This window comes from Cupressus sempervirens, chromosome 6 (genome assembly GCF_028749045.1).
Source record: "Cupressus sempervirens isolate cs-2001-9-10 chromosome 6, ASM2874904v1, whole genome shotgun sequence".
Lineage (NCBI taxonomy): Eukaryota > Viridiplantae > Streptophyta > Pinopsida > Cupressales > Cupressaceae > Cupressus > Cupressus sempervirens.
In genome coordinates, this window is record NC_143123.1 from 600,634,771 (window position 1) to 600,778,949 (window position 144,179).

General features: G+C 36.2%; 4 protein-coding genes across 4 annotated transcripts; 2 read left to right on the forward strand and 2 right to left on the reverse strand.

The window, feature by feature from the left end:
• Positions 1-55,610: 55,610 nt before the first annotated feature.
• On the forward strand, positions 55,611-91,004 carry LOC149553674 (uncharacterized). The gene is made up of 7 exons (XM_089789062.1): positions 55,611-56,102; positions 65,028-66,817; positions 66,986-67,182; positions 86,671-86,906; positions 87,049-87,963; positions 88,145-88,318; positions 90,066-91,004. Exons 1-5 carry the CDS (start codon positions 55,884-55,886, stop codon positions 87,919-87,921), a joined length of 3,315 nt encoding a protein of 1,104 aa, XP_089645188.1. The 5' UTR covers positions 55,611-55,883; the 3' UTR covers positions 87,922-87,963; positions 88,145-88,318; positions 90,066-91,004.
• Positions 91,005-132,676: 41,672 nt separating this feature from the next.
• On the reverse strand, positions 132,677-136,018 carry LOC149553675 (uncharacterized). Its single transcript, XM_089790362.1, has 6 exons — positions 135,952-136,018; positions 135,708-135,775; positions 135,507-135,560; positions 135,342-135,412; positions 135,203-135,233; positions 132,677-132,868 (listed from the first exon to the last, which is right to left on the reverse strand). Exons 1-6 carry the CDS (start codon positions 136,016-136,018, stop codon positions 132,677-132,679), a joined length of 483 nt encoding a protein of 160 aa, XP_089646488.1.
• Positions 136,019-136,611: 593 nt separating this feature from the next.
• Positions 136,612-137,606, forward strand: LOC149553676 (two-component response regulator ORR3-like). Its single transcript, XM_089790363.1, has 6 exons — positions 136,612-136,789; positions 136,930-137,006; positions 137,058-137,072; positions 137,165-137,242; positions 137,341-137,411; positions 137,513-137,606. The coding sequence occupies exons 1-6, from the start codon at positions 136,612-136,614 to the stop codon at positions 137,604-137,606; spliced, it is 513 nt and encodes a 170-aa protein (XP_089646489.1).
• Positions 137,607-140,969: 3,363 nt separating this feature from the next.
• On the reverse strand, positions 140,970-142,408 carry LOC149553677 (two-component response regulator ORR9-like). The gene is made up of 5 exons (XM_089790364.1): positions 142,327-142,408; positions 142,070-142,129; positions 141,355-141,428; positions 141,189-141,259; positions 140,970-141,087 (listed from the first exon to the last, which is right to left on the reverse strand). Exons 1-5 carry the CDS (start codon positions 142,406-142,408, stop codon positions 140,970-140,972), a joined length of 405 nt encoding a protein of 134 aa, XP_089646490.1.
• Positions 142,409-144,179: the final 1,771 nt, after the last annotated feature.

Consider the following 144,179-nt stretch of genomic DNA (forward strand, 5'->3'; position numbering starts at 1 on the left):
TTGTATGAACCAAGTGTTCAGGGGGCAATTGAGGAGATTCATCTTGATCTTCTTTGATGACATCTTGGTCAATAGTAAGAACTAGGAGGAGCACTCATAGCATCTGGAGGAGGTGTTATCTATTCTAGATAAAGAGACGTTGTATGCCAAGGAATCAAAATGTGAGTTTGGCATGACCGAGCTCCTTTACCTTGGGTATATCATTAGTGCCAATGGTATTCAGGTTGATCCTAAAAATATTAGAGCTATTGTGGATTAGCCTACTCCCACAACCCTCACACAGCTTAAGGGGTTCTTTGGTTTATGTGGTTTTTAAAGGAGGTTCGTTAGGGGATTCTCACATATTGTTGTAGGTTTGACAAATCTCACCAAGAAAGGAGCCTTCACATGGATAGAGGCAACACAAAGATGTTTTGACCACTTCAAATAAGTGATGTCATCTTGTCTAGTTCTAGATCTACCTGATTTCATGAAGTCATTTGAGCTTCAATGTGATGCTTTAGGAGATAGGATAGGAGCAATATTGATACAAAAGAGACTCCCCATTGCATTCAAGAGTAGGAAACTCCAAGGAGTTGAGAGGAGTTATTTTGTCTACAATAGGGAAATGTTGGCTATAATACATGCATTGGCCAAATTCTGATCATATTTGGTAGCTAGGTGTTTTGTGATTTAAAAAAATGATCATAATAGTATTAAATACTTCATGATCCAGCGTGATCTTAATGACCAACAACAAAAATAGGTTACTAAATTGCAAGCTTATGACTTTAATATAGAGTTTGTCAAAGGTAAGACAAATGTGGTAGTTGATGCTTTATCTCAGAGACCTCACTTATGTGCTCTAGCAAAGGTTTCAGGAGATTGGAGAGATCGAATTGTAGTGGAGTATGTAAGAGATGATTGGGCTTCTAGGATAGTTGCTAGCACCATTCAGGATGATAGGTATGCAATGTTGGATGGGTTGATAAGATTTCAGGATAGGGTTTATTTGATCCCTACATCATAGTTTAGAGAAGAGATTCTGAGGGCATTTCATGGTGCAAAAACAACTGGGCATCCAAGGGTCTTCAAGACCTCTAGGAAGATCCAAGAGAGATTTTCATGGAGAGGGCTCAAGCATGATGTTTAGAGGTATGTCAAAGAGTGTGTAGTTTGTTAGTAGAATAAGGGAGAACACACATTTTTTGTAGGTTTACTATAGCCCTTGCCCATTCAGATAGGAAATGGGAAAGTATTTCTATGGACTTCATCACTAGTTTACCATGAGTGCAGGGAAGAGATTGTATCTATGTGGTGGTAGACAGATTGACAAAGTTTGTTCACTTCTTTCTATTCCTTCTACGTATACAACAACTCAGGGGGTAGATTTATTCTTTAGGGTATGTGCAGGATCATGGTGTGCCAAAAAGTGGCGATGTGAAAAAAATAGAGTTTGAACACGTCTAAAAGCACTTCAAAATCCGCTCTAACTTCTTTCCACCTATCTAGGTACCAAGCCTGGAAGGAAAGGCCGAGCCTTATCGGATATCCGATCTAATATCGAATATCTGATTTAACATCGGATATCCGATATTCATGGCATTATTATAATAATATTATACTAATATAAAAACATTATATTATAACAGTATAATACATTATAATATAATATTATTAAAATATAATATTATTAAATATAATATTATTATAATATTATAATATAATATTGTTAATAAATATATAATATAATATTATTATTATTATTATTATTATACTATAATATAATATTATTATTATTATATTATAATTTATAATATAATATTGTTATTAAATATATAATATAATATTATTATCATTATTATTATTATACTATAATATAATATTATTATTATTATTATATTATAACCGTATAATATTATACTATAATAATTATATTATATTATAATGTATTATATTATAATAATATAATATTTAATATTATAATATATTGTAATGTAATATAATATATATAATATAATATAATACATTATAATAATATTATATAATAATAATATTATATTATAATAATATTATATAATAATAATATTATATTATAATAATATTATATAATAATAATATTATATTATAATAATATAATATAATATTTTATATTATAATATATATTAATGTAATATAATATATATAATATAATATAAAAATATATAAAATATAATATAATATAATATTTCAAAGCTATATGTTATATATCTTATATATAAAATATAACAGGCGATCAGATATCCGATAGTTGTGGCATTCCATTTTAAAAAAAGAACAAACCCGTGGGCCCTTATTTCTCACATTTTGGGGGCCAATATTGACACACGACCGAATATCAGTTATAAAATTGGATATCGGATATTGAGGTATGGTTTTTTTTTTAAAACTAATTTTTAATCTAAATTCGAAAGATTTTAGCATGATTTTTTTTGTTTTAGTTGAATCTAGGGTTTTTTTGAAAAAATTTGTTACAATTAAGGTTTTTTTTAATATATATTATGTTTTGCAATTCAATAGGAATGGCTGATCAGAATGATGACACTGAGGCAGGGAATAATATTCCTCGTGACCCCCCACCAAATGATCTAGTACCCCCACAAAACCATCCACCAAATGATCCTCTACCCCCTCAAAACCCTCCTCGAATCGAGGATTTGATAAATGAAAATCTCACCGAGTTGAGAGGTTTGCATAGAATATCTAATAATGTACCCGCATTGGCTCCTATGTTATCCACATTAAACACCATAGTGGATAACATTGAAACCCTTACAAACCAAAAAAATGTCACTCTTCATTGGCGTGATCAAATGCATGAGATGTTTGATGATGGTTTGGATTATGATGAGGTTGCAGCCCTCAACATAAGCAAAGACAATTTGGCCAGCCTTTTTGCGAACCCGAAAATGAGTTTACCAGTTGACCCAAAAAAATCTAAACTATCGATTAAATGGTGCACAAATGATGCCATATGTGCAAACTTTTGGGATCATTGGTGGATGGTCTTTGATATCCCTCCACATGGAAATTTATACATACAATTTTATTTCCTTAGAAAATTATATGCTAAATTTGTGTTGAAACTTAAAGTAAACTATTGGAGCATGAAGCCCAGCATGGGCTTAGGACTAGGAGCTCCTTAGGATAGACCCTCTTCCAAGCGAAGAAAGTTGGCACTTTTGTCCCCCCCACTGATATCTCCCCTCCTCCTCGAGTGCAACATCTAGATATTATGATAGAGGCTAGCTCTCAGACTATCAAAGCTATTCATAGGCTGAGTAGCCTAATGATATCTCAGGCTAGGTCAATCCTGCCTCCTCATGTTGATGATGTTGATGCCAATTCATCATCGGTTAGCTCATCACATGTTTGTGTGCCTTACACTTTCATTACGTGCAAGAATATTTGCCTCGGTACCATAGGTGATCTTCCTGAGTATCATTTTGTATTAGACGAGGATACACCAGACACACATGCAGAGGCTACAAACCCTAATGCGAGAGAGGAGGGGAATGTAGAGGCATGGACTCCTTCAGTGTCGGTACGTGTATATATTTTTTTGTTATGACATGTGTGATTTAAAGTTAATTTTTATAATAGAGTAATTTTAATTTTCAAGCCATATTGACTTTTATATGTATGTGATCTTCATTCACGTTTAGTTGATATTGTAGCATATATGTTTGCTAATCTTTCTTTTATCTTGTAGGTAGCACCTGTCCCGGAGGGGCAAAGTGCGGAGGGTGAGCCAGCACGCACTGACAAAGGAAAGGTAATTAGGTGCTTTCTATTTGATTAAATATCGATGCATTCTTGTAAAATGTTTATGTTAATCCCATTTAATTACATTCTTTATTGTATATAGGGTGTCATTATTGGTGATGAGCCTGTACAGATTCTGCATCATAGACCATCAGGGATTTCCATTCGCACTGAGAGCCACATTGTATGTATAAGTATCATTTATTTTTTATTATCCTTATCTTCATAAATAAATTCAAAACTAATTTTCGTGATATTAACAACTACTATTTTGTATCTCATAGGAGACTCCTAGTGCACAGGAGGTCCGACAGGAGAGTTATGTAGATTTGATGACACAGCCACTCACTCCTGAGGAGGAGCCTACAATAGTAAGTTGTAGTTTGAATTCATGATTAAATATGTTATAAAATTAGCATGCTATGAATTATAATGTTAAAGTTTAAATTTTAGATTCATCTGACAAAGGTATTTGAACATATACAACCCACAATCAGAGGGGTACCAACATTGTTGAGGGCATACAAGAGGACTCCTGACCGGCGCAGGAGGTCGACAAGAGAGGTATTTATTATGAAATTTTGATAGTATTAATCTCCATTACAAAAAATATCATTATGCATTTGAGTAATTTCAATGTTAGATACGTAGAATCATATAAATTTAGTAGTCTAACTTTGGGTTTTCCTTTTTTGTTTATGTAGGAGGCATCCGATCCACCTAGTGCAGCGAAGAGGCTACATTTGATCATCCACTAGCACCCTAGGATAGTATAGTTGTCGTAGGATGCATCATGAGACATTTTGAGATGGCATATGCCACATTGTATATAGAAACATTGATATTATACACATTCTGATGGCATGATCAGCCACATTTTTTATATGGATTATGTATTTTGATATATATTTGAGTACTTTGTCTATGGATACATGATCTTTGATATATATTTGTGTAAAATTTTGTCTATGGATACATGTATTTTGATATATATTTTTGTCATTTATGTGCACAATGATTTACATATTAATTTAGTGTCTAGCATTATTCAATTTATCATGGATCATGTGTCATGCCCTAAATTTTACTAGTAAAAACACAACAATTTTTTTTTTGTAGCTAATGAAGTCGCATAAGAAATTACATATTGTAAAACAAGGTTATCATTGAATAGGAGTTCAAGACTCATGTGGATAATGTCATCCGGTTGTAACATTTTAATCACGGGTGGTTTTCAAATAGATTGGATGATAGTCTAGTTCAAGTTAGCATCATGAGTCAAAAGAGCAAGTTCAAGATACAACACTCATAAATTAGTGAGGTAATTCATATCCTAACAAGCCTCTGATACTAATATTCTATTAAGGTCTGTCGATTGTATCATATGGACTAGGTCGTGATTCTAGCATGTAAGGGAAGGGGATCAGAATTACTTATTATCCTTATTACCAATGTACACACATTCATTAATCATTACAATATATATTAATGTAACAATTACTATATGGTGTGGAAGTGTAGTATATCTTAATCGATTAAACACACGTATCTACAGAATTTAGATTTAGTACTCATCACATGAGCACCCTTAGTCAAATAAGAAAATGTACACTTATCTACCACACTATATCAGATCTAACCATTGGAAATTAGAAAAGATATGCCCCAAAGGTAGCTTCGAAGCCTACATGATGGAGAAGGGGCCACTCGTATTGATAGTATCCATCATTCAACACATACTATACACAACTTATGGAATAAACAATTTGTTTTATGTGCCAAACGTGTATCATGTGCTTGCATCCATATCTTATTGGTTACAGGTCCTCTCGAAGATTGGACCAATACTAAGTCATTTTCTCCCTCTTTACTCTATTTGGTCATCCTTATGCATTCTATCAACATTGCTTCCTCACCAAACTAGCACTCACTACAGTTTCCTAAACACAAAAATTACTATTTCAATACATAAATTAAACTCACTCTAACAAAAGACAATTACTAACTATCTAGCTCATCAACTACTAACTAATCTAGCTACATTGCCATGCTTTCACATTTACTATTTTAATTATTATAATTACCATACTATTACATATACTTTTTACATTATTACATCTAATTATTCACCATAAGCTTACTTTCTCACTATCAATATTATTATTATCAAAGCATGTTAAGATTCAAAGTAGTTTCATAGTATGAATTAGTAAGCACATAAAATGAGAAACTCTTAGTAAGTCTAAGGGCCAATTCAAAGTACTTTACTCAATAATAATTCACGATCAATATTTAAACACATCCTACTACATCATCATATTGAGTGTGTCAATTTAAATTTGTTAGATGAATTGTTTATGCAAGGATTAGGTGCAAGCGTATAAATAACATTTGTATATAACTTACCTTGTCGCTCTGACATATATGTATTCATCATTTCATGCAACTAACATAGTAAAATGTGGTGTACATGAATCATATTATCATTAATTATACATAGGGTACATGAGCTGACGAGCTACCTCTAATGACATGCCTATTGACCCTTATTACATACTAGCTAACTAATGCTTTATTCCTACACTACATTTTCAAATTGGTATATATATTCTATCGACTTTGATATTCTACTAATATCTTCAATTGAATCCACAACATTCATTATCTAACTAACATTCCCTCAAGCCAAATATAAAATTCACTTGACATTAAATCCAACATCTACACAGGTTTGTCATGCATTCAATTCTATCTAGTAACTCTTATCTATTAATGTGCTTTATTGACTAGATAAAACTAGATTTGAGTTATTATTTTAATCCACCATTCGTCCTTATCCTTGATTCTCCAATCCCATCATCCTGACATCTTACTTCATATTAACCCTATTATATCTACATCCAACTATCCTAATTTACAGTCTTAACACTAATTTAATGAAACCCTCTGTACTTAACATCATGTTCAATTATATATGCATTCTCGTAAACTTATTTATTTCATTTAATTTATTTTCCTATATTGAGCTTTTCCATTACCATATGGTTTAATTGTTACATGTTTCTAAATGAGCCCCTTGATATAAACATTACCCTTAAACTAAGCTCAAATACACTAAGTGTCATTATCCTCTACTCAAGACTTGAAATGATTAAATAATTATCTGATAAAAATAAAAACAAATCTAAAGGGTTAATCTCCTATCTATCTTAAATCCTCATCATTCCCTAACTCTTACCAAGGCCACATTTCTTCCTACACGTGGTCCCACAAGGTCCCACGTGGGTCATGTGTAGAATTTTGACTAATCCAAGCCTTAGGACATCTTTTTCCCATCCCTCCAATCAGCAATCCTAATGTGAACAAGTCATATTAAATGTCAACTTGACATTCTCCTAAGTACAAATCCCTTGGGATTGCTATCCCACTCCCCCTTAATTTCAAGTCGACTACCTATGCTTGGGAACACGTGACCACTGCTGCAAGAAATTTCAAGTCGACTACCTATGCTTGGGAACACGTGACCACTGCTGCAAGGAGGGGACGACTAGTGCATAAGACAAGGATGTGACATAAACCCTTTCTCCTATGCACCCACCCACCCGGAGCTAATGGCACTGATGATTCAAACAGTTCTAGCCGTTAGGAGTTAGATTTTGAAAAGTTGTCAAGAAAATTGCAAAAGTTGCTAAGCAACTTTTTGCATTTTTTGTGCTAAGACAAGTTTTATTGCAAATTTGATTTCAAATAGACCCTACAAACTCCTAGGGACCCTAATAATGTTCTAAACATCTAGACTTACCTAAAAAATATGGAATTCACCAAAAATCCACTTTATTGGACCAATTGATGGCCAAGGCTTATAGTTGCACCATGGGTCTTGTGTCCATTACAAATGTGGATAGTCACAGGGAGATCATTAGATCTATCCCTAGACTGTATTACATCAAGAAAAGAAAAATGATTAGGTGCTTTGCACTAGTGTTCCCTGTATTTCATAAAATTTAAACTATAGAGTTTCCTTCCAAAATGCTCATGTAGTTGTTACATTCAAGATTTGAATTTTCTAAAGCAATAAGCTAAATTTTAAGTGACTTATTGAATGTTTCAACTTATGAAATGACTTGAGATTATTATGAGACCTTATTAGGACCTATGTAATGACTCACTTACCCTATGCAAACTTAGACATTACTAAAGTTCAAATCTCATGGTCCTTTACAACTTTTCAATATGAAAGTCTTTCAAAACATTATACAATAGTATGACTCTTTATGCTTTCAAATGCCATCATTGGTTGCAAAATGGAAGAAATCAAGTATTCTAATTGTTCATCCATACTTTATAGATTTTTCTTATTTGATTAGTTTGATAAAAATAGTTTTAATAATCATAATGTCAGCTTTATGTCAAATAAAGGAAAAAACCAAATTTGTAATAAGATATCCACAAGCATCTTTCATTAGTTATAAATGCTCTTAAAATTGTCCTTATAGCCTTGTATCACATGCAAATATGATTTGCAAGAACTTGTTCAATATCTTCCTCTTATAATTCCTTACAAAGAACCTACCAAAATACAAATTAGAATGTGCTACTAATTTAACCTATCTTTTTCATTATTACAAAAACCATATACAAAAAAAGTTCACATTTTACGTCATAATACATCATAAATCTTAGGAATTCTCCCCAATACCACCCCCCCCCCCCCCCCCCCCCAACTCTTCATGATGTACCTACATTCCAATATCATAAAAAAATTAGTAACTTATTGTATTAAACAAGATAATCATCAATTCATTCAATCATTATGAAAAAAATAACATAAGAAGTAAATATACCTAGTCGAGTGTTCCAAAGGGTCCTTTCTCTATTTTAGGGTCTTCAACAGGGCTTCATGATCAACATTAGCAATAGTAAAAAGTTCTTTTACTTTTGGTCTTCCTTGATGCTTCAACAACTTTACATTTGTTGCTATAATAAGATGCGAATATATGAGAATTATTTTGTGCTTCTGATAGTCTTCGAATACAGGAATTATGTTCCTTCTAAGCATGTATGTTCACAGCCATGTTCCAGCGACAACCACTAAACCAGTAGGATATGTGAATCCATCATCATATGTGATTGGTTGTGCAAAAAAATTTTTACCTCTTACACAACATGCTAACCAATAATCAGATTTCTCATCATTCCTTTATGGTGCAACCAATGCAAAGACATGTCCTGGCTGAAGTAGATCTGATAGATGGTTATGCTCAAGTGAACTTTCCATGTCATCATTTCTGATAGAGGATATGATAGACAATGGAGTAAGATAATGTGGAGCCCATGTGTCCACCCACTCACTTGACTCACAATGATCCCAATCACACTGAAAATAACTAAGACAAAAGCAAGCTAGTTGTCGTGTCCAAATGGTCCATGTACTAGAATCAAAGCTTCGGAATGAATGCATTTTTTATGAGTCTCTCATTGTAGCACAATCTAATCTATCAGCTACAGACCCTTCCTCAACCAACCAAAAGAACCTGCGTACCACTGAATCAAGAGTCCCCCCTTGTGATAATGTTAAACTACACCAATCAACAATGCTACGAGCATCAAGAAGCTCTGCTGCTGAAATTTTCAATTTCTCTTTGACTAGAGCTCTCTTCACACATGCCCCCACTCCATCATGTTCCCCTTTTCCATGGCCGGACTCAAAAAAAATCCAAATATGAGGCACCCCTCTCTCTACGTGCATCCTACACAACCAATAAAACATGCAAGCATTCTTGAATTGACCTGTATAGTTATTTGACCAAATGATATGTCTATCCATAGCAATTGCATGCTCATTTAAGAAATCAAAATAATTCTCGAAACAATGTTGCACAAAATCATGAGAGTGAGATCTATCATCACTCATAAAAATGATACTCTCTAATAATCTTTCGATTATCTTCTGCACTATCAGCGGCATGTTTATATGCTATGTGAACAAAAATAGCAATCTGAATAGAGTTGTAATACTGAGATTGTGTCTCATTTTGAGGTTGCAATGTGTAGTTCTCAGCAAAACCAACAACTGATATTATAGTGCCAATGGGAAAAGTCTCCTTGCACATTCTAAATTGTTCATCCAACCACTTAGACCTGTGACTATGTCTTGCATACTTGCAAAAAAGATTTGCCTTGAAATCTGAAATAAAACTAGCTACACTGATATCTTTTCCAACCAATTCACATCTAGAGCTCTCACCTCCACTCTTCAATGTGTATTTCACCGTTTCATATACCTTTTTTTTCACTATTGTCTTTCCAAGATCATGTTCACCCCCCTCATGGAAACATGTGTCAAACTTGGATAAGCCACCACATTCTAAACACTTCTCATTTAAGCAAGCATTTCCATAAAAGAAACAACCATCAACTCTGCGACATAAAAGTTGATCTAGCAAGTCTCTTGATGATTTTGGAAGCTCACTAGCACCACAATCCTCAAAAAAAAATTTACTATGCAAAGTAGAACGGATGGAGTGTAATAGTTCATAGTGCATAGAAAACTCAACATGATATTTGCAACATGTATTTCAAATTTTGAGTGGCACACAATAAAATGGCTTCAAAGATTCAAAAGCCCTTTGTGATATATGAAGATTTGGATGACTCTCTCTAAATTTTTTGAACAACATAGTTTGACTTACCTCCAAATAGTGTTTAAGATGTGGCATGCGGTCTCTGATGCCAATTCTTAACTTTAACACGTCTTTAGCATTGGGTGATACTCGTGAGTTAGAGTGCCAAAATTGTGTAATTTCTTCCTTCACATCATCAGATAGCTTCTTATCAAAACGTGGAAGTCTTCCACCAAATGCCCATGTTTCATTTTGAAGAGGATCATCAATTTTCTCTCGTCGACTAAGTGCTCTTCTCAAAGTAGTACAATTTAGATTCAAATCAATACAAGTTTTTCTCATATATCTATCCTTTCTCAAATGATGACTTACCAAAGAGGTTGTAATAACCCTTCAAGTAGCTCTGTTATCCCTCTCCCTATTATTTTTTCCAATGCTATTGAGAGCACTGAAAAGATTTTTCACAATAATGGCATTTCTTTCCAACTTTTTATTGACATGAATCTTCAATTTGGAAAGCATAGGTCTCATCTTTTGCATCTTTAATAAGTGCATGAAAAGCTGACATTGCTCTACCACTATCTTGTTGCCGAAAAAAATCTGATATAGTCTTGAAGCCCATAACCAAATGGTTCTTTCTAATTTTTCCCTTCCAAACTAGTAATAATCATTTCATCAATTTCAATTATCCATTTTGGTGTTTTAGAACCTTCATGTTGATTATAATTAGGAGATATGTAACGTTCTTGTGCATTAGGTTTCTGTGCATTGTCATGTTCGACATCATCAATTATGCAATCTGGATTATGACTTGATAGCATTTCATCTTCAAAATTTTCATTTTCTAAATTTTCAATTTCGGCATTATCATTTTCAATAGGTACATTTTCATTCCCCAATTGTACATACTCATTATCTGACTCTATGATTTCACCTTCGACTAATTCATCGTCAACTTGACTGATGTTTAGCATACCTTATCTTTTTCTTTGGTTTTCCATTTTGTCTCTTTCCCTATATGCCGCAATGTCTTCATTGGATATCTTCCTTTTGCGTTTATCCTTTCGACGACTGCTGCTCCCCATTGAGATGAAAAATTCGAACACCTAAGGTTATATTTTAGAATTTTTTTCGATTGGTTGGACCCCAACATGCACTTTTTTGCAAAACCCGTGAAAAAAGAACAGAAAAAGCGATGTTGTCAGGTCTGTAGGGACAGGGATATGTTGGAAACTGGTGCCAAGGAAAATCGGATATCCAATTTTAGATCGGATATCCAATCTTATCTTGTGAGATTTGGAGGGAAAACAGCCTTTACTATATTAGTATTAATATTAGAATAATAATTGCAGGGAAACCGACTTTGGTTTATTAGTATTAATATATAGTATCAATATTATTATTATACCTATAATAGTATTCTTATTATTACTATAGATATAATAGTATCAATATTTAGTGTTTATTTATATTATTATTATTATGCTACAATACTATATATATATACTATGCCATAATAGTATTAATATATATATTATTATTATAGCTATAATAGTATTATTATTATTACTATAGATATAATAGTATTAATATTTAGTGTTTATTTATATTATTATTATTATGCTACAAAAGTATTAATAGTATATAAATATGTCATCATTTAATAGGTCAAAGGGGGTCATAATTCTAATATGTCCCTGGGGGTCCTAGGACCCCTAGGGACACATGTCATCATTTAATAGGTCAAAGGGGGTTATAAGTCACTCTATGACCCCCTTTGACCCATATTAATCATTCCAATATGTCCATGGGTCAAAGGGGGTCATAGGTCACCCTATAACCCCCATTGACCCATATTAATCATTCTAATATGTCCCTAGGGGTCCTAGGATCCCTAGGGACATATCTTGCTATTTAATGGGTCAAAGGGGGTCATAGGTCAACCTATGACCCCCTTTGACACATATTAATCATTCTAATATGTCCTTAGGGGTCCTAGGACCCCTAAGAACATATGTCATCATTTAATGGGTCAAAGGGGTTCATAGGTCACCCTATGACCCCCTTTGACCCATTAAATGATGACATATGTTCTTAGGGGTCCTAGGACCCCTAAGGACATATTAGAATGATTAATATGTGTCAAAGGGGGTCATAGGTCACCCTATGACCCCCTTTGACCCATATTAACAATTCTAATATGTCCCTAGGGGTCCTACGACCCCTAGGGATATATTTCATCATTTAATGGGTTGTGGGGGGTCATAGGTCAACCTATGACCCATTTTCACACATATTAACTTTTTTAATATGTACCTAGGGGTCCTAAGACCCCTAGGGACATATGTTGTCTTGACCCATATATATCATTCTAATATGTCCCTAGGACCCTTAGGTACATATCTCGTCATTTAATGAGTCGTGGGGGGTCATAGGTCAACCTATGACCCCCTTTCACACATATTAACCATTTGAATATGTCCCTAGGGGTCGTAGGACCCCTAGGGACATATGTCATCATTTAATGGGTCAAAAAGGGCCATAGGTCACCCTATGACCTCCTTTGACCCATGTGAATGATTCTAATATGTTCCTAGGGGTCCTAGGACCCCTAAGGACATATGTCGTCATTTAATGGCACAAAGGGGGTCAGAGGTCACCCTATGACCCCCTTTGACCCATATATACCATTCTAATATGTCACTAGGGGTCTTAGGACCCCTGGGGACATATCTCGTCATTTAATGGGTCTTGGGGGGTCATAGGTCAACCTATGACCCCCTTTGACATATATTAACCATTGTAATATGTCCCTAAGGGTCCTAAGACTCCTAGGGACATATGTCATCATTTAATTTGTCAAAGGAGGTCATAGGTCAACCTATGACCCCCTTTGATCCATATTAACCATTCTAATATGTCCCTAGGGGTCCTAGGACACCTAGGAACATATCTCATCATTTAATGGATCAAAGAGGGTCATAGGTCAACCTATGACCCCCTTTGACCCATACTAACCATTCTAATATGTCTCTAGGGGTTTTACGATCTTAAGGGATATATGTCGTCATTTCATAGGTCAAAAAAGGTCATAGGTCACCCTATGACCTCCTTTGAACCATATGAACGATTCTAATATGTCCCTAGGTGTCTTAGGACCCATAAGAACATATGTCATCATTTAATGGATCAAAGGGGCTCATAGGCCACCCTATGACCCCCTTTGACCCATATTAACCATTCCAATATGTCCATGGGGCAAAGGGGGTCATAGGTCACCCTATGACCCCCTTTGACCCATATTAACCATTCTAATATATCCCTAGGGGTCCTAGGATCCTTAGGGACATATCTCATTATTTAATGAGTCAGATCTATGACCCCTTTTGACACATATTAACCATTCTAATATGTCTCTAGGGGTCTTAAGACCCATACGGACATATGTCATCATTTAATGGGTCAAAGGGGTTCATAGGTCACCCTATGACCCCCTTTGACCTATATGAACAATTATAATATGTCCCTAGGGGTCCTAAGACCCCTAAGGACATATTTTGTTATTTAATTCGTCAAAAGACCTATGACCCCCTTTGACCCATATTAACTATTCTAAAGGACATATGTTGTCATTTCATGGGTCAAAAGGGGTCATAGGTCACCCTATGACCCCCTTTGACCCATATTAACCATTCTAATATGTCCCTAGGTGTCCCGGTACCCTTAGAGACATATCTCGTGATTTAATGGGTCAAAGGGGGTCATAGGTCATCCTATGACCTCTTTTGACCCATATTAACCATTCTAATATGTCCCTAGGGGTCCTACGACCCCTAGAGACATATTTCATCATTTAATGAGTCGTGGGGAGTCATAGGTCAACCAATGACTCCCTTTCACACATATTAACCATTCTAATCATAAAAGGGGTCATAGGTCACCCTATGACCCTCTTTGACCCATATATACCATTCTAATATGTCCCTAGGGGTCCTAGGACCCCTAAGGACATATGTCATCATTTAATGGGTCGTGGAGGGTTATAGGTCAACCTATGACCCCCTTTCACACATATTAACCATTTGAATAGGTCCCAAGGGGTCGTAGGACCCCTAAGGACATATGTCATCATTTAATGCATCAAAGGGGGTCATAGGTCACCCTATAACCCCCTTTTACCCATATGAATGATTCTAATATGTCCCTAGGGGTCTTAGGATCCTTAGGGACATATGTCATCATTTAATTCGTCAAATGAGGTCATAGTCAACCTACGACCCTTTTTTACTCATATTAACCATTCTAATATGTCCCAATGGGTTCTAGGACCACTAGGGACATATCTCGTCATTTAATAGATCAAAGGGAGTCATAGGTCAACCTATGACCCCCTTTGACTCATATTAACCATTCTAATATGTCCCTAGGGGTCCTACAACCCCAGGGACATATGTCGTCATTTCATTGGTCAAAAGGGGTTATAGGGTGACCTATGACCCCTTTTGACCCATATGAACGATTCTAATATGTCTCTAGGTGTCTTAGGATCCCTAAGGACATATGTCATCATTTAATGGGTCAAAGGAGCTTATAGGTCACCCTATGACCCCCTTTGACCCATATTAATTATTCTAATATGTCCATAGGTCAAAGGCGGTCAAAGGTCACCCTATGACCCTCTTTGACCCATATTAACCATTCTAATATGTCCCTAAGGGTCGTAGGATCCCTAAGGACATATCTCATTATTTAATGTGTCAAAAGGGGTCATAGGTCAACTTATGAGCCCCTTTAACACATATTAACCATTTTAATGTCCCTAGAGGTTCTAGGACCCCTAGGGACATATGTCGTCATTTAATGGATCAAAGGAGTTCATAGGTCATCCAATGACCCTCTTTGACCTATATGAACAATTCTGATGTTGTCATTTAATTCGTCAAAGGGGATCATAGGTCAACCGATAACCCCCTTTGACCCATATTAACAATTCTAATATGTCCCTAGGGGTCCTACAACCCCGAAGAACATATGTCATCATTTCATGGGTCAAAAGGGGTCATAGATCACCCTATGACCCCCTTTGACCCATATTAATCATTCTAATATGTCCTTAGGAGTCCTAGGACCCCTAAGGACATATCTCGTGATTTAATGGGTCAAAGGGGGTCATAGGTCACACTATGACCCCCTTTGACCCATATTAACCATTCTAATATGTCCCTAGGGGTCCTACGACCCCTAGGGACATATTTCGTCATTTAATGAGTCATGGGGGGCATTAGGTTTCACACATATTAACCATTCTAATATGTCCCTAGGGGTCCTAGGACCCCTAGGGACATGTCGTCATTTAATGGGTCAAAAGGGATCATAGGTCACCTTATGACCCCCTTTGACCCATATATACCATTCTAATATGTCACTAGGGGTCTTAGGACCCCTAGGGACATCTCATCATTTAATGGGTCGTGGGGAGTCATAGGTGAACCTATGACCCCCTTTCACACATATTAACCATTCTAATATGTCCCTAGGGGTCCTAAGACCCCTAGGGACATATGTCATCATTTAATTCGTCAAAGGAGATCATAGGTCAACCTATGACCCCCTTTGACCCATATTAACCATTATAATATGTTCTTAGGGGTCCTAGGACCCCTAGGGACATATCTCGTCATTTGATGAATCATTGACATATATTAACCATTCTAATATGTGTCTAGGGGTCTTCCTATGACCCCTAGGGATATATGTCGTCATTTAATTTGTCAAAGGTGGTCATAGGTCAACCTATGACCCCCTTTGACCCATATTAACCATTCTAATATGTCCCTAAAGGTCCTAGGACCCATAGGGACATATCTTGTCATTTAATAGATCAAAGGGGGTCATAGGTCAACTTATGACTCCCTTTGATCCATATTAACCATTCTAATATGTCCCTAGAGGTCCTACGACCCCTAAAGACATATGTCATCATTTCATGGGTCAAAAGGGGTCATAGGTCACCATATGACCCCCTTTAACTCATATGAACGATTCTAATATGTCCCTAGGTGTCTTAGGACCCATAGGGATATATGTCATCATTTAATGGGTCAAAAGGGGTCATAGGTCATCCTATCACCCCCTTTGACCCATATTAACTATTCTAATATGTCCATGGGTCAAAGGGGGTCATAGCTCATCGTATGACCCCCTTTGATTCATATTAACCATTCTAATATGTCCCTAAGGGTCCTAGGATCCCTAGGGACATATCTCTTTATTTAATGAGTCAAACCTATGACCCCATTTGACACATATTAACCATTCTAATATGTTCTTAGGGGTCTTAGGGCCCCTAGGAACATATGTCGTCATTTAATGGGTCAAAGGGGTTCATAGGTCACCTTATGACCTCCTTTAACCTATATGAACAATTCTAATATGTCCCTAGGGGCTCTAGGACCCATAGAGACATACGTCATCATTTAATTCATCAAAGGGGGTCATAGGTCAACTTATGACCCCCTTTGACTCATATTAACCATTCTAATATGTCTCTAGGGGTCTTACGACCCCTAGGGACATATGTCATCATTTCATGGGTCAAAAGGGATCATAGGTCACCTTACGACCCCATTTGACCCATATGAATGATTTTAATATGTCCCTAGGTGTCCTAGGACCCCTAGGGACATATGTCATTATTTCATGGATCAAAGAGGGTCATTGACCTATGACCCCCTTTCACACATATTAACCATTCTAATGTGTCCCTAGGGGTCCTAGGACTCCTAGGGACATATGTCATCATTTAATAGGTCAAAAAGGGTCATAGGTCAACCTATGGCCCCCTTTTACACATATTAACCATTCTAATATGCCCTTAGGTGTAGGACCCCTAGGGACATATGTCATCATTTAATGGCTCAAAGTGGGTCATAGGTCACCCTATGACCCCCTGTGACCCATATTAACCATTCTAATATGTCCCTAGGTGTCCTAGGACCCCTAGGGACATATCTCATCATTTAATGGGTCGTGGAGGGTCATAGGTCAACCTATGACCCCCTTTCACATATTAAATATGTCATCATTTAATAGGTCAAAGAGGGTCGTAAGTCACCTTATGACCCCGTTTGACCCATATGAATGATTCTAATATCTCCCTAGGGGTCCCAGGGCCCCTAGAGACATATGTCATCATTTAATGGCTCAAAGGGGGTCATAGGTCACCCTCTGACCCCCTTTGACTCATATATATACCATTCTAATATATCGCTAGGGGTCCTAAGACCCCTAGGGACATATCTCGTCATTTAATGGATTGTGGGTGGTCATAGTTCAACCTATGACCCCCTTTAACACAATTAACCATTCTAATATGTCTTTAGGACCCCTAGGGACATATGTCGTCATTTAATTCGTCCAAGGGGGTCATAGGTCAACTCATGACCCCCTTTGACCCATATTAACCATTCTAATATGTCCCTAGGGGTCCTAAGACCCATAGGGACATATCTCATCATTTAATGGATCAAACCTATGACCCCCTTTGACCCATATTAACCATTCTTATATGTTCGTAGGAGTCTTATGACCTTAGAGACATATGTCGTCATTTCATGGGTCAAAAGGGATCATAGGTCACCTTATGACCCCCTTTGACCCATATGAACAATTCTAATATGTCCCTAGGTGTCCTAGGACCCCTAGGGACATATGTCATCATTTCATGGATCAAAGGGGGTCATAGGTCACCCTATGACCCCCTTTGACCTATATGAACGATTTTAATATGTCCCTAGGGGTCATAGGACCCCTAGGGACATATCTTGTGATTTAATGGGTCAAAGGGGGTCATAGGTCACCCTATGACCCCCTTTGATCCATATTAACCATTCTAATATGTCCCTAAGACCCTTAGGAACATATTTCATCATTTAATGGGTCGTGGGGGGTCATAGGTCAACCTTCTACCTCCTTTCACACATATTAACCATTATAATATGTCCCTAGGGGTCCTACGACTCCTAGGGACATATGTCATCATTTAATGGGTTAAAAGGGGTCATAGGTCACCCTATGACCCCCTTTGATCCATATTAACCATTCCAATATGTCCATGGGTCAAAGGGGGTCATAGGTCACCCTATGACTCCCTTTGACCCATATTAACCATTCATATCTCGTTATTTATTGGGTCAAAGGGGGTTCTAGGTCAACCTATGACCCCTTTTGACACATATTAACCATTCTAATATGTCCCTAGCGGTCTTAGGACCCCTAGGGACATATGTCGTCATTTAATGGGTCAAAGGGTTTCATAGGTCACCCTATGACCCCCTTTGACCTATATGAACAATTCTAATATGTCCCTAGGGGTTTTAGGACCCCTAGGGACATATGTCATCATTTAATGAGTCAAATGACCTATGACCCCCTTTGACCCATTTGAATGATTCTAATATGTCCCTAGGGGGTCTTGGACATATGTCATCATTTAATGGGTCAAAGGGGGTTGTAAGTCACCCTATGACCCCCTTTGACCAATATGAACTATTTTAATGTCTCTAGGGGTCCTGAAACCCTTAGGAACATATGTCGTCATTTAATGGGTCAAAAGGGGTCATAGGTCACCCTATGACCCCCTTTGACCCATATTGACCATTGTAATATGTCGTTAGGGGTCCTAAGACCCCTAGGAACATATGTCGTCATTTAATGCATCAAAAGGGGTCAATGGTTGACCTATGACCCCTTTTGACTCATATATGTTAATAATATACATATATATTAATAACATATATATATATATATATATATATACACGTGTGTATATATATATGTATGTATGTATGTATTATGTTATTATATTTAATTAAAATATTACGTTATTATACATATATTATATTATTATACATATTAATATAATAATATATAATACATATTATATACATGTGTATATATATATATATATATAACGTTATTATATTTAGTAAAAATAATAATAATATAAATTATATTTATATATTGTAATAAGATTAACATAATATATTATTATATATTAATAGATTATATCTTATATCTTTACATTACGTTATTTTATATATATATATATATATATATATACGTCTTTACATAGTAATATAAGTAAAATAATTTATAAATCATAAGCTATAACTTTTAAACGCAATTTTTCCTCTAAAATGGGTTGGGATTTGAAATTTTTCACCCAAATTCTGTCGAAGCATATCGGATATCCGATTTAAAATCAGATATCTAATTAGGCTTGGTAATTACCAAGCCTATCCAGTCAACCCAAAAGACGTGTTTGAAAAGGATTTTAGTGATACTCAGACTTTGGGTAGCCTTCTGACAATGTTATTTTGATCGAAATTGAATGAAACGAAAAGAATTTTTTAATATCGCTCTCGAGATTCCATCAATATAATTTGTTTCAAATTCTAAGTTTGATAAGTATTTATTAGTTAATTATCAATGAAGATTATTGTAAAGTGTTGATTGACATACTGATTGAAAAATAGCTATAACTTTCAAATGATATAACATTTTTTAAATCTAAAAGTTGCGTCACATTCTATGCTTCACCTAGTATAAGAAAAAATAAATTTAAATTAAGTTTGGTAAAATTTTCTATTAGTTAAGGTGGTCAGACACAGGACTTTTTTTTATCAAAAATTTTTTGGTAGAAAATTCATATTTAATTATTTATTTGGAATAAAAATATTGAAAAATATGCGTCACATCCGGACATGAGTCTACTTTTCATATCTATAATTATATTAAAAAAATATTATCATTATATTTTGATTAAGGTGGTCAGACATACACCTACTTTTTATTTTTGCCCTGAAATTTTCGTAGTACTGCAATTAAATTAAAACTTTTGACCAATTAAATTAAAACTTTTGACCAATCAATTTTTTTTTTTTCCTAATAAGGCCTAGTAGTTTAGAAACTATATTCAATTTCCTACAGATTATTTTCTTACAACTTTAAGATATAAAGTCCATAACCACTTCAAAATTATGTGTCAAGTTGACATAACCTTGATTTATTGATTTTTCACTGCCACTTAAGGCTATAGTTTGGTACACCATGATCCTACACATGCCCTTTAGAGAGGTTTTTAGGTTGCATGGGATACTGAGATTTATTATTAGTGATAGGGATAGAAAGTTCAAGAGCATCTTTTGGCAAGAGTTATTCAAGTTGTGTGGTATAGATCATACACCTAGTACGAGTTGCCACCCTTAGACATGTGGGCAGATGAAGATAATAAATAAATGGGTGAAAAGCTAAACTATGTGACTATGTAGTACAAAGCGTCGGTCAATTGGTTATACACAGGGAGGTATTGTTACAATACCACATATCACATGACCATCAAGATGACTCCATTTATGGCATTGTATGGGTATGAAGCGCCCAACTTCATAGATTTAGTTTTGGAGAACAACCAAGTAACTAAAGCTAAAGACGTATTGTAGGATAGTTAAGATATCCTAAGAGCACTCAAGGAGAACATACAATAGGCTCAAAATTAGCAAAAGTTGTATGTTGATCAGAATAGGGTAGAGCATAGTTTTGAGGTAGGGGATATGGTGTATTTGAGGCTATAAACATATAGGCAGTTATCGCTCAAGAAGAGAAGAGTAAGAAGAGAGCAGAGTAGAAAAGCTAAAACCTAGATTTTATGTTCCCTATAGGGTGATTCATAGAGCGGGCAAAGTCACCTATGAGCTTGAGCTTCTAGAGGGTAGTTAGGCGGATAATGTATTTCATGTGTTGAGGCTTAAGAAAGCCATTGGTCAGAGTGTAGTTCCTTCTACAGATTTACCCCCTTTGAATGAGGAGGGGAAGTTCATGTTAGTACCTAAGGCCATTCTGGACACCGAAGAGAGGAAAATCAAGACTAGGATAGTGAAGGAGTATTTTCTCAGATGGAAAGGCCTACTAGAGGAGGATGCTACATGGGAGAGTGAGCAGGTTATTCAACAGGCTAGACTAAGATTGCTTGAGAACAAGCAATTTCAAGGGGGGCAGACTGTAATGTCCCCACTTTAGCAATCAACCAAGTGTGTGTGTGTGTGTGTGTGTGTTAGCCTAGTTCTACATGGTTCTAAGGGCTAATGAAGGGTTTAAAGGGATCTTAGAGTTTTTTGGCCTAGTCATCTCCAGTTTGGGCCAAAATAGAGTTGATTTACTCAGTCTCAAGCATACTTACTATTTTTAGTACGTCAACAAGACATGGAGGAGAGGCTAGTTTTGGTGATTGGATTTGATACTTCTCGATGAGAGCTTTTCAACAAGCTATCACTCATATTGTTCGAAGTTTGATAACTAATATATTTTTATGCCTAAAGTATTATTAAAGTAACATTTAATTTAGTTGTAAAATATTAATGTGTTACTTTAATATTAAATTTTATGGGAATGTGTACAAATCAAAGGGGGTGCCTAAGGGAGACATAAGTGATTATTTTAACATGTTTTATATTGCACATCTTTTATCCCACATTGCTCATGTGAGTTGAATCGACCCTTGGAGAAAGAATAAAAGGGAACATTAGTGGCTTCATTCGGTAGGTTAAATATGAGAAAAAATTTGATATGTGAGTTACAGATCCATTCTTGACATTAGAAGACATCTATCCTCTCTTGTGACATTATAGATGTCAATCCCTTGGGGTTTGACCTTTGGAATCCATTGTTATTAGCTTCATTATCAGACAAATTGGGTGTGTTTCTAGGTACAAGTAGTTTTGATGTTTTACTCATATCTCCTTCTTTACTCATTTGACGCTTATGCCACTTTGAGGGAATGATTTTATGAAGATATTGGATTGTTTGGAAGACAAAATACTATAGCAGCATTGTTCATGTAGGTACTGTTCATGCAACATTATTCACGTGACATTATTTACATAGCACTATTCATGTCACTGTAGCAGTGGGTTTAAATAACATTTGCTGGAACATTATGTCAATAATAGTGGAGCAATTAGTGAGTTAATAATCTTCCATATATTTGATTTTATTTAATTCTAAAAATGACACCTTATAAGTTGTAATACAAATTCCAATATGTGTATCATTGTACTTTCTTTTGTTCATGTTGAGTGATTTTCAATTCCATACAAGCAAACAATATAAAAGTCTCATTTTCGAACTCATAAGGGGTTAAATTAGTAAATGGAGGAATAAGAAATTGGGTACAAATTGTTTGACAAAATTCCTATTAGCATTTGTTTAGTTTTTGGGCATTTCTGGGGTGCCCATTACACAGATGAAGGCTCAAGGTCCCCCATTAATTGAAATTTTGGAAAATCTTCTATTGGACACAGACAAGTTGAGGGAAGCTACTTCAAGCCATTAGATCACCGTGTAGAAGGCAATAGATAGCTTGACAGAGTAGATGACCTTGTTACAAGAGGTCATCGACATGAAGACCAATGTTGTTATCTCTCAGAGGATCCTCAAAATGGACAAAGAGCCATTGTTTCATTGGAAACAATCTTTGAAATTTATAGTGGAAAGCTCTGTGAGGTTTGCAAATGAGTTAAAAGACATGCATGACCTAGTGCAAAAGGTCATAGAAAAGTTATTTGAATATTTGAAAGTGTTGCATATAGAGTCCTATGTGTCTACCAATGGAAAACTAGTAGATATTGAGAGGATGAAATCAAAGTTCCTAGCATTTATTGATGAAACTGTTGATCCACTCAATTTCCATGTAATGTCCCCACCTTAGTAGTTGTCCAGTTGTGTGACTGTTAGCCTTTTATTTTATTTTATTTGTCCCACATTTCTTGTGAAAAGTGGTCAACCCTATGAAGTAGGAATAAAAGGAGAGCTTGTGGCTATTGTTAGGTAGGTTGAATATGAGAAGAAATTGGATGCAAGAGTTATAGATCTACTCTTGGCATTAGAGGACGTCTATCCTCTCTTGTGACATTCTAGATGTCATTCCCTTGGGGTTTGGCCTTTGGAATTCATTGCTATCAGCTTCATTAATAGGCAGCTTGGGCACATTTCCAACTAGAGGTAGATTGGGTGTTTGTTCATATCATTCCCACTCCTTGTTCGATACTTATGCCATTGTGAAGGGATGATTTTACATGTTATAATGCTAGAGTAATTAGTGAGTAGAAAAGTTTGCTATGTATTTGATTTTATTAGTTTGAAAACTAATATTATTTCAACAATAGTTAAATCTTCAATTTGCATAAATTCCTTCTTGTTCATGTTATGTTGTTTCAAATCTTTTCAAAGACATTAAAATCTCTATCAGTAGTTGGTTTAGTTTGTGGACATTTCTAGGGTGCCCATTATAGTGGTATCAGAGCTATAAGTCTTGCCATCTTGTAGAGATCTTATAGGGAATTTGGACAACCAAATAAAGGGAAAAGTGTTTGACAAAATGTCAAAACACTAAAATTAGAAATTAAAAGGGCTAAGCGTTTATTTTTAAGCATGCAACAAGGGCTTTATAATTTCTACAATAGCAGAGCAAGACAAAGTAGGATTCAAGACTTGCAGAGCGAATAGTCTAGTTCATCCGTGCAGAGGGACATACAATCCAGTTATATAGACACAGAGGAGATATTCTTTGAACAAGACAACAGTATGGGTGACTGAGATGACAAGGATACATGACTAGGTGGAGGTAGGAATACCATTCCAGATCAAGAGGAGGTAATGTTTAGATGGTTATTGGGTACATTACAGGAGGGGCAACATATGCAAAAGGAGAAGAATAGGTGAATGGATATGATGTTGTAGCTTATGGCTAGATAGATGGGCATCAATATTAATCTAGGTGATTCCAACAATGGAAACAATAACAATGGGGGAAATGATAACAATAGGGGCAATGATAATAATGGAGGCTGAGGCAACAACAATAGTCCTAAGAATAACATTAATGGTAATAATGGACATGGAAAAAATTAGAATGAGACTAATAACTTTAGACATGTTGTGCGCCCAGCTCAAACAGCGAGCTTGAGACCTCTTCTATCCACCTTCCCACCCAGAGATCTAATTCAACCAGTTAATGAACCATAGATTACCAAGTTACAAGATCAATTCAAGAGGTACTGGGAGGCTAGTGGATCAGAGTTTCAGGCAAATATTTCTCTTAGAGATTATATGGACTTAAGGATGAGACACATGCCTAGATCAAGAGGGAAAAATCAAAACTTTGAGTTAAGAAAGAAAGTCGAGAAACTTTCTTTACCTTATTATGATGCTTTAGGGAAGATGATTGCATGAGCTCGTGTGCAGAAGCTAGATACATACTTCTAGTTGAATCATATGCCTAAGGAGGAGGCTATGAAGTATGTAGAAATTCATTTGGATGGTCCAACACATGAGTGGTCGCACCATGGCATGGTAACCTTGGGACATAATTAGATCACATATTACGAGGAGTTCACTGAGAGACTCATAGAGAGATTTGATACCAAAGATCTTGAGTTATAGTTTAAGGAGTTGGCACAACTCAAGCAGTGGGATCAATTGAGACGTATATCAGTGAATTTCAGAGGTTAGCTATGTTGGTCATAGCTATTTCAAAGAGGAGGTTAGTAGTGTTTTTTTATGGATGGACTTTCAAATCCCTTGAGGGGTTGGGTCAAGGGGTATGACCCAACTACATTACAGGAGGCTACTAAGAAGGCTTGTGACTTAGCACCTTCTTCTTTTAAGAGAAAATTTTAGCATAGGGATTAATATATGAAAAAGGACAAGGAGAATGCCAAAAAATCTTTTCACAAGGATGCTCAGCTAAAAAGGGGATAATGTCACCCTGAATGAGTTGATGAAGAAAAAGCTATACTTACATTGCAGAGAGGCCTGGGACTTATCTCATAAGTGTTCTCTCAAGGCTAAGGAAAATCAAATGGAGTATTTCTCAGCAGAGGAGTCATAGTCAAAGAGGGAGGATCAACAATCTGACTCAGACAAGTATAGTGCTATAGAGGAGAGCAACATTCCTGAGGATGAGAAGTCATTGGTGATTAATGGGGGCTCAGAAGGCAATCACATTTAAGGTTAGGGGTACTATCTAGGGGAAGAAAGTGATCTCACTCATTGACACTAGGGCTACACATAATTTCATAGATGCATGATTAGTAGCCAAGAGAGGTTTACAGACTGAGGAGCACACTAGGTTTAGAGTCATGATAGCTAATGGTGACAAATTATTATGCATCGGAAGATATCTAATCTTCACATCAGGTTTGGAGATGGCTATGAGTTGGAGGATGAGTTTTATGTAGTAGACATGGGAGACTATGATGTCATCCTTGGCATGACATGGATGGCCTTGCTAGTTGAGTTCGCACTCAACCCAGCCAAATTGGAGATGAGGTTCTAGCATGGGGGAAAAACTATTGTACTTAGAGGACATTCAAATGGGAGCTACAAAGTAATCTCCTTGAGGAGAATGCAAAGACTATTTCGGCATGATGATGTAAAGTGGGCAGTAGAATGTTTCACTATGCTAGCCTCCCAAGAGCCATAGGTGAAGAGTCATCCACTAGGTATCCAAGAGATACTTGATAGGCATGAAAAAAAAATTGGTTGGATTTCACATGAGTTTCCTCCTAATAGAAGGATAGATCATGTTATTGAGCTCAAGGAGGGAGCCAAACCAATTATAATTACTCCCTATCATCATCCTAAGAAACACAAGGATGAGATAGAGAAGGCGATTAAGAAGTTGTTGGAGATGGGGCATATCAAGCCTAGTAATAGCCCCTTTGCTTCAGTAGTAGTATTAGTAAAGAAGAAGGATGGGATGATGCACATGTGCATCGATTACAAGGCATTAAATAAGAAGACCGTTAAGAATAGATATCCCATCCTGCAAATAGATGAACTGCATGGTACATGCTTCTTTATGAAGATTGATTTATGGTCAGGGTATCATCGAATCAAGATGAGGTCGGAGGACATTGAGAAGATAGCCTTTCAGTATCACTATGGCCACTTCAAGCTTTTGGTTATGCCATTTGGGCTAACCAATGCCCCTTCTACGTTCTAGAATTGCATGAATCAGGTATTCAAGGGGAAGCTTAGGAGATTTGTCCTAATTTTCTTTGATGACATTTTGGTCTTCAGTAAGACTTGGGAGGAGCATTTACAACATCTTGACATGGTGTTGTCCATTTTGGAGAAAGAGTCACTATATGCCAAGGAATCTAAGTACGAGTTTGGGTTGACTAAGTTACTATACCTTGGGCATATCATCAGCACAGATGGAGTTCAGGTAGATCTAGAAAAGATTAGAGCTATTGTTGATTGGCCTACTCCTACGAACCTTACATAGCTTAAGGGGTTCTTTGGTCTCTACAGGTTTTATAGGAGATTTATTAAGGGATTTTAACAGACCACTGCACCCTTAATAGACCTTACTAAGAAGGGGCATGCTTTGATCATTTCAAGAAGGTGATCGTCATGTCCAGTATTAGCTCTACCGGACTTCACAAAGCCATTTGAGCTTCATTCTGATGCATTAGGTGATGAAATTGGGGTAGTCTTGATGCAAGAGAAGCATCCCATTGCTTTTGAGAGTAGGAAGCTTCGTGGAGTAGAGAGGAGCTATACCATCTATGATCAGGAGATGTTGGCTACTATGCATGCATTGGCCAAGTTTTGATCCTACCTAGTTTGGGGGAAGTTTTTTATCAAGACTAATCACAATAGCATAAAATACTTCATGATTCAATGTGATTTGAATGATAGACAACATAAGTGGATTGTGAAGTTGTAGGTTTATGACTTTGGCATAGAGTTTGTCAAAGGTAAGAAGGATGTGGTAGCAGATGCTTTATCCAAGAGACCTCATATTTGTGCTCTAGTTGAGATTATAATAGATTGGAGAAATAAGATTACAATAGAGTATGTGAGGGACACTTGGGCTTTTGGAGTGATTGTAGGCACCATACATGATGATCGTTATGTGGTGATGGACAGATTGATCAAGTTCTAGGGTAGGATATATTTGATTCCTTCATCACAGTTTAGGGAGGTAATACTAAAGGCATTTCATGATGCACCTACAACTAGACATCTAGGGGTCTTTAAGACCTACAAGTAGATCCATGAGTGGTTCACATGGGAAGGGCTCAAGGATGATGTTCAGAAGCATGTCATGGAGTGTGTAGTTTGTCAATAGAATAAGGGAGACCACACATATCCTACAAGGTTGTTACAACCTTTACCCATTCTAGATAGGAAATGGGAAAGTATTTCTATGGACTTCATCATCGGGTTACCACTAGTACAGGAGAGAGATTGCATCTATGTGGTAGTTGAAAGGCTAACAAAGTTTGCTCACTTCTTTGATATTCCATCCACTTGCTCAGCAACATAGGTGGTTGTTCTTTTCTTTAGAGAGATATTCAGGTTACATGGGCTACCTAGTTTCATTGTTAGTGACTAGGATAGTAAATTTATGAGTTGTTTTGGCAGGTATTGTTTGGATTGTGCCGCACTGATCTTACACTTAACACTAGTTATCATCCACAAACATATGGACAAACATAGATTGTGAATAAATGGGTTCAAGGATATCTGAGGAACTATGTGACTACACAACAAAGAACTTGAGTCAAATTATTACATATGGGGGAGTACTGTTATAACACCACTTATCATATGTCCATCAAGATGACTCCAGTCATGGAACTGTATGGTTATGAAGCACCTAGCTTCATGGATCTAGTTTTGGGGGATAGTAGAGTACCCAAAGCCAAAGACTTCTTGCAAGATAGTCAGGATGTTTTGAGGGTGCTCAGGGAGAATATACAGCAGGCCTAGAATCAACATAAATTGTATGTTGATCAGCACCGGATAGAGTGTAGTTTTGAGGTTGGGGATATGGTTTACTTAAGGCTGCAACCATACAAACAGTAATCACTCAAGAAGAGTAGAGCAGAGAAGTTGAAGCCTAGGTTTTATGGTCCCTACAAAGTGATTCATAGGGTGGGCAAGGTTGCCTATGAGATTGAGCTTCCAGAGGGCAGTCGCGTAGATAATGTGTTTCATGTGTCGAGGCTTAAGAAAGCCATTGGTTAGAGAGTTGTGCCTTCTATAGATTTGCCACCATTAGATGAGCAGGGGAAGCTTGTATTGATTCGTGAGGCTATTCTAGATACTAGGGAGAGGACTCTACAAAACAGGGTGATTAAAGAATATTTAGTCAAATGGAGAGACCTACCAGAGGAAGATGTTACTTGGGAGAATGAGTAGGTGTTACAACAAACATGACTGAGATTGCTTGAGGACAAGCAATTTCAAGGGGGGCAGATTGTAATGTCTCCACTTTAGCAGTTGTCCAGTTGTGTGACCATTAGCCTTTTATTTTATTTTATTTATCCCATGTTTCTTGTGAAAAGTGGTCAACCCTATGAAGTAGGAATAAAAGGAGAGCTTGTGGCTATTGTTAGGCAGGTTGAATATGAAAAGAAATTGGATACGAGAGTTACAGATCTATTCTTGGCATTACAGGACATCTATCCTCTATTGTGACATTCTACACATCATTCCCTTGGGGTTTGGCCTTTGGAATTCATTACTATTAGCTTCATTAATAGGCAGCTTGGGTGCATTTCTAGCTATAGTCAGATTGGGTGTTTGCTCATATCATTCCCATTCCTTATATGATACTTATGCCATTGTGAAGGGATGATTTTACATGTTATAATGCTGGAGTAATTAGTGAGTATAAAAGTTTTCTATGTATTTGATTTTATTAGTTTGAAAATTAATATTATCTCAACAGTAGTTCAATCTTTAGTTTGCATAAATTCCTTCTTATTCATGTTATGTGGTTTCAAATCTTTGCAAAGACATTAAAATCTCTATCAACAGTTGGTTCAGTTTTTGGGCATTTCCATGGTGCCCATTACATTCCAAATCTCAACTATTCAAGATCTCTCATCAACAAACTCGATCATAAGGAGGGCATCAGAGAAGTTCCAATCAAAGGTTGCCATAGTGGATGAATTGACAGAGATGCATGACTATTGGATGATTTGAACTACCAATATCATCATCCCAAGTGTCGAGGAGTTAGGCAAAGTAACTAATGCAATGAAATCTTATAGAGCTAAGGCAATTAGTCCTAAGAAAGCATGATGCTTTGACATTCTTCCAGACCTCTGTCATTCTATTCTCTCTCTTTCTTTTTGTAGCCATTTATGGCATTCTGTCAGTTAGCTTAGTCTCTATAATAGATGATGATTATCATGTCCTATTTTTAGTTTATTCTATTTAGAGATGCTCTACATTGCAATCATCTAATGTAGCTACCATTTTGAAGAGGCCTATATATGTAACTTTTTGAGAAATTAATAAGATCAACAAAATTACTTGTAGGCAAACCCCTGTAGTTGGAACTAGTGGGTGTGACTCTGAGTCTACTTTTAATTTTGTTGTTCATTGAGCTATAGTATAGTATTTGGAATAAAGGTGCTATGGTTGGAAATTGAATGATTGTAAATTAACTTGTTTTTGTTTCCTTCATTCAATGGATAGTAAACTTTACTTTCTTTAGCATAAGCATTTTTCTGTTCTTTGTGTGTTATACGCCATAGATAATATGTGTAATTTAGTTCATTGTATGAGAGGGCCAGAAATTGATTAATAGAGTGGCTGAAGATAGACAATTTGGATATTGTCAAATATTAGTTAACTTGGTAATCTGAAAAGTGTCCATTCTGTCATCCTTCCTACTCTCTTGTTGTCATAGCTAGTGTTGCATGTTTCTATCTTTGCATTTCAAGTTAGAGTGGATTGCATGTCCTATGCTAGTCCCTATTTTCGAATTGCCTAGGTTGTTTAAAGTATTGAACAAACTGGTTGTTGGCCTCTTCTGCCCTCTAGTTAAGAGTATAGCCCCAAAACCCAAAAAACAAAATTCATTACAAATCTTGCACCTAAAAGGGAGCTATACCTTTCAATTCAGGGCTCTTCGATAGATTACTACACCAACCCATTTTGTTGTTAACTTCTTTGTTCTCCACTAACCATTGGGCTTTTTAAGAGTTGAGGTATAAACCAAAGAATTAAGGGAGACAAACTGAACATTAACCAACATATATATAAGGTAGTTATGATTTTCTTTCAAATAAAAGGTAGTTATGATTTTCTTTCAAATAATTCTTTAACATTATAATAAGAGAATGTTGTTCTATCATGTTTCTTCATAATGTTGTTGGTGATTTTTTGAATTGTAATAATAATATTAAAGCCAAAAGTTATTGATACTTTAATTTAATTATTGATAAGAAAATTATTCAAAACCAAGCATCTCTATTTTCTTGCTGAAGTGGCAAAGTCAGAGAATTACTTGCAAAATATTTACTTTGCTAATATAGAGAATTAACATAAAGTCTAGAATTGAATGTATGGAGTTAACAAATGGATCCATCTCTCATATTTCAGCCATTAATTTTGTGGCATGATTAGGTTCTATTAGTTGCGAGGATTAAATTTTGTATGAGAAAGTCTAAGCTTATGGAAATAATGGCACCAAAAGAATCTTCCTAGCATCAATAACTCTTCTCTCCTATAACAACATGAATGATACTTGCTTTTTTTTCTTTCTTATCCAACTTCCCTCGAGGCAAGTTATATTCTTACAAGTAACCATGTATTAAGGGTTTCTCTTCGAGTGATAAAGATTTGAGATTTCTTATTTTCAAATGAAAAATGAAAGAAAATGCAATCACAAACAAGAAAACAATTTTAAAAATGGTTGCAATACCAATCTCTAAATTGAAATGCTTAAAAAATTGAATGACTCAAATTAATAGAAAGAATGCCGCAAAATTTTGAGAAATGTGTATGAAATAGAATAAGGGATGGTTATGACATGCATAACTAAATAAACAATTTGAGTATAACCAATTTATTAGGTTTATATGATAGTTATTACACCGAGAGGCATAACCTACAATGGTAGAATGGGGGATTGAATTGGTGTGACCATGTTAATGTTAACTTTTTAATATTGAAAATTTAAGACCGACTAATATTGTATTAAATGAAGCATCGCATCTTGTAAAATTAATGATATAAATATAGAGTATACATTAGAAAAATTACACATTTCAATATTTAAATTTATAAAGAAGATAGAGTGGAGCAACAATACAAATACAGTGTAGCAAAAATATAAAGAACATAAGTTTATATAATCATTTTAAATTTGTACCTCAAAATATAAAGCAAAATATTTAATTTTCACTTTTAACCTTTACTAACTTTTCAAAAAAATGAATAGTAAATGTAAGTGATCAAGAGTGCATATTTGTTTTTACCATGACCAATTTGTTATATCTTAATAGCATTAAAGCTAATGAAATAAATGAAATCATTCAAATAATAATTAACTTACACAATAGGATATACAAAAAAATACTTAATATTTAATTTAAATAAATATATAGTGCAATGTATTTATAAGTAAAAACATTTGGATGACATTAAATTTAATAAATATTTAAAATAATAAATAGTTCAATATATTTTATGTTTTATTTGTTTGTGAAAGATTACTAATTTAAATCTTATCACTTTTATAGTTATCACATTCACATTATCTAGAATGCCTTATCCAAGACTAAATTTTGAGAATGAAGAGCAATGAAGATAGTATCAAAGAGAATACGCTTGGAATTATATGAGACATCGATGTGAACAAAAGAATAATTCTCAAAGAGAGGAAGCTACAAGTCTTAGAAATGAAGAGAAACAAATACAACACAAAGAATATGCATGAAATTATATGAGACAATGACATGAACAAATGACTAATGCAAAAAGAGAAGAAGAAAGAAATCATCGAAACCAACTTGATAGAGAAAGACATGTCAAGCGTAGGGCAACTATGACAATGGAAGAGATTGAAGAAGAAATGAGACAACATGTAGATGAGATGAGAGCACATTGTACACGAACATCTCAGGATAATCAAAATATAGTGAGAAAAAAAACAAAAAGAGCTATGAACCTAGACGAGTTTAATGAAGAGAAATACAATAAATACAACTACGTAAACACTAATTGAATCAAGGACAAGCTCAATCTCATGAAAATGGTGGGTTTAGTTCTGATGGGATGAATTCTATGACAATAGATCATGTTCTACAAACAACAATTATTCAAGTAGAGAATCTTATCAATGTTGATTCAGGCAATTATAATTTACAATAGGAGTTAACATCTCAAATAAGAAGACAAAGACAATTGAAAAGAACACAAAATAGAATGGATGAGGGGACAATCAATAATATAGAAAATAATGAGATTGACTTGATGACTTTACAAATAATGTTTAGAAATGGACTAGATAAACTTGCTATGCCGAGTATGTGCTACATTTGTTAAGAAAGTTATCTTGCAATGAAGGTTGTACGGGTCCCTGAAGACCTTATTTTTCATCGATGTCGACAAGAAAAGAATGAACATCGATTTTAAGCATCAAACAACATGGATTCTAGTCCACAACCATTACAACTTTCCAATCTAACACAAATAGAAGAAATGTTGATAGTAAGTATCAACCCCATTCTTCAAGTTACACATGCAACTAGAGGTCAATTTAAATGTAAAGGGAATACCATAAGTTTTCCACAAGAAGTAAGAGAAATAGAAAAAATCTTACCACATTAGATAAAAGATTTACTTATTATCATTGTTCGTAAGATGGATCAACGTGGAACAAATTATAATTTTACAGTCAATATAGAGAGGGTATACAGAGCACTTCAATTTAAAATAAAACATGATAAGTTCTATAGAGATGTTCAAATTGATGAAAATGCACTTAGTGATCTTATGTCCAATTTAGATAATAACATCTTTGATCAGCTAAACTCAATTTATATGGAATTTGATTCGGATGCAAATGAATATGTATTTGTGGGTCCAATAATGGAGATGGATCAAGGAAATATTATCAATCATACTACATTAATGGCCTCAAAACCACCAAATGCATGAAGAGAGATGGAACTAATTCATGCATGGATAAATAACCCAAATGTAGATCCTGGATCACTAATTGATTGGCCAAGAATTGGAACATCTCAAGTGAATGAGTATATCATAGAAGGATTACTTGATATGGCTTTTCCAACACTATTTCCAAATGGATGATGCGATTGGATCAAAAAAAGATTGAGAAGAGTCCATTTTAATGAATTTGTTAAGCATTTACTTTGATACAGAGATCATCACTTTGGATGACACGCACGATTAGGTATTATACGATGAATATGATCATGCATCATCATGCACAAAATTCATCAGCAGTATTTTTCAAAAAGAGCTTGCAAGATATGCCAATCACAATCAATGAGTTATGAGAACATATAGAAAATGTCCCTCACTCACATCTAGTCGATCACTTGATGTGTTTTTAGCAACTTTTAACATTGGCGCATCAACAATTCATTCAACTCTAAGAATTCCTCTTACAAATTTTTCTAACTTCAGCGCACAAGGATCATAACATTATAAGAATAAATTCAACATATTAGGTACATATTAATTGATGAAATGAGTTTTATTAGATAGAACTTGTTACAAAATATAGATTCAACATTACGTCAAGCTTTTCCAGAAAATTCAAACATGAATTTTGGAGGAAGATCGATTATTTTAGTAGGAGATTTGGGACAACTACCTCATGTTAGTGATAAACCACCTTATAATAGTAATGTTCATGCAAAGTTATTATGGGAAGAATTCAAGACTATTGTTACTTTGGATAAAGTATTCAAACAAGAAGGTGAAAGTGAAGACCAACAAAGGTTTTGCCAATTACTCACTAATATAAGAGATGCAACTCCAACTACAGATGATTGAAAATCATTAATGACAAGGACAAATGTTTCATTGCCCCAAAATGCTAAGGAGGAATTTGATAATAATATTCATATATTTGTAAAAAATGACAATGTTCATAACCATAATAGAAAGAAATTATATTCACTAAAAAAACCAATTGCCCGCAGCATTGCATCAAAAGAAGGTAGTACTAATCTAGGGGGAGGTCAAAATGATGAACTAGATGTTGAATTATTACTTGCTAAGGATGCAAGGGTCATGTTAACATCTAATTTATGGATTAAAGCAAGACTTGTCAATGGAGCTTTGGGATACATTCAAAATATCATATACAAACCTAGAAATGCCCCACCAGATCCACCAACATATGTTATGGTTGAATTTGACAATTACTCTGGAATGCCATTTGAAGATGGAGCTCCAAAATTAATTTCCATTTCTCCAATACAAAGAGGGCGCACATGTCAATTTTCCTTATGTTTTGCTTGGGCATTAACTATCCATAAATCACAGGGATTAACACTTTCCAAGGAAACAATTGACATTGGACCAAGAGAAAGGATGGGACTAACATTCGTTGCTATATTATGAGTTAAGTCTTTGGATGGACTTCAAATTTCACCACCATTTTCTTATGATCGTTATGAAAAGATGAAGATAGGAAAGCAACTTGTCAAAAAGAAAGCAGAGGAGGAATGACTCAATTCTCTAGAAAGAGATTAATTGTACACAATGTATATACTATATTTCAATATCTATAAAACATAATGGATATGACAAGCATCATGCTTTAAAAAACATGTTTTGGATTAAAAATTTAATATATTTCAATTTTACATGTTGTGTTGTGGATGCTACTAGCTTAGATATCTTTATACATCTATCTAAAACACACTAAGAGATATCAATCTCGAGGTGTCTATCTATTCTCAATAACTATTTATTGAAATAGGTGCCTTGAGATTGATATCTCTCAGTGTGTTTTAGATAGATTTATAAAGATATCTAAGCTAGTTTATTAAATGATAGAGATTTTATATTAGTTATGAAAGTTAGGGAGATGTTTTTGTGTACACGGTAGGTGTGTAAGAAGCTTGAAGTTTAATAATGAATCATATAGTTTAATTTTAAATGTTGATAAAAAAAATTGTTCACTTAATCTTTCATTCCAAAACTTAATAAATTTAAAAAACTCAACATATTGTTGGAATACTTTAGAATAATTGAGAGGGAGGTGAATTAGTTATCCAAAGTCAAGATGTATAAATAAACTTTTCACAGATTAGTGAACCCATAAAACATTATTCATCATGCATACATCCATAAGATTATGCAATCACTTAAAACTTGTAAGTTACTGTCAAATCAACTTGCAGAAATGAAAAACATGAAACATAACAGATTCCTCAACACACTTGACACAATGATTTAAGTGGAAACATAGTTTGGGAAAAACCACCAGTAACATGCTACTCTTTTCACTCTTCTAAAGTGATGCCCTATGAAAGGCCAACCCTATTAAAGGCTACAATACACACTATTAAATGTGACCCTATTAAAGGATTTCAATCACCCTATTAGAAGTGAGTCTTGTTAGAGGACTTTAGACCATTCACTTGGAATATCACCCGGTTAAAGGATTTACAAATGACTGTTAGGTCAACCTTAATCCAAAGGATTAACCCTAGACTGATACAATTGTTAAAGAGTAACAGTAAGGCTTTGATCTTATACAACTTACAACTTTATTTGTAGATTATAGATCTCTATTCAATCCTCAATTCTACTTGGCCTTCATACTTTTCAACTTTGATAGATTGTTCACCCTTCAAGCATTCATCTCCTTAAGCCCTTTTCCTTAACAAGTCATTGCAGAATCTTCTCTTAGGTCACCTAATGAAGCAAAACCCTTGACTCCTTGTCTTCCTTAGATTTTTGCACATGACAACCTTGCTTCATTACCAACCATTCCTATAAATAGGAAATTAAGATATTTTTTCGCTCATTGTCCATCATCCAATTTAGGGTTTGGATGGATTAAGTAGGATATAATGTATCTACCCCATATCTCATATCTCTTCTAGAAACTTCTCTTAGAATCCATTTTGAATTCACCTAAAAATGGTTCACCTTGAATTATGTGACACCAGCTTATCAACCTTATCTTCCACCTAGTTCACATAATCTAAGAAAACAAACTTGTTAGCTCAGATTCATCAAATCCATGATCTTCTAAATAATGTAGTAGCTCGACATTTTCTAACTTCTAATGCTCGGTACATACTTTGTTTCTTGGCATCTACTATGAAATTACTTAGCACGAACTAAAGTTTACTAGTGCTTGACATTAACTAAACTTTACTAGACATCCATTGTTCTACTTGGCATACACTAGAATGAACTTTTACTCGGCTCCAATTGATTTTATGCTCAGCTTGCATTGACTTTTCTCAGCACCTACTATCCACTCGGTTAAGCTTGGTAGACAAAATCTATGTGACTTGTTCTTCTAAACTTTCTTAGTGTAACCAACCTTTGTAACCTTAAGTAGATTATCAATACATCATGTCATCATTGTCTTAACTAATCCTCACACTTCATTACATAATCATAACTCAACCTTTCCTCTAGGTGCTATTGTTACATCTTTTGATCAAATTCTCTTCATCAATCAAATAAGTGATAGTACTTGAATCTTATTAGCAATTGTCTTACCAACAAATAGCAGGTTTGACATCAATGAAAAAATAATGATTGAAACACATAGTCTTCTTCAACAATCTCCCTCTTTCAATCTAGTTCAACAATGATCTTTTCAATCTATTTTTGACAATCTCCCTCTTTGGCATTGATGGCAAACCAAACTGATCAACCAAATCAACTAAATGGTAAATAACTTTGTTCAACCAAACTGACTAGGTTAAAATAGTAAGACAATACCAAAAAGAAAACTTGTATTGAAATCTCTTCCTCTATCAACAACTTCCATCTTCTGATTAAGTTACACAATTATTTCTTATAGTTCTTTCTTATTGCTCCCTCTTGCTATATCTCCCTCTTACTAGGTAGATGTTAGAATTTCTTTTTCTTTGCTCTCCTGATCAACGATTGTCTCCTTTAACAATTATCTCTTGATATCTCCCTCTTGATTAGTAGATTATCTCCCTCTTTGACAACAATGCCAAAGACTTGTCATCTTTAACATGACAGATATAAACTTTTCAGTTTCTTCAGTTTCTCCCTCTGTCACCTTGCTTGTGATTGATTTGAAGTTTCAGCTCTTTGATTACTTTAGGCAGCTCCTAAAGTAAGATCCTCTACATCAATATGTAATATATGAATAACAACTTGTTTGATGCAGAGCACTCCTCTTGTTACTTAGATAACCTTTGATAGGAGTATCACCCCTAGTTTACCTCTTAGACACTCATGAACATCCTTAGGTAATGCTTTTGTGAAGAAATCAAAAATTTGTTCCTTTGTGTTGACATATTCCATCTTCACCTCTTTATCTTGAACTAACTCTCTCAAGTAATGATACTTGATTGCAATGTACTTAGTCTTTGTGTGCATCACTGGATTCTTTGATATATTGATAACACTTGTATTATCACAACAAAGTATCACTGGTTATGTGATCTCTTCCTTCGTACCTTGCGTAGCTATTTGATCCATACAATGTTTGTGCAATTTACAACTGCAACAACATATTCAGTTTCAACAGTAGATTGTGAAGTGCAATTTTTTTTCTTGCTAGTTCATATAACTAGTCTCTTTTCTAAGAAAAATGCTCCTCCATTGGTTCTCTTTTTGTCATCAATGTTTGTAGCCCAATCAACATTAGTGTAGGCTCTCAATTCAATTTTTTCATTCTTCTTGTAGTATAGACCAAACTCTTCTATTCTTTTTAGATATCTCATTATTCTCTTTATAGTCATTAAATGATTCTCCCTGGGATTAGCAAAGAACCTTGCAACTATCCCTATAGATAATGCAATATTAGATGTGCTATGTACTACATATTGCAATTTGTCAATCATAGATATGTACAATGTTTGATTCACTTTAGCTAAATCATCATTCTTTGACAACTTATGTCCTATCACCATAGGTGTACTTATTGGTTTGGAATCCTCTAATCCAAAAGTTTTCAATATTTCCTTGAAATATTTTGACTGAGTGATATATATACCATATTTCATCTTATATACTTGTAAACCCACAAAGAATTTGATCTCTCCAAACATAGACATCTCAAATTCTTACTTCATCTTATTTGCAAAATCCTTACATAAAGCATCTTGACCTCCAAATATGATATCATCAACAAATGTTTCAGATAACAAAATACCTTTGCCTTTTTATGTCTTCATGTACAGATTATTGTTATCATCAGTCCTTTCAAATCCAATCTTCACAAGATAATTATGGAGTCTCTCATACCATGCTCTTGGTGCTTGTTTCAAGCCATATAAAGCTTTGTATAGTCTATATACCATGCTTTTATTGTTAACATCAACAAAACCTTCTGGCTGTTCTATGTAAAATTCTTCCTCTAATATGTCATTCAAAAATGTAGGTTTAACATTTATTTGATAAACTTTGAAATCTTTGTATGCAGAATAAGCAAGTAGAGTTCTTACTCCTTCCAATCTAATAATAGGGGCAAATGTCTCTCCGTAGTCAATTCATTCTTCTTGTGCATATCCCTTGCAAACTAATCTTGCTTTTTTCCTTGGGACTTCACCATTTTCATTTAACTTGTTTCTAAATACCCACTTGGTACCAATCACATTTTTGTCTTCTGGTTTAGGAACTAGACTCCATGTTTTGTTCTTCTCAATTTGTTTAATTTCTTCTTCCATGGCTTTACTCCAGTCATCATCTTTTAATGCATCTCTCACTATTTTGGGTTCCTTCATGCTCAACAAACATGTATAATTTCTCAATCTATTTCTTGTCATTGGTCTAACATCTTTATCTCCAATGATTTGAGCAATAAGATGATGTCTTTTGACATACTTAGACAATCTAAGTTCAACTCTAGTTTCTTCATTATGTCTTTCAACTTTAGAATCACTGTGTGCATCTCTATCAGATAGTTTAGTTTCTCTTTCATGTACACTAATCTTAGAATCAAAATGTGTATCCACTTCATTTTGTAACTCGACATCTGAATGTAGCTCGATTCCTGAATGCAACTTGGCATTCATAGGGTATGACTCGACAATCATTGAAACTTGTTGTTGGTTTGTAGTTTGATTTGCAACATCTTCTTTAGCAGGAATGTCTTCATAAAAGTATACAAATAATTTGTATTCTTCTAGTTCTTTCATAGGTTCAGTCTCATACACTTCTGTATATTCGTCAAAGTTTACATTTGCACTTTCCACAATTTTGTTAGTGTTAGTATTCAAACACATAAGCTTTACTTCTTATGGAATATCCTAAGAATATACCTTCCTCACTTTCTGCATCAAATTTACCATTCCTAACATTATTAAGAATGTAACATTTACTTCCAAATACCTTGAAGTATTTTGCATTGGGTGAGTATCCATACCATAGTTCAAAAGGTGTTGAATGAGTACCTTTCTTGATTTTCACACGGTTCAAAGTATAGATAGTTGTACTTACAACTTCTCTTGAGTATTTTAGAGCAACATTCTTCTCCATCATGAGTGTTCTAGCATAGTTTGTTATAGATATGTTCCTCCTTTCAAATATTCCATTTTGTGGAGGTGTTTTAGGGGTAGATGTCTGTCTTTTGATTCCTCTGTCATTATAGAACATCTCAAACTCATTTGATGTGAATTCTCCTTCTCTGTCAGATATCAAACACTTCTAACTTTTACCTATTTCATTTTTAATTCTTTCTAAGTACCACTTAAACATTTGGAAAGCATTAGATTTCTATTTCAAAAATATAACTATCATCATTCTAGAATAGTCATCAACAAATAGCATAATGTACTTATCTTCTTTGTAGCTTTGCACATTAATTTGTCCACACAAGTTAGTATGAACAATCTCTAGTATTTCTTTAGAGGTATAAGTTTTACTCTTAAAACTTGACTTTGTCATTTTGCCTAACTGACATTGTTTGCATATTACATTATTAGTGATGCAGAAGCATCTTAGATTTACTTGGTGACTACTTTGGAGTTCATGGGAGGAGGCTCAGTAGTTGCTTTGGAGGGTGTTTGGACTGGTACTCAATCAAAGAAGGATTGGAGCTCGACATGGTCTATGGAGCTCGACATGGTCTATGTAGCTCGGCATGGTCTTGGGAGCTTGGCATGGTCCTTGGTTGCTCGGCATGGTCTTTGGAACTCGACATGGTCTATGGAGCTTGGCATGGTCTTTGGTTGCTAAGCATGGTCTGAGAATTTGGTGTCTGTTTCAAGATGTATAACTAATTTTCCATAATGAGTTAAAGGATTAAACTTTTAGAGATTAAAGAGGGCCTAGACCTCTACCTATGGTTTGAAGCTTGAGTTCTAATTCATTTGGAGCTAGGAGATATCACAATTTTACTAAGACATCAATTTAGGGAATTTAATTGTTGTAGGATGCCGACTTTGGCATTTAATTTATGTATTTGCATTTAATTTGTGTTTTGAGCTGACTTGTGGCTTAGATTGGTATAAGTAGGGGTTGTGGGGAAGTCTTTAGTCATGATTCATTCACTTAGAAGAGGAGTGGGTGTGGGAAGTATTTTTCCTGAGTCTATGAACAGAGCATCGAATGTGAGGCAGTTTACACTTGGATGAAGTTGGAGCAGAGGTAGTAGTTGTGGCTTGGAAAATAAGGAGATAGCTTGGTAGGCTTGCGAGCACAAGTTGAGATCTTTCTTTTGGGTTTCTACCAGAGTGTGGATCTGGACTAGCTAGGGTTTGGGATTGGATCTTGAGGGATCTTGCAAAACTATTACCTGCTTTGTATTTGGCCATAACTGGGAAGGCCTTACAGCTTGACACATTACATGTAATCAGTTATATTTTATGAATATATTATTGTGATTTGGTATCAGATCTTATGTTATTGCTTCCTATTATTGTGTTTCCATTGTGTGGTTGTATTTTACTGCATCAGGTGGTATCAGAGCGAAGGTTGTTCGTCAGTGTGTAGATAGATCGCCGAAGCTAAGGCAATTTACACTAGGACCTTGGGAGGACATGCAAATTGATCGATGGATGCAAAGATGGAAGTTTGATCTTGTTGAGCCATGATTATAGAGAGTTTGTGGATCTGTGGTTCTAAACTTGTGATGTGGTTCCTGATTGTTCATGCAAGGTGGTAGGTTACGATCTGACTTGCAAACAATTCAAGGTTGTCACAAGGAGCGTGGGAAGGATTTGTTGCAGAGGGTTTTCAAAAATCTTGGGAGATGGCTCTGAGAGGATTGGACCTTGAGATGCTTGCAAATCTTTGTGATGTGGTGGAGAGGAGGTTTTCTGAGATGACTGCTCAATTTGAAGCTAGCTTGGATGATTGTGTTAAGGATGGGGTAAGGAAGGAATTTCATAGCTATTTGTGGAGTTGGAGTCTACCGATCTAGAAGAGAGTCATTTGGCCAGTTAAGAGACTTAGTTGTGAGAGAAGATGGCATAACAAGGTCGAGGTGGAAGAGTTTGGTTTTGTTGATCAGTTTGTGGAGTCTGATATAGAACCTGCAGAACAATTGGAAGTTGTTGCTGAAGATATTCCTAACCTTGTTGATGCTAGGATAGATGTTGGTTTTCATGATCAGTTGGTTGAGTCTGATATGAAAATTGCAGAGTGCTTGGTCATGGATGATTTGGTTGTTTTTGGTGGTGAGTTGTGTGTTGCAGAGCATCTTGTTGTGAGCAATGAGATGGTTGGTGTTGAGAGTTTGGCATGTGTTGATGGAGATCTTCATATTGTCACTGATGTGGAGTTGGTTGCTACTGGTATGGATTCACTAGTTGTTGATATGGATGGGGGTTTATTGATGAAGCATTATGTTTAGTTTGTTCCTAGGAGTGAGCATGATGATTGGTTGGATGAGATTCTGGTGTTTGACAGAATGATGTGGATGTGGATGATGTGCAGATTGGTTTTCTTATCCCTGTTGGAGTGGAAGCCTTTGGTAAAGATGAAGTTGGTTGTTTCTCTTTCTTTGGGCATCAAAGTGTGGGACACACTTTTCTATTTACTTGGGGTGCCTGATGCAGGAGCATCTTGGATTTACTTGGTGACTACTTTGGAGTTCATAGGAGGAGGCTCAGTAGTTGCTTTGGAGGGTGTTTGGACTGGTACTTGGTCAAAGAAGGATTGGAGCTTGGCATGGTCTAGGGAGCTCGGCATGGTCTATGCATCTCAACATGGTCTTGGAAGCTTGACGTGGTCCTTGGTTGCTCAGCATGGTCTTTGGAACTCGGCATGGTCTATGGAGCTTGGCATGGTCTTTGGTTGCTTAGCATGGTCTAAGAATTTGGTGTCTATTTTAGGTTATATAACTAATTTTCAACAATGAGTTAAAGGATGAAACTTTTAGAGCGAAGCTTGAGTTCTAATTCATTTGGAGCTAGGAGATATCACAATTTTACTAAGACATCAATTTTGGAAATTTAATTGTTGTAGGAGGCCAACTTTGGCATTTAATTTATGTATTTGCATTTAATTTGTGTTTTGGGCCGACTTGTGGCTTAGATTGGTATAAGTAGGGGTTGTGGGGAAGTCTTTAGTCATAATTCATTCACTCAGAAGAGGAGTGGGTGTGGGAAGTAATTTTCCTGAGTCTCTGAACAGAGCGCCGAATGTAAGGCAGTTTATAGCAGGATTGTGATGGAATTGTGAATGTGTGAACAGAGCGCTAAATGTGAGGCAGTTCACACTTGGATGAAGTTGGAGCAGAGCTAGTAGCTATGGCTAGGAAAATAAGGAGATAGCTTGGTAGGCTTGTGAGCACAAGTTGAGATCTCCCTTGTGGGTTTCTACTAGAGTGTGGATCTGGACTAGCTAGGGTTTGGGATTGGATCTTGAGGGATCTTGTAGAACTATTACTTGCTTTGTATTTGGCCATAACCAGGAAGGCCTTACAGCTCGACACATTGCATGTAATTAGTTATATTTTATGAATATATTATTATGATTTGGTATCAGATCTTGTGTTATTGATTCCTGTTATTGTGTTTTTGCTGCATGGTCGTATTTTATTGCATCAATTAGGTTTCTTCAACTTAGGCAAACCTCTAAATTGATTCATGTTATTGATACTAACCAAGTTATCAAGATTAACATGACATAACCTCTTATGCCATAGCAATACATCATCAAATTTTACAACAAGACAAGTAGAATCCTCTATATCAAGATATAATAGATTACTTCTGGTTTAATCACCCTTTTCCAATCAGTTTCCCATTTGTGTCATATATCTTAGCAATATTATTTTCAAACTCAACCTTACATCCCAAATTATTTAGTCGTAACACACTCAACAAACTATAGTTAAGTCCTTCAACATAGTAAGCATCGTCACATAAAATCTTATCTGTGAATTTGATATAACCTTTCCTTTTTATCAAGCATGGTGCATCATTACCAAATCTTACACTATTTCCATCATGACAATTCAGGGTAATGAACTTACTTTTGCCTCTAGTCATGTGATGTGAACACCCGCTATCAATGATTCATCTATAATTTTTGTTCACACAAGTCACAAGTGTAGTTGCCTCATCTTCATCAGATTCACCCTTCATTGCAACATATTGTTGGAATATTCAAATAGGAATAATCTATCTGAGAGGGGGGTGAATCAGATGTATTGTACTTTGACCATTAAAACCCCCTTTTAAAAAAAAAATTGAAATTAGATTGCATGCATATAAACATATCAAACAACCATGAAAAACAAACATGTACCACCACATAACACTTGAGATTTTGGTAACCCAGAAACCCTCCAGAATAAGAAGGTAAAACTAGGGTGGGGATGATACCGACAAAATCACTGCAGTAATAATGTTTAACCACTTCTGATGGTCTGCCTTGTTAAAGGCTTTACACAGTATCAATAGTGACCTGGTTAAAGGATTTACAAACACTTTACATGAAGTGTTACCCTGTTAAAGGATTTAATCACCTATTTAAAGGATCTACAAAATAACTGTTAAGCTAACCTATCACCATAGGGTTTCCTTTCTAATACAATTGCTAGAGAGTATTAGGTGTAATAAACCTGATAGCTTACAATCCTTTGATTGCTGAATATAGGCACTTGATCTGCTTTCTCTGATCTTGATCCTTTGAGATCTGATATTCTTCACTCTGAAAATAGTTTCCCTTACACACCCTCGTCCACTCACATATACAATGAGATTTAGTCTTCCTTATAAAGACATTCGAAGACTTAGAGTTAGATGTGGATCTACGATCCATATTGAATCTCTGTTTCCCGCTCATTCCTTACACTTTTATTATTGGTTGCATGCCTTCTCCATTTTTCTTATTGGCTACATGTAGATTGCATAGGAAATACAAAAGATTCGATCTAATTATTTTAATCCTTTGAGATTCGTCATATGTCAGCCATGAAAATGATTTACATATGAATTAGTGAAGTTAAAAACTCATGTGTATTATGTGTTACTCGGCACTTATTGATTCCAAATGCTCGGCACATGTAACAAACTGGCTTACTCGGCTTCCTATTGTGTTTTTGTTTTGCTCGGCATCGTCTGTGACTTGGCACTCAAATATCACTCGGCACTTGTATCATTCTTGGCACCTAAAGTCACTCGGCACCTGATCTTCACTCAGCACCTGAAGGCTGCTCGACACTTGAAGATCAGTCGGCACCTGTTGGTTTTCCTGACTCGACTCCTGTTGTGGCTCGACATACGTAGTGTGCTCAGATCCAATGTAGAAAATGGTTAAGTGTGATGGCACTCAAATGTCAAAACCATTTTGAGACTAACAATCTCCCCCTTTAACATGGGTGACAAAAACACTTAACTGACCTTATGAGTACATTCACTGATCTGCTCGGTATAGACAGAGGTTTTAAAACCTTGATCAAAATTTTGTAACTTACAATATATACCTCAAAATTATTGTAACTCCCCTTGAGTTGATTGTGCCATAATCTGCGCTATCTTGGTAACCAAAATTTTATGTTGTATATCATGCTCCCCTTTTATCTTGTCTCCCCTTGTTAACTTGTCTCTTTGTCTCCCTTATTCATCTTGTCTTCCCCATTCATCTTGTCTCCCCCTTTTTGACACTTATGTCAAAGGATTTTAAGGGTTAAGATCATATTTTGCCAAAAATGTGTTGTTTACCTCCATAATCATCCTAAGAGTTGCATCCCAATTATGCAAAGCAATTTCCAATGACTTGTGCTAGATGGAAGTCTCTGTAGCAAGGTGAATAAGTCCTTCTGAAGTAGAAAGATTAGGATCTTTCTTGAGAACAACTTCAGCATAGACCTATTCTTTATGAAGTACTAAATGTGGGGTAATGGAGGATTGGAGTTGTATTAGTTTTGCCTTGATGGTGGCCTCTTCTGCTGTTAATACAATTATTTCTTTCTGAGTATGAAGCGTGTGAGCAAAATTATTCTCACTTTGAGCTGGATCTTTTGGTAGCTACATACTTGAAATATTCAAATTCCTTTCCATGCTCATTATCTTTTGGCTTGTCTCTTGTGCGAAGTATGAAAAGTCACACAACTTTTTGTACAATGAGAATATATTCTCAAGTATCTTTTCCACTTTGTCTATTACCTTTTCCAATTCAACCTATGAAAGTGTTATTTCACTAGATATTTTCTCATTGACTTCCGCTTGAAATTTTCTTTCAGACCATTCCATAAGTTTTGCATTTGTCTCTTGGTCTGCATTTGTCACCTGGTCAACAATATCTGTCAATTGTTCCATTATATGCTTGGACTCATCTGGTGACTGCAAACTGAAGGCATCCATAAATATGTCTTTAATTTCATGTAAAGTTTGCTTTTGTTTATACTCCTTCCTGAGTATCTCTTGCCTCTTTCTTCTATTTAATGCTTCCTGCACCTCATTGATTTGATCAATGCTTATTGTTTTTGAGTCATAACTTGGTATGACTATCTCCTCATCTAGTTCAGGGTCTCCATAGTGAAGTACCCTTGCAACTTTTGTAGAACTTGATCCTGGTGCTGATATTTGCAATGGCTATTGTAAAGGAGTCCCTGAGGTAGGCAAATTTATCAATGTTTGTATTGCCTCCCGCTCTTTAAGGGTTTCCTCTATTTTCTTCTCCTGCTGTCTACTACCTTGATCAATAATAGTAATTTTAGGAAGTGCACCTTGTGTTTGTGTTGTAGGATCAGGTGTAATAGTTTGTCCTATTTGTTTTGTTTCTTTGTCTACTGCTACACTCGGCTTTTGTACTGTGGTGTCAACTATGCCTAATGAAGCAACTGTTGGCATTTGAAATTGACCACTACTAGCTATAGAGATGAAGGAAGGTGGTTCTTGTGGATTCACCTTATCTCTAACTACGTTTTCTACTAGTTTTTGTAATTCATCCACACTGACCAATACTGGATCTGCACATAATCTTGCTTGTTGCGTGGATTGGTGAAGGATGCTTTTGAGATCCTCTGCAGTTAATGGATTGATGTTCTGAGCAGAAATGTCAGGAACATCCTGTATAGTTATAGTTGTTGCAGGTGTGATGGGTACATGAGGAGGGCTAGAGGGTGGCAATTGTGTGTCTTGCACACTCTGGTCTTTTTGCTGCTATTGCTCAGCTGTTGTCGTTTCATCTTGCTTTTGTGTCTCCTCCTCCTCTATTTCTTTCTCCTCTCCATATTTCTTTTCTTCTCCCTTCCTCTCTTCTTCTTCTATCTTTTCTTCTTCCTTCTTTTCTTCTTCTCCTTTCTCTACTTTTGTCTTCTCTTCTCTCTTTTTTCTTCTCTCTTCTGGCTGAGCTGTAGCTTCTTCCTTGTACTCTTCTTCAAGAAAATCTTCAATCTTTTTGTACAAATTCTTCCATGATTTTGTTGTTCTTTGTACAATTTCTTCCATTTTATTTTGGAGAATGAAAAATGCCCTATACTTAGGTGTAAACCTGGTATTATGCCTTTTGACTGCTTTCTCTATTTGCTTCTTAGTCAAATCAGGAAGTATGCTTGCTAGGGTTGATTCTCTCATCTCCTTCTCCATTTTCAAACAAAATGCCATCTATCTTCTACAATTTTAGACAGTTCATTTGGCAATTGTCCATCTAGTTCAAGAGGAGTATACTTGAACTGTGCCATCATTCCATACATTGATTCTTCTATTCTATTTTGTTCATCTTTAGTGAACTTATTGAAATCAACTTTATTTATGTTTCTTAAGTCTCCATTTCCAATCTTTTTACATAATGTATCAACTAAAAAATGGCTTACCTTTTTAGATTGATCTTCTTCATCAATATCAGGTTGAGCCACATATTTTCTTCTTTTCCTTAGCTCTTCCTATGTCTTCTTGATTGTTTTCTTCTTTGTAGCTTCCTCTTTAGCTTTTTGTGTGGAGGCCCTTGTTGTAGCTCTGTTTGTTAGCTTTTGTGGTGATGGCATGGCAGTTTTCTTTGGTTTGGGCTGAGCTGGAGGTTGTTCTGTTGCCTTTCTCTTCTTTGGCTTGGCTCGGGTTGGTGCTTCCTTGGCTTCTTCTTCCTCAACACCTTCCTCCTTGTCTTCACCCAGGCCTTGAGTTAATTTCATTTGGCCTTGCTCTTGTTCATCCTAATCATCATCATTGTCATCATCATCTTCTTCTTCTACTTCAGCCTCAATTCCTTCACCAAATTTCTTCTTCATTTTCTTCATCAATTTATCTTTCTTCTTCAATGTGGAGTTAGTCTTTAACTCCATATTTATCTTTGACCTTGCTACATCATAAGTGCCATAATGTGGGGCACTCTTATCTGTATCTTCTGCCAATAATGCAATCATTGCTATAGATGCTTCATCTATATTGATCTCATAACCAAATGGCTTTAGGCATCTCACCCTTGGAATTGTTGCTTGCATATAGGTGAAGTCAATATCAACTAAGAAGCATATATCATTAATATGTTTTTCCACTAAGGAAACTGGTATTCTCACCCTTTGCTTCATGGATTTCTTAAAATCCTCAAAATAGCTTGTCATCAGGGTATCAAAATTGTCTCCCATTTGTTCTATATATTCATTAATTTGGGATATGATAGTTCTATCATTTCTCCATGTAACTTTTCCAAAAGAGGGAAATTCATTCTGAACATAAAAGAATACACAAACCAGAATTGCTCCAAATTTGCATTGAGCACTCTTTGTCCTTCTTATGGCTACTAGGTTTTCATTAATCTGTTGTAGTTGTAGTTCTGTAAGATCATAAGTATGATCCTTTTTCACCAGTTTGTAGCCTACATCTACTGCAATACATGGCACACTGTTGAGTCTACTGGATTGATAGAATTTGTGAGCAATAACTCTAACAACAAACTCAACTAGAGGGTCCTGAATGGTGTGAATTGTCATTCCTCTTTTGTTCCACTAAGAACCTATGTTCTTTTCCATAACCTCCTTGGATTCACTTCTCAAGGTATTGAACCAATCTAGGGTAGGATATCTGGTTACCCTATGAATGATTCTTTTTGTGATTTTGACAGGGACATCTTCTAACCACAGACCACCATCATGAATTTTGCTCAACATAAGTCTGATCCATTTTGTCTTAAATATAGTGGAAAAACTCAAAATTTGTGTTAAACCCTTCCTTTCAGCAATTTTGTATCATCTTTCAAGACTCCATTGACACATAGCTTCGCAAAGGCTTCACTTATTTCTATGTCTCCTATGGCTCCTATCTTGCAATTATAACATCTCCTTACATCCTGAACCATAACAATGTTTGGGGGTATGCAAGAAAGGGCTCCAGTGGGATCGTTCTTGTATGCCACTTCAGGAATAGGGAAAAAATCAAGTTGCCTAACCTCATTAGATACTAGTTGGACTTCAAACGATTCTTTGTCCTAGGTTTTCTTAGAACTCGAAGCCATTTATGAAAACTAGGGTTTCCTTTACATAGAAATATGAAACTGTGTAGCTCAACACAAATGAAAATACCTCAAGATCAATGAAAACGTGTTGTAAGAGGTTGTAAACTGCTTGGAATATTGGATTCTCTTCTATGAAGTTGCTTCGCTCTCTTTCTCTTCTTTGCTTCTTGATCACGATGAGGAAAATGATTGGAATCACGATAATATACCCTATTTCCTTCGCATTAAATGTTCAACAGCCAACTCGGCTTCTAAAGGATTTTAACATTACTCAGTTTGCACTACATTTCCACTTTACTTGGCTTTCATAGGAGTTACTCAACTCGACATCAGTCATCAACTCAGTCGCTGTTAGGAAATCGACATGTATTGGAGTTTTACTCGGCATCCAAAGACAGCTCGACATCATCATTTAAAATTTTGTCTTGGCATCTTGTTTCATGCTTATTTCTACTTTTCAGTTTTTCTTTATCTTGGGACTGATGTTTGATGTAACTTTGTATATCAATCCTATACACTTCTCTTATGCTTAGTTTGATAAAGTGTGATCACTTGACCCATTAGATGAAGTGATCCCTCCACTTGATGTGCCACACTCATCTTTCTTCTTCCAAGTCTTATTCATTTGTCTTCTTATTTTCTCGACATCAATCTTTTCTTTGCCCTTATTTTCTTTGTTGGATTCAGTTTTTGGTGCTTTGGACCTTGTAGGATAGTTTCTGCTGATATGACCAGTTTTTAAGCAACTAAAACATGTGGTTTGGTTCAACCATCTTTCATAGTTCCCTTTGAAATGTGTTCTCATGCAGTTCTGGGGTATATGTCCATATTCCTGGCAATAATGACAGATATACCTGGTGTTGTAATCCCAATGGTACTGGCTTTCATTTCCTTTTGTTTTTGCTGGTTGATTTGATGCCCACATAGGCTTTGATCTGCATGCAAATGCTCTATGTCCATACTTCTTACAATTATGACAATGTCCATCAAATCTTTGTGTCCTTGTGACTTTGGATTTGCAATCTTGTGTCATATGTTCTTGTATGTTGCACTTGTGATAGTAACTCTTGCTCTTGGGTGTGTTTTGCTGATTGAATCTTCTACTCTTGCAAATATTAGTAGTATGCCCCTTTTTATTACAGTAATGACAAATGGGTTTAGAATCCTTACCTTTGTCACCTTTTTGCTAAACATTCTTTGATGATTTCCCTACTTCAGTGTTGTTGTATCCAAGTCCTGATGTATCATGGGTTGATCTTGGAAATTTCATCAACTGTTCAAAGTACTTGATGGCTTCACTTCACTTGTTGAGATTCTCTGCTATTTCTTTTTCTCTGTTCAATTCATTCTGCAGTTGTTCATTTTGCATCCTTAAGGTAGAGATCTCAATATCTTTCATATTGAGTTCATGATGAAGGTTCATCATTTGGGCAAGTGTATCCATCTGCATGTTTGAGATCCTTGTTAATTCAGTACATTTTTCTTCAAGTCTATTTGCAAGATTTCTTTTGTCATCTTCCATCATGACTCTATCCTCAACTGCTCTTTTCTTTTGTTCAGTGATTCCACATAACATTATGGCCTGTGATTCATGTTCCATCTTGAGAGATCTTATCTCTTCTACTTGAACTTTGTTTTTCTCCATCAGTTATGCTATTGCTGCATCAAACTCTTAAGTGTATTCATTGACAAATAGTTTTGTGGTATCTATCTCCTTGTAGTTTATATCATTTTCAACTATGGCTATATCCTTTCTTCTTTTCAAGGATTTTCTTAGTTCCTCCCTGGCTTCCTCTACTTTGTGTAGAGCCAGTTGCACGTCAATCACTTGATTGTCAATAATCTTCCCAATTTTGAAGACTTCCATATTTAGACCTTTTTCTCCAAGTTATTAGACTTCTCCTTGTGAGAACCTTGTAGCTCTAATACCAATTGTTGGAATATTCAAATACGAATAATGCATCTGAGAGGGGGGTGAATCAGATGTATTGTACTTTGACCATTAAAACCCTTTTATTTTATTTTTTAACTGCAAGTAGATTGCATGCAGATAAACACATCAAACAACCATGAAAAACAAACATGTACCACCACATAACACTTGAGATTTTGGTAATCCAAAAACTCTCCAGAATAAGAAGGTAAAACTAGGGTGGGGATGATACCCACAAAATTGCAGTAATAATGTTTAACCACTTCTGATGGTTTGCCCTGTTAAAGGCTTTACACTGTATCAATAGTGATCTGGTTAAAGGATTTACAAAAACTTTACATGAAGTGTTACTCTGTTAAAGGATTTAATCACCTATTTAAAGGATCTACAAAATAGTTGTTAAGCTAAACTATCACCATAGGGTTTCCTTTCTAATACAATTGCTAGAGAGTATTAGGTGTAATAAACTTGATAGCTTATAATCTTTTGATTGTTGAATACAAGCATTTGATCTGCTTTCTTTGATCTTGATCCTCTAAGATCTGATATTCTTCACTTTGAAAATAGTTTCCCTTACACACCCTTGTCCACTCACATATACAATGAGATTTAGTCTTCCTTATAAAGACATTCAAAGACTTAGGGTTAGATGTGGATCTACGATTCATATTGAATCTCTATTTCTCGCTCATTCCTTGCACTTTTATTATTGGTTGCATGCTTTCTCCATTTTTCTTATTGGCTGCATGTCGATTGCATAAGAAATACAAAAGATTCGATCTAATTATTTTAATCCTTCGAGATTTTTCATATGTCGGCCATAAAAATGATTTACATATGAATTAGTGAAGTTACAAACTCATATGTGTATTCTGTGTTACTCGGCACTTACTGATTCTAGATGCTCGACACATGTAACAAATTGACTTACTCAGCTTCCTGTTGCATTTCTATTTTGCTTGGCATCGTCTGTGACTCGGCACTCAAATATCACTCGGCACTTGTATCATGCTCGACACCTAAAGTCACTCGACGCTTGTTCTTCACTCGGCACCTGATCTTCACTTAGCACCTGAAGGCTGCTCGGCACCTGAAGATCAGTTGACACCTATTGGTTTTCCTGACTCGACTCATGTTGTGGCTTGGCATACGTAGTGTGCTCAGCTCCAATGTAGAAAATGGTTAAGTGTGATGACACTCAAATGTCAAAACCATTTTGAGACTAACACATACAACACTTCACCATTATATTCATCAGAATCATCATTTGTTTCCTCTTTAACAATGTAGCAAGACTTCTTGCCTTTGTCTTTGTAATCTTTGTTATCTTCATCTCTTCTACTTTTGTATTTCTCACCACCTATGTAGTTCTTCTTCTCTAGACATCTAGTAGCAATATGACCAACATCTAGTAGCAATATGACCAACCTCATTGCACAATTAAAACAAATAATGGGTAATGTATCTTTGAACTTGCCTTTACCTTTGTGAAATCTTCTTGCTAGTAGTGCTTCAAGTTGTTCAACATCCTCCTCATCTGTATCACTGTCACTGGACACATACTTCTTCTTTTTCTTCTTCTTCTTTTCATCAAGTTCTTTTAATGATACCTTAGCTTTGAAAGTAGATTCAATCTTTTCATATTTGTAATTATCAAAGTTAGATAGCTCAAAAGCAGTGAGCCTACCTACCACTTCAAGTGATAGTTTATTCTCTAGAATACATCTTAGTTCTTGAATTGCATAAACTCTAATAACATATATAGACAATAATGCCCTTAAAACTTTGCTTGGTATAGTACCATTATCTATAATAGTAGTAGCTCCTCTTATTGCATTGACAACTTCTTTTATCCTTTCAACATATTAAGCAATATTCTCACCTTCTTCCATTCTCATATCATCAAACTTACCTCTAAGACTTTTGGCTTTGGCTCTTAGAACATTTGCATCTCCTCCATTGATAGTGGTTAGGGCATCCCACATTTTCTTTGCACTATTAAGACCTTTGATATCATCAAATTCAACATAACTTAGGGCAGAGGCACTCTCCAACATTGTTTGGTTGTGTTCTTTCTTCTTTTTCATATTCTCAGTAGTTAGGGCACCAACAGGATCAACATGCTCCACAAAAATGGTAGATTGTGCATGATCTCCAAGTCCTCCAAAGTGTAGCTTCATCAAACTTTGCCATGTAGGAAAGTTATCTCTATTAAGCTTGGGTACTTCTCTTTTTGACATCTTGATTTTTGTGCTTCTAGTACCTTTAAACTAGTCCTCTTAAGCATATGACTCTGATACCAATTGTTGGAATACTTTAGAATAATTAAGAGGGGGTGAATCCATTATCCAAGGTCCAGATGTATAAATAAAACTTTTTACAGATTAGTGAACCCATAAAAACATTATTCATCATGCATACATCCATAAGATTATGCAATGACTTAAAACTTGTAGGTTACTGTCAAATCAACTTGCAGAAATGTAAAACATGAAACATGGCAGATTCATTAACACACTTGACACAATAATTTACTTGGAAACCCAATTGGGAAAAAACCACCAATAACATGCTACTCTTTTCACTCTTCTGAAGTAATGCTCTGTGAAAGGCCAACTTTGTTAAAGGTTACGATACACACTGTTAAATGTGACCTTGTTAAAGGATTTTAATCACCTTGTTAGACGTGAGTATTGTTAGAGGACTTTAGACCATTCACTTGGAATGCCACTTGGTTAAGAGATTTACAAATGACTGTTAGGTCAACTTTAATCCAAAGGACTTACTCTAGACTAATACAATTGTTAGAGAGTAATAGTAAGACTTTGATCTGATATAAGTTAGATCTTTGTTCAGTCCTCAATTCTGCTTGGCCTTCATATTTTGTGGCTCTGATAACTTATTCACCCTTCAAGCATTCATCTCCTTAAGCCTTATTACTTAACATGCCATTGCAGACTCTTCTCTTAGGTTACTTGATGAAGCAAAACCCTTGACTCCTTATCTTCCTTAGGTTCTTGCACATGACAAACTTGCTTCATGACCAACCATTTTTATAAATAGGAAATTAAGATATTTTGCCACTCATTCTCCACTATCCAATTTAGGGTTTGGATAAATTAGGTAGGATACAATGTATGCACCCCATGTCACATATCTCTTCTAGAAACTTCTACCTAAAAATGGTTTACCTTGAATTCTATGCCACCAACTCATCAACCTTATCTTCCAACTAGTTCACATAATCCAAAAAAACAAACTTGTCAGCTTAGATTCATTAAATCTATGATCTAAATAATGCAGTAGCTCGACATTATCTAACTTCTGCCGCTTGGCACATATTGTGTTGCTCAACATCGGCTATGAAATTACTCAACACGAACTAAAGTTTACTGGTGCTTGACATCAACTAAACTTTACTTGACATCCATAGTTCTGTTTGGCATACACTAGAATGAACTTCTACTCGGCTCCAATTGATTTTCTGCTCAGCTTGCATTGACTTTGCTCGACACCTAGTATCCACTCGGTCAAGCTTGACAGACAAATTTTGTGTGACTTGTTTTTCTAAACTTTCTTAGTGTAACTAGCCTTTGGAACCTTAAGTAGATTATCAATACATCATGTCATCACTATCTTAATTGATCCTTGTACTTCATTACATAATTATAACTCAATCTTTCTTCTAGGTGCTATTGTTACATCTTTTGATCAAATCCTCTTCATTAATCAAATAAGTGATAGTACTTGAATCTTATAAGCAGTTATCTTACCAACAAATAGCAAGCTTGACATCAGTGACAAAACAACGATGAAACATCTTCTTCAACAATCTCCCTCTTTCAATCTAGTTCAACAATCTCTCAACAATGATCTTTTCAATCTATTTTCAACACATATATAATCTATCTCATGACCATGAATATATTTATTATTATTTTTTTATTTTTATAAAATATTTTACAAAACTCATATATATATATATATATATATATATATGGTGACCATGAATATATATATTATTTTTTTTATCTTAATAAAACGTGATGCTCCAGAGAATAAGTGTCAAACCGATGACGCTGTACTCACTACATTAGGCTTTTAACCTGTAATTATTGAGGAAAAATAACTGAACCTGATTAAGCAACAAAATACAAAAGGACTAGACAGACTTTAAAAGGGAAAAGTACTCGCATTTAAAAATATAAGTCTCGAACGAGGCGAAGGAATTCTCAAACGGTCTCAGACAAGGCTCCTTTTTTAACCGCAGTCGTAGACGATGAGATCAAGGGGGCGCGTGCAGAACGCGTTTTCGTCTCGATTAGAGTCAACCACCGCATTGCAACGACAGATTAATCCAAAATAAGATTGGAATTATGCACACGTCTGTCACCGATCTAATTGCAGGGCTGAATAACTTATTCAATTATGACCGAGCTCCTGGCATGGCCCAGGGGAGGAAACCATGAAGGAAGGAGGCGCAAGGTTGGCATCCTCCCTAAGCACGGCAACGGACAAGAAATCGTCAAAAAAATCTGAGCTGTAGCAGCCGCTTTGTTTCTTTGTTTAGTTTCCCTTTTTATTATGATCGTTGGAATTATTTACTGGAGAGTGAACGATCAATGGCATCAGAGGCAATGGAGTTGTGTAGATTTTACAGGGGATTTTGGGGGTTGTTATTGTTTTGGTTTATATCAGGGTTTATAGCTGATTCGGACGCCAAGGAAATGACGAAGTTAACAGGCGAAGGGAATTCAAGGTACGGAGGCATTTCTCAGATTTATATGTTGCGAGGGGTTGCAGACGCACATTTTGAAAATCACAGGGAAAAGCTTGACCAGGTTAGTTCCTCGCCTTCGTTACTTTTCATTCAATGGATTTGTAAAAAAACACTATAGAAATGCCAAGTAAAGAATATGATTAAAACCCATTTTGGTCCAAACGAAAACTCATTTTAACTCCGAATTTGTGTTCTTCCCGGTGGCAATTGTCCTTGAGTATACCGTTGTTTTATGGATATTCTATACATCTTACCTGCTGTTAGTGGTAATGGGCAACGCATAATTGAAAGTGAGTATCAGTTAACGCAGTTTATCAGTGTTTGCTTACCCTGGGTAAAGGAAGGGCATCGATTAGTGGGATCCTGTCTATTTAGCATGTTAGGCAGACAACTCAAACGAGAGGGGAGAGCGTTCTAACGGAAACATGGTCGATAGGAAACCTAAATTTTAGCACAGATGATAGCATCAGTTTACGCAGCTTATCAGTGTTTACTTATCCTGGATAAATAAGGGGCTTTTATTAGCGGGATCCTATTTATTAGCATGGTAGTCAGGCAACTCAAACCAGAGAGTTAGGCGTTCAAACGGCTCAGTGACAGAGAAGAAACCCAAATTTAGCACAGAAGAACTAGCTACAGATCCCCCAAAAATGGAGTATCAGTTTTTGTCTATATTTCTTTCATTTAGAAAATCAATCATTCCAAAACGTGAAGGCAGATCGCCTGCCATGCTAGCCGAATTACCTGATAACAAAAAAAACAAAAAGAGACGAAAGAACTGCTACTAAGATAAAAACTGAACATCAGAACATAAATAATTGATAGATCAGGTGAACATAAAGCGCAGTTGGGAACTCGGACGAGCATTTCCAGACTGATCACTATCTTCATCCTTATTATGGTGAAAGGAAGGACTTTGAAGCTCAGAAGGCAAGATTGTCTCGGTAATTTCAGCCAAAGTGCAGATAATGTTGTCCAGATTAACCACATATAACTTATCTGTGATAATATTTTAGGATCCTTACTTTCTACAAGGTTTGAATGTATGTGTTCATTGCAAACTTGAGATTTTTCAGAACTTCCATGAGTACGTAGGAAACATCTTTGCTAGTTGCCATCATCTCAGTGGCCAAACTTCAACCTAGGGAGTTTACATCCTAAATAATTTTTCATGTTATCACAATGGCGAAGTTGGGAACCAAATTGTTGGTCCAGGATGTGTTATTGCCATTTCCAGCCCTTTCTTATTGGAAACTCCAGGCCAGTTGTGATTAGGAGGATTCCTAACTAAATTCTTGAGGCCTTTTGAAATGCCAGTTCTAATTTACCTGCTCTCAGGGCATAAGGATTAACAATTCCTTTCCCTTCTTTGTCCACTGATCTTCATAACGTGTTTAAAGTTTAATTTGAGGTTTTGCCCTTTCTGAATATTAAGGGTTTTTTTCTAGAAAAATCCAGACCAGAGGTTTTTTTTAGAACCCCACCGACTTATGATTTTAAAAAAAAACCCCATTGACCTGCTCTGATACCATGAAACTATTAAAGATTGAATGAATGGAATAAAACAAATTGATTATTGCATTAACAATGAACTCGTAAATAGAGTTTACAAAGACCAATTATAGCGTGAACAAAAAAACAAGGTTGTCTTAATAAAGACAACTTCTATAAATAGGACTGAAACAGCAAGCTAAAAACAAAGCCTAAATGACCGTTAACTAGAACTAGCTAAATATAGCGAGATACTAAACATATTATAAATATTCTAATAGGAGCATCATTCCCATCATTTGAATAGAACATAGATTCGTGTGTGATTTTTTCTATCTAGCCACCAATTTTATAGCATGGCATATAGTTCACCTCCTTGGACTCAACGGACCAAAAAAATTAAACTAGGCAAAAAAAACCGGCAACATAAAAAATTACGTTCTTTTTTTGAAATATACAAATTTAATGCAATGCATATTTTATTGATTAAAGGTAAAGCAGGCTTTCAATGGACCCAAAATCCTTTATATTCAAATGCTACCAAAGAAATAAGCATAGCCAATTGGCAGCCAACTATCAACAAACCAACAGCCAACAAAACAGAAAAAAACTACTGTAACTTTTTAAGAGTCTTTGCAGCAACATATAGTTACAAAATACATCAAATGAGTCTAAATTTTGGGAAAGTGTTTTCTGGTAAATTGAAACAAACAGAGTAAAAAACAGCTTCAACACATGAACCAAAACTAGTTGATATTATTACGAGCTTATGATGATTGTTTTTGAAAATCATTATTATAAATTGTCGATATAAAATCATTCTACTGACTTAAAATGCATACATATTAATATGCATCTGCATCCTCATCATATATATATATACATGGAAGATACATAGAAACAAAGGACTTAGTAGCATACATGGGTGTTCTAAAATACAGAAAGAACAAGTAATTCAAATGCTGTAATCAGATCTATTAATTAGATGAATATATTTGCAATTCGCACATGTGTAATGGCCCCGGTGCCCTGATCCCTAGGAGAAGGTTTACCTATATGAATTATTAACAATGCAAACAATTAAATTCAATTCTAATGATTGATATCTAGGAATTCCAATCCTTACGGATTCCTTCAATCAAGCTTCCTAATCCTTTGTGTTACAGAGGAACGACCCTCGATTACTTGGCCTCACTTCTTGAAACTATCTTTTAAGTTGGGCTTCATAATCCTTTGTGAGGACCCCCCGTGTTCCTCATAATGATCCTTGATTAGTTAGCATAATCCTCAAAGGTTTTAGATTATGGTAAAAGCAGGTTTTGAAGGGGCCCCAAAACCCTTTAACCACAAGAGAAAAGATAAAGCAATAATAACCACCAGGAAAAACATTCCTGAAACCTACTGAAAAACAGCATCAAAATCAGGTTTTACAAGGACCTGAAACCACAAACATAGTCCAATAAAAGTACCCAGGTTTTACAAGGACCTGGAACCTCAAATATGGTTTAGATCGAAAACCAGTAATCAGGACCAAAAACAAGAACCATTTACTACAACCAGCAAATAGGACCAGAACAGGAACAAAACCAAAGAACAAGACCCAATGCTGCTATTGCAGCTCCATAATCATCTTGACAGCCTCCTTACCAATCACAGCAGTATCCTGGATGGAGTCAGCAGCCGAAGCAGCAGCAGCTTTTAGGGCTATCTTCCTCGAGCTCTGCCTTGTTCTCTTGCTTGGACCCTCGGAAGATATAATTTCTTCATTAGCTCTTTTTCCAAGGCTTGCAGCGGCAACACAGATACTAGATGTAACCTGTTCCATCTTTGTTCCACTTTCCTTGATAAGCATTCTGAGATTTTGCTCATAGTCTTTAAGTTTATTTGGGATATCTCCCATTTGCAATGATTTTGGCACGGTTAGTATCCTGGTTGTGTATAATCCTTGAAGGTTATTCCAAAAGGGTCTACAAGATTTTCTCAACAAATCACTACCTTTCCTTTAAAAAGATTCATATTAGACATAAATTAATACTATTCACTACATTATAAATGATGTACATTTATCATTATTCTAACTATGGTCTTTACAGATTTTTACTTTATAATATCATATCTAGAGGAAATATTGACATTTATACCTATTTATTTTATAGGCTAAATACTGCAATAAATAAAGTTATTGCCACTAGGTGGCATGACATACATATCTCCACTTGCCTTGTGCGATGATTATGTGGGTGCTAATATTATTGTCTTGTCCGCTTGGAAGGAGTGTCTCTGCTGAGGTTGCAGTTGTCTCTCTCTTCCTATGAATACATAAACTTATACCTACTTGTCGATGATGAGGGCTCCTCTCTTATGGGGTATTAACTCCAGTTGTTATGTGTTGGTTCTATCTTGTATTTGTTGACCTTCTTAGTCCTTGATGCTCGATTTTATTGCCTTTTGTACACGTGAACTCGGTGCAGCTTGGGTGGTCATATCCTTTGTTTTCGTGATTCCGTCTTCCTCAGTTCGAGTCCCTTCGAAGGCATGCACTTCTCTGTCTTTTCTATCCTCGATGACGTGTGTGTTGTCTTTCTTGTCCTATGTCCTCGGGTGTATGTGCATTTAGGTATATCTACCCTCCTCATGTTGTTAATACCTTTGGCATTTAATATGTGCCGACGTGGAAAAGAGGATTGCTTTTGATATGGGTTGCAACTTCTAGTCATCCCATTCAATTAGTTATTATATTTAAAACTGAAATGCTTATTACTATTCAAAATAAATATTTGATGGGTAGCTTTTGATTTATTATTGATATATATTTAATTTTACTATTTATTGTTTGATTCTATATAGATTAATATTATCCTTTAACATTAGTAGTTAATAATATTATAGATTATTGTTCATTAGAGTGATTAGTATCAATATCAATGAACAATATTTATTTGTTCATATTTTAAATAATAGATACAAATTAAATTAACAATTTAGGCTCATGACAATTGGAATGATGTAGAAGTATAAGATAGACATAATCCATTTACAATAACCAATCTTATGGGAAGCGAGGAAGGGCAATGTGAGAGAAAGGTGAGGCCTCACTAGGTACAAGAGTTTATAAAATATGAGGCCAAAAGGGACAAGAGATTCCACTCTTGGGCCTAGGGTTTAGTTAGAACACACTATTCTAATATCCCCCAACCCCTATGGTAGACTTTCAAAGTCCCCAAACTCGCCGCAAGTTAGGCAATTTTGGCAAGTTGGCGAGCTAGATCAACTCAACTTGGTTTGTCGAATTTGGGGGCATGACTCGCCCAACTTGGCGAGTTGACATAACTCGCCTAACTTGTTGGGTTTGAGCATGCTTAACTCAGTTGGGTTTGAGCATACGCTTGGAAGTTTACTCTATAATTCAACACTTTGCTCAAGGGGTAGGAGGATTTAAGCACATAACATTTAGGTATAAGTTACATTTCTTCTTGTAGTTTAAGTTATGTTTGTATAAATACTGTTATTATTCTTGTAGTCTAAGTTATGTTTGTATAAATATTGTTAAGATGTTTGAGATAGGTTTCAGCTTCATAGGAGTTAAGATGCAAAATCCAGATTTTGCATCTTTCCAAAAAATTCTAGACTAGGCCAAATCCTAAGATTCGACATGCCTTCAACACTCTAACTTCCCATAACCTATCCTGATTTTTTAAGGTCAAACCAAAGTTAAAGCAAGGATTGTCTAGAGGTTTTAAGTTTTTAACTCATTTTATCAAAAATCCCTTTGGTTTAAGTTCCAAATCCTAACAAACTTAGCTACAATTTACATTTTACATACATAATGGGTTTATCATTTATGTTCCTCGTTTATGTATGTGATTACAAATTAGCTTCTATTTGATGATGTTATAGTGTCTTTAAGTTTTACTCAATAAATGGTGTATGAAATAAGTTTTAAATTGTTAAAAATCTCTAAATTTCAAGGATTTTGTCATTTTACCGAGTCGTAGCCAAGTCATTGTTGAGTCACAAGTCGATGTGGCCTTGCAGAGTCTTAGCCGAGTCCAAGTTTGGGAACTATGGTTTGCAGAGTCTTATCTAGGGTACGCTTTAGAAGGGATATTACAAATGGCAGTGCATACTCTCTCTTATGTTTGACATCATCTACATTGGTAGCATACAATCTAGTCTCTCTTGCCCCTGTTGTATCTACACCTTCCATAGATTTGATGTGAGTTTTATGCCACTACAACATGCAGAATTGAATACTTGATATTCCAAAAGAAATACTAAATCTTCAACTCTCTCTTGAATAAGGATGCTCATATGCTAAACAATGTTGATAGATTGTGTGATCAAATGAAGCAACCCCAATGTTCCTTCTTTATTGTGGACAAAACTCAGTTATAATGATGTGATATATTGGTTATCAGAAATGGACTTATGCTGTTCAATCGATGGATGTCAACTACTTCAACTTCCAACCAAATGAAGTGCAAGGGGAAATGGCTTAGAAAGCTCCTCTACTCCTGCTATACAACAAACAATGAATGCCTGCGTCACTCTACTAGACTTAGTTTAGCCATTGACATCAACCAAGCTAATGCAGTTACTTTAGGTGGATGTAAGATGTTTAAACTGTCCCCATTCCATTAACACCATCCATTGATGCATGCCAATGTGCAAACAACCACCAAAGTAAAGCTCTTGAATATGCCATTCAATCACACAAGGCAAAATTATAATTAGCTAGCAGCTAGTAGTTTGGTCTAAATGAGTTCACCAAAGATGTAAATAAAATATCTTCCATTCAACTAAACAGTGCTTCTAAACAACAATAAATGAAATCCTAATCTAAGTGAGGAAATGGAAAAACCATGCAATACCCCAAAGAAATTCAAGTAATCCGCCATGAAGACCAATAATGAATTAATAATTACTTTGATAGCATTACGGCAACCATTTCTCCAAGTCTCTTCTTACTCTACTCTAAAACTAATGAGTTACAAATGAGGAGGCCTTGGCCTTTTATAGTTGTCCAATTACAATGAAGGACCAAGATTGATTTAAGATCAAGGGCCAATACTTTTTCCAACAATGCCCTAATCCAATTAGTCGCTACAAGTACTAAATGCTTATCCAATTATATGAAGGCACCCGCTTGTCGGCGAATAAGAAAATTACACTGCTCTTGAGAGCCAATGAGAAAATAGATTAGGTAAGAGCATGATGTGGACTCCACATGTACACTTGGCATAATATGAATGGCTGATCTCTGACACTTGTAAACTTGAATTTTCTGATTGGCTGGAAATGGATAGGCGCCACATCAACATTCTTGTCTTGTACTTCCTTGAGTTGGGGAATCTTCTCATGGAAGCTTGAAATTGCATTAGCTTGCACTTGAAGATTTGATGTCACCTGGATGCTTTGGTCTTGAAACCTTCTTATTGAACTAGCTTGCGCTTGTACCTTGCCTTGATCTTCAACCTCAAATGCTTGCATCTTGTCCTCTTGATGAGCCACTCGCAACTTGCTGGTGCACAAAGTCTTCATATTTTGTACTTTACCACAGCTCCTCCATGTTCTTGAGTATCTCCATACTCCATTTCACATAGCACAAGAAGATAACAACATTTGTCATAGATAAGTAGGAGATATTTTCCACAACAAGTCAAATTGTGATCCCGTTATTAGGATTTAATTGTGTATTTTTTGAGTCAAACTCATTGACCCATGTATCATGAGTAGTGATTCACACATGAATCCATCTCTCATGAGAATAAATGGAACACTTAACACTCATTGGATTTAGGTGATGCTCACAAAGGTGAAGCACCAAGACTTCCTGGGAGGTCACCCATTCCAGTACTACTCTAGCTCGAGCACGCTTTACTACGGAGTTTCCTCCATGGTTAAACCCACTTTGCTTGCAATGCCATTTGCAAAACCTTCACCAAGTGTTGTGCCTTATGAACCATTCATTAGAAAGCCCCTTAAGCTCATCAATTGATAAGTAGGAAATATTTTCCAAGTAGTCAAATTGTGATATTGCTATCAGGATTCAACTGTGTAGTTTTTGAGTCAAACTCATCGATCCATGTATCATGAGTAGTGATTCACACATGAATCCATCTCTCATGAGAATAAATGGAACTCTTAGCACTCATTGGATCTAGGTGATGCTCACAGAGGTGAAGCACTGAGAATTCCTGGGAGGTCACCCATCCCAGTACAATTCCAGCTCAAGCACGCTTAACTACAGAGTTTCCTCCTTGGTTAAACCCACTTTGCTTGCAACCCTATTTGCAAAACCTTCACCAAGTGTTGTGTCTTAGGAAACATTTATTAGAAAGCCCCTTAAGCTCTTCAATCGATAAGTAGGAGATATTTTCCACAACAAGTCAAATTGTGATATTGCTATCGGGATTTAGCTGTGTGGTTTTTGAGTCAAACTCATCGACTGATGTATCACGAGTGGTGATTCACACATGAATCCATCTCTCATGAGAATAAATGGAATACTTAGCACTCATTAGATCTAGGTGATGCTCTGAGAGGGATCTGGACGACTGTAAATGTATACCCCTATGGACAAAATCCCAAGTGCCATACTCTACCTGAAACTGTGTGAGCCGCTCTCCATCTGTTGAGAATCCGATCCACCAGAATGCAGCAGGTTAGAGAAGTTAAATCGTACAACAGGCATTAAGGAGGTCTTATCGTTGTAGTCCCATGCCTATTTCATTCAATTGAAATAAAATATTTGTTACTGTTCATTTCTTATTCCTTTATTTATTTTTATACAATAACCTGGATTTTACTGGTTGTGGGCAATATGATTGCTTTGAGGAACCACCTAGTGCTTCTAGCTGACATCTAGGAAGTCAAAACAAGAAGGTTCATGGAATGTACGAGTGATGCTTGTTATTCAGATCATACTTGCAATAGTGTTATTTGAAGCTGAAGGAAGAAACCCTAGTGACAAGATGATAGTGCTTTCTTGTGAAACATTTACATTTTGTGCTACATTCAATGGTGCAGTTCAGTTTCCTCAGCAGCACAAAGAGCACTATATGCATCAGTATTTAGCATTTTCTGTTGTGTTGATTAATTTCAGTGCCAGTCGGCATAACTGGCTCATTTCAGATTGGAAGTGTAGACCTACACCCTTAATGATGGTGATATATTGTAATATTTTTTTGAAATCAGCAATTGCAGCTTTATCATTTCTGTTGAGATATTGATTGCATTTTGCTATTAGGTCCAAATATATTTGAATGTTAGGGTTGCCTGTAATCACAGTACCAGTCAAACCTGCAGGCTTATTGGGCACCTTATTGAGGTGTAAATAATGTTTTGTTATCCTGATGCACAGTTCAATAATCAGATATTTGTTCAGATTTTTATCTCTCTGGCTATTAGATATGTCATATATGCTATAATAACTATATTATGGTATCCTGATTAATATAATTATCTTTCTGATGGTCTTTTGGCTTGGAATCAGGACTTCCATATCTGGCCTCAGGCTGAGCATCTGCAAGCCAGTCGCGGTTTTGAACAGTTGGAAGGAACAGACACCGATAGTAAGAATTTACAATACTTTTCAAAAGAAGGGATGGATGCGAAGAAAATGATTCAGAACTCTTATTCTTTTCTTGAACACAATTTAGAGAAGAAAATGAATAACCAACAACCTCAGACGAATGATTTTCTTCACAATTCTCTCTACAGGCATCCTTCCTTTGGCCCATTTGATTCATCATCAATTATTCCAATAAATGGGGAGCATGGGGAGTTTGTTAGGCCTGTCTCTGGAGAAGATGAATATTCAAACTTACAGTCATCTCTTGAGCGTCTCAGAGCTAGGCTTCAATTTGGTGCTCATGGGAAGCGGTTTTTACGAAGTCATTATCTCGAAGTTCCTGTCACAGCTCCAGTTTCAGCAGTTTCTCCATCACCTTCAGGATTACAGAATGATCACTATATGGCCCCTGGTCCATCCCCTGAGACTTTATCACCACAGTTAGTGCCATCACCATCATTGGGAGTTGTAAATCCAAGCCCACATTCTTTCATCTTAACGCCACCGTTACCTCCCACACTGCCAGAAAGTTCACTTCCCGAGCAGTCAACTAAGAAGAGTGGCAACTCTAAGACAATTATTTTAGCTGTTGTTATCACGGCAATATCAACTTTACTTCTTACTGCATTGTTCTTTTACTTTTATAAATGCTTTTTCAATAGCAGGCGTGGATTCAATCATCTTCATGATGATAGACCTCTTTTATTTTCAAGCATGCATAGTAAATCAATAAATCCCAATGGTGGTGATTCAAAGGTTTACAAGTGGGCAACATTTGAAGACCCCAGTGAAACTTCACATATAACAACTGCCTTAGCAACAGGAAAGGCTGATGATACACACTTGTCTACTTTTGATCAAAGGAAGCTTCGAGTTTTATCCCTTCCTTCACGCCTTAGGAAGACAATAGGGACTCTTGATATTCATCCTCTTCCTCCTTTGCCTAAGTCCAAGCATTCACTTGAATTGTGTGATAGGGGTACTTTCACCTCAAATTCAGCAGATACCATTCAAAATTCATGTTCATCCTCATCCAAGGTGCCACAGGTTCATTTATCTGCAGGTTCTGCAGTGTTGCACACCCCCACTCAACCAATTGCTACTCATTTTCCCTCTTCCCCTTTCGCAGAGTCTACTCCACTAACTGTACAATCTAAACTTCCTCCAACCTTACCAGTGTCTGATCCCTCTTTGTACCCACCTGTCAACTCCTCTCCACCATTGCCAATAAGTAAATCTCCGCCTCCACCATTAATAAGTAACTCCCTCACTCCTCCAGCACCAATAAATAAACCCCTGCCTCCTCCACCATCAGCATACAGATCCCCACCTCAACCACCACCAATAAGTAAGCCTCTGCCTCCTCCACCATCAGCATATAAATCCCCACCTCCTCCACCCCCTGGAGCATACAAATCACCACCTCCTCCACCTCCGGGAGCATACAAATCACCACCTCCTCCACCCCCAGGACCTAATAATGGCCAGTCTAATCTACCCAAAGCACCCTTATCAGCGACAATGAATTCTCTGTTACCCCCTCCTTTACCTGGCCAAAGACCACCTGGTTCTGGAACTTCTTTGGGGCACTTAAATGCAGTAGGGGAAGATGGAAATCTACGACCCAAACTCAAGCCTCTTCACTGGGACAAAGTTAATGCTAACCCTGATCACTCAATGGTTTGGGACCAGATAAGAGCAGGATCTTTTCAGTACGATTGTTTTCCTAATCCTATTTTATAGTTAAAGCTCTCATTTTGATTAAGAATTAGCATATGCAACTAGATCAGAATATCATTTTCTACAGTTTGAAAAATCTTCTGCACTCTTTAAGGATGATTACTGCTGGTTGCTAAAAGAAGTGAAACTGGCATTTGCAGATTCAATGAAGAAATGATTGAGACACTGTTTGGTTATAATTCTACAAACACAGGGACAAATAGAATGGCCAAACAAGCACATAATGTTTCTAGTCAGAACCCTCAGCTTCTGGACCCAAAAAAGTCGCAAAACTTGGCTATATTTTTGAAGGCATTGAATGTAAGAAGAGATGAAGTCTATGATGCACTATTGGAAGGTATGCTCATTTGCCACATATTTGCCAACTGTCACAGTTCAAATTATTTGATTTTCATAAAGTTTTGATATTTCAAGTGTTGTATAAGTGGATTTTGTTGATAGGATTAGATGGCTGAGCAGCAAATATATAATTTATTATATTTTCATTTTTAGTGTAATAGTTATAATTGACATCTTCCAGTGAATATTCCAGAGGTGATTCAGAAGATTACCAGTTACAAACAGACTTAGCTTGGAGGTTTGATGTTTATTTTATTAAGCTCAGTTTTAGCAGATGTGAACTTGAGTGCAAATATGAATGGTATACTAATAATACAAGACATGATGTAGGGTTCTTTAAAACATTTTCAAAAGAGAAACACGATACTGTTCTGTAGAGCAGGATCCTCATAAAGCAAATAAATTGAATTCCGGTAATTTACACGAAGCAGATAATGAGTATTTTAAGGAAGACTATTGAGTGAATTTAGTTATTTGGATGTAGATAAGGAAAATGGGTGAAATTGATGATTTGCATCCTTGCAGTGATGTCCCTGATTCCTTCAGTAGACCCGAATAAATGTGGTTCCTATAGTGTACCCAAACTCAACTCAGAATTCATTGAATAATTTCTGAATGTTTCCTTGAACCTGATGTAGGCAGACATTACTGTTACAGAACAAACATAACATCCTAATGTTTAATTTCTGAAGACAAATTGCCACAGAAGATTTTACATTACACCGTAGTCTGCCATAGGCAGCTACAGTTCACACTATATGGAACAATAGAAACTACAATAGGCGGCTACAGATATATTCTACTGCAGCGGTGCTTTATCACACCTCTCCTTTTCTCTTCAAAGAGCCTTCTTCTCTTTCCTTCTTTAAGATCTTTTTGCTCGCTTCTCTTTAAGAGTCTTTGCTTCTCTGTGAACCATCTCTGTTCCTATATCTCTTAGAGCCTCTCCCTTTTCTTATTTTTGCAAAACTAATTTAAAGATCAGTTTGCCATTGCTCTATTTTGTTTCCTCACCTTTCATCTTACTCTTCAATCTCATTATTCATATGGGGACATTGCATTTCCATCTGATGACTCTTTGCTTCCTACTGATGACTCTTTGCACTGCTCTGTTTCCTGGGGTTGAAACTGCTGTGCTCGTGTAACTGTTGTCTAATTTGCTCTTAAAAGTATGGTGGTGCACCCTATCTGCAGATTAAAACAAACCACTCTGAAAGTCTGCAACTGTTGTCACAAGGCTGAACTTGAATTCCTTAAGTCCTCATTACGTTGAGAGACGTTTCATATAATTATGAAGTCTTCTAACGACAATGATATCCATCAGTGCAAAGGTGCTGACCAGTGATTCTCTTGGACAGGTTGTTGCCATTCCATAGTGTCTGCATGTTGTCATTCGTGTGCTATATTTTCTCATAAATCAAATTCCATTTTATATCTGTATCTTTAATTTTACTCCAAAACCCCGTGAATGCAAGAATTTTCATGCCCATGCTACTTATGTCCCCAATGCTTATCAGACCTGGTTAAATGTATTTACTATTTACTATTTATGTGTGTAACAACTCTTTGCTTCTTCAACTGCTGTGAACGATCTTCTCACATTATTTCTGTGATTGATGCAGTCAACTATATTGAGCAACTGCTTAGCTGCTTCAAGTGACTTTCTACAGCAGTTGTGAACTGCTGTAACATCTTTCATAGGAACTATATAGCTCCTGCAAGTGTATTTTTATGTTAGTTATGTAACTGTTGTGTCTTTCCAAAACAACTGGATGACTGTTATAGAGGGATTTTATTCAGCCACAGTCACTGCTTCAAAGTAGTTTTTCCTACAAAGTAGCTTCAAAGTAGCTTAGGAATGCCTTGCCTTCTCTGTTGTGGCCTTCTTAGAAGCCTCCCTCCATTAGTGCTTAAGACAACCTTTGCATAAAGAGGGAATTCTATGACTGAAATACATTATTTTTGACTGATGTAGGATAGCACTATCCCTATTGGATAATCCTTTACACTTTTGGGAGGAATTTATTTTGACAACATTTTCTAAATATTGTGAAGTTGTGTGTGACCTAAGAAACAACTGAAAATTCTCTGTAATTTATATACCACTTTAGAGCACCTTCACATCTCATGATATAAGTTTTTAGTAATATCTTTCTCTTCAATATGATTGTGAATTTGTACATCACAAGGGTGAAGCAAGTTGGAACAATATACAATATAAATGCAAAAGCAATCTTTGCAACGATACTAAATACTATATTTACCTTTACCAATTCCCTCTAACAAAGAGACGTGCATAATATTTTCTACAAGATCCATGATCTTGCCATTCGCAAAACTGAATATAGATACAACTAGAAATTGCATTTGGTACGTCAAATAGATGAGGAAGGTCAAGTAGAAAAAAATTGGTCTATGTTTTGCACACATTTGTGTGGTGCATGAGGTTAATTGGTAGATCATTCAAGAAATGATGTTGTTTGTCCAAGAAATGTGGTGGAGTGAGTGTGTGTGTGTGAGACAGAGAGAGAGGGGTAAGATGATAGAGTTTGGGGATATAGATAAAGAGGAAGATGGAGAAGGATATGGAGAGGAGAGGGAGAGATGAAGAGAGACAGGGATAGATAGAGATGTAAGAGAAATATGTAGAGGGAGAGATATGGGGTAGTGTGGTGAGTGAGTGTGAGGGAGGGGCAAGGAAAGAGGGGATATAGATAGTGAGGAAGATGGAGAAGGATATGAGGAGGAGAGGGAGAGATATGAGATAGGGATAGATAGAGATATAGAAGGACTATGTAGAAGGGGAGAATAATGGGTAGGGAGAGAATGAAAGAGAGTGAGACAAAAAGATGAAGATAGAGATAAGGAGTGACAAGGAGAGGGGGAGAGATATGGGGCAGGAAGAATGGGAGAGATAACAAGGCAGATATAGAGGGAGATATGGAAGAATAAATATTGAGAGATAGAGCTAAAGAGACAGAGAAATAGGTAAAAGGTCTAGGAAGAGGGATAGAGATATTTTTATAAATCGAGGGGTAGAAGAAGATAGATATAGAGATGAAGATAGAGGGAGAGACGAAGAGGGAAAGAAACAAATAGAGAGCGGTAGAGGGAGATAAAGAAATAGAGAGGTAAAAAAATAGAGAGAGAGAAAGAATAAATATAGAAGAAGAAGGATAAAGGGAGGGAAAGATAGATATGGATAGTGAGATAGTGTGATAGAGAGATAGAGATATAGAGAGGGGGATAGGGAGAGAGGCAAAGAGATAGATAGAGAGATACACAAACAAAGAGTAGAGATATATAGAAATGGAGGGAGAGGCAGGGGAGAGAGAAACTAAATATATTTCATCTCTTTTAAACCATAATAGGGCACAGAGAAACTAAATGTGGGAAACAACATGTTTAGGTTATACCTAAGTTTTCGATTTGAGTATGAGTATAGGCACAAATTTTGGATATGGGTATGACAATTTTTTTTCTTGGGTATGGGTATGTTTGTGTATCGTGATCAATGTAGACCACCAAATTAAATGCACATTCAGGAAAAAGACGGAGGCCCTCAAATTCAACACCTTGGAGGATACAGATCAAATCAACACAACCCAAATGTTGGTCGGGTTGCTAATGCAAAATTTAAGTCCTTTTAGGGATGTGAATTCTAAGGTCTCTTTCTCCTGTTTGTGTTGGTATGTGATGATTGAAAGTGAAGATTGATCTGCAAGTAAAGTAATCACACACAATGATAAACAACAAGAGATCTAATCTAGTGTACCAAAGTGCTTTAAAATGACAAAGAGGGAATTGTACTCACCTCAAGGGTTAGCAGAGGATACAAGTTCAGATCTTTAAACGAACTCTTAGACTGTACTGAAAACTGAAAGAGAGTTGGATCTGGAACCCAGGAAGCTGAAGCTGCAAACTGTAAAAATCTGAAGGTTGTAAGAACATATCAACTTCTTGGGTATAGGTCCACCTCGATCTATACCTAAGAGGCTGAAAACTGGAAATCTATGATATGTGATAGAAATTGTAACCTAGATTTGTAAAATCCAAATGAAACTCTGCAAATCTGCACCTACACACAAGAAAGGTAAAAATTTTAGGGGGAAATGGGCTTGCCTTGGTCAGGCACCTGATAGGAATTAACCTTGAAATGAAATAAATAAAACATGTAAAACAAGATAAATATTAGTATTCAACTTGCTTGTCAAACCTTCATGGATGGATCTGGGTTTGCTATTCTACAAAGATGCATGATTGCTTGTATATGTAGAATGTAGGATGTCTTTACAAATGTAGTTGGTCTACAACTTGCCAAATCATATATCATGGATGTATGTACGCTTGATATACATGGATGGAGAGGAAGAAAAATGAAGATGGATGTAGATCTCGTCCGTTGATGGCCAATTCATTTGTATCTTGTGAAGAATGAAGCTAGATATATGGAAGGAAATGCATGCTTGATGGATGATGGAATGCCTTAAATGAATGCTTGTTTCAATTTCTTGAATGCACCTTGGACTTGATTGCTTGCTCTTCAGTTAGCTTGTTTGATTTGAGATGTCTTACAATTGATGGATGTTTGGATATGAAATTGAAGGGACAATGCCTCCTTTTACAATGATTCCGGGCTTCAAAATTGAGAGGGCCAATTGCATTGGGTGGGAAAAAATGAAATAATCCGAAATGGGCCCCAAAATCCCGCAAAATCAAATCCTCGGGTATTGGTTGACCTCAACATATACCCAATTATAGGTTGCACATGTGAGACCTATACCTAAGAGGGTCCAATTAAAGTGGAAACCTCACAGATCTTGGGTGTATAAGTGGTTTAGAGAGAAATCAAAAGGGAATGCGGAAAAAATCAAGTATAAATGCATCCATAGTCTAGGAGATAGCTAAAATGAGGCCGAATAAGTCTTTGAGCTTCGAAATTAATGGGTGCTAACTTTTTGAAATGGCACAGTTCATACATATATACACATCTTATAAATTTTTAGATGTGTTCAAACATAAAAGTTGAGTTGTAACTAGGCTTTATAATTGACACTTGATAACATAGGGTCTGTAGATTGAAATATCACCCAAGTTTACAGATACACGGAATAATCAATTAATACACATGAAGTAAAACTTAGAACATACCATAATACCAATAGGCAAGGAAATGATTTCTTTATTAATACCAAAAACCAACATCAGTACATTAACAATGTTCCAATTATTTATAGACGGGTCGGTTAGTTGAAAACCAAACGACGCATTTCCTCACCGCCAATCCGACTAGCTTTAACAAGTACTAAACATAACAAGTACTTCATTCCGACTACAGGGTCATACCAAAAGAAGATATGGTAATAATCTTTTTATTATTTTAGAAACAAACCAACAAAAAAATAGAGTGCATAATACAAGTACTAATAAAAAGTCAATAGTAGACTGAATGCAGTCATCCACTCTAATACTTATGACCTGCCCTAAATTAAATCAAAGAGTAAATTAACTAACAAATGAATTTTGTATTCACAATTTAAGAAAAATAATTAATCACATGAAGCTTAACACTAGTTCTTATCATAAATCAATCTTTACAATTAATAAGGTACACTATCTTAGATTTGATGATGGTGCCAAGAAATGCGTGCAAGTCTGCAGCACTGTTTAGGGCTTGTGGGGCTTAGCTGTGGCTCTGCTTTGGTCTATCTGATGCATTACAGGAGCCTTCAACATTTTACAGATGTTGCCATATTTTTGTAGGGTGTGATTGGTTACATGATCTTCGTTCTTTCAAGTCAGGGTTCGAAAAATGTGTGAGGGCAGTCCGGGTTCCTGCCACAATGACAACGAAAGCAGTGGCAATGAGATTGTGGATGTGGATGGGCTGAATCCACAATGACAGAAACAAAGGGGCAAAAATGCAAGGTGTAATCAAAGCCAAGGTCCATTTTGAATCAAAGAAGGGAGGTTGTGGCTTGGTTGTTGGAGAAGGAAGAAAACAATAGGCTTTCTGCTCTAGTTCAGCCTTGGAGACTCCAGATTTGCCAATTTCCTTCTCTTGTGTGTACCTTCAACCCTTTGGATGTTGCTCAGAAGGAGGCATTGGTTTTTGGGAGTAAGAGCAGAGGCTTGGATTAGGATTCCATGATGACTTGTAAAGACATTTCCAATCCTAATGGAAGCGGCTTATAAAAATAGGACAGGATTCAATGGTGGCTTGTAAAAATATTTCCTTCAGCTCATTTCTCATCCTGATGATGGATCACAAAGTGTGATCCAAAACGTTGATGCAAAAAAACAAAAACACCGTCAATTCCACAAACAACAGCTTACTATTTGATGGATTATGGAAAACTTATATCTTTAATCTTCAGCAAGAGAAAAGTTTTGTTTTGTTTTGCTATGTTGGTTGAGTTTTGGTTAGACTCCATATTTGCCGATTTCCTGCTCTCGTGTGCCTTCAACCCTTCGGATGTTGCTCAGAAGGAGGCATGGGTTTTTGGGAGTGAGAGCAGAGGCTTGGATTAGGATTCCATGACGACTTGTAAAAGCATTTCCAATCCTAATGAAGGCGGCTTATACAAATAGGACAGGATTCCATGGTGGCTTGTAAAAACATTTCCTTCAGCTTGTTTCTCATCCTGACGATGGATCACAAAGTGCGATCCAAAATGTTGATGCAAAAAAAGAAAACACTGTCAATTCCAGAAACAACAGTTAACTATTTGATGGATTGTGGAAAACCTATATCTGTAATCTTCAGCAAGAGAAAAGTTTTGTTTTGTTTTGCTATGTTGGTTGAGTTTTGGCTTGGTTTATTTCATGTTATTCAGGCAATCTCTTTAGGTTTCTTTTCTCTCCTTTGGACCTTTCCTTCTCTTGTCACCTTATTATTATATGCTTCTTGCATGATAGGCTTGTTGTAACTTGTTTCATTTATGTTTTAATATATATGCAACCACAACCTTGCTCGTGCCTTATCGAGCAAAAAAAAGTATATTATCATAAACTATCAATAAGAATTTAATTATATATTATAACTTATATAGAAATTTTAAATACGTATATCTAAAAGACACCATGAGATATTCGTCTCGAAGTACTTAGATAGAACAATAACAGTTTTGAGATCATGGATGTATTTAAGATTATTCTAAATTAAATAAATATAATCGAATATGACTAATTTTATAATATTCTTTCATTTAATGATCAAATAATTAAAAATATTTTTGTAGCTTACTCATTGATTGCCCATCACAGAGTGGAGTTGAATGGCATGTTATCAAAACAATGTTTAAAAGTATAATTGTATAGCCCACAAAGTGAAAACCATTTCACTGCACTCCTCGCCACTATAGTTACACATTTTAGCATAATTGTTTTAATTTCATTTATTATAATATATCTCATATATATATATATATTCAAAGTGCTACCTTACGGGGATAGCTTCCTTTATTTGTAAAAGATTTTTTCCTATTTATATTTACATAAATAGGAACAATATGGCTCCATAGCACTATTATAGAGCCAATATCTGATGCTAATGAGGAGTCTTGTCCAATTCTGATCCATAGCTAGTACATACCCCTTGTCCAGAGGTCCACGCATGACATCGATTTTGAGCCGCCAGATTTGTTATCGCCACTGTAATAGAACCAACCTCCATGTGCAAATGGAAGTGCTGGCACTGCCTGAAGCAGGCCCATACCAAACACTGCCTGAAGCAGGCCCATATTAGAACACACAAAACACTGTTTTGTCGTCTCCAACATCGACACCCTCTAGGCACGCATTGCATCCAGGGCCAATAAAAGATCCCAAAGGAGATATGTTCATACGTTAAAATCCAATTGAGCAAAAGGGAATGACAGTACAGTTTCATTCACAGGAAAATGATCAATCACCCAGATTTGTCTCTCAAGAACAGTAAGAAGACCCAGTCAAAGAGAATCTGAGGGATTGGTAACAACAGCTGTCCCTTGAATAACCCCAAAGTTTGCAGCTCTATTTGTGTCCCTATATATGTGAGGAATATTATTATCTCCCAGTTCTAAGAGTAAGCCCCTAGCAGCCTTCACCCAGTTGCTCAGCTTCCAATTTAGTGTCTCACCCTTAATCACAACTTGCACACATCTGTGAATCACCCACGATGTCCACAATCCGAAGGTTCTTTTACTTGCAAAGTTCCAGTCCCATCACCAATGCTTCAAATTCTGCTTCATTTTCCGGAGTCACACATAATATTTTTGAGGAAGCCCAAATAGATTCACCATTCTCTGATGATACAGCCAGCTCCAACCATCTCAGAGTTGCCTTTTAGCAGCCCCATCGTAATTTCTGTCTGTGCAATTCAGGACACTTCCAAACCACAAGCTTGTGATCAAAGTTATCAGTGTTTAGGGGAATAGAAGGTCTTTGGAGATCCATCCATTGCTTCTGAATCCATTCATCCCATCTAGAGAAAGTTGTATCCTTCTTAAACCTGACTTCAGCATTAGCCAACTCCAGAATATCTTTCCTGATTTTGCTCAATAAATTTTCCGGTTGCATTACTGACCCCTTTATTATCTATCTATTTGCTCCTTCTGGAGATTCCAAATGAGTATGGAAGAATAAATAACCCAAATAGAGACCCATAAGGATTTCCTTAGAGAGCAGGCCAGCCAAGTAAAAATTAGATCAAACACCTTTGACTTGGGCCTAATCAACAACCAATCCAAACATTTGGAGGCAAATTCACATTTCAAAAAGATGCGATCAGCAGTTTGAGAGTCTCTCTTGTAAAGAATACATCGAGAGGGGCTGTAGAAGCCAACACAATACAGGCATCTCATATGAAGGGCAACACATAAAAAGGCACCAGCTTTGGGAAGAACAGCTGGATCCCAACATAATACCAAGGTCTAGTAGGTAGACCATGTTGGACTAACCGCCAATGTTTCCCTTCGGGATTTGTGACATGGCTTAATTGTCTCTTGTGTTCTATAAGTCTAGTGGTTGTATCGGGCATTGATAGCTCGATCTTTTGGTGCAATGACAACTCTAGCTTGAAACAAGTGGTATTTGAGCTTGGTCATAGGTTCGAATCTCCTCGGGTAATGCTAAGGGGGGATTGCTGGACTAACTGCCAACATTCCCCTTTGGGATTCATGACATGGCTTAACCGCCTCTTGTGTTCTATAAGTCTAGTGGTTGTCTTAGCATTGATATCTTTTGGTGTAATGACAACTCTATCTTATAACAGACCATTCCTTTTCATCTCTAATTCTATACCCTAATGTAATTTTGCACTCCCCAAATTTGGTGCCACCAGATGATTTCATACTCAAGATCACAGGGAACACATTTGTGATTATCTAATTCCGATTTGAGAGCAAGTGCCAACTCATTCAGAAATCCCATATCAAAGGCATTCACCCACTTGATCCCTGATTTAGCCCTACCATCTGTTGATGTCAATTTTGTACCACTACATAACATATAAGAATTGAATACTTGGTATGGCATATCAAACACTAAACTGTCTCTTGAAAAGTAAATACTCATGAAGAACATGAGAAAAACTCTAAGGTTCCTTACACCTATGGATAATAACTCAGTTATATTAATGTGATTTGTTGGTTAATCACATAGGCAGGCGTACATCATTCATTCAAGGATGATGGACTTTTGCTGTGATGGTGGTGAATCTAGCTTTGCAATGTATATGAGTGCCAAATGATGTTGATGATGACGATGAAGGGAATGTCCACCAATAACGCTCTGATTTCTAACTTTCTTCTTGAGTGAACTCCAACTACTAAACTACTTGTTGCTTTACCTCTACTCCTAAGAATGGAAAGATTAGCAAATGAACGGGGATCACATTTGATGAAAGCTTACCAGTGGCTCTACCTCCACAAATGCAATGGTTCAAGGGAAAAAGACTAGATTACCACACAAGGCTTCCTAACCAGCCGCTAGGATGCTAGTGGCCTAGTTTATAGAGCCCTATCTAACATCCACTAATATCACCATACAACTATCCATCTACTCTTACTCTTAACAACTTTTTTGAAATAAAATCTACTTTAACAACTTCAATGAAATTTAACTCTAACTATTGGAAGTAGAAACCATGCAATAACACCTAGTGTTCTTAATCACCATGCAAGTCTGTTCTTAATCACCATGCAAGTCACAACAATGATAAGAGAAGCAATTTAAGCAACAATTTTCTTCAACCCTTTACAAATGAGAACAAATGGCCTTATATAGAGGCCAAAATTACAATCAACGGTAGAGATTAAGAGGCAAAATCAACGATCCAGATTAAACCCCAGAAACCCTAATTAGGGTTGTCACCGTATCGGCCAATGAGAAGACGCCACCTCATCAATGGACCAATGAAAAAAAGGAAAAGTGGCAACCAATGAGAAGGCACCAAAATGGTAGCCAATCAGAATCAGACACCTATCCTACCCAAAAGAAAGGAGAAATTGCCACTTGGGCTTACATAAAATGATCCTCTAATATAATTCTACCCTTTTCTTTCGTCCTTTTAGCGAAGGCAATGAACTTGGCTAACCTGTCGTTGACTTCCTTTATGGGAGGGCAAGGCATGTGCTTCATCTTGAGCTTAGTTGAATTCATAATGTTGCTTGCTACTTGCAGTGTCTTCTCATGATCCTTCCCGTATTCTATCGCATATCTGATAAAGGTATTGAGGGAGGCAAGGGTGCCAAATGCTTTTTCTTGACGACAACCTTCCCCACTCATCCAATCTCGGTCCGAGCTCTGCCTCATTGACGCTCTCCTCTTTGATATCTTCAAAATCAAGTGCAACCTTGACATCGCTCGACATGGTTGAAATGGAAGTGTCAATGCCTGGGTTGTGCTGTGCAATCTCATTCTGTATCTCTTCGAGTATCCTTAATCTGATGGTCAAGGCAACATACCAAGACTCCACCATACTCATTCCTCCTTCATCCACCAACTTGGTTCTTTCCAAATATCTCTTCGGTAGGCTGGGAATGGCTAAGTCCTTGACTGGAAGGAAATCCTTCCACTCCCCTTCAAATGTTTTGAATTTATCCCTAATAGCCACCAATGATTTGAATGTCGAGATAAAGGAAGGCAAGAAATTTTGCCCATCTTGAATTATATCACTGATCCAATTTTTGATTTCGTGCAGCTGAGCTGATATCTCTTCTATGTTGCTCCTGCTGTCTTGTGGAAGGGCTGCCTGATGCAATTGTTGGATAGGTTGGCAATCTCTCCAATATTTGTTTTTGGCCTCCAACTTCACAATCCTCTCGCTTGCCTTTCTCAGTCTTTCTCTAATTGAAACCATGCCTTCTTGGATCTCCTCACACTCCATGTCATCTGTGATTCTTCCCAAGTTATGCTCTACTATCTCATACTCCTAGGCTACAATCTCATCCACTGACTTGCTAACCTTTGGTATAGCAATTTGGAACTTTTCGGTGACCCTCATTATCGCTTCTGATTACCTTTGCCATCATTTTTGCAATTTGTTTCTATTTCTCACTATCTTCCTTTTCCACTAACCCTTGAATATCTTCAATTGTTCGGAAAGTCACCACCTCACCTCTTGGCATAAGCATTTGCCTTAACCATAGTGGTGTAGTGCATCTCGCCAAATCCGGATTCTGTTCAACTAGCAAAGCATCATTGACGGCCTTAGGCGCTTGGCTTAATCCTCAATATCAATTGGCCTATCCTCTTCTTCACCAGTGACTATCATATCATCCCCATGTTGGTTCTCCAAGAGAGGAGAGTACTTGGTACTGTCACTGTAACCACTTGATTCTAAATTAGAGCTCACCTCTACCGAGACCCTTTGTCCACTTGTATTAACCTCTTGGCTCCTAGCTTCAATTATGCTCTCCCTTGACGGTGCTGCATTATGTCTCTTTGTTGGAGGCTCTTGATGTTTGTTACTTTTCTCAACCTCCAAATTTCTCTTCTTGCTCTTAACCGTTCTTTGTTCTCGGCTACTGCCCCCACTTTTTTGTTTGACTGACTCCGCTGGACCTTCTTCCTCCGGTTTATCTTCTCATAAGTAAGGCGTACCTTTCAACTTTGTAATCGCCTTAACTTCTCATTGTACCATGACTCGGTGTGTAGTTCAATTGTCTTTGTAACTGCCTCTAAGGAAGGATCCTGATGATCATCCCAATTCACTAGACTCAACTCTGTTCCATCTACTGTATTATAATCTTCTCTTAGCACATTTTCATCATCTTCCAGCTGATTGGGAATATCAAGGCCTCTCCATTTGATTGCCCTCATCGTTCCCACTGACAATCTTGAGAAAGCTAGCTTCCTCACGTGAAAGTCATCCTATGCATTGGCCCAAAAATCTTCTATAGTAGGAGTATGTTTGAATGTGTTTTTGTGAGATGCCTTGATAAGGCCATTAGGATTGAATCCTCGTCTTGCTTTATACCATCCTAGATGATACTATTTTAACTCCTCCACAGCTGCAAAGGCGACAAGATTGGGGAAATTATCATTGCCTATTCCAAATGAGAAGGTAATCCCTGTCTCACCTTTAAGTTTCATCATCTTGTCATAATGCTCAAGTTGCCTAGCCAACTCCATCAAAATTATCCTGTCGGGTGGGTACCTTGAAAGTCTCTTCGGACAAACTATATTTCCTGCTACTCTGATATATGTGAATTGTGGAAATTGGATGAACCATCTCCCATACTTCTTTACTTTTGCTTTTGCTTTCGATGAGAGCCTCCTAGCAGGTGTCCCTTGTAATATTCTTATAGTCTTCATGGCAAAGGCATCATAAAACATCTTATAATCTTTGGTGTTGTGCAAATGAGGATGTGGATAACACTTATGCACCAAACATTGCCTTGGCCCATTGCCAATCACTCCTAAGGCCTTAAGTCTAGGATTTTCATAGTCTTGCAATCAGATAGAAAAGATAGGATCCCATGTAGAATTGCTTTTGATTTTGCACTGTCCTAAGTTGCAACTCCAAATTTTCACTTATAATTCTAGCCCAATCAAATTTTCTCTTTCCGTTTTCAATTTCATCAATAAAATAGTACATCCAGTTCTCGAATTGCATACCTTGAGCCATGCCCATGATCCGGTTGAGAAGCATAATAAGGTCGCCATACTTTGACTTGAAATCTGACTTAGTGAGCTTTGATGACTTGGTAACTCCCTTCTTGCTTTCGTGTAACCAATTCTGCTTTAAATAAATGAAGTATGCCTCCTGATTATCCTGAAAGAATTTGGTTGCCTGATCCATCATTACCATTGTCATGCCTTTATGCTGGGGACTATTGAATACTTCTTCGATCACTTGTCCGTTGATGTTAGCCAACACTCTCTTCCCTTCATAAAAAATGATGGACTTGGTAACAATATTCTTTGCCATGGGGGATTGTCCTTCCTTCAATCTATCCTTCAATTGTATCATGTTCACCGTGCCGATATTGGTATCATTTATTCTCCTCACTTTCGAGAAAAAGGTGGTCTTAGGGATCATGTCTTCCTTGTCTTTTTTGGTATTCGTTCCCTTTGGGTTCTTGCTTGCACTAACATCTACCATCCTTAACACTTACTTTTACCCCTTCGTTCTAAATGATATGGACTGCAGTTATCAATCTCCAAACTTCTTTCTATTGATGGAATCTAACTTATTTCTACCTCTCCAAATCCTACTTCTACACTTATCAATCTCCAAACTTTAATCCTAGGGGTGGGACTACCACTAATTTTTGCCTCTTTGTTACCTTAGGATGGACTACACTTATATCTCCCAACTTCAATCCTAGGGTGGTCTAGCTTATTTCTGCCTCTCCAAGAGTCCTATTATGAAATCTACACTTATATCTCCCAACTTCAATCCTAGGGTGGTCTAGCTTATTTCTGCCTTTCCAAGTGCCCTATCATGAAATCTACACTTATATCTCCCAACTTCAGCTTATCAATGGAAATGATGAAGTGGTGGATGAAAAGTGCAAGAAGAATATAAGGGAAATGAACCAAGCAAGAACAAGGAATAAAATCCGCTTTTAAAAGCAATATTCATCTTTAAAAATGAATTAGAATCTTACCTTAAATCTGCCTTCGACCAACAATTGGGCCTCTTCAAATTCAGATATGATCTTAGAAATTTCAATCCTTCTCCAAAATCTGATGCCCTAGCAAATGAATTGCTTGCAAAAATCTGCCCCTTTCACCAAATTTCGACCTCCTTGCCAAAATCATCCGGAAAATGCAAAAGAAATCAGACCCTAAATTGCCTTGCCTCTCCACCAAATAAAATTACCATAAATGGAGAAAAATTCGTTGCCTTGGGAGGAAAATCAGACCTTTAAAAATCACCCAATCTTGCAAAAAATCAGATCTTCATCTCGAAAATTGCTTTAGGGCAGAAATCGCCCAACCAAGGAAGAAATCGCTACCAAGGAGAAAAAAATTAGACATCCCAAAATTGCTGCCGAGGACAAATTTGCCCCTTTGGAAGAAAATCACTCAACCAAGCAAGAGGACTTAAGTGGAAATGAATGAGGAAATAAGAGGGGGGAAGCCCCTTCTTATATCCTCCTGTTGACCTCCAGAGTGGGCTGACCTGCTTGGAGGGAAACAAAAAATTCAAGTTAAACCCTCAAAGATGGCCCAGATTTAAATGAAACATTAAAATAACTCAACCCCATAGCAAAATTGGCCCATTTAATTGTTAGTTTGATCCAGGATTGCAAAATAGAAACAAAGTAAACCTAGGAGATGTCAAAATTTTCATTTAACAACGTTTTTGCAATTAAAATATCATTAAAATTGGAATTAGCAAGCCAAAATCAATTTTCAATTCCAAATTACCAATTTCTTTTAACATTTTAAAAATCCCCTAGGCAAAATTTCGACCAAATTAATGAGATTATGTAATTTAATCCAATTTCAATTTTGCACTACGGTTTCAAATTTTTAATAAAATAAATCCTTTTCCTGGCAGTGGAATTCAAACTCTAAATCCAATTTCACTATCAACATTTCATCGAAAAATTTCAAGATTTCCAAAACAACTAAATCTAACAAATTCATTTTGAAAATGGTCAAGCTTACACAATTATATCAAATTTTTAAAATTCGTCTAAGTCCAAAATTTGCAAATTTGTCCTAGCAGAGTTATTTTAACCATCGAAAAAATGTTGTTGAATTCTGCTTGGCCTAAGGACAAAATTACATGTTCGGAAAAATTTAGTTTCGCATTGGGTGAAAATACAAAACAAACCAAATTCCCTCTTGGCTTGAAGGCGTCCAATGTGTAAAAATTGTCAATTCAAAAACCTCTAGACCACTCCAAATCTTGCTAAGGCAACGGAAAAATTCCCACCACTCGTGAAAATTGCCAAGGCTTGCCCAAAAAGGGGGGTCCCCAAAAATTTTGGGGCGATGGTGTCACAACACCATCCTTCTCCAGTAGTTATATACCTTAGTACCAAACCTCAAAACAATCTCGTCCAAATGATTTTGAATGTTGAAAATATCAATAGTGCTATCTTACATATATTATAATATATTTGGACATATCTAACATGTAGTGTTTACATGGAGTAGTCAAACTTTGTTCTTGGAGGTAGTTTTGGCAAAAAGCATTCTGAAGTTCTTTAATGGAAATTTAAAGAGTGGGGGTATTATTTTCTTTTTCCTTATTTAATCTAGCCATAAAAGTTTAAGCTTCTTTTATTGTTTCTTTCATTAATCGCATTGCTGGTATGGTGTCCACTTTTATAGGCTCCTATTTCTACACTTTATTTCTTTAGTCAGCTATGCATTTCACTAGATTATTATAGCAACTATATATCTCGCTGGTGTTTTTTTTTTCTGTATTGTTTAATAATTAATTCCTGTAGATAGAAATATATTTTTTTCTGTATGGGAAGTACTATTTGATCATCCCAATTAATGGAAAGTCTTCACCATTACCCATTTCTATAGAAACCTTTGTGGTATGAGAAACAATATTAAGTTTGAATTTCATTAATATTCATTAAATCTTGGTGCTTCTAACTACCTACCTTTGCCTAATTTTAAGTAAATATGGTAGTAACCTTATAACTTTTTCCGTCTCATTATTGGACTACACCAACTAATACATGAACTTGGGTGCTTAATTTTTCTCTGATTGTGTATGCTTTCACCTTCATACATGAGGGACAAGACACAGACATCTAACTGCATATTTTAAAGCTGTTTGATCTCACCCTTATGAAAATTAGTTTTTCAATCTGAATGAAGAATCAGTATTCATACCATTTGCTTCGTTTTTCTGTTTTATCCTAAAAGGATGGGACAGAAGTTGTCAGTATGTGTATTTGGGGAATGGAGAATTTGGCATGGAATTAGGGGAGACCATGTTTGTGAGAAGTTGCTTCAACTTTTCAAGTGTGACAATTGGGTGTTTGGGACTGTATTCTTGTTTTCAAAGGTCCAAGCATTATTGAAAAATATATGGGAAAGGGATTGGTGTAAATCTTTTTGATGGATCTGTGTGGTGCAGACAAAGAAAGAGAAACAATGACGATGTAAACAAATAAATTGAAAAAAATTGAGTTCCTTGATTTTAAAGAAATGTTGGTTGAAGTATGTGCACAGAGTTGTAAATTTGAACTGTTTGACTCTAGGAAACAATTTAGGTGAATGCACAGGATTTTGCATTATTAAAACATACAGAATAACAGGGGACTCGTGGAAAAAGACGAGCTCATTGTTTTGATAATTTAAATTTTGAAGAGCACACACCATTGTAACTTATCATAAATTGGTTTTCTGCTCTGGATCTATGTCTGAATGGGTTTGATGTAATTATATTCTTTCAATGATGCCTAATTTTAATTCTCTTCGCCAGTCCTTTTTCCATGACCTCTAATTTAGAAATACAGTTCAGATACTGTTTGTAGTTCCATGGCTCAATTCAAGTATCTTTCAAAATAAGGCCTTCTATTTCTTTACATACATGTAATTTGGCATTCTTGTCAGTGGCATTCAAGCTGTGCTTGAATTGGGGACTCTTGAGTTCATTGTTCTCTGATGGATTTGGGCCAAGAACACAGTCTCACAGTAAGTTGATTGGAATTTGATTCTCATTCCTTGCTTGTCTGAAGCATATACTATATGGTGGCTATATGTCAGAGGCTTTGCTGCAGGGTGAAGATACTGCCAAAAACGTTGCATATCCCTTTCTTGCATACCCTTATTCCATAAAGTTTACTAGCCAGGCATTTCTTTACAGTTGATACATGTAAGCTGTTGCCCTTATCTGCGATTCAGATGTTTAAATGAATGTCAGGCCACCTAACATTCATTTTGTTAATGTTTCTAACCAGTCAAATCGGGTTTTTATCATTGGATCTAAGATATAATTTATGAAGCCATTTATTGTGTTACCTAGTGAGATCCCCCCAACTTCCTCTTATTCAATCTTATCAATTATCTCATCATCTCTCTCCAGATCGGTGATGGGATAATACTCTAAGCTACATAATCGTTAGCAAGGCACTGAAGTTCCTATCAGGCCAGACAATTTTACTTCCATCAACCCCTCATATAAACTCATTTCCCTAAAGAGCAGTGCATTTGCTGTCTTTGTGGTATGCAACCAGAAATAGATGAGCATTCCTTTTTCAGATTATGCAGTTGACAATAAGTTTTAAAGTATGTACTCTTGCCTGAAGGTTGCCAGGGTTCTCATTGAGCCTACGTCCATATGAAGACTAAAATATAAGAATTCTCATTACGAAAGGAAATAAACACAGGTTTTAAAAACAATTCATTTGCCTCCTTGTTGCCTTCTTTATTCTGCATGCATGTGATGTATTGAGCAGGACCACTTGATACAGCAATCAAGAATAATCACAATCTGGCAATTGACTGCCCTTTATCATTAGTGCAGCAATTCCTCTGCTTTGATTGTTAGTGTTTTTGATCTTGGATATCAAGAGTGGCAATCTTTGGCTTGTGCTGCCTCCACGGGTACTCCTTTCTTTAAATCTTGTTTGTATTGGGTTACTCTGTCCATCCATTGTTGTCAACATTGCATATATTTCTTTACATCATCCTCTTATCTTTTGCCATCGCTAATAGGCGTTAGTCATGTTTTTATTTTATACTTTTGAATGTTTTAATGTTCTTTATGACTAATAATGAGTAGGGTTAGGGACCATAGGTCCACAACTTTTGACAAACTGCCAGCTCTTGTTTATATTCCACTCATGAAGTCTGGGCCTAAAAAATAAAAGTCTAAAGTTTAAGCCACCTTCACCTCCCAGACCCAGACACAGAAACCTATTTGCATTAAAATTAGTAAGTGTTTTTATGAACACAAGAACTTCGATTGAAATCCAACAATTCTTGCAGGCAGGCTAGGGGAATCAGAATTGCCAGATACTTTAATTTCCATTGAGATACACGTCTACATATCAGATATGGATATGTTTATTAGGGATATGGTGTGGGTACTGTATCCAGACACATCCATATATGAGCCTGTATTTGGACACTAATGATACAGTACCGCATTGATTGGTTCTGTATCCAGTTCAGGGTATATAAAAAGTATAATTTTTTTAATAAAACAATGGAACAAAAATAGAAAATTTGTATGTGTGTTGCACTTCACTAAAGGCACAAACAGACTATAAAAACATAAAATATTATAAATTATATTCTAAAATGTATATAAACAAACACAAATATTTTGTTATACTCTTAGGATGTATATTTTTTTGAAATTGCTATATCCAGCCGTTTCTGTATCAGGAGATCTTTTAAATTTGTGATATCCATATTTGATAGTAATACCAACACCATATTTGATATTGATGCCAATACCATATATAATTCCATGCAACTATTGCTTCACTTGATTAATAATGCTACTATTCTTCCTTCCGTGAGAACTCCTGGCACTTGGTCACCAGGAATTTGCATAGTCCTTAAAAGATTTCCTTGTTCAATGATGTAAAGAGCTTCAAGCCAAAGATGCCATCAAATAACTGCCTTTATAGATAAGCAATCATGTGGTAGAGGTACCACAATCTAGTTGAGTTTTATTGAGGAGGATAACACAGGCTACTCTTTCCAGTTACAATTCAAAGGAACTTCGGAAAGGGTTCCTGAACCAGTCACTGATGCTTTTGACATGATCTTTGAATTTAGGCTTCCCATAAAAAGATCAAAACTGACAGTCACAATCCACATGCAGGGCCCCTCTCTTAAACACTAATAATTTCACACCTCTCCTGTTGATTTCACCGGTATACAGCATCACAGGTTAAACTTTAAAGGTATAATGAAAAGAATACAAACCTTCAGTCTCATAAGTTAAGACGATGGTGGTGAAGTGTTATGGTTTAACTTTATTGGATGGAATGGCTTCATATTTATTCTGTTCAAGTGTTTGATGTCTTTAATTCTTACTCGTATTTTGGTGTTTGGAAAACAGGTGAAGGCTTAAGTGCTGAGCTTCTGGAGACCCTTATTAAGATGGCACCAACCAGAGAGGAGGAAAAAAAGTTGAAAGAATATACTGGTGATATTAATAATCTTGGGCCAGCAGAGATATTTCTTAAAGAACTATTGGCTATTCCTTTTGCCTTTGAACGGTTTGATAAGATGCTCTACATGGAAAATTTTAAAGAAGAAACCAATTATATCAGGAAATCATTTCAGATATTAGAGGTACATTCTAATTTCCTTTCTTGATGCTAATTGATTTACCTTGGTAGATGAGAGCTAGCATGCATGGTAAATTAGGAAATACAGAGAGATGCAACTGGGTGAAGCTATAACTGATAAATCATCCTCGTTTCATGGTTTACAGGCAGCATGCAAAGAACTGAGAAGCAGTCGTCTGTTTCTGAAGTTGCTAGAAGCAGTTTTAAAAACAGGTAATCGCATGAATGTTGGTACTATGCGTGGAGGTGCTCAAGCTTTTAAGCTTGATACACTTCTCAAATTATCAGATGTCAAAGGTACAGATGGAAAGACAACTTTATTACATTTTGTTGTTCAAGAGATTATAAGAACAGAGGGCATACGTGCTGCACGTGCGGGTCAACAATCCGGTTCAGATGCTACTAATTTGGTAGATGATAAAGACAACAAGAAAGCTGGTGGGAACACGAGTTTTGAGAATAAAGAAGATTATTATAGAGCAATTGGTTTGCAGGCTCTTGCAAACTTAAGTAATGATTTATCCTATGTAAGGAATGCAGCAACAATTGATTCTGATGCGTTGACTAGTTCTGTGTCAAAACTTGTTACAGGGCTTAACAAGTTGCGGTCATTTTTGCAAAGAGACTTTGCAAGTCATGAAGTGCCAAATTCTATGCAACAAGGAAACTTTAATCCATTGATGACATTGTTTGTGCACCAGGCAGAGGAGGAGATTAGTCAACTACAAAGTGAAGAAAAGAGAGTCTTTTTGCATGTGAAGGAGATAACTAAATATTTTCATGGAAATGCAGTAAAGGAGGAAGCACATCCTTTTCGTATTTTTGTGATCGTGCGGGACTTCACTGGGATGTTGGATCAAGTATGTAAAGAGGTTGGCAGAATGCAGAAGCAAAATCCTCCAACATCATCTCAGAAAGGGTCTTCCTTATTACCTGTTCAGAATTTACCGCGCTCCCTTTTTCCCAATGCTTTTGATAGAAATGCAGATAGTTCTGATGAAGATGCTACATTTGAATGATGACTGCCAGGTGCATCTCAGTAATCAGAGTAACTTCTTCAAGTAAGCACATCTTTCTTTTAATTTCCTCTTTTATCGTGTATGGTGTCAACTCTAGTACATGACATGAAGTCCGAAAGTTCTTCACAATGCATAACTTTATGAGATACATGATTATTTGCTACTTTTGTTCACGAATATTTTGTCTAAGAACCCCATAATAAAACTTTGCTTTTATGTGCAGTGACCGAAAAAAATGATTGGTTATACCCATGTTTTGGGGTAGAGATGGTCACTAAACACCTCTCTATCAGAAGGATTTGTGAAGGGTCTAGAAAACTTGCTCGTTGTGTGAATGCTACTATACTGTTTTGCACTTCCATTGGAGGATGTAACAGTTTATCAGCAGGCTTTCCAGGTATGGACATGCCTGATTGCTGTATATGAGTTTCCCTTACGAGATTCCTCTAAATGGGCCCAGAATTTAATTCCATTCCGGTACTGTTCCAGTTCTGATTCTGCTTGGATTCTGCCTGGGTCCCTCACAGGCGACTGGATTCCCTACGAGTCCCGCAGAATCCAGCTGCCTGTGAGGGACCTGGGTGGAATCAACAAGCACCCAAGGCTGTGGGTGCCCAAAAATGGGCCTTACATGCCATTTTTATTTATTTTTTCAATCTAAAATCTTCTAAAAGCTTAATTTCGATCATAAAATCCTTGTAAATTGAAATTTTGATTGTGTGATGACATTTTGAGACTTTTGCGAAGTATGAATGTGATATATGAGGATTTTTATTTATTAATTTTATCGACAATTATGGATTTATGAGTATCATGCTTCTAAATTATTATTATTAATAATTATTTGTTTGAAGTTTTCAACCAATGATGAATGAACATTGAACATGTATGCACGAAGCTATAATGTATATATAAATTTATAATTGTAGTAAATCAATATGTATATATAATTAATATAATTATATATATACCTGTAGTACCTAAACCAAAATCTTTATCAGAACTAGGTTCAGCAACTTACGAACTTTCTGTTTTCAAAACTTAAACCATCTCCTGTACAAACAAAGTTTCTGTACAGTTGACAGCAATGAATTTGTGTTTTCAAATCTTCAAATATCTCTTGGACAGACAAATGCTTGATTTTAAATTGTCTCTTTCTTGAGATCATATGCAAGTGTTCTATTTTTTAAAATGAATTAAAGCTCTGATTTCTATGGAATACTGAGTATGAAATGTTTTTTAAAATTAAACCTAGATGCATTCATCTTTGTGTTTCTTTTGTTTAGAGCAGTGTAAAAAATGCATCTTCTGATGACTGATTACCTCGGGAGAAACTATTGATGTTATGATTCTAATAATACTTTCTTCTTTTAGTATCATGTTTATTATAGTCCCAAATAATATTCCACGCCCTTGAATATTTACCTATTCAATTTGTACTCCACACAACATTCTGCCTATATGACTTGCTGCAACCTGCCCCTTGTAATTTTCATTTTCATTCATTTAGTGAAATACGTTCTAGTTTATACTAGTCATCGATTCTCAGCATTTTCTGTACACTGATATAAAAAAAATGTATTCAGCCACTACCATGGTATGTCCCATTTGGAAGGTGTTTTTCCAGATCCAGTTTGCGTCATCAAAATAAAAAAGAGTTGTAGTTATCATCCCGTGTTCATAACATACATCTTTGTAGTTATTCCTGTACATCTCTTTTCTTATTTGGGGTATATAAATTATGTCTTTCTTTGCATGCTTATGTTGAAATCTGCTTGTTTCTTCTCTGGGGCATTAAGTTGAATGAAAGTATCAGTGAGATTTGTAGTTTTTCATGTAGATGTTTGAGGTGAGATGATAAAATTTTAGTTTGAGCATTTTTCAATTGCTTTTTGATGTTTCATCAATCCTGGTATAGAAGTCAGGTCAAAGGCTTTCTTGACTTCCAATTCTGTTTAATATAAATTTTACTCATTATGTTGTTATATTAGGAAGCGGATTGGAAATTTCTTCATGTCATTTGATGAATATGAAATTTAATGTATGCTTGTTTACTTGAAGTGATATTGCATCTATGAGTTAAAGATTGTTTTGCTCCTTTAGCTTCTCAAAGTTGGAAGATAATCTGATGCTCAGTTTTGCAGGTCAACGTCGTTATATTGAAAAATGAAACTCAAGCTGAGCAGTAACTATTATTTCTGGCTCTGAACTTGCTCAACTGTATGTAGATGAAGTTTGATTTATGATCTTTGTAAACCTTGCTCTGGCAGCACTGGACATTTGATAGTGCAATTGATACTGAGTTGCAGATAGTCAGCAATTACAAGTCTAAGGTTGAATCTGAGTTTTCTGCTATACAATCATCAGTAATTGGGGTATTAAATTACAATTTTTGATCATTTGGAAAGCAATGGAAAGCAATGGAATATCATTTAGAGGTTTGCAACAGTCCATAGTGAATGGTGCATTGCCAACAGTATAGAGCCATCCAATGGTAAGCAAATTATCGATCGTTTTGATGTCAGTTATCGTGTATCATGTCATCTTTAGTATGATCATGGCTTCATTGAGCTGCTTAGCTGAGACGGCTTTTTGGGGTTCCTGCAACATGTCCTCTTAATTAGAGACATTAACCATTCTATGTATAGTAATCAGTTGGATGCTCTGTGATTTTTATCTGTTGTATATGGCAAATGATGTACATGAGGTTTTTGCTAAGGAGGTCTTTTAAGATGGTAACTTGAAGAGAATGCTTTACAGTATCTAGAAAGGGGTCGAGATGTGAGAGTGGCCTTAGGTGGTCATATGTATGTCGGCCATTCAAATCAGGATATTTGTCTGCATGATAGCTATGGAGACCCCTATTAACATGAATACTAAGTGACCAATCAGATGGCATGTAAAAAAAGACATGGGGATATATATTCATTTATTGGTGCAAGAGGTGTGGTATGTTTGGTGATCACATTTTTGGGAATGTGCACATGTTGAGTTGGTCTAGGATGCATCTATCAGGGAGAAAGAAACATTTGTGTAGCTTATTAAATTGAAATTATACAAGATTGCAATTTTTTACATCTCAACATAGAGTTTCCTTGGTGATTTGCTATTCCAAATCATTTGCTTTATTATATTCCTTGCAAAATGCTATAAATTTGTGGAAAGTTTTCAACTCTCTTGCATATGCCTCGTTTTCATTACATACAGGATACAAAGTGCTTAAGAGTTTGTTATGGATCCATAATGTGTAATAGAATTTTAGTTGGCTACTATATTGCATAAAAATCCTAGTGATTCGTTCCACTGATTTATATATTTTTGAATCCTTCAATGCTGTTTTGCATTGAATCTAACAAATTTGCATGAGTAACATTTGGAGGTTTAATGTTCACTTCAACTTCTCTAACACCAGAAAAAGAAGACCTTGGTGAACTTTGTAGTTAATTTCAAAATTTGGCCAGAGCAAAAAGAAGCAGAGAAGATTTTATACTAAATAACAACCTCCTCTTCACAATGTTCAATCATTTACTCTACATGCCGATACAAGTTTTGTGACTACTTCAACATGCATGATAAAACACTTTTCAAATCCTCTCTTGAATAAGGAAGCTTAGGTGCTAAAGAATGTGTATGATTGTGTGATCGGCTAAGATAACCTCAAGGTCATTATTGTGGGCTTAGCTCAATTATATGGTGTGATATGTTAGTTATCACTTAGGGATTTAGGCTATTCATTCAATGGATATTGACTTGCAAACACACATGATTTAGAAGTGACGACTTTTCAACTGCTAGTAAAACAAATTGCAAATAGGATAAACGGTTTAGGAATCTAATATAATAGTGTAAGATGATATTGATAGTGAGGTGAGACTATAACAAATCCTTTATTCACCCACCAACTATTTAAAGGAGGATGATTGTTTCTAAGCATGTAAAAACTATGTTCAATTTGTCATTACTATTTCAAATTGATGTACAGCTGAAAGGAAGCCAATGAACTCAATCCCACAAATCATTGGGGTTACAAAACTTTATTACTTTCCCAAGTACACTTGTGAATTAGATCGCAATTGGTGTACAATGTTCATGCTTCACTCTCCATGAGACTATTCCTCTTTACTTGCATAGGTCAACACTTCAAGAATCACCTTAAGGACTTGGAAGAGTCTATTGAGGACTTTAGGGATACTTAACAACTCAATCCAACCAAAACAAAAATAAGTTTGAACTTCTTTTGCAACTTTCCAAGATACTCTACTAGGACATGCCTAATTGCAAATTAGGCCTCCTAAACGAGTTCTTGAGCCTTGACTTTCATGAACTCCAAAGGAACCTCAAACAAATAATGGTTTTGAATATCCTTTTAGGGCTTCTAACAAATTTTGAACTTTTAGGAACATAGTCACTCATTTGATCAGTAAACCCCTTCTTAGGTCTTTAGGCTAATAGGCCTAATTAGGTCTCCATTGTGAAACAACTACACACAAATATATTTGTTACTTCAAACCCACTTTAGATTGAGATTTGTCCTAGCCTAAGAATGCCAATTCACCATACTCTTATCACCCTCACCCCTTTTCCCTATTTGTTTCTCTAAACCTTCATTCTTAGTTTGCCGATCACATGAAGATGCTTGACTAGTGCTTGATTGTTCTCCTCAATCCTTGGGCTTCCTTGCATGAAACCAACATTATATGAAAGAACATTTCCACTACTTGTAATGCCTAAATGGGCGTTAAAAGCTATTAGAGGATTTTCAAGTAATGGATCATTTAACCCTCACTTAGGGTTTTAGACCCAAATACATGAATCGGTGGATTATTCCTATAAAATTCAACAAGAGCTCACCAAAATCGAACTAATTGAAAGCTAATACACCACTTTACTTGAATCTATAATATTTACATGATCACTAATCCACACAACACATTGCACTAGCTGAAAACAGTAAAGTTACAAAACATTAAGAAAATACTCATTTTCATCAACTCCCAAACATGTTCTACACATACATTGTGTTCTCTATCTTTCAAAATGACATAAGACTGTTCATATATCCTTCCCAAACTGACCCTTGGCCTTCCACATTTGGTTGGTGAAGGTTACTCTTCAACTTCCAAAAAGTTGTCATCTTGCAATTTTGCTATTTTGTCATTTTGTAGAGCAACTTTTGCAACATTGTATTTCTTGTTTTTTAACTTAACAAAACTTGCTAAAATGACCTTTGTGACACCCTAGGACAAAGATTTCTCAGGTGGCACTAAGTTGCCAAATGACCAAAACCAAAACAACTAAACAAAACACACCAAAAAATGAATTAGATTAGATAGAAATTAATGATCCAAACACATGTTATACTCTATCGCATACCTGAGTATTCCTAACTAGTCAAGTGTCTTTACATTGTCCCCCTTTAAGGATTTTCATTATTTTGTTGGTAGGCAAATAGGTAAGTTGGGAAATAGTGAAATAGTTGCTATTTAGCAAGTGTGCACATAGGGGGTATGCGAAAAAACAAAAGTCACTTAGCATCATACTCCCTAGTAGAATTGATCTCAAGTCTACTTGAGATGAGTTCATCAAGATTTCTACCATGCCTTTTGATCTTAACTTCATTCATCTAGATTTCTTCTTCATCGAGTAGTTAGTGCCTTTTAACCAAGTATTCCTTTGTATGTGTTCCTCCATGTCTTCTTCAAAACTTTAGAATCTAAGATCTTATCAAGCTTTGTGAGTATGTGATGCATTTTTTTTTATTTAAGTATGCTTTTTCTTCCCATTGCATCTCTTTTGCACTAGTATTATCTCCTTTATACAAGGTCAAATCTTCGACACTAAATATGGGAGAGATGCTAATGTTTGTATTTAATTCAATCTGGTTTTGCAAGGACCTACCTTCCTCATGAGTAGTTTGGTGTGTGGAACCTTAGACCTAGTCTTTCCTTCTTAAGATTTTCCCATACCATGTCACCTACTTGGAACTATACCTCTCTCCTTGACTTATTTGCTTGTTCCTTATACTTGCTTGTGCACTTAGTAGTGCCTTCTTCACTTGTTCATATATTTCTTTGATGGTCTTTCCAAATTGTTCTCACCTAATAAGAATTTGAAAAATCTCTAATACACCTCTAAGATGTAATCCATAAAAAATCTAAAAAGGGTTTCTTTTGTGCTCCTATTGACTGAATCATTGTAGGTAAACTATGCTTGAGGTAACACAGCATCCCGTTTCTCCTTGTATTGCTTGGTTAGACATCTAAGCAGATTCCCGAGTGATCTATTGACTGCTCCAATTTGTCCATTTGTTTGAGGATGATATGTAGAGCTGAAAGATAAGTTTGTCCCCAATTTCTTCCAAAGAGTACACCAAAAGAAACCCACAAATTTGACATCTCAGTTTGATACAATGTTTAGAGGTGTTAATATTTGGTAGCTTCAGTCGGATAATTCTATGGTTATTCATATAATTATATATGAGATATAGTATTATGTGAGATATAAGCTTATTATTTTATATATATATATGATGAATTAAAAACAACAACACAAAGAATAAAAAAGACAGAGCTTAAAAACAGAGCAGCAAAACTCAAACATATCAAAGAGCTATAAAGTTTCTTCATGTTATTACAGCTGAGAGGAATGCTCTATTTATAGAGCTCATACATATTTCTAGAGGGTTCTTGAGAAGCTTCAAGAAAGGAAGCACTCTAGAGATTTCTACATAATTTTAAATTCAAATTTTGCACAAAGAGAGAGGCTCCAAGAAGCAAGTAGAAAGTTCTGGACTGTGCATTAAATGCCCAGCTACTATAATAAACATTATTTTTAACACCCCCCCATAATGTTTATTTGGAGAGAGTAGGAACATCTTTGAGCTGCAATAGATCTCTAAATTTTGTAGATTTTACGATAGACAATGCTTTTGTAAATATATCAGCAAGTTGATCTTTTGTTCCGCAAAATTGAAGCTCCACCTCTTGTCTTTCAATTAGATCTCGAACAAAATGATGATGCACTTCTATATGCTTGGACCTTGCATGATATACCGGATTTTTTGCTAGCTTGATAGTACTTTGATTATCACAAAATATTGTTGTTGGAGAGTCTTGTGGATGATGCAATTCTTCAAGTAACCTCCTAAGCCATAATGCTTCTTGAGACGCCTTTGATAAACCAATATATTCAGCTTCTGTAGATGAGAGTGACACTGTTGATTGCTTCTTGCTACTCCACGAAATCGGTCCCGATCCAAGATGGAAGATATATCCTGAAGTTGACTTTCTATCATCAATGTCACCTGCATAATCAGAATCTGTATATCCAACTAAAGTAGGTTCTCCTCCATATTTGTATTCAATGCCAAGCTGGTAAGTACCCTTAATATATCTTAATATTCTTTTAGCTGCTTTCCAGTGTTCAATGTGTGGATCTGCCATGTATCTCAATACAATACCAACTGCATATGCAATATCTGGTCTAGTTATAGTAAGATACAAAAGATTTCCAACAAGCTGCCTATATAATTTTCTATCCACTTTCTTTTGAGTAGAGTTAGCACCTAACTTTACTCCTATTTCACATGGTGTATTACATGGTTTACAATCACTCATATTGAATTTTTTAAGTACATCAAGAGCATATTTAGTTTGAGAGAGCATGATTCTTCCTTCTTCTTGCCATACTTGCATACCCAAAAAATAGTGCATTAGTCCTAAATCAGTTATTTCGAAAGCTTGTTTGAGTTGATTTTTAGTTATCTCAATATCATGTGCGTGATTTCCTGTAATAATCAAGTCATCCACATACAATACAATGATAACAACCTTATTATCACAATATTTTACATACACATCTGGATCAGCATTACTTCTTTTAAATCCAACTTCTAGGAAGTACTTATTAATTTTTGAGTACCATTCCCTTGGTGCTTGTTTGAGACCATAGAGTGATTTTCTTAATCTACACACCAAATTCTCTTCTCCATACTTAATAAATCTTGGTGGTTGTTGCATATAAATTTCTTCTTTTAAGTCACCATGCAAAAATGCACTTTTTACACCCATTTGAAAAATTTTCCAACCAAACTTTGCAGCTAAAGCAACTATTGTACGAATGGAAGTCATCTTAGCTACTGGAGCAAAGGTTTCAGTATAGTCTATACCTTCTTCTTGTGAGAAACCTTTAGCCACTAACCTTGCTTTGTATTTTTCAATAGCTCCATCTGATGTGAATTTGGTTCTATAGGTCCACTTGCAACCAACCACATTTTTGCCTTCTGGAAGTGTTGTTAGTTCCCATGTTCCATTCTTCATCAAAGAATTGTATTCTTCTTGCATAGCTGCTTCCCATTCTTCTTTTCCTTTTGCTTCTTCATATGTGTTTGGAGTGTCAACCTGCATCACCTTAGTCATAAGAGCATAGTTAGCAAATATATATCTAGGACCTTCTTGATAAATTTCTTTGATGCTTCTAAATTTCTTTGGATTTTCATTATCACTTTCTTGAGTCTCATCCTATGTAGTGGTTTGCACACCTTGACTTTGACTATTGGTAGAAGTAGAATTTTCTTCATCAATCAAAATTGGAAAGAAAGATAATGTTGGAGAATTATCATTCTTAACATCTTCATCAAACCATACATTTCTTTTAATATAGATTTCATTAGTTCTAGGATTGTATAACCTATATCCTTTCGATTCCTCACTATATCCAACCATTGTGCACTTCTCGCTTTTCCTTTCAAGTTTGCTCCTCCTTTCATCAGGAATGTGAGCATATGCTTTACAACCAAAAATTCTAAAATGAGATACTGTAGGCTTTCTTCCACTCCATGCCTCTTCTGGTGTTATGTTCAAAACTGCCTTAGTAGGTGTTCTATTCAAGATATATACGGCAGTATGAACTGCTTCAGCCCAAAATTTAGCTTCTAGATTTCTAGAATGAAGCATGCACCTAGCCATTTCTATTATAGTTCTATTTTTTCTTTCAGCAACACCATTTTGTTGGGGTGAATAAGAGACAGTTGATTCCTTTTTAATTCCATGTTCTTTACAAAAATCTAAAAGAGCTTTATTCATGTATTCAGTCCCTCTATCAGTTCTTAGTATCTTTAAGTACTTTCCACTTTGTTTTTCAGTCAAAGCTTTAAACTCTTTAAACTTTTGAAACACTTCATCTTTCTTTTGTAGAAAATACACCCAAATTCTTCTACTATAATCATCTATAAAAGTGAGGGCATACCTTGATCCTCCAATTGATGATGTTTTGAAAGGACCCATTACATCACTATGGACTAAATGTAGAGGAGTTTTTGCTCTCCATGATTTACCTTGAGGGAAACTTTCCACATGTTGTTTTCCCATTGCACATCCTTCACACACCTTAGGGCTTAATGATATCTTTGGCAGCCCATGCACCATTTGTAATTTCTCCATAAGCTTGAGACTTTGAAAATTGATGTGCCCCAAACGCTCATGCCATAACCTGCTCATATCATCATATTGAGCAATAGCACACATATGTTTATCTCCACATTTAGAAGTAAATTCTTGAAATTTATATAATCCATTCTCCATTTTACCAATTGCAATGACTCTATAATTATCATTGACATCCTTGATTAAGCACTTATCATTGTAGAATTCTATTTTATGTCCTTGACTTGCAATTTGAGATACTGAAAGCAGATTTGTTTTTAATTCAGGGACTAATTTCACATTTTTGAACAAACCATTATCAATTTTGACATTACCAGTCCCTTTAACTTCTAAAGCACTATTATCCCCCAAATATATTTTCTCTATATTATTTTCACTTATTGATTCAAATTGATTCTCATTATGAGACATGTGTTGTGTAGCACCAGAATCAATAACCCAATCTTCTTTGAAAGTATTATTTTCTTTAAGTGCAACACAAAATGCATTTTTTTTAGAATCTCCTAATTTTGGACAATTATTTACTTTCTTTTCTACATCTCTTTTCTTCTTGAAACATTCATTTGCCTTATGACCCATTTTACCACAATAATGACATTTCCATTTACTTCTATTATGATCTATATATGAAATACTCTTATTTTCATTCTTCCAATTTCTTTCTTTAGATTCATTTTCTTGTGACTTCTTATAATATTGTTTTCCTTTCATTACAAATGCTTGAGATTCACCATCAAATGATTCTTTTTCTTTAACTTGTCTTTTCTCTTCTTGAACCAACTTAGCACACAATTCTTCTGATTTAATACTTTTTAATTTATCTGCAGTATCTAAACCCCTTATAAATGATTGATAAGATCCTGGAAGACTTTGTAATATAATTTGCACAAAATCTTTATCATCTATATCTTTTCCAAGAGAAGCAAGCTCATTTTTCTTTTCCTTTAACTTACTTAAATGTGGGACTATCTCTTGTGAGCTTGATAATTTCAAATTGTATAATTCAGTTGTGAGAGATAAGATCCATACATCACCTGAATTTTGATATAAATCTTTCAAAATCTCCCAAACTTTGACTCCACTTCTCTCATTACGAACTTCTGGAAAAACTTCTTCTGAAAGTGTAAGCTTGATTAGTGCTGCTGCCCTCTTGTCCCTTTTATCCCAATTATCTTGATCATTTCCTGGATTCGTAGGCCTTTGTTCACTACCAGTCACAATATCATAACAATTTTGAAGGGTTAGAGTGATTTCAACATGAGATACCCAATCATAATAATTTTTTCCATTTAATTTAACTGTAGGCAAAGTCACACCAAGTGATTCCATTGTTAAATTCTCTCCCTTTTTTTTTTTGGATGAGAATGAAAGATATTTAAGAACTTGAACACCCAAGCTTGAAACTGAAAAAGTCTCACCAATTTGTTGAAGAAAAAAAACTTTTCTTTTGCTGCAATATCCTTCCTTTGATGTAGTTTTTTGTCCCAAACCAAACTGCTGTTCACTCCTTAGTTACAGCCTGCAAATGTAAAGATTCACACAAGAAAAACACATATATTCATTCCAAAAAGCATCATATATTCACAGCCCAAAGAACTGAAAATGCTCTGATACCATGATGAATTAAAAACAACAGCACAAAGAATAAAAAAGACAGAGCTTAAAAACAGAGCAGCAAAACTCAAACATATCAAAGAGCTATAAAGTTTCTTCATGTTATTACAGCTGAGAGGAATGCTCTATTTATAGAGCTCATACATATTTCTAGAGGGTTCTTGAGAAGCTTCAAGAAAGGAAGCACTCTAGAGATTTCTACATAATTTTAAATTCAAATTTTGCACAAAGAGAGAGGCTCCAAGAAGCAAGTAGAAAGTTCTGGACTGTGCATTAAATGCCCAGCTACTATAATAAACATTATTTTTAACAATATATAACATAATTAAGTTTGTATTATTAATTATCTGTTTATTGAATAGACATGTCTATTCATTCATCCATGCTCAATATAGATGAGAGGATGTTGCATATGGAAAATATATACCTGATTACAGGCAATGCTTACTACATTTGCAACAACGATCCAAAAAGACTAACATGGTATTAGAGCATGTTCAATCTTAGGGATCTTTATGACATCTATGTCGTGAGTTGTCGAATACTGTGATGTTAAACTGTGTATAGAATATCGACCATGTTGAATGTGGTCTCTCACCATGTTTCAAAGATAGTAGTCATGTTAAACATTAAAATGTGACTGATTCGCATTTATAGTAAGGACAATGATCTTCATCATGACGGGAAGAAGGTGGACGTTATGGGAGATAAGAGAACAGTCAACGCAGAATAGCGACTAGGTTGATCTGTGCCAGTCAGCGAATAAGGGAAGATAACCTACGGAGATTTCCTTATTCAACATATGATTATAGTCTCAAGTAAATCAATTCCAATGCTCCAGAAGTCTTTGATCCTATGGAAAATTGGACTCCAACAAAGTATTTGATAGGAAAAATAAAAGATCGAACACCAGGGCTTCGTCCTAAGCATGAACGACTAAACTGACATTCAGAATTTGGAAGGAGTGACAGGAGGCTCACAATGAAATATTCAGTCATATTGAGGGATGTCTGAGTTATTTCCTTGGCTAGAGATCATCGTGAGTGGAAACCAGATTATCAGGAATATTAGGCTTTGTCGACTTACCAAATCAAGCACAAATATTGGATGGGGATGTGACTATCAAAGGCCCCCTATATATTATTATGCCAGCACGTTACCTTTACTCCTGTGATAAACGGATCACCACAGCTGTGGGTGCACTATATAGCTTAGACGCTCTCCCCATATTTACATACACACTCAGTACAATGAAATTCAATGTAATGGCTTTATTCTTCATGTGCATCTGCATCTGCGAGATGAGGACGGAGGCGTCACTGAGCTTAAGCAGGGACTATTGTAGACAGGGTTACCCTAATGCTGAAAACGTCATAAGAGAAACCATATGCAACGCTACCTCCTTCGACCCTAAACTCCCTGCTCGCATTCTTTGGATGCACTTTCACGACTGCTTCATTCGCGTATGACGTACATATTACCATCCTCCACTGACAGGCAAGTATGTACATAGAAAGGTTGATGTTTCCAAGTCAAGTCACGTTCCACGTAGTCACATAACGTGTAAAGAGCACCGCATTCAAATTAGACCAACCAAAAATTACGTGGCTAGATCTCCAAAATGATTTCAACTCATACGAGATCAGACCAATAATAACGCCACTTAGTGAAGAAGACATAACATCAGATTTTATTAAGGATATGGGGTATGACCCCCTTATGGGATATGACAATAAGGGAGTAAAGGCACCATTCCAATAAAGATAAGTATTAAGGTATGTCTTATTTTATTTCTTCCTTTCTTTCTAAATTTAAATAAATATTATATGGTATATATAATTGAGAATATACGTGAAAATGAATTGTATACATGTATATATGTATATTTGCATTCATTCTAGATGATATTTAATAGATTAATATAATATTTGTTGAACATTAAGAGATTGACTATAGGAGTATGAAAGGTAAAAATCGAGAACTATGTTATTTCTATTATTGAAAATATAAAATAAGTAGTTGTGTTATGATTATTTATGTTATCATTAGTAATATGTATGAGTTAATTACTAACATTCTAATTTATGTTAACATTCTTAATTGTATTTTCAAACATACTATAGAAGATATTTGCCTTGATCTTTTCCTCTGAGAATGTTATTGTAGGAAAAGGGAGATTGAGATTTAGAGAGAGAATAACATTTCATTTGAGGAAATCTTGAAAGAGAGGGAGAAGACTAAGGATGCTATTTGGTTAACCTTCAGTGAACCTGATCTTATTGATTGAGAGAGAGTAAACCATGTTGAGCTGGTTTCTCTAATGTTCAATAAGTTGTCACAGTCATGAGGACTGTGACTATGTATGAGCCTATCCCCTATGTGCATCATGAGGAAGTGATGACTTCCAAATGATAATCACTTGTATTTGGAGAAGTTGTTGTAAGGTGACGATCTTACAATCAACTTGTATTATGAGATCTAATAAATTGAGTAAATGGTGAATGTCTTGTATCTCAACATTCTGGGAGGCCATTACTCTTAGAGTATTTGGTGAATATCATTGATATTCTGGGAGGCCAATACTCTTGATATCAAATGTGGTATATAAAACGTTTTGAGTAAGTGGTGAATATCATTGATATTATGGGAGGCCAATATTCTTGATATCGAATGTGATATCTAAATGTTTTGAGTAAGTGGTGAATATCATTAATATTCTGGGAGGCCAATACTCTTGATATCAAATGTGATATTTAAATCTTGTTTTTAGTACTTGATGAATATTGATATCAAATTGGATATTTAAATCTTGTTTTGAGTACTTGATGAATATTGGATGTCAATATTCTGGGAGATCAAGACTCTTGATATCAAATGTGATATCTTACCCTAGTTTGAGTAATTGATGAATATCATATGTTGATATTTTGGAGATCAATACTCTTGATATCATATGCGATATTCAATTGTAGAAAACTTCCGAGATATCCTTAAATTCCTAATATTACCAATGGTGTAATATTTTGTCTTATCCTCCCTTGCTAAAAGGGAGTGTTAATGTTTAGTAGCTTCAGTCAGATAACTCTATGTTTATTCATATAATTATATATGAGATATATATATATATATATATATATATATATAACATAATTAAGTTTGTATTATTAATTATCTGTTTATTGAATAGACATGTCTATTCATTCACCCATGCTCAATATAAATGAGAGGATGTTGCATATGGAAAATATATACCTGATTATAGGAAATGCTTACTACATTTGCAACAACGATCCAAAAAGACTAACAAGAGGTAATCCATGAATTCTTACTACCTCCTTAAAGAAAAGATCTGCAACATATGAAGCATCACTAGTAGGGTCACAAGGTAAGAAATGCGCCATTTTGCTAAACCTATCCACCACCACAAAAACACTATCAAATCCTTTCTATGTTCTAGCTAAACCCATGACAAAATTTGTGGAAACACTCTCCCAAGGCCTAGTTGGAATAGATAGTGACTGGTGTAGATTTGTATTTGTTGTGCTTCCTTTTTCTTTTTGACAAATGGTGCATGATTCCACAAATCTTCTGACATCAATGTGAAGCTTGAGCCAATAGAAAATTCTCCTCCCTTTCTCTAAGGTCTTATCTAGACCAAAATGTCCTCCAAGGTTTCCATAATTCCTCTTCAAAATTTTATCCCTCATAGAGCGCTTAGGAGTAGAGAGTGGCCCTCCTTTAAATAAAAATCCATCCTTTATCATATATTTAGAGAATTTGACATGATAAGAGTTAGAAAAGTCAAAACAAATCTTATAGGCCTCTTTGAAGTCTCCATCAATAGGATACATATCCTTGAGGGCACTAATTCCCACACTTTATAGTTGAACTTCTTGTAAGGTCATTACCCTTCTTCATAGGGAATTTTCTACTTTATTACCTTTTCCTTTCTTGTGTTAGATGGTAAATGTGTTGGCTTGGATGGATTCTACCCATTTCATGTGCCTATGACTTAGTTTATCTTGACTATTTAAGTAGCTCAAAGCCCAATTGTCAGTAAAGACTACGAATTATTTTGGCAGTAAGTAATACCTCTATTTCTTAAGTGCTTGGATAAGTGCATATAACTCTAAATCATAAGTGTACTTCATATTGGCCTTGTTCATTTTTTCACTAAAGAAGGCAATAGGTCACCCTTCTTGATTGATCATTGTTCCTATAGCCAAATTAGATGCATCACACTCAATAGTGAAATCTTTGTTGAAATCATGGAATGCAAGTATGTGTTGTTCAACTACCTTTTTCTTCAGTAATTCAAAACTCATTTTCTGTTGGAGTCAATGCAAATCTACACTATTGTCCTTCTTTGATTGTGTCGACAATTGGGGCGGCTAAAGTTTTTGATGAACTTTGTATAAAATGTTGCTAGTCCATGAAAGCTTATAACATCTTCCATGGTTTTAGGTGTTGGCCAACTGAGGATAGCTCTTACCTTGTCTAGATCTATCCTAAGATTGCCTTTTGAGATCACAAATCTAAGATAAATAGTTCTTCCTACAAGAATGCACACTTCTCCAAATTGATCATCAACTGCTCTTTATGTAGCCTTTTCAAATCTTGGTCTAAATCATTCAAATTTTCTACTATGGTTTTGCTAAACACCAATATGTCATCCAAATAAATGACTACATATCTCCCAATGAATGGTTTTAAAACTTCATTCGTAAGTCTCATGGAGGTACTATGGGATTAGAGAGTCCAAAGGGCATAACCATCCATTCATATAATCCTGTATTAGCCTTAAAGTTGTTTCCCACTCATCTCCTGCCCTACTTTTTTTTTGATGATAACCACTTTTAAGGTCCATCTTGGAATAGTACCTTGCTCCACCCAAACAATCTAACAAGTCTTCAATTCTAGGCATTGGAGACTTTTACTTGATTCTGATCCTATTAATGGATCTTGAATCTATGCATAACCTCCATGTACCCTCCTCTTTAGGAGTTAGGATTGTGGGGACAAAAAAAGGGCCAATGCTCTTCCTTATTAGTCCTCTATTAAGAAAATCTTGAATATGTTTAGCCACTTCTTCATTCTTCATAGGAGTTAAATTGTGAGCAACTTTATTTGGCAGAGTAGACACAAGAATGAAATCTATTTGATGACTAATCTCCCTAGTAGGGGGTAAAGTAGCAGGTATATTTGTAGTAATAATCCCCTTATATTGATTTAACAAATCCCTAACTTCCATAGGTCCTACTTCCTTCTTTTTATCCTTTTCTTTATCCTTTAACTTATTCTCCTATTGTTTAGGTTTGATTATAATGCATAACATGGGCTGTCTTTCTCTAACTATTTGCAAATTATTTTCCGCCCACACATGACAATGGCTTCCCTTGGTTTATCTAATTTATTATCAGGAAATGGCCTCATAGCGTACCTTGCCACATCCTTAACTTTGGTATATGTGTTCTTCCTACCATTATGTTGGGCATCTAAGTCATACTGCCATGGATGTCCTAAAAGTAAATGACATGCATCCATATCAACTATATCACATAGGTCCTTGTCCTTATATTCTCCCTCTTGAAATTCTACCCAAGATCTCTCATTTACAAGACTTTGTTGGCCTTTAGTTAACCATGATACTCTATAAGGAAAAAGATGTGGTAACATTTTTAATTTTAGTTTCTAAACCATCTCTAAAGTTACCAGATTTTTAATTGAACTAGAGTCAATCATAACCTAACACACCTTTCCTTGGCTCTTGCAATTTGTTTTGAAGATGGTCTTCCTCTATGGAGGCTCTTGTATATTTGGTACCTTTAATGTTCTTCTCGTCATTATCCATTCTCCTTCTTTAGGGTCCAATAGTTTAGAAGGTGAGTTGACACTGTGTGTATCTTCTTGTATTAACTATGTTCTTCTTTCTCCTTGACTGTTTGCATTGTTCTCCTCATGACATCTAAGAGCTAGGCGTCCTTGATTATATTTGTAACATCAAGATGGGCCATTTGTTCTCCCACCAAATCTTCCTCTTGAATAACCTCTTTTACTGCCACCTCCTTGAGATTTACTCTGACTTGGTTTAGTGGGTGTTATAGAGGACTATCCTTTGCCATTTGATCCAACTCCACTCCTAAAATTTCTACCTCCTCTACCTCTTTTACCTTGGCATTTTTTTCTCTTCAACTTTTCTTCCATTCTCATTACTGGATGAGAACTCTTATGGACTATATTAGGAGCCAATACACTTAACTCACCTTGAATACTACATTTCAACCCATTGAGGTACCTTTCTACATCCTCTCTTTCCCATTCACAAATTCTTGATCTTAAACTAAGTTTATCGAATTCCTCTCTGTAGCTATTGACATTCAAATATTTTTGCCTTAAATTTTGTCTTTTTTTCCTAAGGAACTACACCTCATAATCTTTAGGTAAAAATACTTGTTTGATTTCTAGAGCCATTATGTTCCCTGAGGAAATTAAATTCTTCCCCTCTTTGGCTCTTTCATCCTGGAGGTAATTCCACCAAGTGCATGGAAATCCTATCATCTTGATCTTGCTATCTTGACCCTCTAATTTTATGCTCTCACTTTGCATTTAAAATAATTTCCCAATAATTCAATCCAGTCCATTACTCAATCAATGTTCATCTTGCCACACAACACAACAATGTCATTCATACCATTTCCAACTAACTTAAGGATATCAATGAAACACTTCTGATCAGTAGACATCTCTTGTTCATGCTTAGGGGTTTTAAACTCTTCCTCATTTTCCTCATCAACAAACTATGCTTCAACCTTGTTTCCCTTCTTTGTCAATTTCTTAATCACTTTTGGTTTCGATCCTCCATCTCTTGGAACCTCCTAGCCATCTCAACACTCATCCCCTTGTTAGAAATGTTTTCTTCATCACTTGACACACACTTCACTGTCCCAAATCCCCTTGCTCTGAAACCAATCTGATGCAAAGATGAAAGGAAGTTGATGGAAATTTTTTAGTTTGATGAGACTCGATGTCTCCATGTTGTCCTCAATGTTGGAATCATGTTCTCACTTGAATCATTTAGCTCCTCACCACCCTTACTTGAGCTTCAACTCAAGCCTTGCCTTTCCACCTTCATCGATCCTTCCACCTTACAAAACAACTTTATCTTATTAAATAATAAAATTTCAAAATTTACTTCAACTAGAAGAGGCTAGTGCCAAACAATGAAAGTTTAAGTTAGCAACATTTTCCATTTGATTTCTTGAATTCAAAATGTGGTTAATATCTACTCACTTTTATGCTAATGTTAACTTGAATTCAATTATATCCTAAAAAATTCAAGTCAAATATTTCAAAATGCATCTTCACAATGCCCTTTTACCATCTTGATAGCATTGAAAATTTGTTTTATTACAACCCAAATTGAAATGTTTTAACTTAGAAGGCTTGGTCACTTCTAGATTTTGTAACTTTATGATGCAGGAGCATTTGAGACTTTCTTGCAAATCTTGCATGTTGGAGGTGTTTTTCTAGGAGTTGTGGACTTGGTCACCAAACAGTGGTGCTCGGTCATTGAAGGGTGCAATTCTGGCCAAGGAGTTGTGTGCTCGACATGTATTGGTTGCTCAACATGTGTTGGTTGCTCGACAGATACTGTGCTCGGCATGCACTGGGTGCTTGACATGCACTGGGAGCTTGACAATGCTTGTGGTTTGGCTGACGCTCGACTTGGTTTCTCTAATGCTTGATTTGGTCTTGGTTCCTGTAGGTGCCAATTTGTTTATGAGCTAACTTTGGGTATTTAATTTGTGTTGTAGCTGACTTGTGGCTCAACAAATATTTAATGTAAGGGTTTTAATTTAGTTTGTAATAGACTAGGTTGACTTGTGGCTTAGCTGGGTATAAGTAGGGGGGTCTTGTGGACTCTTTAAGTCACCATCATCCATCTTGGAGAAGAAGATGAAGTGTAAATGAGAACTTTAAAGGGCTAGTAGCTAAGGCTTGGGAAACTAGGAGATTTCTTGGTAAGCTTGTGAGCACAAGTTAGGATTTAATTAGGGTTTCTTCTAAAGTAAAAATCTTGATTGGTTGTGAGTAGTGTTTGGATTGGATCTTGTAGAATTGTTTTTTTCTTTGGCCCTAACCTGGAAGGCCTTACAACCAGGGATATTGCATGTAATCAGTTATTTTATGAATAAAGAGTTGTAATTTGATATCAGATCTTGCATTGTTGTTGTGTTTCCGCTATGTGGTTATTTGTAGTGATCTAGATTACCTCCAATAGGGGTACCCCTAGATTCTAGCTGCATTAGGTGGTATCCGAGAAGAAGGTGAAATTAAGATCACTAGATGGAGGTCGATGGTGACTAAGTTGAAGGCTAAGCTCATTTCTGCTGATTATGAACTTGAGTTGATTAAGAGGTTGCAGAATCTAAAATAGAAGGATATGATTGTGAAAGATATTACCAAGGAGTTCTACAAGTTGACTATCTGGTGTGGGCATAGAGAATTGTCAAAGGAGAAGGTAGCTCAGTGCATTAATAGTTTGAGATTCAATATCCAAGATGAGGCTGGTATGTTGAATATTTCTTCAGTGATGTTTATCAGTATTCCTTGAAGGAAGGAGATAAGTTGAAGAGGAAAAGTCAAGGTAATGCTAGAGGGAAGGATAAGCAAGGTATCTCGAAAAAGGCTAAACTGAGTGCAGAAGGTGAACCAAAACCTGTTAATCAGAAAAGGAGGACAGGTGGAGGTGATTTTAGAGGTAATTGTTTTAGATGTGGTAAAGAAGGACATAGATCTTTCGAATACCCTCATGATAGGAAAGCTACTATTGTGAATGGGGTTGTAGTCCAAGATAGTCAACTTGAGCAAGGAGAGAGTTTGTTAGCTCAACGAGTACTGATTGGTTAGAGGACAATGGATTCTTGTTAGAGGACAAATTTGTTGGGGACTTGCTGTAAGGCTAGTGGTAAAGTTTGCAAGGTGATTGTGGATGGTGGTAGTACTGATAATCTTGTTGCTGAGGAGATGGTTCAAAAACTTGGTTTGAAGAGAGTGAGAAATCCTTATGCTTATTGTTAGAAATAAGGTGTCTCAACCTTGGATAATTCCTATTCTTATTATTTGTTTTGTAAATGTATTTTTTTGAAAATAATGTAATTAAGTGTGAGTGTACATGTCTAGTTGGCATATTGCTGTGTCACTCCACTTGTATGTGTCGGCATCTTGAATTGTGTGTAAGGAGATCATGGCTGAAATGACTATGACAAATTCCTATGACGTGTAAGAGCTATCTTTGGAAGACTTGATGATGGGTGAAGACATGAAGACATGTGAAAATTGATCATTGAGTACTATACACTCGAGTCTCCATCTAGTGCACGATGTTCAGGGCATCGCCCCAAATTTTTTTTGGGTTCCTACTTTTCTTGAGAATGATAAAAACCTAATACGGTTGTTCTTTGGAAGTTACCCTAAAAATGGAAAGCACATGATATAAGTGTTTTTAGGGTTGTGGGTAGGAAAGAGTGAAAAAGTGTATTGTTGGTTGCAATTGGATTAGTCTTCTATGTCCTGAAAGAACTTGCATTGCAAGTGTGTTGTAACCTTTATGTTGAAGATAATACATTGTGTAGGTTTTGGAGGGGTGGGATTGTTTTACCGAAAGGTTTTTCCCCACCGGCATATCTTTGTCTTTATGTGTATTCTTTCTCTATCTATTTTCTATATTCATGGTTGACTGCAATATTATTGTTTACATAATATCGAATTTGAAATTGTAAGGATTTAATAGGAATTTGTACAATACTTTCCTTAAGGGATTAGTGTACGAAGTTGTTTCCACACCTGAGTTTCCTTACACTTATAGGATTGGCTAGTTACAAGATGAGCATGCTTTGGAGGTGAAGGAGCAATGCCTTGTTGATTTATAGATTGGGCAGTATAAGGATTAAGTGTCACTACTACATTTGGGCCCAAATTGTGACGACAGGCTATTGTAATTACAACAAAAATTGGTTACCCAAATGACAGTACCATGAATTGGTTCCCATCAGATAGGCGTCAAAATTTTGCTATCACAAATTGTGACGACAAGGTTGTTGGTCACAATTGTGATGCCTAAAGCCATCACAATTGCGATGCCTAAAGTTGTCACAATTTGGAAGAAGGCAAGGGCAAGAGTTCATCTTCATGCTATCCCAATTACGACTATAGACCGTAATGGGTATAATGGCTTATGTTTCTAGTCTACCATCGTAATTGTGATGGGTATGCAACTACAATGCTATGGGAGCAATGAATACCTATTGGATTAAGTCCTTTGCAATTGTGATGAGAATTTGATGACAATGCTGTGGGATCGATGGCAAGCCATCGTAATTGCAATGACTTGCTGAATTATAGAAGTTTTTTTTGGTGCCAAACGTTGAATTAAAATTTGATATTATCTTTTTTTTTTTTTTTTTTGGTTTCTTGTATAAGCCAAGACAAATGGGTAAGTGCACCAAGTTGTGGTGCCAAATGGGGGGTATAAGTGGACACCTTTTTCCTGAAATCAACAATTTTTGAACTTCAACAAGAATTTGAAGATAGTTACACTCAAAATTTTAAGATATGAGAAAAACAAAAGTAGTAGTCCTTTGAATCTAGTTTCTAAACTACTAATTTTTTTTCAAAATGGTTTAGTTTTAAGTCCTCAAAAAAGGGGCCACAAAAAGTGGTAATATTTATTTAGAGAAAACATAACACAGTAAAAAGTGTGGCCCCCCTAAAATTTTAACTTTTTTTTTGAAATTCTTTAATTGCTCTGGTCAAAAGTTACCTAACACTGCGTAGTTTATCCCAAAATTTTTGGATAATTTTATAATGTGTTTTTTTTAATGAATTTTTTAATTGGACACATCCCAAAAATGTGAAATATCTATGTGCTCCCCCTAGAAATGATTGAAAACTAATCTAAAATAAAAACTTATTTTTTTCAAAGTGTGTAGAATGGCGTCTAGTTTCTAAAAAACTAAGTTGTTGTGAAATTCGATGAACGAGCTAAAATCTACAACCCAATTAGTACATGTTGGTTTTTGACAAAAAATGGACATACAGTCAAAATAAATTATAGTTGAAAGGCTTGAAATAGTTCAAATAAAAAATAAATTATATGGTTATATAGCTAACACAGGGAACTACAATGTTTTGATGCTCAACCACAAGGAAACTTAAAGGAGAGCACACAAGAAAAACCAATTATTTTTCGTATGTTTGTAGCAAAACATGTCTTAGACCAGTTTAGAGACTTCAAATCTTTGGGTTGGATCCCCAAGGCAAAATGCCTTAGGCTTGGTAGAAAGCAAAGTTTTAAATAACACATGTGCACTATATCATGCACACACTATTTAAAGATTTTTAAAATTTGAGTCTTAATAGCATGTGCACGCTTTAGTGCACACACACTATTAAGACCTAAATTTAAATAGAGAGGGAAGGAGAGAGGCATAGTGAGACTAAGAGAGAGAGAGAGAGAGAGAGAGAGAGAGGAGAGGGGGTATGGGAGTGTGTGAGAGAGAGAGAGAAAGTAGGGGATGGGAGAGGGGAGAGAAAGAGTAGGGGGTGGCAAAGAGAGAGTAGGGGATGGGAGAGTAGAGAGGCAAAGAGAGAGAGTGAGAGAGATTAGGTGGTGGGGGAGAGAGAGAGAGAGGGAGAGAGAGGATGGGAGTTTGAGAGAAAGAGAGTAGGGGATGGGAGAGGAGAGAGAGAGGGGGGACATGAGTGTGTGTGTGAAACAGAGAGTAAGGGATGAGAGAGGGGAGAGAGAGTAGCTCAAGAGAGAGAGAGAGAGAGTAGGGGATGGGAGAGAGAGTGTGAGAGAGAGTACGCGATGGGAGAGGGAGTGGGAGAGGGAGAGAGAGAGACAGGGTGATGGGAGTGTGTGTAAGAGAGAGAGTGTGAGAGTGAGAGAGAGAGAGTAGGGGTGGTAGAGAGAGATTGAGAGAGAGAGGATGGGAGTGTGTGTGAGAGATAGAGTAGGGGATGGGAGAGGAGAGAGATAGAGAAAGAGAGGGGGGATGAGAGAGAGAGAGTAGGTAGTGGGAGAGGGAGTGGGAGAGGGAGAGAGAGGGGGGATGGGAGTGTGTAAGAGAGAGAGAGTAGGGGATGAGAGAGAGGTGAGAGAGAGTAGGGGTGGTATAGAGAGAGTGAGATTAGGAGATGGGAGAGAGAGAGTAGAGAGGGAGAGAGAGAGAGAGAGTAGGTGGTGGGAGAGGGAGTGGGAGAGGGAGAGAGAGAGAGAGAGGGGATGTGAGTGTATGTGATAGATCTAGAGAGTAGGGGATGGGAGAGGGGGGAGAGAGAGTAGCCAGAGAGAGAGAGAGAGAGAGAGAGAGAGAGTAGGGGATGGGAGAGAGTGTGTATGATAGAGAGTAGGTGGTGGGAGAGGGAGTGGGAGAGGGAGAGAGAGGGGGGATGGGAGTGTGTGTAAGGGAGAGAGTAGGGGGTGGCAGAGAGTATGTGATAGGAGAGAGAGAGTGAGAATAGGGGATGGGAGAGAGAGAGTAGGCGGTGGGAGAGGGAGTGGGAGAGGGAGAGCGAGAGAGAGAGAGGAGGATGAGAGTGTGTGAGTGAGAGAGAGAGAGAGTAGGGGATGGGAGAGGAGAGAGAGAGTGGGGGGATGGGAGTGTGTGTGTGTAAGAGAGAGAGTAGGGGATGGGAGAGGGGAGAGAGAGTCACTCGAGAGAGAGAGAGTAGGGGATGGGAGAGAGAGTAGGCGGTGGGTGAGGAAGTGGGAGAGGGAGAGAGAGAGGGGGGATGAAAGTGTTTGTAAGAGAGAGAGTAGGGGATGAGAGATAGTGTGAGAGTGTGTGAGAGAGAAGGGGGTGGCAGAGAGAGAATGGGATGGGAGAGAGAGTCAGAGTAGGGAATGGGAGAGAGAGTATAGAGGGAGGAGTGAGAGTGAGAGAGAGAGAGAGATTAGGGGATGGGAGAGAAAGAGTGAGAGAGAGTAGGGGTGGGAGAGGGAGAGTGAGTGAGAGAGAGAAGGGGATGGGAGAGAGAGAGTAGGTATTGGGAGAGGGAGTGGGAGATAGAGAGAGAGGGGGGGGATGGGAGTGTGTGTAAGAGAGAGAGAAGGGGATGAGAGAGTGTGAGAGAGTAGGGGTGGTAGAGAGAGAGTACAGGATGGGAGAGAGTGAGTGAGAGTAGGGGTGGTAGAGAGAGAGTACGGGATGGGAGAGAGTGAGTGAGAGTAGGGGATGAGAGAGAGAGAGAGTAGAGAGGGAGAGAGTGAGAGTGAGAGAGAGAGTAGGGGATGGGAGAGAGAGAGTGAGAGAGTAAGCAGTGGGAGAGGGAGTGGGAGAGGGAGATCGAGTGAGAGAGGGAGTGGGAGAGCAAGAGCAAGAGAAAAAGTAGGGGATGGGAGAGCAAGAGAGAGAGAGTAGGTGGTGGAAGAGGGAGTGGGAGAGGGAGATAGATAGATAAAGAGAGTAGCGGTGGGAGAGGGAGTGGGAAAGGGAGAGAGAGAGAGAGGGGGGATGGGAGTGTGTGTAAGAGAGAGAGCAGGGGATGAGAGAGAGAGTAGGCAGTGGGATAGGGAGAGCAAGAGAGAGTGTGTGTCCATGAGAGAGAGAGAGTAGGGGATGGGAGAGTGAGAGTGAGAGAGAGAGTAGGCAGTGGAGAGGGAGAGTGAGAGAGAGAGTAGGGGATGGGAGAGAGTGAGTGAGAGAGAGTAGGCAGTGGGAGAGGGAGTGTGGGAGAGAAAAAGAGAGAGAGTAGGGGATGGGAGAGAGAGTAGGTGATGGGAGAGGGAGTGGGAGAGGGAGATAGATAGATAGAGAGTAGCAGTGGGAGAGGGAGTGGGAGAGGGAGAGCGAGAGAGAGAGAGGGGGGATGGGAGTGTGTGTAAGAGAGAGAAAGTAGGGGATGGGAGAGATAGAGTGAGAGAGAGTAGGAGGTGGGAGAGGGAGTTGGAGAGGGAGAATAAGAGAGAGAGAGGGGGGATGAGAGTGTGTCTATGAGAGAGAGTAGGGGATGGGAGAGGAGAGAGAGAGTAGGGGATGGGAGAGAGTAGGTGATGGGAGAGAGAGTGGGAGAGGGAGATACATAGAGAGATAGAGTAGCGGTGGGAGAGAGAGTGTGAGAGGAAGAGTGAGAGAGAGAAGGGAGATGAAAGTGTGTGTAAGAGAGAGAGAGAGTAGGGGATGGGAGAGAAAGAGAGAGAGAAAGTAGGGGATGGGAGAGAGAGAGACTAGGCAATGGGAGATGGAGTAGGAGAGGAGAGAGAGAGAGAGAGTAGGGGATGGGAGATGAGAGAGAAAGTGAGAGAGAGTAGGGGATGGGAGAGGAGAGAGAGTGAGAGAGAGTAGGGGATGAGAGAGAGAGATAGAGAGTAGGCGGTGGGAGAGGGAGTGGGAGAGGGAGATAGATAGAGAGAGACTAGGGGATGGGAGAGGGGATAGAGAGCGAGAGAGAGTAGGGGATGAGAGAGGAGAGAGAGAGAGAGTAGGGGATAGGGGATGGTGGGATAGGGAGATATTTATTTTCACATAGTGAGTACGTGCTATAGTGTGTAAGCACTATATGAAAACACCAAAAAATGGTCATAATGCAAGTTTGGGTCCCTGCTGATCCATATTCTGCTTTTTGTTTATTGTGTATTTTGTTGTTTCGATAGAAAACACGGGTTTCAATTTGTTGGAAGTTATCAAACACTATTTGAAGGCTTTTTGAACATTCTTTCATTCTATTTGAAGCTAGCAAATACCAAATTCAATCATTGGATATGCTATTTGAAGGCTTTTTGAATATTCTTCCTACATAAAAGGTTAGTGGAGTTCTTTTTAAATATTCTTTGTTGTTATATAGAGAGAAATTTGATTATAATTTGACATGTTGTTTAATATATAATGAATTCATTGAAATTTGTATGTTTGAATGAATTGTTATTTGGAAATGGTTAGAAATTTGACAAGTTGTTTAATATATATTATGTATTCACTAAAATAATTGTAATTTGTATATGTATTTGAATGATTTTTAATTTAGAAATTGTAAGTAATTAAGATGTTTGAATAATTTGACATATAGAAATCATCATCATGCTAAGGAAGAAACCAAAAACTCAAACAATAGAAGAGAGTGATAGAGATTTTGTTATTAAAAGAGATAACAATTTCAAAGCAATAGTGAAGAATTGTCTTTTGAAGAGGAACAAGAACCACCAATACAAAGAAACAAAGAGGAAGAATTGGAAAGATAAAAAGAACGAATGAGAGTGTTACACTCAAGAAGACAATTGAATTGTGAACCTACACTATCTTCCAATGTTGGAGTCATATCCTCATCTCATCTTGAAGATATGCTAATTTGTAGATCTAATGATGTACACACTCCATCATGTCATGTTGAAGGCACAACATCAACATATCAAGTAGGTGATATTCCATCTTTTGCATCTTATGGCCAAGGCACATCATCTTTGGTTCAAGGTACGTAAAGCACTCAACCTTATGTTGATGTTCAAAATGTTGAGGGAATGGAAGAGATTATAACACCTTCTAGAATTCATTTTAGAAGACCAAAATATTTGATTGATATTGATACTAACATTTTAAAATCAATGCTTGACAAGATTAGCAAGCATACTTGTCAAAAAAAAGTTAATCGTATGAGGAGATTATTCTTTGAAGAATTAAATATTACAGGTCAATGCCAATTATTTTTTGAAATGATGATGAATTTAAAATTTAGGCCTATCATGAAGATTTTTGGGCTAAGAATGATGGACGATTCAAATGAAAAAAATATTGTAAAGAATCTAATGAGTGCTTATGACAAAGTGGGTTTTAAATCATGCACCAAAGATAGTAATATCACAAGATGAGTACTTACATCAACAATAGTAAGTACCCAAATGAAGAAAGCTCAACTCATGAGAAAGACAAAAAAAATATTGAAAATCAGTAGAGGTACTCTAAGGAGAGCCATGCTAAGGTGTGAGAGATTGGAAGATCCAACAAGAAATGAGTTATGAACATTTAGCGGTAGATTACTGCGAAAGGATAAAGAAATTAGTGAAGCTTTGAAATCATTGATCAAAGATTTTTGGACAAGTAACACACTTGTTTCCCTTAATCAAAGAGATGTTGTAAGAATGAGGTTTGGTAGCCAAAATCATGACCTACATGTGAATCATTTTTTGGACTCAAATCAAGCACAATTTTTTGTAAAATTTATTGGTATATATCCTCAAATTTGAATAAGTCAAAGATTTTTTGAGATGGGTAAAAATTTTTATGTGAAGATAAATCACACACACACAACTTGTTGTTGTAGGATACATATTGAATTTTTAAACCATTTTGATGTTTTTAGGCATACATTTGTGTTTTTGCATTCTAAGTTTGTTTTGTAGGATTGTGACATGAATGAGCCACCTAGATCTTCAAGGGAATTCATATCCAACATTTTATGTGAAATAGGGGATGGCCAACAATTTTACAAGACATCATGCTTGGATGGTACATGCTTATTTTGTGGTTATTTGCAACTTTTATCAACTTGTCAACATATGGATAGTACACATGCAATGTGGAAATAAAGTAGTAGATTACAGAAATATAAGATAGTGACATATGCTCTAAAAGATGGGAAATAGGGTAAAAAATGCAATTTAGTCATTGAAAATATTCTAGTGTATGAGTTCATGAAGATTTTTTGTGAAAAGATTATTTACGAGTATGCAAGGCATACACATAGAGCTCGATGGCTGGATTTGCAATTCAAGTTGTGCAATGATACATTTCCACTGGATACCATTGTTTTGGTTGTAGACTTCGCAAAGAGCTACACACTACAACTACAAAATGAGGTGCAAGAAAAGTATTATACTTCTCAATAGGTTTCCATATTTATTCACATAACATTCATGAATTCACCTACAAGTACAAAGGATGACATGAAGATTTTGAGGGAGTACCATTTTTATATCAGCGATGATTGGTCACATTCTACTAAGTTTGTACATGGTTGTTTTCAACTATTTTATTGAGATTTGGCTAATAGGGGCATACCATATTGTCAACACATTATTTGGTTAGACAATTGCACATCTCAATTCAAGAATGCACGAATGTTCTATTGGTTGAGCATGATGCACAGGTTGTTTAGAATTCAATATATGTGGAATTTCATAGAGGCTGGTCATGGAGAGGGAGAGCATGATGGTGCAGGCGCATCCATCAAAAGAGCCTTAGCTTGTGAAGAACTAAATTAAAAAGATGGAGCAATATTGATAGATGCAAAATCCATCGTCCAGTGGTGTAACACTACAATGGGTCCAGGTAAGGAAGGTGAGTCTATGGTTCATATTTTTTTTGGTTGATAGATAATACTAACATTGCACCATATGAGGATTGTTGCACACTAATAGGATCAAGTGAGTTGCACTCTTTTAGAAGCTCTGATGTAGGTTCATGAAGTATCTACACACAAAAAATGACATGTTATTGTCCATCATGTGCTGAGGAAAATTGGGATGACTGTGAGTCAACTGAATGGGTGGACAAATGAGATATATGGGTTTTGGACCCAATTGACACCTATCGTCCCTCACAAGCACTAGAAATGGTAGAGATGGATTCATCCATTGACTTTGACCACTTTCTTGATCTAGTGCAACCTAGTAATATATATTTATATGTCTTTGTAATTTCAATATGTAACTCTTTAACTTTTACTTAAGTATTTTCTGAATTAATGACTGCATTTTGTACATTTATCACTGCAGGCCATGTTTTTGCTATTATTGCACCTAAAGACAATGAAGAAGGGACAGATTATTATTTGTGTCATTGTGTCCAAGCCAAACAAAAATTGGATCACTCGGTTATAGATGGTGAAGGTTTAGAGTACCATATTAGTGCGGTGGTTGTAACCGACACATGGCTTAGATGATATTCTATGAAGAACCCTAACTTGTGGTTATTCAAGGATTGACAAATAGAGAGGAAGATTATTAATTATTAGAAACTTGTTGTCGCATCAAATGTACACTTGATAAAATATGGTGGAAAATCACATAATAAGACTCTTTGAAAAGTTTGTGAGTCAGACCATGAGGCAATACTTGAGACATTAAAATGTAGAGCAGAGCTAGTTGATTCATTAGATTGAATACAGAGAGAGGGAGAGAGAGAGAGAGATAGTGGTGCAGGGGCACCTTGAATCATAGGGCCCTCACCTTTTCATTTTTGTTGTGTTAAGCTCCAAGTGATCCCTGTAAGTAGAATAAGGGACATTGGACCTAGGTGTGGTAGTTAGGGTATTGGATGTCATTTAATGTCCTTAGAAGAGTCACTATTTTGGCCTAAAAATCAAGGCATACATTGCCATAGGGAAATGAGTAACCTAAGGGATGAGTCATTAGCTTAGGGAAGGGTCTCTAGCATGGAATTGCTAAGTGATAGCCTAAATAACAAGTTAGAAGTGTTAAGAAGAGCAAGTTTTGCAATTTTTACAAAATGCTAATTTTGCAAGAAATTATGGATTTGCCTTTTAAAACTTGAAGGAGGCTGATGTAAACCATAAGGATGAAGGGGAAAGACCTAGGAGGAGATATAAAAACTTTCCAAACCCTAAAATGAGAGAAATTAATATCATTGTGTATGGCCAGCATGTTATAGCATGATATTTGAAGGCAAAACTACTAAGTTTATGAGTTTTAAAGCATTTTTGACATTATTTTTGTAGACTATACTAGGTTCCATGGTAGATTGGGTTGTTTAGAAAAAAATTGTTTTAGGAAGTTTGGTTTGATTGTCTTTCTTTTCATAGTTGCTCCAAAATTTGCTTGACAACTTTTGAGCAACTTCTTAAAAAATAGTTAAACTTTCAAAAACTCTTCCTCAAAGGGCTAGTTGGTTCAAACCAACCTTATAAATATTTGGGACAACCTATATTAGCCCTTACAGGTGGGTGATAAGTATGATGTACTTATTTTGGCAAGAAATCAATAAAATAACATATTTTTCCTACAAAATTTCATGTTTCAAAGAATTGTACGAACTAGTACAAATGTTGGGACATGTGCTAGTGACCCTAGGATTTAGATGGGTGAGTTACCTATTCATTTGCACTTGGTTTCATGTTTTGATCCTTTTTAGTTTGCAAGTTATTCAAGTTTTGCTGAAGGTGCCTAGAAATCAACATTAAATCAAAGGTTTCACGTAGGGCCTTGTTGTTTTGGCACTTTCCACTATGGAAATTTGATGCCCCTCAATAGAATGAAAACCCTATTAGTGTACTTAATGATTTTGTAGGTTTTATAGATGGCCAAGCAAGGAATGAATTTTTCCACCATACCCTAGGTGTATGGCTCCATACATCCACCATTCAACATTTCACCACAACCACTATAACTTTTTCTCTAGAGTGATCCAAGGTCTATAACTTTGGATCTGGGCTTGTTTCAAATTCCACTAGATGTTCCAATAATTGTTTTGCAGATTGGCATGTGTGAAAGGGTACTTGTAGCTTAATTAGGCTTATCAACACTTTCCAAATGTTGTTACAATAGTGGTTTCTAGTCTCTTTCAGTTTGTGAGGTTCACATATGTTTTATATGTCCTAAAAGGGTGTTTGAATTTCACTTTAAATTGTGTCTTCACGTGGGGTTTTTCTATATTATGTTCAATTTACAGTTTGAAGGGCTACTAGCCTTTTCAATGGCAAACTACTGTAACTATATATCAGTGCTGTTTGGACACAACAAAATCACTTAATCTGCTATATACAGACCTTAATAGGTCTAAGGTGTGTTTTTATTCCATTCCATGTTCATTGTTCTCTTTTCATTCATGTTTGGGGGTATGTTCCCTTACTAGGCTTTTGGAGAATCCTTATGTTTTGGTGCTTTTGAACTTAGGAAAACCTAGTGATTAGGTTCCTTGCCTTGTTTGGGTTGTGATAACCTGTGATAAGTCCATTATTGATGCTTGTGATAAGTGTCCCAACACTAAACCCTATTTTTGGGAAATGTGAAGGATTTCAACCTTATCTAATTGCCTAGTGGCTTGCCTTTTAGAAGCTTCCACCATGCACTGCTGCATCACAACCTATCCTAAGTGAACTATCTAGGATCCTTAGGTGCCTTCTTTGATGAGTCTAGAATGGGTGCTCCTGCACCAGAAATCTACTTGAGTAAGACATGTTTGGGAATTGACAATCTCCATTTAAACTCAAGTCTCCATTTGAAGGTGGCAATTAGCTTTTTGTTGTTCTATTAAGATCATTAATATATTTCAATGAAAACTTTGAGGGATCATGCCCAACTTGAGTATCCTGGCTTCCCAAGTCCTATAAATGTAGGGCCATTGATGAATAGACATTTCTAATTGAAACATATGTGGTGTTGGAATGAAGTGCATGACCAGATTCTTTGTCTACTAATGAGCTAATTTCAGGCTTTACTTCACATTGCTCCATGGACAATTCTATAGCACTTGTTAATTCTCTATCTGAAAATTTTGTGTCTGTGTACATGTGCACTCTTTTCCAGTAGCTATAGGTTTTGTCTCTTCATCCTAAGTAATTGGCATACCCTGGATGTCACTAAGATAACCATTTTCTTCTGAAATGTCCTTTTCTCTTATATTAAGCAAGTTTTCTATATCTTCCTTTGTATATTTAATAGATGTAGCCGCAATTCCTCTGTATATTAAGCTTTCCTCCATAGGAATGAGAAGACATGGGGAGTGAGGCCAACTATTGTTCACTATATTAAAAAGGTGGTTCTTGGCCATGCCACTGATGGGAATCATTTCAATCTTATTTTCAAAATCGATACCTCATTTTTCTTGAAAGAATAATATATATTGTTTTCAATGCCTTTGAAATATTTGTAGCTGGTAGCCAATTGCTTATTCATTGCCTTTCGATATTCATGGGAAAATAAGGTATTTGGTTACCTAATAGGTTCTAGGAATCTTAACTAGGGTCCTAGAATAGTCCTAGATGGACCCATTTGACCTAAATATGTAAAGAGCAAAAATTGCCCAAAAGTTGCAATGTTGCTCAAAAAGTTGCTTGAGCAACTTTTGCAATTTTTGCAAAAAAGTTGCAAATGGAAGTTTAGGAAGTTGTAATTATCCATGCTCAGGTATATGAGCATGGGAAACATTTTTTCGAAGGTTAGAAGGTTTCTAGTCAGATTTGCATTATTAAGCAACTTTTACAACTTTTGCAATTTTGCACAAAAAGTGCAACTTTTGCAAAGTTAATTAGATTTCACTTCTAGGACTTGGAAAAGGTTTTGAACTATTAAAAAACAACTAAAAACACCTAATCCTAGGCTATCTTGACCAAAAACTCAAAAAGACCCAATTTTTCTTAATTAGCAACTTTTGCTCATATCTTGTACAAAGTGGCCTAGACATACATATCTTGCTCATATCTCTCTCACCATTTGTCGTGGGATTGAACTATCTATTCTGTTAGCTCTGGGTGGCTAGGTTAACCTTGGCCCAAGCTCCTCCCATCTTGTTGAGCGCCCTAACATTCTTGGGCACGCTGAATCGAAATGTCCCTAAGAGTCATTAGATGTCATGGGGCAGTGATCTTTGATGTGGCATATCTTGGAGCTCGTGCAAGGTATAAATGTGATTCTAGGTGCTATAGGACCATGTAGTGGAGACCTACAATAACCTCTCTCATTTTTTGGAGATCTTACTCCATTTTAATTTTGTGATGCCATCTCAGGTGATGTTGAAATTTGTAGTTGTGGCCAGTACAAAGTTGCCAACTACCAAATCTCCCTCACTATTCGCTATGGGATTGAATTGTCTATTCCATTAGCTCTAGATGGTTGGATAAAACCTAGACCCAAGCTCATCCCATCCCTTTGAGTGCTCAAATATTCTCGAGCACGTCAAACTGAAACATCCCTAAGAGTCACTAAATGCCATAGGGCAATGATCTTTGACGAGGTATATCTCGAAGCTCCTGCAAGGTATGGATGTGATTCTAGGTGCTATAAGACCATGTTGTAGAGACTTACAATAACCTCTCTCACCTTTTTGAGATCTTATTCCATTTTGATTTTGCGACACAATCTCGGGTGATGCTGAAACTTGTAGTGTTTCTCGGTACAAAGTTGCCAATTGCCAAATCTCCCTCACCATTCATTGTGGGATCAAACTGTTTGTTTTGTTAGCTCTAGGTGGCCTAGTAAACCCTACCTCCAAGCTCATCTCATCTTTTTGAGCACTCAAATGATCTCGGGCATGCCAAACTGAAACGTCTCTAAGAGTCACTAAATGCCATAGGGTAGTGATTTTTGACGAGGCATATCTCAGAGCTCATGTGAGGTATGTATGGAATTTCTAGATGTTGTAGAATCATGTTATGGAAACCTAAAATAACCTCTCTCACATTTTAGAGATCTTATTCCATTTTTATTTTGTGACACCATCTCAGGTGATGTTGAAACTTGTAGTGTTGGCCAGTACAAAGTTTCCAATTGCCAAATATCCCTCACCGCTCATCGTGGGATCGAACTATCTATTCTACTAGCTTTAGGTGGCTAGGTAAACCCTACCCCCAAGCTCATCCCATCCCTTTGAGCTCTTGAATGTTCTCGGGCATGCCAAACTGAAACGTCCCTAAGAGTCACTAAATACCATAGGGCAACAATTTTTGACGGGGCATATCTCATAATTCGTGCAAGGTATGGATGTGATTCTGGGTGTTATAGGACCATATTGTGGAGACCTACAATAACCTCTCTATCTTTTTGAAGATCTTATTCCATTTTGATTTTACAACACCATCTCGGGTAATGCTGAAACTTGCAGTGTTGGCTAGTACAAAGTTGCCAACTGCCAAATCTCCTTCACCATTTGTCATGGGATCGAATAGTCTATTCCATTAGCTCCAGGTGGCTAGGTAAACCCTGGCCCCAAACTCATCCCATCCCTTTAAGTGCTCAAACATTCTTGAGCATGCTGAATCGAAACATCCTTAAGAGTCACTAAATGCCATAGGGCAACGATATTTGATGGGGCATATCTCAGAGCTTGTACAAGGTATGGATGCAATTTTGAGTGCTATAGGACCATGTTATGAAGAATTACAATAACCTCTCTCACTTTTTAGAGATCTTATTCCATTTTGATTTTGCAATGCCATCTCGGGTGATGCTGAAACTTGTAGTGTTGGAGAGTACAAAGTTGCCAACTGCCAAATCTCCCTCACCATTCATCATGGGATCAGACTATCTATTCTATTAGCTTTGGGTAGCTAGGTAAACTCTATCTCCAAGATCATCCTATCCGTTTGAATGCTTGAACATTCTTGGGCACACTGAATCGAAATGTCCCTAAGAGTCACTAAATGCCATAGGACGATGATCTTTGACGGGGCATATCTCAGAGCTCTAAGTGCTATAAGACCGTGTCGTAGAGACTTAAAATAAACTTTCTCTCTTTTTGAAAATATTATTCCATTTTGATTTTGTGATGCCATCTTGGGTGATGATGAAACTTGTAGTGTTGGCCAATATAAAGTTGCCAATTGCCAAATCTCCCTCACCGTTCATCGTGGGATCAAACTATCTATTCTGTTAGCTCTAGGTGGCCAGGTAAACCCTAGCTTCATGATTATCCCATCCCTTTGAGTGCTTTCTCAAGCATGCCAAACCAAAACATCCCTAAGAGTCACTAAATGCCATCTTTGATGGGACATATCTCACATCTCGTGTTAGGTATGGATGTGATTCTGGGTGCTATATGACTATGTTGTAGAGACCTACAATAACCTTTCTCTCTTTTTGGAGATCATATTCAGTTTTGATTTTGTGATGCCATCTCGGGTGATGTCGAAACTTGTAGTATTGGCCAGTACAAAATTGCCAATTGCCAAATCTCCCTCACCATTCATTGTGGGATCGAATTGTCTGCTCCATTAACTTTGGGTGGCAAGGTAACCCTAACCCCAAGTTCATCCCATCCCTTTGAGCACTTGAATTCTCTCAGGCACATTGAACAAAAATGTCCCTAAGAGTCACTAAATGCCATAAGGCAACAATCTTTGATGGGGCATATCTTAGAGCTTGTGTGAGGTATGAATGTGGTTCTAGGTGCTATAGGATTGTGTTACAGAAACCTACAATAACCTCTCACATTTTTTGGAGATCTTATTCCATTTTGATTTTGCAATGCCATCTCAAGTGATGGTGAAACTTGTAGTGTTGGCTAGTACAAAGTTGCTAATTGCCAAATCTCCCTTAGTGTTCATCATGGGATTGAACTATCTATTCTGTTAGCTCTAGGTGGCTAGTAAATCCTAACCCCAAGCTCATCTCATCCCGTTGAGTGCTTGAATATTCTTGGGCACGTTGAACTGAAATGTCTCTAAGAGTCACTAAATGCCATAGGGCAACAATCTTTGACAGAGAATATCTTGGAGCTCGTGTGAGGTATGGATGCAATTTTGGGTGCTATAGGACCATCTTGCAGAGACCTACAATAACCTCTCTCTTTTTGGAGATCTTATTCCATTTTGATTTTGCAATGCCATCTCGGGTGATGTTGAAACTTGTAGTGTTGGTGAGTACAAAGTTGCCAACTGCCAAATCTCTCTCACCTTTTGTCGTGGGATCAATTTGTCTATTCTATTAGCTCTGGGTGGATGAGTAAACACTAGCCCCAAGCTCCTCCGATCCTATTGAGTTCTTGAACATTCTCAGACATGCCAAGCCAAAACATCCCTAAGAGTCACTAAATGTCATAGGGTAACAATCTTTGATGGGGCATATCTTGGAGCTCTTGTGAGGTATGGATGTGATTCTAGGTGATATAGGACTATGTTTTGAAGACCTACAACAACCTCTCTCTCTCTCTCTAGAGATCTTACTCTATTTTGGTTTTGGGATGCCATCTCGAGTGATGCTGAAACTTGTAGTGCTGGCGAGTACAAAATTGCCAACTGTCAAATCTCTCTCACTGTTCGTCGTAGGATCAAACTGTCTATTTCATTAGCTCTAGGTGGCCAAATAAATCTTAGCCCCAAGCCCATCTCATCCCTTTGAGCACTTCAATGTTCTCGGGCATGCCAAATTGAAATATCCCTACGAGTCACTAAATGCCATAGGGCAATGATCTTTGATAGGACATATCTTAGAGCTCTTGCGAGGTATTGATGTGATTCTAGGTGCTATAGGATTGTGTTGTGGAGATCAAAAATAACCTCTCTTATTTTTTGGAGATCTTGTTCTATTTTGATTTTTCGATGCCATCTCGGGTGATGCTGAAACTTGTAGTGTTGGTCAATACAAAGTTGCCAATTGCCAAATCTCCCTCACCATTTGTCATGGGATAGAACTATTTATTCCATTAGCTCTAAGTGGATGGGTAAACCCTAGCCCCAAGCTCATCCCATCTCGTTGAGTGCTCAATTCTTCTTGAGCACGCCAAACCGAAATGTCCCTAAGGGTCACTAAATGCCATAAGGTAGAAATATTTGACGGGGCATATCTTGAAGTTTTTGTAAGGTATGGATGTGATTTTGGGTGCTATAGGACCATGTTTTGGAGACTTACAATAACCTCTCTCTCTTTTTGGAGATCTTTTTCCATTTTAATTTTGCGATTCCATCTCGGGTGATGCTAAAACTTGTAGTGTTGGCCAATACAAAGTTGCCAACTGTCAAATCCCTCTCACCTTTTGTCGTGGGATCAAACTATCTATTTAGTTAGCTCTGGGTGGCTAGGTAAACACTAGCCTCAAGCTCTTCCTGTCTCGTTGACCACTCAAACATTCTTAAGCATGCTGAACCGAAATGTCCCGAAGAGTCACTAAATGTCATAGAGTAGCGATCTTTGATAGGGCATATCTTGTAGCTCATGTGAGTTATGGATATAATTCTAGGTGCTATAAGACTATGTTGTGGTGGCCTATAATAACCTCTCTCACTTTTTGGAGATCCTAGTGCATTTTGATTTTGCAATGCCATCTCGGGTGATGCTGAAGCTTGTAGTGTTGGCCAGTACAAAGTTGCCAACTGCCAAATCTCCCACACTATTCATCGTGGGATCAAATTGTCTATTTTGTTAGCTTCGAGTGGTTGGATAAACCATAGCTCCAAGCTCATCTCATCCCTTTGAGTGCTCTAACGTTCTTAGGCATGCCAAACCAAAATGTCCCTGAGTTTCACTAAATGTCATAGGGCAATGATATTTGACGTGGCATATCTTGGAGCTCGTGCAAGGTATGGATGTGATTTTGGGTGTTATAAGACTATGTTTTGAAGACCTATAATAATCTCTCTTGCTTTTTGGAGATTTTTTTTTTTTTTAATTTTGCGAGACCATCTCGGGTGATGATGAAACTTGTAATGTTGGCCAATATCATCATGGGATCAAACTATTTGTTCTGTTAGCTCTGGGTGGCTAGGTAAACCCTAACCCCAAGCTCATTCTGTTCTGTTGAGTGCTCAAATATTCTTAGGCATGCCAAACTGAAATATCCCTAAGAGCCACTAAATGTCATTGGGAAATGATATTTGATGGGGCATATCTCAGAGCTCATGTGAGGTATGGATGTAATTCTAGGTGCTATAGGATCACATTTCAAAGACCTACAATAACCTTTCTCACTTTTTGGAGATCTTACTCTATTTTGATTTAGCGATGCCATCTCGGGTGATGCTAAAACTTGTAGTGTTGGCTAGTACAAAGTTGCTAACCATCAAATTTCCCTCACCATTCATCATAGGATCAAACTATCTATTTTGTTAGCTCTGGGTGGCTAGGTAAATCTTAGCCCCAAGCTTGTCCTATCCCATTGAGCACTCGAACGTTCTTGAGCACGTCCAACCAAAACATCCGTAAGAGTCACTAAATGCCATAAGACAGAGATCTTTGATGAGGCATATCTTGGAGCTTGTGTGAGGTATGGATGCAATTATGGGTGCTATAGGATTGTGTTGCAAATACCTATAATGACCTCTCTTTCTTTTTGGAGATCTTATTCCATTTTGATTTTGTGACGCCATCTCGGGTGATGCTAAAACTTGTAGTGTTGGCCAGTACAAAGTTTCCAACTACCAAATCTCTCTCACATTTCATCGTGGGATCAAATTGTCTATTTTGTTAGCTCCAAGTGGCTGGGTAAACACTAGCCCTAAGCTCCTCTTGTCCCATGAGCACTCGAACGTTCTCAGGCACGTCGAATTGAATCATCCCTAAGAGTCACTAAATACCATAGGGCAATGATCTTTGAAGGGGCATATCTCAAAGCTCGTGTGAGGTATTGATGTGATTCTAGATGCTCTAAGACTATGTTGCAGAGATCTACAATAACCTCTCTCACTTTTTGGAGATCTTATTCCATTTTGATTTTGTGATGCCATCTCGAGTGATGCTAAAACTTGTAGTGTTGGCCAGTACAAAGTTGCCAACTACCAAATCTCCCTCACCATTCATCGCGAGATTGAGTTGTCTATTCCATTAGTTCCAGGTGGTTGAGAAAACTTGGCCCAAGCTCATCCCATCTTGTTGAGTGCTGGAATATTCTTAGGCAAGCTGAACCAAAACATCCTGAAGAGTCACTAAATGCCATAGGGTAGTGTTCTTTGATGAGGCATATCTTAGAGCTCATGCGAGGTATGGATGTGATTCTTGGTGCTATAGGATGAGTTGTAGAGACCTACACTAATCTCTCTCACTTTTTGGAGATCTTATTCTATTTTGATTTTTTGATGCCATCTTGGGTGATGTTGAAACTTGTAGTGTTGGCCAATACAAAGTTGCCAACTGCCAAATCTCTCTCACCTTTCATCATGGGATTGAACTATCTATTTCATTAGCTCTAGTGGCTCGGTAAACAATAGCCCCAAGCTCCTCCTATCCCATTGAGCACTCAAACATTCTCGAACATGCCAAACCAAATTGTCCCTAAGAGTCACTAAATGCCATAGGGGATCGATCTTTGACTGTGGCAACTAGATATGTCATCTCATCCAATGATGGAGACTTGTGATAGAAGGTAAAGTGGTGATCATACACCTCATTTTTAACATGTCATTTTTTTATGGTAACAAGGTAATCCTTGTTTGTAAGGTCAAGTAACTTGACGTTACCTATAAACCCACGTTACCTTAGTACTAACGATTTTTCATTTTTTCATTTTTTTTGTTAATAAGTTGACTCAATAAGTGTTTTGAGAGTCATTACACCTTATACAGGTCTTATGTGTTACCAAAAATCACTTGGTTGAGTTCTAGGAAGAGTTAGTACAAAAATTGCATTTTGCAATAAAAGTTGCTGACAAATTTTTGACAATTTTAACAATTTTTTGGAAAACTTTGAAATTAACCTTGTAACCAATCAAACTAACTGGTAATTAGTTGGAATGGATGTCAAATGATGAAAATATCCCCTATGAATTTAGAGGAGGCATAAGGTGTTGGTGTTTATTAAGTTTTTTTATATGGTGAGGAATCACTGTTGATGTTAAACTTGTATATAGGATCATTGAGTTATTGTCAAATATCATTACTTCCCAATTGGAATAGAAAACTAGTACTTTTTAAGAATGAAACACCACTTTAGCTACATGTTATCATTGAATGGAGTTAGTGGAGGATGTTAAGGATTTTTTTGGTTGTCTTAATAGCCATTTCATGGGTTTGAAATATAATCACTTCCCTTTGTGAAGAGTTGTCCAAAAATCAACAAATTACATGTTGTTGCAAAGAAACTACATTCATAGGATGTTGGAAGATTATTTTCACTCATAGGATGTTGAAGAATCTCTTGGAAGGATAGAATAGATGATAGAATGAAGTTTGTGAGATAGTTATTAGGTGTTCCTTGAAGTGTCTAAGATGTTAGTTTGAAGCAAGAAGTTGATTATGATTGATTTCTTAAATTTGCTCATTTTTTCCTTATTGCTTCCCAAGTCTTCAATAGGGAAAGTGATCAAGTAGTTTTGTGAACTTGGGTAGAAGTTTTTTCAATATTGTAACAAAGTTGGAAAGAGTCTTTGAAGACACTTATGAAGGTGGAAAAGGTAGTTTTCCTTAAAAGTGTTCTTGCTAGGAATCCACTAGCTTTTGGTGTGAGTACTCTACATAATTTTGGATGCAATTTACATTAAAATAAAATACATGAAATGTACTTAAAATGTAAACAAGAAAAACAAGATATATATTATGATAACCAATAATGTCATACATGAACAAACATATAATATATTATGATAACCAATAATGTCATATATTAACAAACATATAATATATTATGATGACCAATAATGTCATACATGAACAAAAATATAATATATTATTATAACCAATAATGTCATAAGTCTAATAATGTCATGCATCAAATATATGTCATACATCAAATATAAAATGTCATATATACATCAAATGTATATCGAATATGTCCATTGACATAAAATCCAACATATATGTCCACTAATTCTTACACATGTGTGTCTATCAACTATATCTTCTCCTTCCCATGAGGGGGAGAAAAAAAATCTCTAGAGGTCTTCGATCGTCATGTGGAGGGAGATGATGGGGTTTTCCTCACATGCTTGCTTGTCCTCTTGTTTAGGCTCTTCTCTAACTCAAGATGAGACAAAAAAAGTAGCTATGAATCAATAATTATTATACATTAAAATAAAATATATATAGACACAAAATTAATTATTTTCTAACCGCCATCAAATAGTCACTCTGTACATCCACCTCAAAGGCTCACAGAAAATCAGGTGTAATAAGGCCTTACAACAATTCAATCAATATAATCACTTATAAATAACATTATAAATTTAGATACTAACTCTTATAAAAAAAAACTAAAACCAAGACAATTCTTTCATACCTCAGTCAATGGCTTTGAACTAGCCATCGCTGCAACAACTCCACGATCGATGGACTGACAAAGATGAGGAATCTCAGATGTCAACAACTGCATGTAATATAATAAAATTTACATGTAACATGAAATATGAAACAAATATAATCAAATGAATTAAATTAACATAAAACAAATGTACCTCTACAAAGCTCGTATCATGCCTAGCCTCAGAGTCCCTTGTGAATGTCGATGGTCCAATAGAAAATTGATGCACATGCATAATTTTTTTGTCAATCCTTCCTTCAAATGGTTACTTAATAAATATATGTATTAATTTAAATGATTAAATTGATACATATCTTGACTCATTGATAGGGAAAAAAATGAGGCCAGGGAATCTGTACTAGGGCCACCAACACTCTTATCCTGGAATTTGAACAATGTCAATACATGCTAATCAATTAGTCATTCACTATACATACAAAATATGATTGAATTAGTTTATTATAATTCTAATTTACATGTGTGTAAATGAAAATGTGTCACTCAGGAACTCATCAGTGACTAGCCAATCATCCATACTATCTCCAGCATGATTGCCAAATGTGCATAAGTATCCACATGATGTGCACATGTGATCGTGAGGCACAAAAAGCTCCTCCTTAACTAATGGACTCATGCAATGAATGAGGGTCTACATCAAAGAATTAATAGTCCCTAGAGTGCTGGTCTCTACATGTTCTTTCACAACTGAAGGAATAATCACATGCTCACCCTATGGCTTGACAACAGGTGCCCTAACTACATTAGGGTCATGAAGTGCCCCCAACCTCTCAAATGATAACCCCCCACCTCTACCTTGATATTCTAATATATCAAAATAATTAGGGATCTCCCCAAGGACAAATTTATAATATATATTCTCTAAGAAATACATTGGAACTTTGTGATTATTGCAGGGAGGGGCATCAAAGACCATCCACCATCTATCCAAAAAGTTATTTCTAATACCATCATGTATGCACCAATGGATGGAAAACCTTTTCGTTGTATGTTTAACAATATCTTGTTCTCTAAGCTTTTTAAACAATGCAAAAATGATACTTTTTGGTATTTTTTTTAACATCTTGATATGATAATTTTTTTGCATAATATCTTCTTTGTTCATCCCTCTTAACATGTCAAATATCCAACTGACCACTAACAAAAGCTACATGGGTCATAATGGACTCGAGGGAGGATGCCAATTGTGCTCTCATCGGATTGGTTTGTCCACAATATTTCAAACTACCAATGAGTGCTTCTAATTCATTTTTCCCCCACTCTATTTCAATCATTATGTTGTCTTGGGTGCAATGAGGAGGTCTTCCAATCGGTGCAGGTTGTGAAATTTCTTGCTCTTGTTGTGGAGGGTTTTTGTTTTGATTTTGTTGATCTAATTGGGGATTTTTTGATTCATTATACACATTTTTTGATAAGAAACCAATTGCAATCTAAATAAATAAACAAATTTAAAGAAAAATTGAAAAAAACCTACAAAACAATGTAAAAACTTAGAAAACAATACAAAAACATATAAAACAATGCAAAAACAAGAGTAGAAGACATACGATGTGACCCCGATCTTGAACTTCGACGACGAGGAGGCATTTTGAGGAGGTGAGTGACAACATTCTCTAATTTCTTCAATTTGCATGCGCACTGTGAGGAGAAATGAAAAAGTATAAAATGGGTCATGGGTTTGCAGCTCATTTATAAAAATTCTTACTTTTAGAAAGCGTGTACGTGCTAGTGCGCACACGCTATAGCGCATATGCGCTTTTGAAAATTTAAAAAAAAAAAAAACTTTATGTGTCATGTTTTTGGCACCACAACTTAGTGTGCATACCCTTAATGATGTCCCAGAATTCCTGAAAGAACTCAACTGGAAAGACATTAGGACCAAGAGCCTTTCCCTTAGGCATGCCAAAGACCACCTTGTCCAGCTCTTCTAAAGATATTGGTCACATGAGATAATTATTCATTTCTTGAGTGATAAGGGAAGGAATACAAGACAATATAATTTTTTTTCATTATCAACAGGAGGAGAGTCCTCAGAGAAGAGGGTAGAAAAGTACCAAGTAGCCTCCTGGAACAAAGCTGGCAAGGAAGTCAGTTGGATACCTTGAGAATTAACCAAAGAAGAGATATTGCTCTAATTCTAATGAGATTGCACTATTTTATGGAAAAAAGAAGTGTTTCGATCACCTTCCTGGAGCCAATCAACTCTAGCCTTTTGCTTCCAAAAAATTTCCTCTCGAAGTTCCCATTCTTCTAGAGCTCTAGAAGAAAGGGATTCAACCCTTCCAAGATCCTCTAATAAATCTCGATCTCTAATTTGCCTTGTGATAACATCAAGATCTTCCTAAGCAAGCCTCTTCATAGAGTGAAGATTCACAAAACATTGTCTATTCCATATCCTGAGCTTCCTTTTCACATATTGAAGACTTTTAGAAAATGAAAACATAACAGTGCCATATGTAGGAGTGCCATCTCTCCACCAAGATAAAACAAAATCATGAAGAGAGGAGTCATGAAGCCACATCAACTAGAGCTTAAAAGATGGACGCTTAGGAATACAAGCCCCAGTAGTAGAAAATTTGATTGGCCAATGACCAGAACCCCTCCAGTGCAAGATTTTCAAAGAGAGAGTAAGGGTGCTACTAACCCAAAAACAACAAATAAGAAATCTATCCAGACATTCTGAGATAGCATCAATTATAATCCTTCAATTATTCCAAGTATAGAGACCATTAGAAGGCTTAACATCAGAGAGATGCAAAAGCAACGTGTTGCCAAAGAAGAGTAGAAGAAGGCCCCAATATAGCCAAACCACCTTGCTTCTCCTCCAAACTTAAAACTGAATTGAAGTCCCCTGCTAACACCCAAGGATGAAAGGGGTGACAATTTCTAACATATTAAATATGCCTCCAAAGTTCCTTCTTTTCCACATAATCAACAGGCACATACACATTAGTAATTATGATTACCTCTCCTGAGTCCAAAGCAAAAGCCACCATAGAGAGATATGAGAGAGAAGACACCCAAAAAAGGGGAGAAATTTTCCATGGATCCCAAAAGATAGCTAAAACACTAGCACTATCCATAGCCCCAACACACTGGCATTGCCCATGAGTCCAAATACTAGAGGCATGTCGGACCATAGACTCCGTAGAGAGCTTAGTCTCTTGGATACAAAAAACATCAGGAGAATGATTAACCACCAGATTCTGAATAGCCTTTTGTCTAGGGATGCTATTCAACCCCATAACATTCCATGAGAGAATAATCATCATTAAGTAGAATAGAAAAAATGAGCATTCAATGGTTTCACTGACCTAGACTCTATCAATATATCTCCTGTGAGTTTAATCTTCTCTTGCTCTATTTTGCACCCACTCCTTAGAGGAGTAAAGGAAACCTACTTAAAGGGTCTATGCATCAACCCCAAGGGGAGAGGAGACCCGTTACCCTTACCAGATGTTAGCACATCCTTAACAAAGTTCGCCAGAACAATGTCATTATCCTCTGACACCACAGGTGTAACTAGAGCATCTGACATAGGATCTATAGGGACCTCACAATTATGATGTACTACAACCTAGGATGCCCCACAAGAATCATTAGGTGAAAGTCCCTCATCTGGGCAAACTGGGTCAGAAGATACACTAGGAGGAATACCCTCCTTTAAAACCATACTATCCAGACCCTCAAAGCGATTAAAACTTGAATCAAATATTCTATCTTTCAAAGGCCTCTTATGACCATGCCCCTTAGCTCGTGGGTGAGCAAGAGTAAATCCATCCTTATCCTACATTTGAGCCTTTCCCTTTCTGAGAGCATCTGGCTGATACTTCCCCTTGGTTGTATTATCCATCTGAGCTTGTCCTTTCCCTATAGTATTTTCCAAACCACCACCATTGGCAGCCGTAGAACCATCCACTCCTTTGGAAGTCAAGTTGCTAGGACACTGACGCTGTAAATGAGCATACTCATGACATATCTGACATCAGAAAGGGAGGGATTCATAATCTAACAGTTGCACCCAGGAAGAAACCCCAAATTTTCAAAGAATTTGGTAATGGGTTGTTCAAATTAATTTCAACACAAATTATAGCAAAAGAAATAACTTTTTTATGGAGGGATTGATGCGCAATCGTAGTCAGCTTTCCTAGCAAAGAAACAATTTGATGGAGGATGTCTTCTTACCAAAATTCCAAGGGAAGGCGAGGCAAGTGAACCCAAATTGATACTGTTGAAGGGAGATCCTCATTAGAATTAAATCTTGAATGCCAGGGTTTGACAAATAACCCCACATGGTTGTAGAAATAAGGGCCTCCTTTAAAAACACGATCACGATCGGACATGTATGAGAATACAAAAAAAAAAAGCTATTCCTTGCTAGCATGGTCTCCATATCTCCTTCCACCTGCCATGAGCGACAGATCCACACCTCAAGATTTCATCTTAGAGCTCTCCCTTGAATAAAATGATTTAGATCTCATTGCATGCACAATTGGAGAAGAATCATCTGTCCTCACCAAAATAGAAAAAATCACAGGCCCTGCCATGTGAACAATAAAAACCCCAATCCAAAATTGTCTGCAAATGCTCTCCAAAAATTGGAACCCACACTTAACTTTGTTCAACAACCGTCAATCCAATAAGAATAGGGAAGAATATCAGCAAAAGGGGCAAACAACAAACATGGGCTAGGGATTGAGCCCTAGCCCAGCCGACATCCATCATCGCTCTCGCTCTCTATTTGTTACAAATCAAATTAAGGAGCCCAAAAAATCAAAAGATCACTATTTATATAGTTGTTCACCACTACCCAAACAATTTTTAGGTTGTATATATTCCCTTGTTATAACAAATTTGCTAGTATGTACATTTCATTTTACATTCTTTGAGCTTGTTACAATTTTACGCCTGATAGCTGAATAGGCTTCAATATGAAGTCCTCTGAGCCTTGATCAACACATCTATTCATTTACAAAATGATTTATTTGCAAGGAACATTTCAAAACCCAATAAATTATTCATGTTTCTCATGTCCCCTCTTTAACTCTGTCTAGTAGAGACTTGTGAGTCAGCTTATTATGGGGTCTTGTAGGTTGATAGGTTTGGATAGAGACTTAGTATGGTTATATAGTGTTGAGAATTTGGTGTTCTGGCAATTGCTGTTCAGTTTGGAGACTTGCCTTGTTTTAGGAGGTAGTTCCTAAAATTATGTGGTTATTCCTACTTTTTTGGAGGGATGATCATGCCCAAGGTTGGATCTTGATGAGATGATTCCTCGAGTTCAATTTCAGAGGAATAGGGTTTGTTTCCTAAGTTTTAGGAGCATCCTAATATTTTAGGTATGAGATTGCCAGTGGATCCTTGATTTTCGACTTCAGTCACAGACAAATGACATCATAATTTCATGGTTTGTTGTGTCATTGGGGCATTTTGTAGCTACTTGGGTTATATTTTTAATATTTCCTAAGTTAGCGTTTAATAATTAAATAAGGCTAAGTTATAGCCATTTTGGAGTAATAAGGTGGTTTTGGCCTCATTTGGATGCATATTTCTTGGTGTAATAGCTCGTTGAAAAGGTCTTGAACTTTTCTTCTAAATATTTCTCTTTTGGCTCAGAGCATTTCGGTGAACGAATTTATTTCTATTGGAAAAAAAGTCATTTTCTAGATCCCTAACCACTTGAAAAATGAGAAATATATTATTTTATAACCTAACACCACATGGAGACATTTTTAGGGTTCGAGTTAAGTATTGTGGGTTATAAGGAGGTAAAGACAAAGTTCTAAGACATTATTGACATATTACATCTTGTATTTGTGATGCCAACCCCACCTGCTTTGACTATTTGGGACGTAGCCCCCAAAACAGTCATTTGAATTTGTTGTAGTCAGAAGCATCTTGGAGATTGTGCATTGTTTCTTCTGGGGAACACAGTATTGAGTCAGAGTTTTAGCTAGAGTTTGGGCATTCTATCCATGTGTGGGCATTTTGCAGCTGCAACCCCTAGCAGCCATATTCTTTCCCACGTGCAACATTTGAGAGTTGGAACCTAGCCATAGCTTCCTTCTAGGCTCATATTTCTTCTTAACGCTTTCAGGTTTGGTTTATCCTTGATTGTAATCATCTAGATATTATTGTAAATCTTCATCTAGTTACAAATTAAGGTTTATATTCAAAAATCTGCTTGAAGCGAAATTGCTTTGATTGTTTTTGGAATACATTTTCAGAACTGTTTCATGTTATTGTACTTTTGTTGTTTCATGTTATTGTACTTTTGTTATTACTTATTGCAAAATCATCAAAAACATCTAACAATCAAACCCTTCTGCAACTTCCGTCTAGCTCTGTAAGAAAATTTTAATAAACAGGAAAAACAAATTTAAAAAATAATAAAATTCAGAGATCTTTCAATGTTTTGATCAAAAATAGTTTTAAATGGTATAATTAATTACCTGCTTATCCTAGAAAACACGTTCTCAGACGAGATGATAACAACTGGATTCTCCTTCAGCTTCGATGATTCCTGCTATTCAAAATTATCTATCTCAGATTTCATTTTACAATTATAAATATACCTCAATTACCACATTCTGAAACAGGGGCCATAAAAAATTCACCTTAATTATCTTGAGCAACTCGTAGCCAGTGATTATCATGTCCACTTTCGGCTTCTGTATAAAAAAAGGAGAAGAAAAAAGACATTAAAAGGTGTTTAATAGTATGATTTGATTTGGGTTTTCTTAATCATGTAAGATACCAAATGTATGATATTCTCTGGTTTAGTTGACAATACGTTAATTCATTATGTTGATGTGCACAGTATTGTTGGTCTCATTTCCTAATTCCAGGAATTCAAGAGCTCTTCTTCCACTATCAACCGTGGTCACTGCAATAACATGTTTCGATTCGAATTTTATAAGGAAACATACTGAAAAATTAATTCTCTTCATTAGATTAGTTTTTCAAATTCTAAATTTCGAAGGTTGAAATACGAGAACATATTCAAAATTCGTTAATCAACTCATTTGATATGGCAACAATATAAAATTTCAAAGTCCAAACCTTGGTAAAGAGAGACCTTGAGCAGCTTCTCCAAATCTTTCTTCTTTTTCCTCGTAAACTTTTCCATAAAATTACTTCCATAATTATGTCGAATGTTTGGTATGTAGTTATTCTATAATACTGTCATTTCTGCCATATCTCAATAAGATTTATTGAGAGAGAAAAAAACAATAGAAAAATGCAACTTGTAGTATTAAATAAAATCTTAAGGTATCATGTAAATAAGTGTAAATGGATTGGTATCATGTTATATTCACGTCACGAGTTAATCATCTACTCTTTTCTAGGTTACGTAATAGAAGTAGAATTGGATTTTTTTTTTCTGGTCAACCAATTTCGCATTTCGTTCACGATTTTCAGGTGATTTTGACAGATTTTATTATAATAGCAAAATTATTATTATTTTTAATTGGACTGAGGTAAATGCTCGTTTGAAGCATTTGATGGCGATCGAGAATGACACGTTTCCAATCTCTGAAGGAGATGCTCTTCTTTACCAGCTATTTACGTGGATGCCTTCTTTTCTCTTTATTCATAATGTCCCTATAAATGCATTTCTAACTTCCCTGCCATCAAAACATAAGCGCACGCATTTATCACCGGAGTTTCAGATTGCCATTATTAGATCGAAGTGAATTGACGTGTATTTTTATCATTGAAATGGCTCAATGTATTTCTGGGGAGCAGTCCATTATAATAGAGCAAAACAAAATGACTTCAGCTTTTGATAATTTCGACAAAGTTCACAACACATCCCAGATTCATGTACTTGCTGTGGATGATAGTATTACGGATCGAAAACTTTTGGAGAGGTTGCTTAAGATCTCTTCTTACCAAGGTTAGATTTTCATATACATATTCATGTCATATTTGGATCTCTGACTTCTATAATTTAGAAAAATATTTTAGGTCGATCTTTAATATGTAAGAAAATTGATCTTTTATTACAAAATTTGCATTAAAACTCTCCAACTGCAGTTACCACGGTTGATAGTGGAAGAAGAGCTCTGGAATTTCTGGGATTAGAAGATGGAAACAATACTGTACGAATCAACGTAACCAGCTTTAACTTGTTATTATACCTTAATGTATCGTTTTGTGTAAAGAGAGAAAATCATACGGTTGTCAATCTACTTATGGATTAATGAAACCCCAATGAAATCATATAGAATATCTTGTAATATCATTTGTTTTATGTTTCTTTGCAATACAGAAGTTGAATGTAGATATGATAATAACGGACTACAGCATGCCAGGAATGACTGGCTACGAGTTGCTCAAGAGAATTAAGGTGTTTTTTCTCCTGTCCCGTGTTTTAGATTTCCATGGATTATGGTTTGCTTTTTAATGATAAAAATAAAATCTGAGATAGATAATTTTGAATAGCAGGAATCATCGAAGCTGAAGGAGATTCCAGTGGTTATCATGTCGTCTGAGAACGTGCCTTCTCGGATTAACAGGTAATTACACCATTAAACTATAGTAGAGTTTGATCAAAACCTAAACAATTTATCGGGTTTTAAAATGTTCGTTAGAAATAATTGATTTTGTAAATGAACAGATGTGTGGAGGAAGGCGCAGAAGACTTTATATTGAAGCCTGTGCAGCTATCAGACGTAAAACAACTAAAAAACTACAGAAGATTGGGGAAGTAGATTTTTTTAGGGCTGCCGAACGTTTCATAAAGAGAGTAAACGATGACTCTATACAAACGCAAGGCAATTTGTAATTGTTTGAAGTCTTAAAAAGTTTAAACAGCTACAAATTTCATGGCAGATATTTGTAATAACGTGTAGTTTGAAAAAAAACAATAATGAGTTTTTATTTTTCATTATGTTTTTTTCAAATAATATGACACAATGAGTCATTAAAAAATAAATATTAAGTAGAAGAGAAAATTATATATATATAATTTTAACAGTTTTCTATGATTTTTTTTGTTTGAATTAAAAAGATGAAATGTAAATCTAGTCTGCTGGTTGAAATTTTTTATTCATAAATTTTAAAATTTTCTAAAATATGACTATTATTGGTCAACATTCATGACATAGGATTCAATAACATATCTAAGCTTGTACTTTCGAAGACATCTACTTATAATACTTTCATATTTTTAGGAAAATAAATTTATTTTAATTTAATTCGTTTGTAATTATATAAAAAAGAAATACAATACAAATCTCATAAGTATCTGGAGATTAATGGAAGATTCAATAAATAACTAGAATAAAAATGAAATTAATTTTCATTTTAGAGTGGAAGAGGCACAAGATCCAAAATTGTAAAACATATCAATACATGTTAGAAAAGAGGAATTAATGCCAACTTTCAATTGAAGCATAGAAGGTTGAATATTTATTTAGGATTTAAAAATTTAAAGAGAAAGAATGTTGAATTATTAAGAAAAAAAAAAAACATAATACAAGGGGTTATTTAATAGGTCAAAATCTTACTGCACAATGGTTGCAACACTTTTATAAGACTCTTTGACACAACCGCATGATCTCATTAGGGACCAATTATTTTTGTCATGTATTGAGAAAGACTCAAAGGATCATATGCTCAATCAACTTAGACATTACAAACTCATAACACAAACGTTCTTTCTTATTACATTGCATACCTATGCCAATTCGGGGTTACTCAATAATCCTTCCTCTATCCAATGGACATAAACTCACTTATTTTCCTGACCTTTGGGATCAAAATGAACATATTCCTACCTTAAAATTATTGCCATAGCCAAATTCATAATTGTTTCTTCACAAATAGACGGAATGGCTACTATCCCTAAGACACAACCACATGATCTCATTAGGGACCAATTATTTTTATCATGTATTGAGGAAGACTCAAAGGATTGTATGCTCAATCAACTTAGACATTACAAACTCACAACACAAACGTTCTTTCTTACAACATTGCATACCTATGCCAATCAGGGGTTACTCAGTAATCCTTCCTCTATCCAATGAACATAAACTCACTTATTTTCCTGACCTTTGGGATCAAAATGAACTTATTCCTACCTTAAAATTATTTCCATAGCCGAATTCATAATTGTTTCTTCACAAATAGATGGAATGGCTACTATCCCTATTCAACAGGTATTTTGGATATTTTTCTAAGAATTTTGACAATTTGTCCATACTAATTACCATTCAAGATACACTATTAAAAGTTCTTAAACATAGACTAGAACCAATTTTAGATTCCCTAAGGTGATAGGGTAACCTAATATGAGGACATGAACTTGATTAGGAGCACAAAAACCCTATTGCATAGCTTCAACCTCACATAACCAATGATGGAAAAGTGTTTTCACACCTCCTATGCACCAAATTAATAAAATATTAGTGTCCATCCCCTTTCAATTGAGATCTATACCCCAATTTTATTGTTTTTTCCTTAACAACTAGGCCTATCACATAATGATTTCAGGCCTAGGGCTTGATTTCAAAATTTTCAATCCAAAGGGACTATTCCAAAACCATGCAGATATCATAGTACATCGTCAAACTTGGAATTTTTTCTAGGGGAAAGATAGGTCAATTCCTCCTTTGAAGATAAACCTATGGTTATGGTAGATTTAAGAATAGTTTCTCCAATTTGGTTCTAACTGATCAAAACTCAATGAAAATTCATGAAGCTACCCTCAAATGAAATTTAATTCATATATCTATCAAGACATATGAACTGGTCGATCCTTTTTATTTGTGCATGTATGTACGAGCCAACTTAAAATGTATAATATTGTCATTACTCGATAACAAGAGGAATTTAAAGTTGTTTTACAACCATATCAACTACCTCCAACAACCAATTCAAACTAATGAGCCATTGGAAGGTAGCTTGCAAAATTTGGCCAAATTTTCACAAAAGTTACATTGAAATTTTGTAGCTTTTTTTATGTCCTAACTTTACCCAACTTCTATGACTTGAATTGAATTAAGCATGTGAAAATAAGTTTTACAATGTAAATAAAACCAAATACGAGATTTCACAGTAAATTTGGGTGTTTGACCCAAGTTGACCTATCAAACCATTACATGCCAATTTAGGACCTTTAGGGTTTAAGCATTAAACTTGTTTCAAAAACTACGTCCAGATTAAATAATAAAAACTTCTAATAGTTTTTTAAATGATTATATTTTTTGTATTTGATAAATTGAATTTAAATAAATAATATATATTAATCTATTTAAAAGATTTTAGTTAATATTATTTTATTTAAATTAAAAATTATTAATAATCTAATTTGTTCACATAAGATTATATTTTAAATCTTCATTTTTAACTACTATTTTTCTTTTCCTATTTGTTTAAAAAGGAATTATTTGTCATCTCCACATTAGCTCATGTTCTAATCTCTATTAATTTAACTTTTGATTTTCAAAATTGAAATAGGTTTTAGTTTTTTAAAAAAATTAATATATATTTTATATTAGTTTAGTTTTTTTTGTTTAAATATTGTTTTTAGTTTCTATAATTTATTTAATCTCTAGAATATTTGTTAGTCTTTTATTAATTTTTCATAATAGATTTTTTAATAGTTCTTTTTTTATTTAATATATTTCTTTTCATATTTGATAAATTAAATTTTAATAAATAATATTTTTTAATCTATTTAAAAGATTTTAGTAAATATTATGTTATTTAAATTACAAATTATTAATAATCTAATTTGTTATCAGCATTGGAAGCACAAAAACATCCTAAGATTTCAGTGGTTATCATCATATATGTTCGCAAATTAATAAAAATTACAACAAAGATCATTCTTTATATATAAACAATAGCAACCATATTCAACTCACATATATGATAGACCAAATGCATCATGGGTCAACATGTACACCTATAAGTGTATATCCGTGTATTTTAATCTTCCTTATATAATAAGACTGTTTGTTCAAATATCTTCCCCAAAAGTTACAGGGGCAATTTAAACTGTTTTAAACTACAAATTGGCTTGAATTTATAGAAGGAAGGGGTTTATATGTCGTTTTAAGAGATGATTAACATTCTTGAATAGTCTCAATATTGTTTCCAGACCTTCTGTACATTTTGAGTAGTTTTACGTCTGACAGCTGAATAGGCTTCAGTAGAAAGTCCTCTGCACCTTCATCAACACATCTGTTCATTTACAAAATGATTTATTTGTAAGGAACATTTCAAAGCCCAATAAATTATATATGTTTTGATCAAAAATAGTTTTAAATGGTGTAACTAATTACTTGTTAATCCGAGAAGGCATGTTCTCAGACGACATGATAACAACTGGAATCTCCTTCAGCTTCGATGATTCCTGCTATTCAAAATTTGCGATCTCAGATTTCATTTTACAATTATAAATATACCTTAATTACCATATTTAGAAACAGGGGCCACAAAAAAAATCACCTTAATTATCTTGAGCAACTTGTAGCCAGTCATTCCTGGCATACTGTAGTCAGTGATTATCATGTCCACTTTCGGCTTGGAGAAGAAAAAAGACATTAAAAAGTGTTTAATAGTATGATTTGATTTGGGTTTTCTTAATCATGTAAGATATCAAACGTACGATGTTTTCTGATTTGAGGAAAAGAGGGGTAAAAATTTATTAAGACAGAAAGGAATACAACAAGTAGAGCTCAACAAGGAGCTCGATCCTAAGCAACAAGATCATCAAATTCTTGCACCATCTCAAAGGAAAGTTGCCTCCTATCCATAATATTCCAACCTGGATCATGACTAGAAGCCCATTTGGCTAAACAATTAGCAACTCTAACCTAATGAATTAAAAAGAGGTAGAGAAGAGAATAATTTGATTAACAATAGTGGCCAGCGGCCAACTAACATCCTCAAGCTCCTGCAAAAAAAGCAAGTTCACCACCACCTGGGAATCAGACTCACAGATAATCTTATTCCATCCCCACAAGCAACATTGTTCCACAGCATATAAAATAGCCTGAGCTTCCATGAGATTGTTAGTAAATCACCCTTATGAACCAAGAAAAAGAATTTAACATCACCAGAACTACAACGAGACCACTCCCCCAATACTAGCAAGCCCTGGATTCCCCCGAGAAGAACCATTAGTGTTAATTTTTAGAACTCCATAGGGAGGAGTGGTCTCATTTTCTGATTCTCGATTCCAGGAATTCAAGAGGTCTTCTTCCACTATCAACCGTGGTAACTGCAATCATATGTTTTGGTTCAAATTTAATATACCAAACATATTGAGAAATGAATTCTCTTCATTAGATTAGTTTCATAAAACTTCCAAATTATTTTTCAAATTCTAAATTTCGAAGGTCGAAATACAAGAAAATATTCAAAATTCATCAAACAACTCATTTGATATGGCAATAATCTAAATCTGAAAATCCAAACCTTGGTAAGAAGAGACCTTGAGGAGCTTCTCAATAAGCTTTTGATTTGTAAGACTGTCATCCAAAGCAAGAACATGAGGCATTGCTATATTGCACGGATTAATATGAATGAGTGGGTAGCGGGAATTGAACCCGCATCATTAGTTTGGAAGGCTAGGGGTTATAGTCAACGTTGATTAATGTCTCTAATTCAGAATGGAACATGAAAATCTCATTTCATTTGGCTCCTCCATGAGAGAGATAAAAAGGGAGGTCTGAATTGAAATTTGAATGGATGTTATTTTCCTTATATGCCGAGATAGAATTGTGAAAAAATAAAGCACAAATTTAAAAAATTTTCTCAGCACGTGAAGGTGCCGAGTGCCAGTTTTTCTCGGCACCTTAAGGAGCCGAGTGGCAGGAGGGTGCCAAGGGAGCTTGGCACCTGAAGGAGCCGAGTGAGCTCGAAACTCAAAGGGAATTCGACACCAATGGATGCCAAGTCAACTCGGTAGTGTGGATGTCGAGTGAGATCAGCTTCAACTGTAGAGTTAAAAACACAAACAAGGACCAAGCCGAGTGAGTTGGTTTATAACGTGAATGTTTTCACTATTAAAACTAGAGAGCCATGACTTAAAATATTCAACAATAATATTCTCAGATGCAACAAATAAGGGAAGAGCAATGGATTCACGTATGCTTTCTTTCTTAGTATTCAATTTTGATTAAAAACATTACAAAATCTGAGAGCATTCGGCTTCATCTAGAAAATCCTAAAATAACCCTAAATATTTAAACTGATGAAACTTCAACCTTTAAACTTTAAACTTGCAGCTCTAATGGTTGCATACAATAGCACCTGGAGCAATCACTGCTTCACAGGTCGAACTACACAATAAACTACGAACTTACAGAATGACTAGAGAAGAAATATGTGCAACTATAGGCACGAAATGAACTTTCTTCTTTCTCTGCACTTTGACGACTAGATCTGCTGATTAACTTCTTTCTTCTTCCTTCTCTGCAACTTCTGATTTGCTCTTCCTCTTACTGGTCGAATGAATGTGAGACATTCCTTTTTTCTTCTACCACACAAAATTTTCCCCTCTTTTCCAAATTTGAAAATTCACCTACCGCATTCATGTTTTCTGTCTATTCTGCAATCCGTCAGATGTGGTAGGTGGGTGTTTGGCTCTAGGGGCAAGACAACCACCACATTAAATTCCAACACTCCCCCTTTGTCTCAAGCCAAACAAAACAAGGATCACTGTTGATCCATATCAACTACACCAAGACACTCTCTTAGGTGTACAAAAGTTCCAATGCCTAATGGCTTTGTAAATATGTCTGCTAGCTGCTACTCAGACTTATAAAATTCCATCTTGATATCTCCACTCTCCACCAACTCTCTGATGAAGTGATATCTGATCTCTATATGCTTGCTTCTCCCATGGAAGACTAGATTCTTGGACAATGCAATTGATGAGATGTTGTCACAATAAATTGTGGTTCCATCCTCTTGCCTTTCATTCAACTATATCAAGATCCTCCTTAACCAAATAGCCTGACATGCTGCTGCATTTGTTGCTACTTGGATGCCCATGAAATTGCACCTGATCCCATGTGGAATACATATTTGGAAGTACTCTTCCTATCATCTATACTTCTAGCCTAGTCACTATTTGTATAACCTACCAACTTGAATTCATTTGCTGCAGTATACAAAATCCCAAATCCATTGGTAACTTTCACATACTTTAGGATCCTCTTTCCCGCTTGCCAATGAGAATCCTTTGGTGTTTCCATAAATATGGAAATCAGACTTACTCCATGCATCAAGTCTGGCCGAGTTGCAGTCAAGTACATTAAACTTTC

Coding starts and splice junctions, on each gene's coding strand:
- LOC149553674 (XM_089789062.1), top strand. CDS start 55,884: ATGGCATCAGAGGCAATGGAGTTGTGTAGATTTTACAGGGGATTTTGG. Junction 66,818..66,985: donor ATAAGAGCAGGATCTTTTCA/GTACGATTGTTT, acceptor TGGCATTTGCAG/ATTCAATGAAGAAATGATTG. Junction 86,907..87,048: donor AATCATTTCAGATATTAGAG/GTACATTCTAAT, acceptor CATGGTTTACAG/GCAGCATGCAAAGAACTGAG.
- LOC149553675 (XM_089790362.1), bottom strand. CDS start 136,018: ATGGAAAAGTTTACGAGGAAAAAGAAGAAAGATTTGGAGAAGCTGCTC. Junction 135,234..135,341: donor GTGTTTTCTAGGATAAGCAG/GTAATTAATTAT, acceptor ATTTTCTTACAG/AGCTAGACGGAAGTTGCAGA. Junction 132,869..135,202: donor AGTTGCAGAAGGGTTTGATT/GTTAGATGTTTT, acceptor TTCTGATGTCAG/ATATGTCATGAGTATGCTCA.
- LOC149553676 (XM_089790363.1), top strand. CDS start 136,612: ATGGCTCAATGTATTTCTGGGGAGCAGTCCATTATAATAGAGCAAAAC. Junction 137,243..137,340: donor AGTTGCTCAAGAGAATTAAG/GTGTTTTTTCTC, acceptor TTTGAATAGCAG/GAATCATCGAAGCTGAAGGA. Junction 137,412..137,512: donor GTGCCTTCTCGGATTAACAG/GTAATTACACCA, acceptor GTAAATGAACAG/ATGTGTGGAGGAAGGCGCAG.
- LOC149553677 (XM_089790364.1), bottom strand. CDS start 142,408: ATGCCTCATGTTCTTGCTTTGGATGACAGTCTTACAAATCAAAAGCTT. Junction 141,429..142,069: donor GGAATCGAGAATCAGAAAAT/GAGACCACTCCT, acceptor TCTTCTCCAAGC/CGAAAGTGGACATGATAATC. Junction 141,088..141,188: donor ATGCCTTCTCGGATTAACAA/GTAATTAGTTAC, acceptor GTAAATGAACAG/ATGTGTTGATGAAGGTGCAG.